This window comes from Salvelinus alpinus, chromosome 36 (assembly GCF_045679555.1).
Source record: "Salvelinus alpinus chromosome 36, SLU_Salpinus.1, whole genome shotgun sequence".
In the NCBI taxonomy this organism is placed as follows: Eukaryota; Metazoa; Chordata; class Actinopteri; order Salmoniformes; family Salmonidae; genus Salvelinus; species Salvelinus alpinus.
In genome coordinates this window covers 13,408,048-13,549,293 of record NC_092121.1, presented here as the reverse complement: position 1 = coordinate 13,549,293, position 141,246 = coordinate 13,408,048, and the positions used below count along the sequence as shown (strand labels likewise).

At 44.1% G+C, this 141,246-nt stretch overlaps 8 protein-coding genes, 1 long non-coding RNA gene and 1 pseudogene across 17 annotated transcripts in view; 3 read left to right on the top strand and 7 right to left on the bottom strand.

Moving 5' to 3' along the window:
• The window catches only part of LOC139565523 (transcription factor Sox-10-like), an 8,272-nt gene extending 7,412 nt beyond the window's left edge, over window positions 1-860 (top strand). Inside the window, exon 4 of the mRNA XM_071385935.1 lies at window positions 1-860. This exon is cut by the window's left edge and continues 60 nt beyond it. Within this exon, the coding sequence (XP_071242036.1) occupies window positions 1-722 (722 nt within the window). The 3' untranslated portion in view covers window positions 723-860.
• A 4,396-nt stretch (window positions 861-5,256) lies between these two features.
• LOC139565524 (DNA-directed RNA polymerases I, II, and III subunit RPABC2) lies at window positions 5,257-8,300 on the bottom strand. The gene is made up of 5 exons (XM_071385936.1): window positions 8,105-8,300; window positions 7,689-7,758; window positions 7,270-7,400; window positions 6,041-6,112; window positions 5,257-5,911 (listed from the first exon to the last, which is right to left on the bottom strand). Exons 1-5 carry the CDS (start codon window positions 8,122-8,124, stop codon window positions 5,821-5,823), a joined length of 384 nt encoding a protein of 127 aa, XP_071242037.1. The 5' UTR covers window positions 8,125-8,300; the 3' UTR covers window positions 5,257-5,820.
• Window positions 8,301-8,692: 392 nt separating this feature from the next.
• Window positions 8,693-18,369, bottom strand: LOC139565521 (MICAL-like protein 1). Of its 2 annotated transcripts, none has more exons than XM_071385932.1 (15): window positions 18,103-18,369; window positions 17,236-17,284; window positions 16,955-17,096; window positions 16,748-16,842; window positions 16,449-16,573; window positions 15,794-16,341; window positions 15,569-15,611; window positions 14,343-15,477; window positions 10,851-10,952; window positions 10,630-10,756; window positions 10,040-10,130; window positions 9,817-9,890; window positions 9,548-9,662; window positions 9,394-9,437; window positions 8,693-9,232 (listed from the first exon to the last, which is right to left on the bottom strand). In XM_071385932.1, the coding sequence occupies exons 1-15, from the start codon at window positions 18,243-18,245 to the stop codon at window positions 9,108-9,110; spliced, it is 2,958 nt and encodes a 985-aa protein (XP_071242033.1). In that variant the 5' UTR covers window positions 18,246-18,369; the 3' UTR covers window positions 8,693-9,107. The 2 variants fall into 2 exon arrangements, with proteins under 2 accessions (XP_071242033.1, XP_071242034.1); XM_071385933.1 differs by having other exon boundaries at window positions 10,851-10,949.
• A 423-nt stretch (window positions 18,370-18,792) lies between these two features.
• Window positions 18,793-24,900, top strand: LOC139565522 (ADP-ribosylation factor-binding protein GGA1-like). The gene is made up of 17 exons (XM_071385934.1): window positions 18,793-19,064; window positions 19,663-19,747; window positions 20,344-20,419; window positions 20,556-20,654; window positions 20,746-20,869; window positions 20,980-21,080; window positions 21,225-21,305; window positions 21,657-21,794; window positions 21,944-22,025; window positions 22,148-22,261; window positions 22,403-22,546; window positions 22,646-22,719; window positions 22,910-23,100; window positions 23,366-23,571; window positions 23,661-23,830; window positions 23,915-24,025; window positions 24,160-24,900. Exons 1-17 carry the CDS (start codon window positions 18,899-18,901, stop codon window positions 24,268-24,270), a joined length of 2,073 nt encoding a protein of 690 aa, XP_071242035.1. The 5' UTR covers window positions 18,793-18,898; the 3' UTR covers window positions 24,271-24,900.
• A 289-nt stretch (window positions 24,901-25,189) lies between these two features.
• Window positions 25,190-49,113, bottom strand: LOC139565236 (probable ATP-dependent RNA helicase DDX17; annotated as a pseudogene).
• A 10,107-nt stretch (window positions 49,114-59,220) lies between these two features.
• LOC139565533 (transmembrane protein 184B-like) lies at window positions 59,221-73,665 on the bottom strand. 2 transcript variants are annotated; one of them, XM_071385957.1, is made up of 11 exons: window positions 73,477-73,665; window positions 73,201-73,241; window positions 70,995-71,231; window positions 69,754-69,919; window positions 65,442-65,532; window positions 65,155-65,230; window positions 64,970-65,061; window positions 64,427-64,596; window positions 64,071-64,265; window positions 63,566-63,592; window positions 59,221-63,149 (listed from the first exon to the last, which is right to left on the bottom strand). In XM_071385957.1, the coding sequence occupies exons 1-11, from the start codon at window positions 73,502-73,504 to the stop codon at window positions 62,923-62,925; spliced, it is 1,350 nt and encodes a 449-aa protein (XP_071242058.1). In that variant the 5' UTR covers window positions 73,505-73,665; the 3' UTR covers window positions 59,221-62,922. The 2 variants fall into 2 exon arrangements, with proteins under 2 accessions (XP_071242058.1, XP_071242059.1); XM_071385958.1 differs by lacking the exon at window positions 63,566-63,592.
• A 785-nt stretch (window positions 73,666-74,450) lies between these two features.
• LOC139565458 (casein kinase I-like) lies at window positions 74,451-86,179 on the bottom strand. Of its 4 annotated transcripts, XM_071385824.1 has the most exons (12): window positions 85,761-86,179; window positions 83,152-83,228; window positions 81,347-81,437; window positions 80,528-80,638; window positions 80,080-80,228; window positions 79,446-79,674; window positions 79,062-79,232; window positions 78,748-78,896; window positions 78,197-78,386; window positions 77,628-77,767; window positions 77,250-77,316; window positions 74,451-77,125 (listed from the first exon to the last, which is right to left on the bottom strand). In XM_071385824.1, exons 3-11 carry the CDS (start codon window positions 81,420-81,422, stop codon window positions 77,284-77,286), a joined length of 1,248 nt encoding a protein of 415 aa, XP_071241925.1. In that variant the 5' UTR covers window positions 81,423-81,437; window positions 83,152-83,228; window positions 85,761-86,179; the 3' UTR covers window positions 74,451-77,125; window positions 77,250-77,283. The 4 variants fall into 4 exon arrangements, with proteins under 4 accessions (XP_071241925.1, XP_071241926.1, XP_071241924.1 ...); XM_071385825.1 differs by lacking the exon at window positions 83,152-83,228 and having other exon boundaries at window positions 85,894-86,179; XM_071385823.1 differs by lacking the exon at window positions 83,152-83,228 and having other exon boundaries at window positions 85,761-86,178.
• Window positions 86,180-87,470: 1,291 nt separating this feature from the next.
• Window positions 87,471-113,072, bottom strand: LOC139564884 (trinucleotide repeat-containing gene 6B protein-like). Of its 4 annotated transcripts, XM_071384740.1 has the most exons (22): window positions 112,761-113,072; window positions 111,110-111,197; window positions 110,835-110,856; window positions 105,432-105,791; window positions 102,610-105,288; window positions 102,368-102,523; window positions 102,088-102,272; window positions 101,894-101,956; window positions 98,069-98,212; window positions 97,182-97,316; window positions 96,881-96,923; window positions 96,729-96,850; window positions 96,420-96,515; window positions 96,037-96,232; window positions 95,570-95,722; window positions 95,274-95,441; window positions 95,010-95,153; window positions 90,775-90,867; window positions 90,406-90,621; window positions 90,145-90,215; window positions 89,552-89,691; window positions 87,471-89,230 (listed from the first exon to the last, which is right to left on the bottom strand). In XM_071384740.1, exons 2-22 carry the CDS (start codon window positions 111,164-111,166, stop codon window positions 88,681-88,683), a joined length of 5,793 nt encoding a protein of 1,930 aa, XP_071240841.1. In that variant the 5' UTR covers window positions 111,167-111,197; window positions 112,761-113,072; the 3' UTR covers window positions 87,471-88,680. The 4 variants fall into 4 exon arrangements, with proteins under 4 accessions (XP_071240841.1, XP_071240840.1, XP_071240843.1 ...); XM_071384739.1 differs by having other exon boundaries at window positions 96,729-96,923; XM_071384742.1 differs by lacking the exon at window positions 110,835-110,856 and having other exon boundaries at window positions 96,729-96,923; window positions 112,761-113,055.
• A 1,721-nt stretch (window positions 113,073-114,793) lies between these two features.
• On the bottom strand, window positions 114,794-126,421 carry LOC139564885 (caspase recruitment domain-containing protein 10-like). Its single transcript, XM_071384743.1, has 24 exons — window positions 126,240-126,421; window positions 123,298-123,540; window positions 122,650-122,787; window positions 122,371-122,557; window positions 121,913-122,051; window positions 121,518-121,706; window positions 121,291-121,410; window positions 120,968-121,093; window positions 120,473-120,643; window positions 120,185-120,283; window positions 119,583-119,619; window positions 118,897-118,934; window positions 118,534-118,622; window positions 118,285-118,331; window positions 118,038-118,167; window positions 117,726-117,903; window positions 117,503-117,626; window positions 117,082-117,322; window positions 116,790-116,856; window positions 116,602-116,704; window positions 116,338-116,496; window positions 116,040-116,152; window positions 115,303-115,418; window positions 114,794-115,157 (listed from the first exon to the last, which is right to left on the bottom strand). Exons 1-24 carry the CDS (start codon window positions 126,244-126,246, stop codon window positions 114,950-114,952), a joined length of 3,069 nt encoding a protein of 1,022 aa, XP_071240844.1. The 5' UTR covers window positions 126,247-126,421; the 3' UTR covers window positions 114,794-114,949.
• Window positions 126,422-128,830: 2,409 nt separating this feature from the next.
• Window positions 128,831-130,905, top strand: LOC139565196 (uncharacterized). The gene is made up of 2 exons (XR_011672871.1): window positions 128,831-128,967; window positions 130,547-130,905. It is a non-coding gene; the product is annotated as an uncharacterized lncRNA (long non-coding RNA).
• Window positions 130,906-141,246: the final 10,341 nt, after the last annotated feature.

Genomic DNA, 141,246 nt, shown 5'->3' with positions numbered 1-141,246 from the left:
AGTCGGGCGATGGGAAGCGGGAGGGCGGTGGAGCAGGGGGATCCCGTGGGGGAATGGGGGTAGGAGCGGAGGGTGGCTCTGGATCAGGGTCAGGCAAACCACACATTGATTTCGGCAACGTGGACATCGGTGAGATCAGCCACGAGGTGATGGCCAACATGGAGCCATTTGATGTGAACGAGTTTGACCAGTACCTGCCCCCCAATGGGCACCCGGGGATTGGACAGAGTGCTGGGTCAGCGGCAGCAGCAGGGTCCTCTGCATCTCCCTATGCCTACGGTATCTCCTCTGCCCTGGCCGTGGCCAGTGGACACTCTGCGGCGTGGCTATCCAAGCAGCACCAGCAGCATCATGCCTCACCTCTGGGCTCCGACCCCTCCAAGGCCCAGATTAAGAGTGAGGCCGGCTCGGGGGGACACTTTGCCGAAGCATCCTCAGGGGGTTCCCATGTCACCTACACTCCCCTCAGCCTGCCCCACTACAGCTCTGCTTTCCCCTCACTGGCCTCCAGGGCCCAGTTTGCAGAGTATGCTGACCACCAGGCCTCGGGATCCTACTACGCCCACTCCAGCCAGGCCTCAGGGCTGTACTCTGCCTTCTCCTACATGGGGCCCTCGCAGAGGCCCCTGTATACAGCCATCACTGACCCGTCCAGCGTGCCACAGTCACACAGCCCCACGCACTGGGAGCAGCCGGTCTACACCACCCTGTCGCGGCCCTGACAAAGACCGGGAGCAGAGGGCTCTGGTGCAGATTTGGCCCCAACGGCAGACCCACAGAGCGGAGGAGACCTGGGTTGGAGGCAGTGGGGAGATGGAATCCCCTTCTGGTCTGGCCCAGATGCAGGAAGGCCTGGAGGGTCCAAGGAGGAATGGAGATCAGATGATTTTATGGGGTAACGTGTGGTGTATAACTTCAATGTTGAGTACTCAGAGGGTTGGATCCTAGTTTTTAGGGTCAGAAAGAGAGAATAAATCAAATCCGTATTTAAATCTAGAGGCTCATCTTTGAAATGGTTTTATGATGTAAAGATGTCAACAGTACAGTGACAAACTGTTTGGCTAGCCCATCCATCCACGTCTCAGGCATGTTGAAAACAGATTAATTACATGATGTAACACAATAGCCGATATATAATCAATGACATATTCTGTGATTGGCCCAGAGGCATATTTCTTACAATTTCTTGTATCTACAGAACCACGTGCATGCGTGCATACGTAAAATGTATGCTCACATGACTGTAAGTCGCTTTGGATACATTTGTCTGCTAAATGACATACAGAATGCACTTATAAGTTGCCTATGTTGTAATTGGAATATACTGTATATCTATAACAAAGGGCATACAGTCCAGAAAATCTGTTTCTACAAATGTTTTATAAATTAAAATGACCAAAGTTTTGAAACCAAAACTTTAAAGACAGAGAAAAATATTATTTAAGTTGTTTCTCTCCGTATGACACTGTATTACAGTACTACATTGATGTTGAATTAAGTACAACACATTTTTTCTGACCTGATTACAGCTCTTTGGTGACATACCCTCAACACTATATTGATTTATCAACCTCAATATTTTTTTCCCATGGCACTGACTATTATGTTGATTCAGCATTGTCTCTTTAACACAGAACATTTCAAAACTGTATAGCGAATAAGAAGACAATACTACATAATTATTTTATATTATAATCTTTTATTAACCAAAATTGAGGTCATTAAGTATGTATCTTCAGTAGACATAATACATTATTTTCATTGTTATAATCTTTACTATTAATGTAATTATATTGTCAATGTTTTGCCATTACTACACTGAAAAGTCTGCACCACTGCCCTCACATTTTTCTAAATTGTTTGACATAAAAAATGTGGTTATACACTGAGTGTACAAAACATTAGGAACACCTGCTCGTTCCATGACATAGACTGACCAGGTGAATCCAGGTGAAAGCTATGATCCCTTATTGATGTCACCTGTTAAATCCACTTCAATCAGTGTAGATGAAGGTAAGGAGACAGGTTTAAGAAGGATTTTTAAGCCTTGAGACAATCGAGACATGGATTGTGTATGTGTACCATTCAGAGTGTGAATGGGTAAGACAAAATATTTAAGTGCCTTTGAACGGGGTATGGTAGTAGGTGCCAGGCGCCCTGGTTTGAATGTGTCAAGAACTGCAACGCTGCTGGGTTTTTCATGCTCAACAGTTTCAGTTTCCCGTGTGTATCATGAATGGTCCACCATCAAAAGGACATCCAGCCAACTTGACACAACTGCGGGAAGCATTGGAGTCAACATGGGCCAGCATCCCTGTGGAATGCTTTCGACACCTTGTAGTCCATGCCCCAGCGAATTGAGGTTGTTCTGAAGGCAAAAGGGGCAGCAACTTAATATTAGGAAGGTGTTCCTAATGTTTTGTACACTCAGTGAACAGTATTCAGTGTAAAATGTTAGATTTGTAGATAGTTGTTGTAACATTTTTGCTACCTGTTTATGGCTTTTCTGAAATGGCATCATAGAAACACAGTTGCCTGAGATTGAGTGAGTAATAGCATGCATGAATGAGTTCTCGAGTCTACAGAGGGTAAGATCTCAAACTGGCCTTTATGTAATGAAATACCAACCCCTTGTTTGCAACAGAATAGCAACAATCCAAGGGGTTATTTTCTAAAGAGAGGTACCAAGAGACAACTCCAAAATAACAGTACCTGTAGTTAAAGTTGGATGCCCCTTCATCTTGTAATGTGAAATAATACCTTGTATGTTTACTTTATTCTAATATATGTGATTTCAATATTATTATTTTAAATAATGGTAGTGCTTCCTTTTGGCCCAGAACTACTTTTGGGCCGTTTTTGTACATTATGCCTTGAAGCACATGACATTTCATTTTAAATCCTACGTCTTGCTTTAGGAATTGCTTGTTCTTATGAATATTACAATTATTATTTATATTTGCTGGTATTATGTTTTTATGAGCTGTTAACAGGTTTTCTTCACCGTACTGAAAATCTTGACTGTTATTGTTGTTTTGGTGTTTTGTGTTTTCTCAGTAAGTGTTGCCAGCAGAACAAAACAACAACCTGTAAATACTAGTGGAAACAAGACCTTAGCGACGCGATGACTAATGAATTTCTCTCACACTAAATAAAACTGTATTCTATCTGCTTTTGTAAAAGTCTGTCTCCACTAATGTTTTTATACCGGCTGCCCTGAGAAAGGTAAGATGACATTGGACAACAAACATTGAATTCCAATATACCATAAATGCTACTTGCCAACGTGAATTATTTTCTTATTTTCCTCACATTACATAATTAGGCTAGGGTTAGGGCTTGGGCTAGGGCTAGGCGATGCAACAACAGCAGTAATCACAGCTTGCAGTGACTCATTCATTGTTTCGTAGACTTAACAAAAGCAATTTCAGAGAATGGATAATGGCTAATTCAGTTAGGCTGAGTATGATTACATAATATTGAAAACCATGGCAGCCCTCATCCATGAGCTCTAGGCACAGAACCCCTTTTCTTTATATTGCTGTTCTTTGCACAGGCTACACAGCACCATACAGACAACACTGAACCCCACTATGGTCCACTGCTCTGACTGGTCCCACTACATGCACTTCAGCAGTTTAAATCATGTATGTATATGCCTATGTCCATGCTTGTGTGTGATTGTGTGTTGCGGGTTAAGCCTGACTCTAATTCCCTCTATTTAATCGGCTGTGTGATACTTTGGTAAGACAAAGAGAGCCATTGACAGGGAGCAGGGGGTGGAGGGAAACGGGGCAATGAGGGAGCCATACCCATAACTGCCTGGCCTGTAGCTTCGCTGGGATACAAAGGGACTCTCATACTGGCTGCACAGTCTCTGCACCCCCACCCATCCCCAAACTCCACTCCTTGCTCAGGTTGGGACTGTAATGGGATTAAAACATTCCAAAACTGGAGAGATAAAGAGTTGGGCAAAATGCTTGTATGATGGAGGTAAAGAGGGAGACTGCAGGAGATACAAATGGTGTCATTTTGTGCAATGGGTATAAAAATGGACAGAAGTTTCCAAGCAGAGGTGAATGGGGGGACAAGAGAACACAGAAGGAGAGTGTTAAGTGTAGGCCCAGGGCAGAGGACAGACATTATGCACGTACGCCATCATCAGAGTGGATCTACCCTAGCGATACCCCCTTTTCTGTGGTTGAGGAAATGGTCATGTGAAGATCTTGGGCCCCCATATGAAAGGAATGTCATGCCATCCTCAGGCAGGGAGTCTTCCAAATTCGTTGCGACCCCAAAAAACAAGCAAAAAGATACCGCCAATGCCATTCCCCATTGTGGACCTATTAAATCACGCAAAATATAGCTAAGAAATTAAATGTGGACGGTTGAACGAGGGTAAAATAAAATGGTTTCCTATAAAAAGTGTCACAGGCCAGAAACTGCACGGCACTGGTTGACTAAAGCAGAGAAGATCTATTTTCTTCCTGCTTGACCTGGGCACATCCCTCATTCTCTTTCCAACAGCTTTCTTTCTACTCATTCGGCCTGTAGGAATGTCAGCCCACTCTAAGGACTAGAGTAAAACTAGACTGGGGTGTCATGGCCCCAGTCTATCATGGCCCCAGTCTGTCCATCATTGGGAGGTATGGGTAGAACTTTCACAATATAAAAAAAGAGCTGTTTGACTGTGGAACTCAAACTGGAGAAAAAAAAAAACACTGACCGTTGTGAAAACATATCCATGTGATTTGGGGTGTTGGGTTGGATAGGCGTTTTATCTGTACTAAGTGTAAAATTCAGAGGAACTAGGTGCAAGAGCTTCGTACGGTAGAGTAAAGGACACAACTGATACAGTAAAATCCAGCGCAACACACATTCCTTCAGTCTATAATTGTGTTTGGGTCATGTCAGTGTGACTCAGTACTTCCGCCAGCCTCCAAGAAAAACATATGATGTTGAGATCTAAGAAATATGACACAGAGCTCTTAGAAATCTCAGTTCTTGGGAGGATTATTTAAAGACGTTTTGCTCAGAGCATAGTTAAAACTGTTACAGCAAGTTATTCACTCAAATTAATTTGTGAGTTGCACCATTTGTAACAGATATTCAATTACAGATGTTTTGCAATTAACTCTGCATGAAAAAAAACAACAAATTTTTGTTGTTGTTGCTCTAAACCTTATAAAAACAGTCACATAGAGACCTGCATGCAAAAAGCCAATTGTGTTGGTAAGAAAAATAATACAAAAGTACTTTCTTACAAAACAATTTAATCACAACAATAAAACAAAGAGCTCTTCCACAGCAACTCCTCTTCCCCGTCATAAAACTATTCATAAAACACAATTACATTTTTACCTAACACAATGTAAATGTAGACATGAGTTACAATTCTCCCTTGTGAATGACAGCTGTAATAAAAGTGCATAGCTCTTAGAAGCCCTACTTTCACTTCATAGATTGTATATGCTTCAATGCTTTCAAAATAAATGGAGATACAGTGGGAGAGGTCACAGGCCTAAAATGTAAAGTCTTATTAATTGATGACTTCACTCTGCAGGTTGCCTGTAGAGCTGGTTGGCCCAGTGCAGGGGTAGGTGATGTTATAGCAAAGGACCAGTATGTATGCAGGCTTTTGTTCCAGCCAAGCAGTAACACACAAGATTTGACTAATCAATGAATCATAGCCTTAAATAGACCCTGACTAGTTAAATAAGGTGTGTTAATGCTTTGCTGGAACAAAAGCTTGCACTCACACCAGCCTAGTGGGTCGCGAGATGGTCTGGCCCTGCCTCTGGCAGTCCGGTTCGGTCTGGTTCAGTCTGTGATGATGAGCTCGTCACAGCCCCAATCTTCATAACTGCCATCAGGAAGGTACCGCCGGATGATGATGGGGATCTTCCTGCACCTGTAACAGTCACAGAAAAAACACACTCAATCATATACTGAAGAGTAACAGGCACTCTCCAAGTATCAAACTGTATAGACTCCTTCCATCATAAACTAGAAAAAAACTATGAGATTAAGCATAGCTTACTTTAGCTCTTTCATGGCAATTTGCAGAGGGTCTGTCTCTCCCTCCAGCTCCACCATGACTGGGGCACACATGCTATATCACAGAGAAAGTTATGTATAGTGACAGAGACAACATTTACATTTTAGTCATTTAGCAGACGCTCTTATCCAGAGCGACTTACAGTAGAGTGCATACATTTTATTACATTTTTACATACTGAGACAAGGATATCCCTACCGGCCAAGAGCAGACGCTCTTATCCAGAGCGACTTACAGTAGAGTGCATACATTTTTTAAATTTATTTTTTTATTTTACATACTGAGACAAGGATATCCCTACCGGCCAAACCCTCCCTAACCCGGACGCCGCTATGCCAATTGTGCGTCGCCCCACGGATCTCCCGGTTGCGGCCGGCTGCGACAGAGCCTGGGCGCGAACCCAGAGACTCTGGTGGCGCAGCTAGCACTGCGATGCAGTGCCCTAGACCACTGCGCCACCCGGGAGACCTGACATGACAGAGATATCAGACTATACATTCCTCCACATACTCAGCAGATTACCTGTCACCAACTAAACCAGCAGAGGTAGAGAATATGGCAAGAGCACAAGGTGAGTTGTACCTGTAGTGGAGGCAAAAATAAATATCTGTTGTAATATGCTGGGAACGTGGCATTCACGTGGGAGGAGATTTATGTTCCGTGTCCACTGCTGTCATTTTTTCCCTTTGTTGTACATCTTGTCGGACATGCTGTAGGCACTGAGCTCCTTCAAACATTACGGTGTAATGTGATTCACGTTGGCTTTGGAATGTTTTGTTGTAATTATTTTGTAATTATTTTCCAAAACAGCTAGCTTTATCTTCATATTTGATCGTTTAGAATGCAGTCAGTTGTCATGTGTATTATGGTTGTCTTTTTAGCTAGTTGAGTCCTAGTTTCTCTGTTTCTATATTGATATTCACCTGTAGACAAATTAATGTCTTGAGTAAAGGCAAGACATGGGTGGACTCATACATATGCATTACAGCCATGTAGGCGATAAAGGGGATCTCTGTATCGTATTTTAATTAACTTCCAAAAAGCTCATTTGAAAAACCCATAGATGGTTACTAGCTCTCAGGTAAGAGGCTTGACACTGGCTCTTTTTAACAGACCATATTCACAGGGACTCAAGGTCATTAAGACATTTCTGAAAAGAAGCGGGAGTTTCACTTTCCTAGCGTATTGCAACACTGCTGAGGTGTACTCACGCTATCTGGAGGGCGCGTGTCCCCAGCACCCTCGCCCTTTCATATTTGGTCATGTATTGGGTTGTGATCCTCTTCTGGTTGGCCTGCGACCCCTCCCCTGCAGGCAGGATCTTCACATTCTCTTGGTCCTCCTAGTAACAGGTCAGGACCACAGGAAACAGACAGAGAGCAAAGAGGAAGCAGGTGGGAGAATTTTTATAAATTGAGTTTGAATTGGTGAGGAAATTGTTGAACATTGAATAGGTGACAGACAGTAATGGATTGATTGTAGTGAAATAAAAAGCATCATACAAATATGACAGATCTCAAGAGATTACTCAAACACTATAAATCTGTCCAGATACAATGAGGCTTACTATAGATAACGTTAAGAGTTAATACCTTGCTAACTAGGAAGAACAAATAGGTGGCAAACTCACATCTTCAACGTTTTCCAGGTCATCCAATCCCTCATCCTCTTCAGCGTCATCAAAGTCTCCATCATCAAAACTGCAGAGGTAACAAGAGGAGTGAAGTGTAAAGAATAATACACGAAAAGGTGAACAGTGGCGTGTGGAGGCAACGTGAGCTAACATAGCCAGTTGTATTGTTCTTAACCAATCTATGTGTGTCGTATGTCTTTTAAGGCTCTCAACGTGTGAACCTTTCATGTTCTCCCAGTGATTTCATGTTCACACAGGAATTTCATTTTCTCCCAGTGAAAACATGAAAGGTCACTACGTTGAGCTAAAAATCACTGGGAAAACATGGAAGGTCCCTACGTTGAGTCTAAAAAGACATGCGACACACATTGTTGTACTTCATTTTTTTAGGTAACAATATCCTATATACTTACTCTCCTTCGTTGTCGGACATGTTCCCTTACTTTAGTTTGGTCAAAAACGAGTGTTTTCAAAAACAAAGATAGCGAACTTCAAAACGCTGTTGTTAACAGCTAGATATAATCCGTTTAACCGACTTCCGGTCGCGTGGTGCGTCGATTTGATTGATGGACTAACAACTGCACCATAGTATATGGTTCCGCAAAGCGACTCAACACATGAACGAGATATATATATATATAAAAAAATATATATACATAGTTTAAAAAATATATTTAGGCAGGGTAGCCTAGTGGTTAGAGCATTGGACTAACCAATAGGTTGCAAGTTCAAATCCCCGAGCTGACACTAGGTACAAGTCTGTTGTTCTGCCCCTGAACAAGGCAGTTAACCCACTGTTCCTAGGCCATCATTGAAAATAAGAATTTGTTCTTAACTGACTTGCCTAGTTAAATAAAGGTAAAAAAAACAATTTGCATGTACTATTTAAAAAATATATACATTAGGCATGTGTATGAGGTACATTAAAAAAAAGAAAAAAACTCATTAAAATGACATTTAAAATCGAAACATTATCAAAAGATTATGATCATACAAATGCATTCTGTTCATACAAAGTACAATGTTTTATTAAATATAATTTAACAAAGTTGAACTGCAAAAATAAATGTTTAAAGGAGTTATTTTCCATCCCATTAGTGAATGATTCTTTGCAGCAATTCATTTTAGGTTGACTAAGGCTTTACGGAATGCAGGAGCAATCACATCTTGTGCAAAAAGTGCAGTGTAATGGGGATAGTTTTTTTCACTTGGGAAGAAAATTCATATACTCTGCATCAGAGGCTTCTCTTAATTCGTATACACTCTCATCCACAATCCAAGAGTCTCCATCTCTTACCCGTAATCTTCATTAATTTCTTTGTACAATTATGAGACATTCCATTGTGGCTCAATGTGTATTTGTTAACAAATATAGACCTATTTGTTCCTTCTTTACAGGGTGAGCCCGAGTCCAACTCAGTTCTTCTTCTTTAGAGAGCCTTTGCTCTTAGAGTCTTTATGACTCAGCATCTTCAGCATCTTCATGGGCTTGAACTTTGCCCTTAACGTCTTCAGGTCCTTCCCAGACTCTTTTCTTAAATCTGAGGAGGGAGAAATAGTGATACCATGATCAAATTCTGAGGAAATTAAGGAGTCTGAGGTGTAGTATTGAGGGAATAGGAATGAAAGAGAGTGTGAACAGACACGAGAAAACAGGAAAGACAACAACAAAATAAACACTAGGAAAATACTTTCCCCTCACCTTTCTTCTTGATCATGGAAAACAGAGCATCTTCTTCTTTTTCCCTGAAAAAGACAAACCATTAGTAGGTATGAGCAAGAGCATCAAATATCTGCTTTATGAAATTTGTCTGAATCAATGGCCCTTGGTATTCATCTATGAGTTTTTCATGCACCTTTGCCTGTCCTGATCCAAGCTGTTGATGATGTGGTTCCTCTGTTCAATGATGGTGACAAGCTCCTCCATCAACTGCTGGTCCCTATAACGGTCATCCTTACTCCACTTACACTCTGGAGGGATGATGATTGAGGAGGAGATGAGGAGAGACAAACAATTAGATTAGTCAAATAACAACACGTAACACATAATTAAAAATAGCAGACTGATAATTGCTGAGGAGTAGTAGATAATTGAGGGAGGGTTGTGTGAAGACTGGCCACTCACCTGGTTTGTTGAGGAGACATCTCAGTTCATATTCCACGTCTGCCTGTCTCTCCTCTAAATTCTGTTGCTTGGCCCTTGGAGTGCACATACAAATACATCAAGTCCATAAATATTTCATTTACAACACCGTCCATATGTTGGGAATGATAAAAGAAGCAGAGATAATAAAGGTGTTATGAAGGTGCTGTCTTGATTTGATATCATTTCAGGTCAGTGCACTTACATGTATACCAGCTCTGCGTCCCTGCGCACAAGCATTTGTTTCTCATGTACTAGAGTGAACCAGTCCACCAACATGTCCTCCTCTTCCTGGTCTGAAACAAACAGGTGGATGACACTAGTCTTATCAATAACAGTTAATCTCTCACAACAACACTTTATATGATAACCGGAAGAATTACTTGGATGTTAATAATAAGCACACCACATACACGTACAACTACTGTCACGGCCGTCGAATGAAGTAGACCAAAGCGCAGCGTGGTGAGCGTACATATTCCTTTTTATTAGAAATGACGCCGACAAAAACAATAAACAATACAAAACAACCGTGAAGCTTAAGGGCTATGTGCCACAAATAAAGTTAACTTCCCACACTGAAAGGAGAGAAAAGGGCTACCTAAGTATGGTTCCCAATCAGAGACAACGATAGACAGCTGTCCCTGATTGAGAACCATACCCGGCCAAACATAGAAATACAAAATCATAGAAAACAAAAACATAGAATGCCCACCCCAAATCACACCCTGACCAACCAAATAGAGACATAAAAAGGCTCTCTAAGGTCAGGGCGTGACAACTACAGACACTCACCATTCTGGCAGTCTCTCAAGCTTCTCTCCATCTCCACCCCTCTCAGCTCCAGCCTGTCCATTCGTTTCTCCAGCTCCCCCAGCTCCACCTGCAGCTCCTCCACTGGGACATAGTTGTCTGTCTGCACCTGAAGAGACATGCATGTGTACTAGGGGACTGTTCTGATTTGGAAAAAACACTGGATAATGGGTTAATTCCATTACACTGAGATATCCTCTCACCTTCCTCTTGATGAGGGGGAAGCCATGTCCAGGAGCAGGCTTGGATTTGGGGAATTCAGAGGGGGAGACCTTACGATTGAAAGGGTTCTCCTTGCACACCTGCTAAATTGGAGATTGAAGACATTTCTGTGAAATTGTAACGTCCTGACCAGAGTTCTTATGTGTTTTGCTTGTTTAGTGTTGGTCAGGACGTGAGCTGGGTGGGAATTCTATGTTGTGTGTCTAGTTTGTCTGTTTCTGTGTCCAGCCTAATTTGGTTCTCAATCAGAGGCAGCTGTCAATCGTTGTCCCTGATTGAGAATCATATATAGGAGGCTTGTTTTGTGTTGGGATTTTGTGGGTGATTATTTCCTGTCTCTGTGTTTTGTCTGCACCAGATAGGGCTGTCTCGGTTTTCACATTTCTTGTTTTGTTGTTTGTAGTGTTCTCAATTATTCTTTATTAAATCATGTTGAACACTAGCCGCGCTGCATTTTGGTCCTCTCCTTCATCCCAGGAGGAAAACCGTGACAGAATCACCCACCAAACTCGGACCAAGCAGCATGGCAACGGGGAGCAGCGACAGCAGCAGAGAAAGGAGGAATGGACATGGGAGGACGAGCTGGACGGTAAAGGACCCTGGGCAGAGCCAGAGGAGTATCGCCGCCCCAAAGCAGAGCTGGAGGCAGCAAAAGCGGAGAGGCGGCGTTTTGAGGAGCTAGCTCGGCAGCGGGAGCCGGATCTGGGTTACACCACTTGGGAGGAAATAAACAGGTGGTCGGTTGACCCAGGGAGAGTGCCGGAGCCCGCCTGGGATTCCATGGAGCAATGTGCAGAGGGATACCGGCGAATGAGGTTAGCACGACAGCGCGGTAGGAAGCCCGAGAAGAAACCCCAAAAATTTCTTGGGGGGGGGGGGGGGGGCTAAAGGGTAGTGTGGCGAAGTCAGGTAGGAAACCTGCGCCCACTTCCCATGCTTACCGTGGAGAGCGGGAGTACGGGCAGACATCGTGTTATGCGGAAGAGCGCACGGTGTCTCCTGTACGTGTGCTTAGCCCGGTGCGGGTTATTCCACCTCCCCGCACTGGCCGGGCTAGATTGGGCATTGAGCCAGGTGTCATGAAGCCGGCTCAACGTATCTGGCCTCCAGTACGTCTCCTCGGGCCGGCATACATGGCACCAGCCTTACGCATGGTGTCCCCGGTTCGCCAACACAGCCCAGTGCGGGTTATTCCACCTCCCCGCACTGGTCGGGCTACGGGGAGCATGCAACCAGGTAAGGTTGGGCAGGCTCGGTGTTCAAGGGAGCAAGTACGCCTGCACGGTCCGGTATATCCGGCGCCACCTTCCCGCACCAGCCCAGTACCATCAGTGCCGACACCACGCACCAGGCTTCCAGTGCGTCTCCAGAGCCCTGTTCCTCCTCCACGCACTCTCCCTATGGTGCGTGTCTCCAGCCCAGTGCCTCCAGTTCCGGCACCACACACCAAGCCTCCCGTGCGTCTCCAGAGCCCTGTACGCACTGTTCCTTCTCCCCGCACTCGCCCTGAGGTGCGTGCCCTCAGCCCGGTACCACCAGTGCCGGTACCACGCACCAGGCCTATAGTGCGCTTTGAGAGTCCAGTGTGCCCTGTTCCTGCTCCACGCACTCTTCCTATGGTGCGTGTCTCCAGCCCAGTACCTCCAGTTCCGGTACCACGCACCAGGCCTACTGTGCGCCTCAGCAGGTCAGAGTCGGCCGTCTGCCCAACGCCGCCTGCACTGCTCGTCTGCTCAACGCCGCCTGCACTGCTCGTCTGCCCAGCGCCGTCTGAGCTGCCTGCCTGCCCAGCGCCGTCTGAGCTATCCGTCTGCCCAGCGCCGTCTGAGCCATCCGTCTGCCCAGTGCCGTCTGAGCCATCCGTCTGCCCAGTGCCGTCTGAGCCATCCGTCTGCCCAGTGCCGTCTGAGCCATCCGTCTGCCCAGTGCCGTCTGAGCGATCCGTCTGCCCAGTGCCGTCTGAGCCATCCGTCTGCCCAGCGCCGTCTGAGCCGCCCGTCTGCCCAGCGCCGTCTGAGCCGTCCGTCTGTCCCGAGCCGTTAGAGCCGTCCGTCTGTCCCGAGCCGTTAGAGCCGTCCGTCAGTCAGGAGCCGCCAGAGCCGTCCGTCAGTCAGGAGCTGCCAGAGCCGCCAGCCAGTCAGGAGCTGCCAGAGCCGCCAGCCAGTCAGGAGCTGCCAGAGCCGCCAGCCAGTCAGGAGCTGCCAGAGCCGCCAGCCAGTCAGGAGCTGCCAGAGCCGCCAGCCAGTCAGGAGCTGCCAGAGCCGCCAGCCAGTCAGGAGCTGCCAGAGCCGCCAGCCAGTCAGGAGCCGCCAGCCAGTCAGGAGCCGCCTTCCAGTCAGGAGCCGCCAGCCAGTCAGGAGCCGCCCTCCAGTCATGAGCCGCCCTCCAGTCATGAGCCGCCCTCCAGTCATGAGCCGCCCTCCAGTCATGAGCCGCCCTCCAGTCTTGAGCCGCCCTCCAGTCATGAGCCGCCCTCCAGTCATGGGCCGCCCTCCAGTCATGAGCCGTCCTCCAGTCATGAGCTGTCCTCCAGTCATGAGCTGCCACTCTGTTGTGAGCTACCTCTCTGTCTTGAGCTACCTCTCTGTCCTGAGCTATCTCCTCTATCTAGGGGGGGCCTTGGTGAAGGTTCCTAGACCAAGGTCGGGGGCGAGGGTCGCCACTCAAAGGACGCTAAGGAGGGGGACAAAGACAGTGGTAGAGTGGTGTCCTCGTCGTGCGCCGGAGCCGCCACCGCGGACAGATGCCCACCCAGACCCTCCTCTTGAGTTTTAGGGGTGCGTTCGGAGTCCGCACCTCAGGAGGGGGGTACTGTAACGTCCTGACCAGAGTTCTTATGTGTTTTGCTTGTTTAGTGTTGGTCAGGACGTGAGCTGGGTGGGAATTCTATGTTGTGTGTCTAGTTTGTCTGTTTCTGTGTCCAGCCTAATATGGTTCTCAATCAGAGGCAGCTGTCAATCGTTGTCCCTGATTGAGAATCATATATAGGAGGCTTGTTTTGTGTTGGGATTTTGTGGGTGATTGTTTCCTGTCTCTGTGTTTTGTCTGCACCAGATAGGGCTGTCTCGGTTTTCACATTTCTTGTTTTGTTGTTTGTAGTGTTCTCAATTATTCTTTATTAAATCATGTTGAACACTAGCCGCGCTGCATTTTGGTCCTCTCCTTCATCCCAGGAGGAAAACCGTGACAGAAATCCATAATTGTAATATTCAAGCACACACAGTCCAAGCAGCTATCTCGAGTAGGCTATAACCTACAGTATAGGGACAATGTTGTTATGCAGGAATCTTATAAAAACATGTTGTCTTTTATGTTAACATGTTGGAAAATAGTTTCAGTCTGAAACTCACTTAACCTGATATCTTTGCATAATATTTATGTGTTGTGTAATACAAGCTTATATGTTCTGTATTTTGGGCAGGTTGAGCTGTGACATAGATATCAGTGGACTAAAGAGCAGCATTATACCGTACCTTACTGTGAGAGGGGGTGGGCACCTGGCCAGAGTCACTCACTTCAGACATGCTAGGGAGTGATGGGGGTCTGAGGAGGGAGGGACTGGCTGCTGCTCCATTGGTTGACAAGGTTGGTGGGGGGTGGCTTCGGGTACAGGCTGAACTAGTGGAGATTGCTGGCACAGACACACTTTTGGGCAAAGAGAGGCTCTGGGCTATATCTGATTTGCCAAGAGCACTTGGTGGTCCAGTTACACTGCATTTGCTATCAGCTCCAGCTAAATTAGACACACTAAGTGAACCGGCAGAAGCTTCAGAAACACCATATGAACTAGCTTCTTCAGTTAAATTAGATATGTTAGGTGCACTAACTGCTCCAGCTAAACCTCCGAACCCACTAGCTCCAGCTAGACCAGATACACCAAGTGATCTGGCTACTTCAGCTAGATTAGATACATCAAGGGAACTAGCAGTCTCAGCCAAGTAAGATGAACTTGTGGTTTTAGCTTCAGTCAAATTAGACAAACTAAGTGAACTAGCTGCTTTGGACAAGTTGGTTGATTCTCCAACTCCAACATCTGCTAAATTACATACATCAAGTGCGCCAGCTGCTTCAGCCATGTTAGCTATCCCACCAACATCAGCTGACTCAGATATATCAATTGAACAAGGTTCTTCAGCTAAATTAGATACAGGAAGTGAGCATCCTGCTTCAGCTAAACTTTCTTTCTTTGGTGCATTAGCAATTTCTGTGTCATCCGCTCCAGCAATACTAGACTTGTCAACTTCTCTGGATGTGTCCTCTAAATGAGCTTGGCAATGTGAGCTGGTTGCTTCAGATAACTGACTGGTACCACACCATGTCTGGCTGGTTACCATTGAGGGCTGTGCTTGGCCTTCAGCACCACTCATTGTGTTATCTTCCCCTGTGTAATCATCATCAGCCTCCTCATCCTCAAACTCCCCAAAGGGGTTGGGAGGGGGTTCTCTCGCTCTGTACCAACTCCCTCTGAGGGAGGGTATAGAGCCTGAGCGTGGGGGCTTGGGCATACTAGGGGGCGGGGCAGGGGGCAGCTTTGGCCAGGGCCCTGGCTGGACAAGCTCCAGCCACGGTGGGTCTTTGGGTTTACGGGGCCCACTGGGTTGGCCAAACCTGATGTCAAAAGTTAAAGAAATAAATAGGCATTAATTGGACAATTCTACTCAAAGTTACATAATGTGTTATGTCTGATGAACAAACTTACCTGCGAGAAGGATTGGGTAAGGTTTTATTATCAACTGGGTAACCTGCAGAGAGAGGGAGATGGATAGAGAAACATTTAGTGGATATGTTTTAAATGAGGAGAAGATGGGCTGTTTACACAGAATTGAGTGTACTGAAATATTCTGATAACAATGACATACTCTTCATACAGTCGTAAAGTGAGGTCAGAATTGAGAAGCTGGAGTCGGTAGTTAGTCTTACTCACTAGAAACAAGGGGGCTGTCCATGGCTTTAGGTGGACGGGTTCTAGGTGCAGGACGAGGAGGGGTGGAGTCTAACACCCGCCTGGGTGCAGGAACTGGCCGTCCAGGGCTTGCAGAAGCCGAATCGCTGTCTGGTGTTACAGTGAGTGTTTCGGTTGTCTGAATGGGCCGTGTCCCTGCTTCTTCAAGCTTTCCCTCTTCTACAGTGGGCTTTGGAGGACGGGGTGGCATTGGCTTCTTTAGTGTGTCGTGCCTTATCTTTCTCTCACCTCCCTCCGTCTCTGTCTCTCCTCTTCCAAAAATAACTGTCTCATCTGAGTCTGTTTTTCCAATAAAATCTGAGAGATCGGGGTTGTCTGTTAATCCACCCTGAGATAGTGTCACCTCCTGCTCATCAAATATGGGCAGATTCTCTATTGATCCAGTTTGTTTACTGTAGTCGGGGCGGGCATTTTGACTGGCTGTCAAGTGGTGGGTGCAGACCAAGGAGCCAACTTCACTCCCCTCTTTGTAAGACCCTGGTAAGAGAGTGCTGCTGCACACACTGCATCTGAAAGAGAAACACAGGATGACATGAGAGGGACACAAATCACAGATTATATTTCACTGTCTGCAGATAAGGATAAACTAGCGTTGCCTTCTGAGCAGTAGTGTTACCTGAAGCAGCTGCGGTGGTAGAGTTTCCCCTCAGTGAGATGTCTCTGCACCAGGTGGACGTGCTTCAAGCAGGAGGCACAAATGTTGCATGGCCTGCCTCTGTTGGATCGCTCCTCAGTCCTTGACTGTTGAGCAGGGGAGGTCAGCCAATGGCAACAGTAAAGAAGAAGAAATGTTAGAATTTGGGAAGAAAGAGGAGATTGAGATAAATAACTTTGTGGACAGAGTTGAGATTAAGTAATAAAAAAATAATAACAAATTCAAATAAAAATGGCTTCATAACAACTTTATTAAATTACCTTGGCGGGCTGCAAACCTCTAAGAGAGTCAGGTTGTGTCTTGGAGTGACTGGAGCACTCTGCGACACATGGCGTCTTCAAACTGGCTGGACCGGCTGCTTAGTAAAGATGCACACTTTGAATACACACACATTTGCCAAAAAAGACAGGTGGAACCAACCATGTGCTGTTTTCCCAATTTGACTATGACACAATTTAGCCACACACCATGAGACTTCTTGTTGAAGTAGTGGTAGTAATGGGAGAGGTAAGTGATGATGCTTAGCCGGTCTGGCACCTCTGTGGACACCATGTCCTTAGCATCCAGCAATGCAGGGATTCCCAGCTTTGACTGTGCAACCTCAAATGCCTGGTAGAAGACAGGGATCAATAATTAAATGCCAGACAGATAGGACAATATAAACAGATGTAGTACAATGTATGAACATAAACATGCATTGAGACAGTTATGCATGCATGCAGGTAAAACATAATTACGTAAAACTCACCAGATGGTTGTTTTCATAAACGTTATCTTTGGAGAGGGAGTTGAAGTCTCTGGAGCAAAAGCAGAATGGTACGATGTGATACAAATGGGAATCAATATGTTTTGACCATGACAGTTTACAATCCAAGGTAACACCAAGTAATTGAGTCCCCTCAACTTGCTCAACAACCACATTATTCATTATCAGATTCAGCTGAGGTCTCGAATGTATGGAGTGATTTGTACCAGATACAATGCTCTTAGTTTTAGAGATGTTCAGGACTAGGTTATTACTGGCCAACCATTCTAAAACTGACTGCAAATCTCTGTTCAGGGTTCCAGTGATTTCACTATCTGCGGTTGCTGACGCATGAAGGGTTCAATCATCCCCATACATAGACACACAGGCTTTGTTTAATGCCAGTGACAGGTCATTAGTAAAAATAGAAAAAAGGAGAGGGCCGAGAGAGCTGCCCTGCGGCACACCACACTTTACATGTTTAACATTAGAGACGTTTCCATTAAAGAATGGAGGGGGGAGAGGAAAGGATAGAGAGGAAGATTAAGGAGAGTTAACTTGGAGCTTAGGCCATGCTGTGGTTCCGTGTATCAGGGCAGACAAATCCACTGTGACAGGATTCAGGTCCCTGCTACAGCTAAAGATAAGAGTTTGCCAGCCGCTCTGGATCAGCATAAGGACAGGCAGGAACTGAGTCCTATAGGCCTACTGTCAACAATGTACTCACATACAACACATTGACTGGGGCAGAGCTACAGGGGTAGGATTGTGTGGGAGACTGAGTGCCAGTGATGGCCCACAGTAGAAGAGAGGATGGCGAAGCTTACAGGAGAGTTCACATTCCTATTCTAATTTATTTTATATACTTACATCAAATCAGGTCGGTGTTTGTGGATAATGGCACAAAACGCCAATCCATCTCTGAATGAAGAAGACATGTTCCTTATCTCCACATTGGGGTAATTTTCGCATTTTATGCGACACCATTCTTGTAAAGCTTTCAATGACCCCATGATAGAATTTCATCCTCCCATGTTAAATTGAGAAAGTCAACAATCACTTCAACCTCAACCTGTCAGATCCTGGATATTCAACCCTGTGTAGCACACCCACTAGCTACGTTAGCTTGTTGGCTATATTTGTCGACCAAGTCAAACCAAGTTCAACATTGTTTTTACTGAGAAAACATATGTGACTTCACTGTAACTTGCTTCCAATGTGTTGTTCCCCCAAATTCTCTAATCTCAGCGAAGTAGATCCTTGAAGTAAAAAATAGCGAGCAACGTCCACTTTCGCCGGTTGATTTGCTGTAAAATGTTGACACAACAATAAATCTCTTCACTCAGGTATTTTTTTCGTTCAAATCACTTTTGGCTTACATTTTCATAAATGTGTTACGTTGTTTAGCGATCGTGGCTTTCCGAGATAATGTACTATCCCGAAGAGTTGATCACACAGAATAAACACCAAAACAAACCCGTTACTGTACCACACCGTAACTGTACTGACTACACATGTACAGCAGTACACCTTTGTGCCGCTAGAGGGTAGAGAAAACCGGTAGAAATCTGAAACTGGTTGCACAGGTTTGCAATAAACAACTACAGTATGATCGAGAAGGTTCATTAGAAAGTATGATAACCGTTTTTCTGTTTTATATATTATTATGCGCCAGGGCCAGCTGTCATTGCGTTCATCATCCACCCATCACTGTTGGAGAGGTGAGAAGGGGAGCTCTCAAATGTGTTCCTCGCGAGACACTTTCATGGTAAAGAGAATTCCCGTAGTGATGGCGGCGCCGCCTGACACGGAGAGTTTGGAGTCACGTATCAGTAAGTATTTTTAAAGTTATTTAGGTTGTATAGAGAGCTATTGGAGCATGCATCCTTGGAAAAATAACCGTGTCGCAGTCGACCGAGATGACAGTTTAAGCAAAATCAAGGTGCAAACTGAGAGGGACTGTAACATTAGACCTCATAAACAGCAAGCTAGCTAGCTGTTTAGCTAGCCAACTGTAAAGTTAACGTGAGCTAGCTAGCCAGATAGTTTCCCAGAACCACCTAGACTAGAGAGAATGCATCAAACTCTTGCTAGATACGGGAACCAGCAAGCCACCTATCGTGAATTCATATCATGCCAGTGTTATACGCTTAGCTATGTGAGTATGCTGTCAAATGCAGGAAGCCTAGCTCACTCGGTCAGTGGGAGAACTGGAGTTGGAGTCCCTTGCAAAGTCGTGTCCAAAGTACTGTTGGAAAGCTAAAGTACTTGCTATTATCTGTTTTTAAAACAGTTCTGCAACGAGTTGATTGATGTTCATCTCCATTTTTGACAGTTCCCTGAATTAAACATGGATATGTGTCACTATCGAACAATATTCAGATGAACCTTTACTTCCCCTTTCCCCAATTTCCTTAATTCTCCCATTAGACAAGGCCACAAATCCACTGAACAGAGACGCAGATTGGGACAGCATCCAGGCCTTCTGTGACCAGCTCAACAATGATTTGGAGGGGTATGTGAATGTCAGTGTCTCATAACATGTACATGTCTTAGCAATATTGTTTTCACCTCTCAGGAGTAGCTGTACTGAGTACATGCTTGTTAGCCCAAAAAGTTTCATATTGCAGCTTTAACTATGTCCAAATTCACATAGGAATGTGAGTTATAGATCTGTCATTCTCATTGAAAGCAAGTCTAAGAAGTGGTAGATTTGTTCTATGTGTCCCATTCCTACATTTAGTTTTTTTGCATCATACTTTTGGTTTTGTACACCAGCTTCATACAATATTTGTAGTTATTGAAAATATATTTCACAGATGTTTAGATGGTACAATGATTCTCTACACTATACATCGCTTGTTTTGCCACATAAACTGAAGTTAGGTAAACTTTAGAATTTTTGCAACCAGGAAATGGCAGAGCGATTTCTTCATATTCCACCTTTAAGATTTCTGACACTGACCCTGTGCTGACATCTGTGTCATTCAATAAAAACATGGTGTTGTCTAGAGTAAAGGGAGAGGTAAAATTGCATGTCATACAATAGTCAATGGTAGATAGATTTGCTGCCAACTTCAGCCACATCAAACTCTTTATTTTCCATTTCAGACCCCAGCTGGCCACCAGGCTACTGGCTCACAAAATCCAATCACCTCAGGAGTGGGAGGCCATGCAGGCACTCGTGGTGAGTTGAGTGATGGCAGTGCGTTGTAAAAGGAATCCGAGCCAATACAGTTGACAGCCTTCTGTCTAGTGTGTGTGCCTACATTCATATTGAATAAATTAATTGTGTGACTCACTTGTGATGTGTGTACAACCAGGTGCTGGAGAGATGCATGAAGAGCTGTGGTGAAAGGTTCCACAGTGAGGTGGGCAAGTTTCGCTTCCTCAATGAGCTCATCAAAGTGGTCTCTCCGAAGGTAATGATTGGCTCTGTCTGTGCCTTTCACTGAGCAAGTCTGCTAAAATTGGATAAGCTCTCACTCAGCATGCTCCTGCTCTCTCCCTCAGTACCTAGGCACCCGGGCTCCAGAGCCAGTGAAGAAGAAGGTGTTGGAGCTCATCTATAGTTGGACACTGGGGCTGCCTGACGAGGCAAAGATCGCTGATGCCTACCAGATGCTTAAAAAACAGGGTGAGCTGTTCTATACTTAGTGACTGCAGTGTAGCTATGATAGTGATGGACGCACAGTTGTTGTTAATGTTATGTTTACCTTGGTTTGTGTTTTTTATTTTTTTTACCAGGTATTGTCAAACAGGACCCAGTTCTTCCAGCTGACAAACTCCTCCTGCTTCCACCTCCCAGACCAAAAAATGCCATATTTGAGGATGAGGAGAAGTCAAAGGTAAGGCATTGTTAAACAAAAGAAACATTTAAAAAAAAATCTTCAAATTTTGCATTACAAATGTGATTCACCATGCATTCTCCACTCCATTTACTACCCCTTTCCCTAACTTTAAATTCTTCCTCCTCCCTGGTGTCTTGGTAGACACTGACTCGCCTGTTGAACAGCACTCACCCTGATGACCTGAAAGCAGCCAACAAACTGATCCAGGAAATGGTGCATGAGGTACAGTCTCTTTTCTCAAGCTCGCCTAAATGTATGAATAAAGTAGATATATAGGCTGTTACATTACAGTAATACAGAGATGTACATCACATCGCACAGTGTGAACTGTATTATCTGGTCTGTGTGTGTGTTAGTATGGGAGAGAAAGTGAATGCCCAAGTGCTTTAGTACTCTTCTAGTCATGTAAGGGGACTGAGTGAGAAAGTGGGCGCTCTGCCCTGAGGGGTGGTCTCCTTGTCAGAATCATTCAGTGCTTTCATGACTCCTTTAGTTTAGGGACAAAGGATACTTTTCTTCCCCCTCCTCCCTCCCTGGTTTCTTCTTCCTGACTTGTGTGTGTGTGTGTCTCAGGACCAGAAGCGGGCAGAGAAGTTGTCCAAGCGTGTGAACGCCATCCAGGATGTGAACGAGAGTGTCAGCCTACTGACTCAGCTGCTGGAGGACTGTGACAGGACCACCAAACCACAGAGCAATGCAGAGCTCATCCAGGTCTGTGGCACCTTTACACAAGCAACTCCATGCTATGACAAACCACAGAGACACCTCCCACAGTGCCATAACCGCATCACCTATATATGATGTATACAAAGCACTACATGCGGATACAGATATTTGATAGTGTGTATTTGTGTGTTTAGGACTTGTACCAGCGCTGTGAGAAGATGAGACCCACATTGTTCAGACTGGCCAGTGATACAGAGGACAATGATGAGGCTCTGGGTGAGGTTTCAGACACTCCTCAATTGTGTTTAAGTGTATGGTACACAGAGAGAGAAGAATATGTGGGTGACAATATACAGTATATTACAATTGTTTCTCTGTGTGTGTGTGTGGGCGGGCAGCGGAGATCCTCCAGGCCAACGACAGCCTGACTCAGGTCATCAACCTGTACAGGCAGCAGGTGAAGGGAGAGGTGGTGAACGGGAACAACTCAGCTAATACACGAAGGCTCACAGGTGAGCAACAATGGGTCAATGACACATGCATCCATAGGGACGATAGGGTCACTTGACACAAGCTTGGTAGGAGGGGACTAGAGTATATGATTACATGCATGGGTTAAAGATTTCCTCTCACTGTACACTTATCTCTTCCAGGAAGTAGTGCGGCGCTACTTGATTTATCGGGATTGGACACGTCATCTCCTTCCTACCCAGAACTCCCCACTCCAACAGACAGCCTAAATGCTCCCTCTCAGGAGATGGGCATCAGTCTCCTTGACGATGAGCTAATGTCACTGGGTAAGGGCAGACAGCATATTACATCAAGTCTTCCAGGACCTCTGCTACTTCCATGTTGTGTGTGTTAATTGTGGGTGACTTTGTGCCTATCTTTCCCAGGTTTGAGTGAGGGAACCCACACCTCCAACCCGGCCTCCCAGCCTGAGGACTCTACCGCCTGGGACTCTTTCCAGGTGAGTGGAGAACTGAGGACTTCACACAGGGAGACATGATGCGAGACGATGCATAATATTCCATTTACACCAAATCCATTGAGTCTCTTTTAGCTTGATAGATTACCATTACTTAGGCAGGTTCATGATTATACCTTAACAAGTGTAATGTCTCTGTGTCTTACACATGGTGTCGCTTTCTTTGCAACAGTCTTCCGACAGTGTGGATATTACTGATATCCCAGCAGCGCCTAGTGTACTACTGAGTCCAGATCCGCTCCCCTACACCCAGCCTCTTTCTACTGGAGCCACGTCTGGAAGCTCAGCCTTAGATGAGTTGGATCTGCTGGGGAAGACGCTGCTGCAGCAGTCCCTACCTCCAGAGGGCCTGCAGGTCAAATGGTAACTAACCCTTCACTATGGGATGGTTTTACACCGCAGGAGATGTTTGTGTCACGTATCCGTGTTAGTCTGCCAGTTATGTTGCTGCTTAGTACAGTATTGATGGACCACTGTGTTCATTATGATTTGAAGTCACTTCAAGTGCTGTAGAAGCAAAACAATATATGAAGGTACATGAGGCGCTGACCATGCCAACTTGTTATAACATGACAGACACTCAGCAACATTGTTCAACCTTTTATGTAGTACCTTTATCTATTTTCAGGGACAAGCAACCGTTCAAACCTACTCTACGAGATCTCCAGAACAAATCTGGAACTAATCCAAGTCCTATCCCGGCCTTCTCCCCTGAGCACCCGGTGGCTCTCCTAGGTGATAGGTTGTTGGACACCTCTCCGGTTCACACAGTCATTCCCCCTATAGAAATTACCCTGACAGATGTTTTTGTGCCACTTGAGTCCATTAAGCCCAGTAAGTATCTATAATATTTTTAGTATCTACTTGCTATGCTAATAGTGCATCACATTTGAACAGTGTTTTAAAGTCTTTGTTGTATCCAGGCAGCCTGTTGCCTGTGACGGTGTTTGATAGCCACAGTTTGCGGGTGCTCTTCCACTTTGCACGTGACTCTCCGCCCTCTCTTGCTGATGTGCTGGTGGTGATCATCTCCATGCTCTCCTCCGCCCCGGTTCCAGTCAGCAACATCCTCTTCCACGCCTCTGTCCCTGACGTAAGAACTCTTCTCTCTTAATCTGCCTTTTTCACCTTCAGTTCCATTGTCAGTGTAGGGTTGACATCATGTCCTCTGTTGTAGACAATGAGAGTGAAGCTACAGCCCCCATCAGGAACGGAGCTTCCAGCCTTCAACCCAATCCTCCCACCTGCTGCCATCACACAGATCCTGCTGCTGGCCAACCCTCACAAGGTACTAGACTGTGTAGACACTCATTGAAGGCCTGTTATATACCCATGTGACATCCCCAACATGAACATTTTCTTGTAATTATAAACTATGAAGCCAAATAGATTTCTGCAACCCTCAATTCTCTTCTTTTCCAGGAGAAGGTGCAGTTGCAATACAAGCTAACCTTCGCACTAGGAGAGGAAGACCATGATGAAAGAGGAGTTGTAGCACAGTTTCCACCTTCAGACACATGGGGCAATCTTTAACATTCAACAGATTGACAAGATGTGGCATCTCACTCAGACACTGCATAAACCTTGCTTTTTAAAAATGCTTCTATTGATTACCTTGCTTAGCCAATCTCAACTGGGTGTTCGCTTTATGCTTTGGAGTAATGTCCTCTGTGCAGCTTTACAACGTACATAGTACAGCCATATCTTGTTTTTAACAAATAGTATAAATTCTATGAATGAAGGACAACCTATTTGTTTACTTTCATGCTCCGGGAGACATGCAATGGACCCTTTGGGGAAGGCTCATCTTTGTCTCATTCTTTTTATATAGCTGTAGACTATCCTGCTGAATTACTGTTGAGGTTGTTTACCCCACCATGCTCCCAGGGTTGCTTACTGTGATAATGGAGCACTCTTCCTCTCCTTCTGCACGGAGAATGGTTTGCCTGATATCCTTGTCATGTAGAATGAGACATTCTAACAGTGAAGTCCTATTTAATCTGCCATTTGTGCCTATTTAAGGTTTGTTTTCACTATCATGTCCATTTGGATGGTTTGTCGGTTTTACCTGTTACTCGATAAATCTTTTCAGACATTGCATGTGTCTTTTACTCCGTGCTGGTTCAGATTACCTGTTCTGGGAATAAATCTGTTTTAAAGAAAGATGAATGTCTGTCAAGTTGTCTTTCTGAATCATTCTTTCCTCAAAGGCTTGAGTCTCCCAAACACATTCCACCAGGCATCTCCAATACAACTCTTGGAACTTTTGTAAAGAATACATATTTTCAATAATGTTCCAAGTTATTTTTCTTGGTTTAAACTGTTGTCATTAAGATGTAGGAGTCTGACAATCTTAACCAAGCTCATTCACACAATGGTAGTTAAGAGCACTAGTTGGAGCACCATCAATACCTCACCTAGTGGAGTACAGAAACAAAATGTTAAGACACACTTTAAACATTCAAAAGCTTTATTGAAACCTGAAAAACAAAACCAGACAGTAAAAAAGTGATTTTACAGGTTGGTCTTGTCTACATACTAGAATGATTCAACTACAGAGAAGCAGCTAAGCACAAACCTATACACTAGGAAGAAACAAGTATGTGTGACAGGTTTACAGAGTTCAATAGAGAAACAAAAATGTTATTATATGCTCCAGCTACCGAGGGGTTGAATGATCCCACAAAATAAACAATTAAAATAACGTAACCTACATAAGTGTATATAATGGTTTGAATGAACAAACAAAAGTCGAATAACTACCTCATGACAGGAAATGTCTAACCATATTTCAAAATACTGTCCTGGAACTGATTTACTAATCACCTTTTTCAGAGAATTTCTAAATGGGAAAATAATCACTTATGTACAAACTAACTAAAGCTGAAGAACAACATTTGAATGAGCTGAGAAAAAAAGTTGTGTAGAAACGGTAGCACCTGCCTCGTACACCGAAATGCAAAATAACACATTCGTTCACTGAAACAACTCATTCGAAGCTCACTATACTAAGAAAGCCGTTTTGTACAATAATGAAATAACCTTTATGTTTGAGGACAATATGCTGAAAAAGTTACTTAACGGTTGACAGCACTGGATATGTATTTTGTGGGAAAAGCAACATGAAACAAATTAGACGGCACCTCAATGAAAATGCTTTCATCACCTACAAATGTATAAGTATTACATTTAAGCACAAGTGTATTCCACTTCAATTGTGGTCTAACTACTGAAAGGACAATCAGCATTTGTACAGCTATTTTGCTTAAACAAATCCTTTCAAAGCACTGATGTCAAACTGCTTGTTAGTCAGGCAAGTTCATTGTTGAATGTCCACAACAACATCGGCCGACTTTTTATTTTTAACGCTCACCAATCTAACAAAACACTTCTGGATTTATGTCAGCTAAGGCCAAGATTTCAAGCACAGTACTCCAGAATCTCAAAACCTGACAAGCTAAATCCTAACACAACTGACTTTTCTGGTTGATGTTGGGGATTGTATGAATGTGTGGTGAGGGCTAGCCCCAGCTTTACTTTCTCTGTGAGGTTGGAGGGGGGGGGGGAGCAAACTGGAAGGGCGAGTGCCCCATTAATCCCATCATGGGCTGGGCTGGGGTAAACTTCTGGGCCATGAGGGGCTGCGGCCCTGAGGGGGGTGGAGGGGGCTTACTGGACCTGCTGACTGAACCAAACTGCCCCGCTGACTGATCTTGCCCCCCATTGCTGCTCCCAGACTTGTACTGGCTGCTCCCGCTCTGGTACTGGTTGTAGGAGGAGCTGGAGCCATAGCTGCGGCTGTCCCTGCTGCCCCTGTAGGAAGAGGACGACCTGTCCCCGGCGCGGCTGCTCCCTCCATCTCGGCTGGCTGCGGCTGATGCTGCTGCTGCTCCCCGTGCCGCTGCTGCTCCCCCGGCTGTCCTTGCTGCCCACGGGGCGCATGCGCCGGTTGCACTCATCCTGATACATCAGGTTGGGGTTGTTGGCGTTGGAGCCATTGCCATGGAAACGTGACCTGCCTCCTGCATTCCAAAGAGAGAAGATGAAGTCAGTTATAAAATGCTGCAAATACCTGGACACACTGACACATACTGTAAAAAACTAGCTTGTTCAACGTACAATGAAGAAACCTCAAGTCAACAGCCCACTGTCAATCACTTCAAAAAAATCTACAGGGGTAACTCTTTCCCCCCAGACATTTCCCTTGAAGGCTCTCCCTCATTCTCCCACCTCCTCCACGGCCAGTGTTAACCAGTTGCAGCAGCTTGGGGTTTATGGCCTGCCGGGCCTCCTCTAGGACACGGATGAGCTCACGGGCCTGACGAAGGTTGCCCGGGGTGAAGAATGTGTAGGCTGTACCCTTGTTGGTGCTACGGGCAGTACGGCCGATACGGTGGATGTAGTCCTCAGAGGAGTTTGGGTAGTCATAATTGATGACAAATTTGACATCCTCCACATCTTGGGTAAGGAGTTAAGTAGGGAGGGTTAGTCAATGGGGAGGGAGAAGAGACAAGGACAAGTTAGGAAAAGCAGCATTGATTGATAGAAACATTTCACAACAATATGCCACCTGTGGAAAGGTCAGGGAGAGGAATGGAGAGTTCATTTATTCCTATTTTAAGATGTTTGCTTTGTGCACCAAGCAAAACTAGAAATGTACTTGGTACAGACAATACCCATAAGACACAGATCTAACTCTGAAACCTCGCTTACCTGTCTAGTGAACAATGTAATCGGTACATAATGCAAAAACACTTAAATCCTACTTACCCCAACATAACTACAATACTGTCAATATTATTTGTTAACCAATACACTATGTTCCTCGATAAATACAATGGGCTCCACAGTATTCCAGCCACTATATATTTCAAATGCTTTTGGTCAAGCACTGAATATACCGCTTCCTCATGACCAAAACGTTACAATAACAGCCAACCAATACCAGATAGACTAAATAATTACAAATAGGGCTTGAACATCCCCATTTTGAGTGGGGCTGAAACTCCAAATAAATAAATGGGGTATATCTGTATCCATTGACAAAACTGGCAAATGGTAAGATTTCTTTAAAGGGTGGAATTTAACTTTTTTTTAAAGTCTGTTTCTCATTACAGTTGACATAGGGCTCTGAAAACACTGCTGTGGGTTAAAAATGTCTCTTTCTTACGGACCGATGAGGTGGATGTGAACAGGGAAGGTGGGGTGAGGTACTTACCCCGTATTAGAGATGACTTACAAGGTTAGCGCCCTCTGTCCCCCCCTGACCAGTCCTGGGAGGTCTGTAGGGGTAGGAGAGTGAGGAGGACAACATGGGTCCTCCCCCCTCCCATCACTCCTCCACACATCCCTCCCAACTGGAGTGGCAGAGCCAGAACCCAGGCTGGACTGGGTCTGACACCACACCCTTGCTCTGCCTCTTCATGTCATCAGGGGCATGAATAGGGGAAATGGGCTACTGTTTCTGTACTGTTGGGTACTTCAATGTGACTTCAGGGGTCTAAATATGGACTTCCTGTAACTACCTGTATGGTAAGCATCCTCTCCTGTTTCTAGCGAATACCTGATGTTTAATTCTAGTTTGGGGGATATTTTCTGGGGTTGTTGAGATTATCCAAGGTCTTTGGTAGAAATCTGTTCAGAGGAGACAAATGGAAGACCCAGGGAAGTCCCCCCGGGTCCTTCCCAGACTGACAGCGTGTCCAGGAGCCCAGGGGTTCAAGTGCAGTAACAAGAAACAGACACTGGGGTGGTGATGTGGAGGTTTTGGGGAGCTAAAATACTCAACATTAAGGGGCTTTTCCAGGGAACATGAGCATTTGTAGAGGGGCGAATATAGAGATGTTGTCAGGACATGATTCTGACTGGGGTTTGCTGAGTGCAGGTAGAACGTTTCCATTTTTTCTGAATCATTTCTACAGGTCTGGGTTGTCTTTGCATGGTGCACACAAAGAGTCATTCGATATTTGAAGTAAAGAGATGAAAGCATGAAAGATTTGGGAAGAAGGCCAAGGGATCACATGACCAAGGTCAGAATAAGCATAGGGCGAGGTAGAAAGAGAATGTATCTCTAAACAGTGGACTATGAACAGGTAAATGGACAGTGTAAAGTGTGACAGATTAAGGGGTGGGCAGAGAAAAGGAGGAATAGAGAGAGACAGAGAGAAGGGGGGGGGGGTATATAGAGAGGCTCCTTCAGGCCAGGACTCCTGCCAGCCAGGACCAGACATGACGCCCGCAGAGGGAGAGGCCGGCACAGCCAGTGGTGGGGGTGGGGGTGTCAGGCTGCATAGGGGGCTGCAGGGGCAGTTCAGAGGGGAGCCTCCAGCAAAGCGACAAATGCTCGGCCTGCCGCCTTTTACTGTCTTCTTGTAACGCACCACTGTATCTATTAACCTCTGGGGAAATGATTTGTCTACATTTAAGACTAGCTATACTGTATGCTAGATTTACTTATCAATTGATCTTTGGGTGGTGGATCATTGATCTCCAATGATGCCAAGCCTCCTTTAGTATCTTCAAAGATGTCTAACTAGGGCTTTTTGAAAACGCTCCATATTAGCAAAGGGAATGGAGAAATCCTCTGAAAACGTTAAAGCTGTTTAGTAAAACAAACCTGCTTAGCATTGTGTAGCTATATTAGTGTCATTTATGAAAGGAACTACATATGGTGCGTTACTGTTGCAGGCTGATGGCATAGCTTGTGGGAGGCCGCCCCCCTCTTGGCCCTCTGAGCTGACCGCCCCGCCCCAGTTTAAAATTTGGAATCCCAGCAGAACCCTTCCCCCCCCTCTGTCGTCCAGGCAGTCAGTTTGCTGGAAGGGGGAGAGTTTTTTTGAGGGCTCTGTTCTGGGTTTTCGGAGAGATGTCTGTGTCTGTGATTGATAAATCAGGCCTCCTCTCCCCTGTGTTTCTCTCCGCAACTCAGGCTCGATTAGTCATGCCTAGGTCCGGCTGCAGGCTCCAGTGGGCGCCTGTGCGCTTCTAGTGCCGGAAGAGAGACTTGGAAACAAAACAAAAACAAAATGAAAGAAAATAAATGAACACAGAAACAAAACAAAATTTGGTTATAAAAATTGATTGCCATAAGGGGGTGCATTACTCTCCATACCCGTTATTTTAAGTTCATACTTCACACACTGACAAAAGGTATCTCAAATTACTATGTTTTTAGATCTACTCAATGGTTGGATTTTCCTAGCCCTGTTATTCAAGGGACCTGGCATTCCACAAAGAAAAATGAGTTACAGAAATAAGGCATACTTCTTAAATACATATCTAAGAAATACTACTGACAAGAAAGCCACACTTCATATTAAACAAAGTTGCAACAGTACTCACAGAAATCTGCTTCAATGTGTTTTGTGGAGGCCATTTCATGAATTCAATACATCTATACATTTCTTGGGTTTCTTACATGCAATGAGGCTAGTATACTGTACATCTAAGAACAATTAGGTGTCCTACTCATAGCCCATTGAGGGAATATGTCTGTGTTTGTATTCATGCCGAGGGACTGTGCTTTTATTCTGAGCACACAGTACATACCCAAACCACGTGAGGCCACATCAGTAGCAATAAGAATAGGAGCCTTGCCACTACGGAACTCTATAGAAGGAGAGGGGAAATGCCAAGAGATCAGCTGAGGGACACAAAGGAAGGCGTCACGACAACAACCAAAACCAATTAGGCCTATACTAGCCCATATAATACTCCTAATAAACCACGTCTTACCTGTCAGCACCCAGTCTCTCTCTGGCTGAGTCTTGTCACCATGGATACACATCGCTGGCCACCTGAGGAGCAAACCAACCTCTTAGCTTGATGATCAGAGAACTGGGAATTGTTATGAAGTAGTACAACCGCATGGCCAGAAGTATTTTATATTCAATGGAATCAATGAATTACTCCCAGAGTGTGTGTTTGTTCCTTTCCCTTGCTCACCCATCGCGTCTCATTCTGCGGGTCAGATCATCGCAGCGTTTCTTGGTCTCCACAAAGATGATGGTCTTGTTCTCCTTCTCAGCCATTATCTCCTCCATCAGCTGGAGCAGCCTGGGGAGAAGGAGAGCGAACATGTTAGCCAATGAAAGCTCTTTGAAGAGTTAGTTACATCGGTCTACGACCAAGCCTCATCAGTCTACATCAACACAGTCCCATTCACTAACGCTAATGTTTCAGTGGAGTAGAGTGAACAAGTATTAGCCTCACTTGTTGTCCTTCTCACTCTCCGTGCACACGTCCACAATCTGCAGGATGTTGTGGTTGGCGCTCAGCTCCAGGGCTCCCACGTTGATCTGGACATAGTCCTTCAGGAAGTCCTCTGCTAGCTGCCGCACGTCCTTGGGCCAGGTGGCACTCCACATCAGGGTCTGCCTGTCAGGCTGGGAGGAGAGCAGCATTAGAAACTCTTGATAAAAAACACAAGCACGTTTTGCAGTAGCTAGCAGCAGTATCAGATGTTTTATTACAGTATAGCAGCAGTTCGGGGATATAGACTAGAAACCACTAGCCATTTGGAATAAAGAATTTGTAGTAGTCCATCTACTGAAATATACACTGAGTGTACAAAACATTAGGAACACCATCCTAATATTGAGTGGCAACCCCTTTTGCCCTCAGAACAGCCATAATTCATCTGGGCATGAACTACAAGGTGTCGAGACCATTCCACAGGGACTCTAATGTGTTAAGTTGGATGTCCTTTGGGTGGTGGATCATTCTTGATAGACACGGGAAACGGTTGAGCGTGAAAAACTCAGCAGCGTTGCAGTTCTTGACACACTCAAACCGGTGCGCCTGGCACCTACTACCATACCCCGTTCAAAGGCACTTAAATATTTTGTCTCGCCCATTCACCCTCTGAATGGTACACATACACAATCCATGTCGCAATTGTCACAAGGCTTAAAAGTCCTTCTTAAACCTGTCGTCTCCCCTTCATCTACACTGATTATAGTGGATGCCATCAATAAGGGGTCATAGACTGACCAGGTGAAAACTATGTCATGGAAAGAGCACAGTCCAACACGTGATACTGAAATTGTATATGGTTATACTATGTAAAAGATAATGGTGCAACACTAATAAATCTAATATTAATTTATAACAAATGCGCCTTCTCCCGCGTTGGATACAGTCGCTGTCCGCAGTTCTGAAACAATCTTCAGTGCGCTGTAGAATTGGCACCTTTCCCTTTGTTGCTATGTGCATAATAGCAAATTAACCAGCATATTGGGATTGAGAACAATGCGGCGGAGGCAGCAGCAGCAACGAGGAAACAGCCATAACCTGATTGTCTAAGAAAATTGAGGAAACCCCAACTTAATTAGGTCTATAATCAATAGCCTAACTGTTAAATGTGCCTGGCTTTATAAATCATCTGTACATATCTACAGAAATAAGACCGACCTTTATAAATCATCTGTACATATCTACAGAAATAAGACCGATCTTTATAAATCATCTGTACATATCTACAGAAATAAGACCGATCTTTATAAATCATCTGTACATATCTACAGAAATAAGACCGATCTTTATAAATCATCTATACATATCTACAGAAATAAGACCGATCTTTATAAATCATCTGTACATATCTACAGAAATAAGACTGATCTTGCTTCTGTTGCCTGTTGGAGTGTTTGTTTCATAGCCTAATGATTCCATGAGCACCAGGCCTCATGCAATGGCAAAATGTCGGATAAAGCAAATTCACAGACTCGGCTGTTTTTATTCTTTGCTATGCTATAATAAAGGCGTCACAATTTTTTTTCCTGTTAGAACAGACTGGTATTACTTATTTAGTGTTGTTCACACTGTTCCAAACAGGCAGAAAAATGTAATTGTAATCTGTAATGTTGTAATGTGTGTCTGTTTGACACACATAATATGCACGCAGCTCTCGCTCCTATACCCTCCTTTTTATTGATCTCCTTCTTATTGATATTACAATTATTAGTAATGTTGTTATCATTAGTAGGCTTTGTATAACCACTATCGAGCTGTAGGCCTAAGAGCGCATCCTGTTTAGTCTTAACACCGTAACTTACTTAGGCCTATATTTCAATATATAGGCTCCTGTATCAATCAATCAATCATTCATTCATGTCATCACACAGCATACAATACATTCATGTTTTGAAATGCAATCAAGCATTTTAGCTTACAAATTAAATAACAAAGGGAGCTTTGAATAATTAGCCTAAACAATAAATAAAACGCAATTTACGAATGCATGAAACTGGTTTTAGTCTGCTGTAAAAAAGGCTTTGTATATATTTTTCCCCCGTTAGAACAGTTTCTGTTTACACTGTTCCAAATGGTCAGAAAAGGTAATAATATTGTAATCTAACAGCAACTGTTATAACCAATTTATTGATGTGATTATGATAGGCTATAGGTCAGGCCCTATTGGTCACATGCATGCGATGCTTACATGTTTCCCTTAAACTTCTTAGGGATCGGCGTCCCGTCAACAGAACAGTTGTAAATCATGCAGCGCCTTGTGTCGCTATTGCAGATTTTAGAGAAAAACAACAAATGTCGGTACATATAAGTGTCTTATATCGGCTGAAAGCTTAAATTTTGTTAATATAACTGCACTGTCCAATTTACAGTAGCTATTACTGCGGGGAAAAAATGCCATGCTATTGTTGGAGGAGAGCTCCTAACAACAAAATACTTTTTCACCGCGATAGGTTTGATAAATTCATCTCTGAAGGTGAAATGTGTACTTACATTCTGAAATCTTGCTCTGGTTTACCATCCAAAGGTTCCCAGAGATAACATGAAGTGTCATTTTGTTCGATAAAATCCTTTTTCATATCCTAAAAAGGTCCATATAGCATGCACGATCGATTTTGTATTTCCACTCATTCAATTTGCAAAGAAAGGAATCTGTGAAAATCTAACCCTAAACGTTGTTTCAACCAGTCAAATCACATTCATATGTATTCCTCAGAGATCCTAGAACGTAACGAGACTTCACTATATCATTAGGGGTGTAGTATATCCTATAGGACACCATATTTGGTCAGAAAGCGACGCCTTTATGGCACGCCGATGACACGGGCGGTCATCACTTGAACAACTCTAACTTTGTCAAATAAGCACCAATCGGGGTCAAACAAAGCTAGCTAGATAGCCAATGAGCTGGGCTTTACGGGAGTATCCGAAAACCATGTATCTGTCGGAAAATGTAGCTACTAACCTTGTACGACAGCATGCCTTTTCCTTTTGGACAAAAATGATAAGAATATTCAGAGTTATGAAGAATGTTGAACTTATAAGGCTACTAATACTGGAAAAGCTATATCAAAATCCAATTATACAGATTTGATGATATTCTTGCAGAAAAATTTAATATGAAAGCAAATGTCTCCTTCACGATTGGCCCAAATGTACCTGGGTGACTTCACACTAAATGTCATGTAGTTCGCTCATACTTCAAGTTATCCGTCTGAAACTTTGCACATACACTGCTGCCATCTTGTGGACACCTTCAGAATTACAACCAGAGTGATGGCTGGAAGTGCGACCTTTCTGTTGCATTTCAAAGATGGTGGTAGAAAAAAACCGGTTGGTTTTTTCTTTGTATTTTCTTTTACCAGATCTATTGTGTTATATTCTCTTACATTCAATTCACATTTCCACAAACTTCAAAGTGTTTCCTTTCAAATGGTACCAAGAATATGCATATCCTTGCTTCAGGGCCTGAGCTACAGGCAGTTAGATTTGGGTTTGTCATTTAGGTGAAAATTGAAAAAAAGGGGGCTATCCCTAAGAGAGCGAGGGTTGAGGGAATGTTTTTCCTAAACAAAATAGGGATTTCTGTAACAGAACCTTTCGGTCAGAAACTAAATTGCTGAAATTACATTACAGCTTCAGCACGGACAGTAAAATTAACACTTGCTGTGCTGTGGTGCCTTTTTGCTACAGTAGGGAGGAGAGCGAGACAACGTGCGCCAGTCATGTGTCTTAATTATTTAATCAAACAGTTTGCTTAAAGCATCAGACAAGCTCAGTGCATACAGTGCCTTGTAAAAGTATTTATCCCCCTTGGCGTTTTTCCTATTTTGTTGCATTACAACCTGTAATTTAAATTGATTTTTATTTGGATTTCATGTAATGGACATACACAAAATTGTCAAAATTGGTGAAGTGAAATGGAAAAAATTACTTGTTTCAAAAATTTCGAAAAAACACAAAACAGAAAAGTGGTGCGTGCATATGCATTCACCCTCTTTGCTATGAAGCCCCTAAATAAGATCGGGTGCAACCAATTACCTTCAGAAGTCACATAATTAGTTAAATAAAGTCCACCTGTGGGCAATCTAAGTGTCACATGATCTCAGTATATATACACACCTGTTCTGAAACGCTCCAGAGCCTACAACACCACTAAGCAAGCGGCGCCATGAAGACAAAGGAGCTCTCTAAACAGGTCAGAGACAAAGTTGTGGAGAAGTACAGATCAGGGTTGGGTTATAAAAAAATATCCAAAACTTTGAACATCCCACGGAGCACCATTAAATCCGTTATTAAAAAAATTGAAAGAATATGGCACCACTAGAGGGCCGCCCACCAAAACTCACAGACCAGGCAAGGAGGGCATTAATCAGAGGCAACAAAGAGACCAAAAATAACCCTGAAGGAGCTGCAAAGCTCCACAGTGGAGATTGGAGTATCTGTCCATAGGACCACTTTAAGCTGTACACTCCACAGAGCTGGGCTTTACGGAAGAGTGGCCAGAAAAAATAAATTTCTTAAAGAAAAAAATAAGCAAACCTGTTTGGTGTTCGCCAAAAGGCATGTGGGAGACTCCCCAAACATATGGAAGAAGGTACTCTGGTCAGAGACTAAAATTGAGCTTTTTGGCCATCAATGATAATGCTATGTCTGGCGCAAACCCAACACCTCTCATCACCACGAGAACACCATCCCCACAGTGAAGCATGGTGGTGGCAGCATCATGCTGTGGGGATGTTTTTCCATCGGCAGGGACTGGGAAACTGGTCAGAATTGAAGGAATGACAGATGGCGCTAAATTCAGGGAAATTCTTGAGGGAAACCTGTTTCAGTCTTCCAGAGATTTGAGACTGGGACGGAGGTTCACCTTCCAGCAGGACAATGACCCTAAGCATACTGCTAAAGCAACACTCAAGTGGTTTAAGGGGAAACATTTAAATCTTGGAATGGCCTAGTCAAATCCCAGGCCTCAATCCAATTGAGAATCTGTGGTATGACTTAAAGATTGCTATATCAAATCAAATTTTATTTGTCACATACACATGGTTAGCAGATGTTAATGCGAGTGTAGCGAAATGCTTGTGCTTCTAGTTCCGACAATGCAGTAATAACCAACAAGTAATCTAACCTAACAATTTCACAACTACTACCTTATACACACAAGTGTAAAGGGATAAAGAATATGTACATAAAGATATATGAATGAGTGATGGTACAGAACGGCATAGGCAAGATGCAGTAGATGGTATAGAGTACAGTATATACATATGAGATGAGTAATGTAGGGTATATAAACAAAGTGGCATAGTTTAAAGTGGCTAGTGATACATGTATTACATAAAGATGGCAAGATGCAGTAGATGATATAGAGTACAGTATATGCATATACATATGAGATGAGTAATGTAGGGTATGTAAACATTATATTAAGTGGCATTGTTTAAAGTGGCTAGTGATACATTTTTACATAATTTCCATAAATTCCCATTATTAAAGTGGCTGGAGTTGAGTCAGTATGTTGGCAGTGGCCACTAAATGTTAGTGGTGGCTGTTTAACAGTCTGATGGCCTTGAGATAGAAGCTGTTTTTCAGTCTCTCGGTCCCAGCTTTGATGCACCTGTACTGACCTCGCCTTCTGGATGATAGCAGGGTGAACAGGCAGTGGCTCGGGTGGTTGTTGTCCTTGATGATCTTTATGGCCTTCCAGTGACATCGGGTGGTGTAGGTGTCCTGGAGGGCAGGTAGTTTGCCCCCGGTGATGCGTTGTGCAGACCTTACTACCCTCTGGAGAGCCTTACGGTTGTGGGCGGAGCAGTTGCCGTACCAGGCGGTGATACAGCCCGACAGGATGCTCTCGATTGTGCATCTGTAGAAGTTTGTGAGTGCTTTTGGTGACAAGCCGAATTTCTTCAGCCTCCTGAGGTTGAAGAGGCGCTGCTGCGCCTTCTTCACAACGCTGTCTGTGTGGGTGGACCAATTCAGTTTGTCCGTGATGTGTACACCGAGGAACTTAAAACTTTCCACCTTCTCCACTACTGTCCCGTCGATGTGGATAGGGGGGTGCTCCCTCTCCTGTGGAACCCATCCAACTTGGAAGGATCTGGAGCAGTTTAGCCTTGAATGGGCAAAAATCCCAGTGGCTAGATGTGCCAAGCTTATAGAGACATACCCCAAGAGACTTGCAGCTGTAATTGCTGCAAAAGGTGATTCTACACAAATTGACATTGTGAAAAGTTATGCACGCTCAAGTTCTGTTTTTTTTGTCTTATTTCGTGTTTGTTCAACAATAAAAAATATTTTGCATCTCCAAAGTGGTAGGCATGTTGTGTAAATCAAATGATACAAACCCCCCAAAAATCAATTTTAATTCCAGGTTGTAAGGCAACAAAATAGGAAAAATGCCAAGGGGGTGAATACTGTCGCAAGCCACTGTATGTAGTTGAATTCATTCAAACACAGTGTGTGTGTCTATATATGGAAAATTAAGTTCAAACATTTCGACCAATCGATTGGTCGAAGGAACAGGACGACTCTCGGGCCAATCAATATTTTTTTGTAGTGAGGGACAGCCCTACTCAGTGTATATGGTCTTAGGCAGGCCTGAAATGCGACAATGTGTAGCTATTGCATTGGAAAGAGATAAGGTAATAACAGCTATAAAATGAGTGTCACTTTGCTTGAGTGACTAGAGAACCCTGCTCACCCGAATCTGGTCAACAATCTTGCGGATCTGAGGCTCAAAGCCCATGTCAAGCATTCTGTCAGCCTCGTCCAGCACCAAGTAGGTGCAGCGCCGTAGGTTGGTCTTCCCTGCCTCCAGGAAGTCAATGAGACGACCCGGGGTGGCAATGCAGATCTCAACACCTGGGAGGGAGAAAGAGAGCAGGGTAGGTTTCTCTGGTTTAGACAGACATGCGTAATGGAAGAGTATGTATTTTCTTCAGCATATAGGTTATATTGACTAGTGTGTAGGCCTTTTTCCAGAGGAGCCTCCTTACCTCTCTCCAGGTCACGGATCTGGGGTCCCTTGGGCGCTCCCCCGTAGACACAGGTGCTCTTGATGCGTGATGACTTGCCGTATTCATGTACCACTTGCTGAACCTGCTGGGCCAGCTCTCGAGTTGGTGCCAGAACCAAACACTGCACCGAGACAGAACAGGGATAGAAAAAAACACTCCCTGAATATAATACATTTTGGAAGTGGCTGATATCCATACATCTGAACAATTATAGGAAACATGCTGTAAGATTCATCCAAAATGGATTACTTACGATTGGTCCGTCTCCTCTTTCTAGGTAGGGCTGGTGGTTAATGTGCACAATGGCAGGCAGGAGATACTGAGGAGATACAACAACAAGGGGATAAACGCCCCACATCAAGCAGGAGAGATTAATAATAGAAGGAAGTAGAGCCCGATCAATTCCACTATAACCAATATTCAATGAATAGGATGAAAAAAGGGACACTTGTGGACATTCTCATGATGTGCCATTACTGTCACAATGTAAGAAATCAACATTTGCAGCATATTTCTTTGACAATTACTCTTTTGGATGGCCATTTCTAAAAAGTCAGTGTGGAAAATGTTCACATTAATTTGTCCACTGTAAAACAGTATATCTGCAGGTATATCATATTGGTACGCTTTGTCCCCCTCAAAAAATATTAATCGGTATCAGACCCCCAAAAACACATATCGGTCAGGCTCTAGAATGCAGACAAGATAACTGAGGATATTGTATGGCAGTCAACACAGGGGTATGTGTAAAAATGGGCAGAAAGAAATTAATAAAAATGTCTACAGATATGAACAGTGTGCATGCGGCTATTGTTCCTAAGTGTTGCTGTAACTTTTTGTTCATCCTGTTCTGTTAATGTGAATGTATGATGACGGAACTACAGCTGCATCTCACCGATAAGGTTTTCCCAGAACCTGTCTGTGCGATGCCCACCATGTCCCTGCCACTCAGGGCCAGAGGGAAGCCTTGTGCCTGGATAGCTGTGGGCTCCTTAAAGTTCTGCTGTATCAGCACATCCATCACATACTCTGGGTGAAGTGGATAAGAACATCTATTAAGCATAACTAAATAACTATAAATTGCATTGGTTAACAAAACTAAGGTTCAGTTCACATCACCTGCCAGAATAGATGTTTCCCAGAGGTGAAAACGATATGCATATTCACAATGACGCCAGGGCAGATCAGTTGTACTGAAAAGTTTTTGTACTTACGGGGAAAATGGGCCTGGGAGAAGCTACTGACAGGTTTCGGGCAGCCTGACCCCCTGATAGTGATTTCCTTCTTCCTGCGAAACTCCTCCAAGTCATACTGAAAGACAGAAAACAATATCTGAGATAATAATAAGAACAAAACTGTCCACCAATAGTGTCAAGGGTGGCACATCTGGCAACAACTGCAGACTAAGTCAATAGGGCAGTGCTGTTCAATCTTAGTGGAGACCAAGAGTGTGCAGACTGCCCAGCACAAATAAAACAGATTCACGAAACATCAAACCCTTGATTAGTTGAATCAGATGTCATAGTTGGCCTACTGGAATGTGCTGTAAGAAATGCACACACACCTGTGGTTCTCCATGACTGAAGCACACTGGTGTGGGGATATACCTGGCTCATGCGCTGGACATCTGGATGTTCATTGTAAAAGTTCTTCTCAAACTTTGGAAGCTCGTTTAGGTCCCATTTCTTCTTGCGCAAACGCTCCCCTGGGTTCCCAAACTTCTTGTTGGGAGGGGGACCTCTGCTAGACCCAAAACGAGGACTCCTAACAAGATGACAAGCACATAGATTAGTATTTGATTACCTCAAGCGAGACTCACTGTACACATTTGCCAAGGACAGAAAGAATTGGAGGGATCACATTTTGTCCATTGGTCCCAAAGGGTATGAAGAGGATTACATAGCAAGCTAGCTAAGTAGCTGGTCTTTATAGATTCATTGTAGCTATCCATCTTTGGTTAGATATTCTTGTTAGCTAAAGTTAGTAGAGATATAGCTATCTTGACTGGAAACACGATGCTGAATTGTATTGAATTTACACATCGGCCAAAAATGTGTGTTTGGATCAGGAAAGTTTCCACTCACAACCTCTACAAACCAGCATGTTGAATACAATGACATTGAAATATACTCTACCGGTTACCACTGTTGGTCCTTTTTACAGTGGGAATGCAAGACAATGGAAAGTATTCAGACCCCTTGATTTTGTTACATTACAGACTTATTCTAAAATCAATCTACACACAATACCCCATAATGACAAAAGAAAACAGTTCTTTAGAAATGTTTGCTAATTTAGAAAAATTAAAAACAGAAATACCTTATTTATATAAGTATTTAGACCCTTTGCTAAGAGACTCGAAACTGAGCTCAGTTCAAATCAAATCAAATGTTATTTGTAACATGCACCGAATACAACAGGTGTAGACCTTACAGTGAAATGCTTACTTACAAGCCCTTAACCAACAATACAGTTTTAAGAATAAACCTAAAAAAAGTAAGAGATAAGAATAACTACTAATTAAAGAGCAGCAGTAAATAACAATAGCGGAGCTATATACGGGGGTACTGGTACAGAGTCAACGTGCGGGGGCACCGGTGTCGAGGTAATATGTACATGTAGGTAGAGTTATTAAGGTGACTATGCATAGATAATAACAGAGAGTAGCAGCAGCGTAGAAGGGGGGGGGGCAATGCAAATAGACTGGGTAGCCATTTGCATCCTGTTTCCATTGATCATCCTTGAGATGTTTCTACAACTTGATTGGAGTCCACCTGTGGTAAATTCAATTGATTGGACATGATCTGTAAAGGCACACACCTGTCTATATAAGGTCCCACAGTTAACAGTGCATGTCAGAGTAAAAAACAATCCATGAGGTTGAAGGAAATGTCCGTAGAGCTCTGAGACAGGATTGTGTTGGGGCACAGATCTGGGGAAGGGTACCAAAACATTCCTGCAGCATTGAAGGTCCCCAAGAACACAGTGGCCTCCATCATTCTTAAATGGAATAAGTTTGGAACCACCAAGACTGTTCCTAAAGCTGGGCACCCAGGCCAAACTGAGCAATCGGGGGAGAAGGGCCTTGGTCAGGGAGGTGACCAAGAACCCAAAGGTCACTGACAGAGCTCCAGAGTTCCTCTATGGAGATGGGAGAACCTTCCAGAACGACAATCATCTCTGCAGCACTCCACCAATCAGGCATTTATGGTAGAGTGGCTGGACAGAAGCCACTCCTCAGTAAAAGGCACATGACAACCTGCTTAGTTTGCCAAAAGGCACCTAAAGGATGCAGACCATGAGAAACAAGACTCTCTGGTCTGATTAATCCAACATTGAACTCTTTGGCCTGAAGTCAAGCGTCGAGTCTGGATGAAACCTGGCACCATCCCTTCGGTGAAGTATGGTGGTGGCAGCATCATACTGTGGGGATGTTTTTCAGTGGCAGGGACTGGGACACTAGTCAGTATCAAGGGAAAGATGAATGGAGCAAAGTACAGAGATCCTTGATTTAAAACTGCTCCAGAGCGATCAGGACCTCAGACTGGGTGAAGGTTCACCTTCCAACAAGACATCGACCCTAAGCACACAGCCAAGACAACGCAGGAGTGGCTTCGGGACAAGTCTCTGAATGTCCTTGAGTGGCCCAGCCAGAGCCCAGACTTGAACCCGATCGAACGTCTCTGGAGAGACCTGAAAATAGCTGTGCAGCGACACTCCCCATCCAACCCGACAGAGCTTGAGGATCTGCAGAGAAGAATGGGACAAACTCCCCAAATACAGGTGTGCCACGCTTGTTGCGTCATACCCAAGAAGACTTGAGGTTGTAATCACTGCCAAAGGTGCTTTACCAAAGTACTGAGTAAAGGGTCTGAATACTTATGTAAATGTAATATAACTTCTTTTTATACATTTGCAATAAATTCAAAACCTGTTTTTGCTTTGTCATTATGGGGTACTGTGTGTAGATTGATAAGGGGAAACAACCAATTTAATCCATTTTAGAACAAGAATATAACATTGAAAAGGTCAAGGAGTCTGAATACTTCCCGAATGCACTGTACCCACAGTAAAGTATAATAAAATCACCTTATCAAAACGCATGCAGATTTATATCACCTGTAACGTGCCCAGAACCATGTATGCTTGCATGGCGTGCATGTGTAACCGGTGTGAAATGGCTAGCTTACATTGGTGCCGTGACCCTGATCACTGGTTGATGCGGAAAAGGAGGTCAAGGGGGGGGGGGTGTAACCGGTGTGAAATGGCTAGTTAGTTTGAAGGGTACGTCCTAATAGCTTTTCAAACGGTGACATCACTCGCTCTGAGACCTTGAAGTAGTTGTTTCCCTTGATCTCCAAGGGCCGTGGCTTTTGTGGAACGATAGGGAACAACGCTTCGTGGGAGGCAGTTGTTGATGTGTGCAGAGGGTCCCTGGTTCGAGCCCAGGTAGGGGCGAGGAAGGAAGCAACACTGTTACACATGTATTTTCATCTTGTGCCCATGCTTCAGGTGATAGATATCTGAACGCACTACCAACGCTTTGAAAAGTTAGCGTATGCTTTCCTGTGGATATATTGTCGACTCTCACATTCCTAGCTGCAAAAAAACCAACCGGTAAAGTAAGCTAAAATATCATTTCATTTAACATTATGGCTTGCAGAGGTCGTATGAGGAAACCTTCCTGATTCAAACGCTAATTTATGCCGACGTAGAAATCAATGCAATTCATCTTCGGGTTTCCAGGTAAATAGCGAACTGCCTGACTTACCCCCTGTCGCGACCACGGTCCCTGTCTCGATCTCCATACGATGAACCGCCCCTCATTTTAAAAACCACTTGACTTCTACCTAGCTAGTTAGTTGGCTAAATATATTGTAATGACCTGACTAGATCATAAAAGAACAACTGTCCAGACAGAGGATTGAGTTTACGAATGGACGGTTTATTAAACCAACTTTACACAGGCTACTGTTTGGCCGTAGCCCACGCCAAATAAGTGAAAGATAACACACAAGCCAATCGTGACCTTCTCTTGTGGAGCCCAGACGTAAGAGAAAGAACAAAGGCAAAACCTGGTCTTAACTTCCAATGCTCCATCCCCCTGCCCAACCCCCCTCCACGCCACTCCGCCAACCACCAGGATGCCCGGCATCAGAACATTCCAGGCATTCCCGTGATTGGCAGATAGCAGGTTGACTGACATGTCGGACCCCGCGAACACAACCACCTACTAGCCTAACACATAACACACAGCTGTCTGTGCGGGTCGCTACACAGCCCCCCCACCACAAAGTCCCTCGTCCCCGAGGGAACAAACAAAGTCTCTGAAGCGACCCGGAGGTCTCCTTTGCCTGCGTGGCCGTGATGGTCGCAGAGTGCCCCTCTGGGAACCAGGGGATGAAGGCAGGGATATGGGGGACAAGGAAGCGGGAACGGGTAATACAGTCCGTGGCTCTGGGGAACCACGCGGTGACACAGGGGGGGAGACAGGGGGAGTGGGCTGTCTGGAGCCTTGTCTGCGGCACCTGGGGTTGGGTGCCTGGAGAATGGCATTGCCAGAGAGGGGAATTGTGGGGGTTCCTGGGGTTTGGGGAGAAGAGGCCCCTCTGTATGGGGCTAACCTGTCCCGGTGCAGTGCCACCTTTCTCCCCCTGGGAGGAAGCTGCACCCGGTAAACAACCTCCCCTACCCTCTCCAGGACACTGCAGGGTCCCACCCAGTGACTGTCCAACTTGGGGCATCTGCCTTTTTTCCTTAGCGGGCTGTAGACCCAGACCAGCTCCCCAGCCACAAAGTGCCTTCCCCGGGTGTGCACGTCATAGTTCCTCTTCTGCCTCACACCTGCATTCACCAGCTGCTCTCTGGCGAAGGTGTGGGCTGTCTCCAGGCGGTCCTGGAGTCTCCGGGCATACTCCGGCCCCGGGGGAACATGAGGGCTATCCAGGGGCCGACCAAACGCCATCTCCGCAGGGGTGCGGATCTCTCTCCCCAGCATGAGGAGGGCAGGCGTGCAGGAGGTGGAGTCTTGGACAGCGGAGCGGCATGCCATGAGGACCATAGGCAGGTGCTTGTCCCAGTCACGCTGGTGTTTGGAAGAGACGATGGCCAGCTGCTGTCCAAGCGTTTTATTGAAGCGCTCTACAAGGCCATCACTTTGAGGATGGAGAGGAGTAGTGCGGGTCTTGTGCATACCCAGCCTCTCACACATGGTGGCGAACACACGGGACTCAAAGTTTCTGCCCTGGTCGCTGTGGATGGACTCTGCAGCTCCAAACCTGCTGAACATCCCCGCTGTCAGGGCGTCGACGATGGTCTCTGCCTCCTGGTCAGGCAGAGCATAGGCCTCGGGCCATTTTGTGAAATAGTCCATGGCCGTGAGCACCCAGCGGTTTCCACTGTCTGTGGTGGGGAACGGCCCAACTACATCCACTCCCACCCTCTCCATGGGAGCCCCCACTGGGAACTGTTGGAGCTGAGCATGAGAGCGGCCCGGGGGGCCCTTTCTCGCTGTGCAGTTGTCACAGCGGCGACAAAAGTCCTCCACATCCCTCTTGTGCTGCCCCCAGTAGAAGCCCTGACGGAGACGGCGCAGTGTTTTTGTGACCCCAAAGTGTCCAGTCCCCACCCCGCCATGAGTACTCTGGAGCACAGCCTCCCGCAATGCTTTTGGGACCACCACCTGCCACCTCTCCTCTCCCGTAGCTGACTCCTTCCATGCCCGCTGTAGCACGCCATCAGCCAGCCGCAGTCTCTCAAACTTTGACCACAACCCTTTGGTCGCGAGTGAGAGCGCTGTCACCTCTTCCCATGGTGGCCTCACCTGCGCCTCTACCCACTGTAGCACTGGCTGTAGGTCTGTGTCCCGTCCCTGCTGCTGCCGCCATTCAGCCACGTCGACAGTCTGCAGCTCACAGCAGACAGGCCCGCTCGCCCGACATACTGTGGCACAGACCCCCTCTGCACACAGCTCTCTCTCCCGTCCCTCTCTCCGTTCGCAGTGGCGGCAGCCGTCTGCAGTACAGGGCCGACGGGACATGGCGTCGGCGTTGGAGTGGCGTGCCCCTGCCCTGTGCACCACTGTGAAGTCATACGGCTGAAGCTCCTCCAACCAGCGTGCCACCTGCCCCTCTGGCTCTCTGAAAGACATGAGCCACTGGAGAGCAGAGTGGTCAGTCCTTACAGTAAAGGGCAGACCACCCAGGTAGTACTTGAAGTGTTTGACGGAAGCCACAACAGCCAAGAGCTCCCGCCGGGTGACACAGTAGCGGCGCTCATGTTTGTCAAATGTTTTGCTGAAGTACGCCACCACTCTCTCCCCCGCTGGCCCCACCTGGGCCAGCACCCCACCCATGCCCACATTGCTCGCGTCTGTGTCCAGGATAAAGGGCAAGGTGAGGTCAGGGGGGGCGAGCACGGGGGCCTCGATCAGTGCACGTTTGAGGGTGTTGAACGCCTCCTCACACTCCACTGTCCAAGTGAAAGCTTTGTCCTTCGGCAGCAGGCGGTTCAGTGGAGCAGCAACGCTTGAGAAGCCCCGTACAAACCTCCTGTAGTACGAGGCCAGGCCAAGGAAGCTCTTCAGCTGACGCTGGTCGGTGGGGGTGGGCCAGTCTCTGACAGCCCCTACCTTGTCCTCCATGGTGCTGATCCCCTCCTTCCCCACTCGGTGGCCCAAGAAGGACACCTCTCTCCTCATGAAGTGGCACTTCTCGGGGTGGAGCTTCAGACCTGCGGCAGCCACCCTCTCCAGCACACGCCGTAGCGCCCCCAGGGCTGACTGGAAGGAGCTGCCATGGGCCAGGATGTCATCGAGGTATACCAGACACTGCTGTCTGGGGATGCCATCCAGCACCCTGTCCATCAAACGCTCAAAAGTAGCTGGAGCGTTGCACAGGCCAAAGCACAGGACCTTGAACTGCCAGTGTCCTCTGTTAGTGGAGAATGCAGTTTTGGCTCTGGCCTCTGGGGAGAGGGGCACCTGCCAGTAGCCACTGCGGAGGTCTAGTGAGGAGAACCAGGAGGACCCCCTAACCAGGTCCAGCGACTCATCGATACGTGGTATGGGGTATGAGTCCTTCCTGGTTACCTCATTCAGCCGCCTGTAGTCCGCACAGAACCTCAGCTTGCCCCCCTTCTTCGGAACCATGACGACTGGCGCCGCCCAGGGGCTGTCTGAGGGCTCAATGAAGTCTGCCCGCTGCATCTCCAACACAGCCTTGTCTGCCGCCTCCTGGCGTGCCAGCGGGATACGGCGGGGACGCATCTTGATGGGTCGAGCATCACCTGTGTCGATCTCATGCTGCACCAGATGAGTCTGACCCACCTCTTCCTCACTCAGCGCAAAGCTGTCTCTGAATTCAAACAGCAACTGCCACAACCGTTCCTGCTGCTCGGGGTCAAGACCAACACAGTTCCTCCCCCATATCTCCCTCACTGCAGACAGTGTCCTCTCCTCTCCCATCTGGGGTAGCTGGGCTGGGGGGCGCGGCCTGGGCTCACAGAGGGCTGTGTCATGGAGGTAGCTGGGGGAATGTAACACACCGCAGTAGGTGACAGGGGGGCTGGGGAAAAGTCACACACAGCTGTGGGGGAGGGGGGCAGCCATGAGTCTCTGCTGCTTTAACTGTTGGAGTAAAGGGTTTGTTGGGTTGAGTGAATGTGACATTAGGGGGGGCCATGGTGACTTCCGGCCCTCCCTGGAAGCTCAGTGTGCCCCTATTTAGGTCTAACTGGCAGCCTGTGCTCCTAAGAAAGTCCAACCCCAGGATACAAGGGTCCTGCACAGCCGCCACCCACACAGGATGACGCACAGTCCTGCCCCCTACTGTCAGAGTCATTATTCCCTTCCCTTTCATGGGTGCCAGCTCACCTGTGACTGTGCGGAGCTGCACAGTTGTAGGCTCACACTGAGTCCAACCTGGCACAATATCTGGCCTCACCAGGGTTACTGTGGACCCAGTGTCCACCAGGGCGGAGCAGGGCACACCCTCCACAGTGACAGGGACATGACAAAAGTCCCCAACACAGGTCCGGCCCACCACAACAACAGGCTCCATTCGCTTGCTCTCGTCTGCTTCTGGGGGAAGTGGAGCCTTGCTTCCCCGTTTGTGCCGGTGGGCTCCCCCTGAAGATGATGGTGGTTGGGATAGAAAGCCAGGGGTCCGCACTACCCGGTCTATGCGGACCCCGAGCCGTTTCCCTGAGCTCTGGGGGACATGGGGCAATTTCGGCGCAGATGGCCTGGCTGGCCACAACCCCAGCAGACCCTGGGACCAGGGTGTGTGTTTTGTGCCGCCTGTAGCGACACAGCACGAATGAGTTCTGTCATTTCAGCCACCCATGCAGGCTTTTCCGGCTCCGGGCTGCTCTGCCCCCCAGCTCGCACAGAGGGTGTGTCTCCCTGCACCCCCACCAAAGCCCCAGCTGAAGTCCCAGCCCACACCAACTCCCTCTCCAAAGCCATCTCCAAGGCTATCTGCAATGACTCAGGATGAGCCAGCTGGGTCTGTATGCGCAGCTCCGTAGGAGAGAGCGCCTGTATGAACTGGTCCCGTGCTAGCTCGCTCTGCACGGAGGGGGGCATGTGAGCATATGCCCGCCGAGAGAGGCTCTCAATGTCATTAGCTAACACCCGTAGAGGCTCTCCTGGCTGCCTGCGTCTATTACTCAGTTCGGAGCGCAGTAGCCCGGGCTGTACACACTGTCCATAGCGCCTCCTCAGTGCTCCCACTAAAGCGCCATAATCATGTCTGTCCTCGGGGCTAATCAATATCAAACAGGACAGAGCTTCATCCGTGAGGCATAAAGCCAACTGCAGTGCCCTTTCTTCATCCGACCACCCCCTAAAATGAGCTAACAGTTCAAACTGAGCATGAAAAGCTTCCCAATCCGCCTTACCGGAATACTTCGGGGTCTTAACAGATACGGACGCAGCCGGGAACTGGGCGCCGCCATGTTTGTTTACATCCTGAGCCCCAGATTCCTCGTCCCGCCGCGTCGACGTCACCACTTCGGCCCGCCCACCAGAATCCGCGCGAAACACAGTCGACGAGGCGCTCATGCCCGCTTCAGCCGCCATCACTCTAGCGTCCTCCCTCAAGCGGCCTCTGCGCTCCGACGCCCTGGCGATCTCCTCAGCCAGAACCTCCGACGTCCATTCACACGTATCTCCTTGGCCATAATCTTCCCCTACCTCCACCTTCACTTTCGGATTCCCTCGAAGCATTTTCAACCCCCGTTCTCACCTACGGTAGCTAGCCACAGAAGTCAGCTAGCTAGCTGGCTAACTTTTATCAACGTTTTTACTTCTGACACCAATGTAATGACCTGACTAGATCATAAAAGAACAACTGTCCAGACAGAGGATTGAGTTTACGAATGGACGGTTTATTAAACCAACTTTACACAGGCTACTGTTTGGCCGTAGCCCACGCCAAATAAGTGAAAGATAACACACAAGCCAATCGTGACCTTCTCTTGTGGAGCCCAGACGTAAGAGAAAGAACAAAGGCAAAACCTGGTCTTAACTTCCAATGCTCCATCCCCCTGCCCAACCCCCCTCCACGCCACTCCGCCAACCACCAGGATGCCCGGCATCAGAACATTCCAGGCATTCCCGTGATTGGCAGATAGCAGGTTGACTGACATGTCGGACCCCGCGAACACAACCACCTACTAGCCTAACACATAACACACAGCTGTCTGTGCGGGTCGCTACAATATATATATAATATATTTCTCCGCTGGAACAGGGGCAAGTTTTTGCAGGCAAGCCTTCGATTCTCGCGTTCAAAATGTCAAGCGATCAACGTTACAGTAACTCTGGCTAGTTAAGGCCCTTATTGTGTTAACATTAGCTGGCTAACGTTAGCTATACAAAAATGTGAAACTGGGACAAAATTTGTTTAAATATTATTGAACGAACATGTATAAAGTGGTATTTTTGACAAATGAACAAGTATCTAGTTTTTGTTTTTACTACAAACCAACGCAAACAGGTGATAGCTTAACGTCTCGGAAACTGCAGCCAAATATTTATATACGCTGCAGAGTGTTGTTGTTATTAGCTTGAGCTAGCTAGAGTTCTTCTTCTATGGTATTACGGCGGTCCACAAACAACGTTAGAGGTGCATGCCTCCACCTACTGGATGGGGTGAAAATTGATAAGCTTTAACGCAGAAATAATATGGAGAAGGGAAGGGTGAAAAAATATACTTATAATATTCAAATTAATAAAACAAACTGTACTCCTTCAGTCTGATTCGAATGTATATTCAGATCCCTACAAAGGTTCAGTATATTCATTCAGTATTCCCTGTAACATTTTGTCTGTAAAGTCCTGGAGATCCAGGACTTTTTGCTGTCATCACAATGAGTTCTAGTTTCTTCAAATTGTTAATAAAAAAAAAAAATAGTTTGTCCTGTGCAATTTATCACTTGCGCAATAAACGCAACAAAGTCCACCTTCTTCAGTGTTAGTGTTTCGGGATCCTTCTCCTAAACTCCATTCACTGCAGGCTGTGGGGCATCCACTGCCATCTCATCTCCACTCGCTCTTTCAGCTATTTTCACTGCCTCCACATTGGAGACATCCTGGATAGCCCTGATCCTTGCTACTGCGACCTCCTTCATCCTTACAGGGCACTCCAGGAACTTGGGAATGTGATTCCCATCACAATTACAGCAATGTGCTTCATCTGACTCTTCAACTACAACATATTTATTCCTTCGACAAACACTTATCATGTGTCAATTTTTTTGTACAATTGTAACACTGTAGCAGCTTCTGTAGATACAGTCTCACCACATGTTTCACATACCCAAGTTTTACATGAGTCGGGAGAAACGCTTGATCAAAAGACAATAACAGTAGGCTTTCCTTTCTTTCGATCTATCATTTGGGTCAGACGACGTGCGTCTACCACTTCAGGTGTCCTACTCGGAAAATCATAGCTTTCCAAATCCTACGTTGATAGTTTGTAGAGCCACAACGCTTCCTCCCTTTGTCCTTGTGACACACACAAAATCAACAACATACCACTTCTGGTCACTCTGACCGACTCCACTTTTTCCAATGTGTCCTTTACCATCGTTGAGACCCCAAACGGATTACCCAAAAAACATCCTTGCTGGTGAAACGCACTCCAACAATAAATGTATCTTCATTTCCAACTAGCCCTTTTAGCTCCATTCTTCTTTCTCACCGTTGTCCACCTATCATTCTCACCAACTCCACTCGCGCCAACAAAATCAAACACCGCATCCGCTTCTGGTGTTACACGACCTGCCACCACTAGGATAGATTCTAATTCACCCATCCACCTTCCATATTCCTCCACTCCGGAAGCCTTTGTCCTTCTCGTCCTCTCATTATAGCTAGCTAACATCGCCATTCCCTCAAGCCCTTGTCCTTGTTCTTCCAGCTCGCCATCCAGATCCATTGGAAACAAATTACCCCTCATTGACTCTGCTTCCCCTGTGCTAGCTTGAGTTCTTCTTCTTTAAATTTGTATTGGCAGATCGCAACCAACTGAAAGGTAAATACACTGCCATCTACAGTACTGGATTGTGAGGCTGGTCACGGCCTCCCTATTCATCTATTTCTCTTATCTAGTCCGTGTTTCCGCCTACTGTTCTGGAATGTGAGTTCATTACACTTTGTGACACAAAAAAAGATGGGGAAAAGGGAATAGAAATTGCCCTACTAACTAACCCTACTCCCATTAAAACTTCACCACTACTTGGCCCGATCTGATCCTACACTAGGCCGGCAGCCTGTGAGGATGGGACACTTCTGCAGTAAAATTTCGTACACTGAAGTACTTCTCTGCAGCTGCCACCACAACATCTATTTTCTGTGATTAAGTTCCATTTCTGTGGTACAGTTGATTGGCTATGAACGCTAAGAAACCAACTGTACTGAAGCACGTTATTCCTATCACTCTGTATTGGTCTCAGCCTACTCACAGGGACTCTCTTAGGATCACTCGCCCCGATCTCTTTACCAGCCTTTCTCTCCCTGGACACTTCTGATCTCCAGCACCATGTGTACCCTTACAGGTAACACCAATACTACACATTCCTTTGTTTCATGCCCTGCACACTTCTCACATCTAGGAATCTAGGAATCGCCATCCTACACACTGCTGCAATATGACCATGAGCTTGGCACCTAAAACACCATAATGGGTTTGGGAGAAAAGCTCTCACGGGATAACTGACACATCCTAACTTGACTTAGTCGGGTAAAGACACTGCTTTAAAACTCAGCAGGACAGACAGTGTCTTCTCTGTTTCACCATGCTCTCCACTGTAGCTGCGTTGCACAAAACGGTGGCCGTCACAGACACCAGGAATCTTCCATTTCAGTTGATCCTCCTCAACACTTAACGCCACCCCAGTTATCACTCTTTTCAACAGCGTCCTGCTCCGGAGAGCAAGGCAAGTCACCGTTCTTATCCCGAGGAGCGTGGTGCGGAACGCCCCATCCCTCTGGGCGGAAGACACACAATCATCACGAGTCCACTTCGAGTTACTTTCACCGATTTCAAGTCCCCAACCTCTTCTCCACCCAACTAGACACCACATATGGATCAGCCAGAAGGCAAGGATCCATTCTCTCAAGATCTCACTTCCACTAGGCCAGAATACCCTTTACCATCATCGGACGAGGCTAGAACTTGCCGGTCTTCACTGCACCTGCCATCGCAGGTAATTCATCCTCATTCTAGTCAGGTTCAATGTCTTAGCTACCGGAGTGTTTTTAGTTTTTATACTTGACGCCAATCTTCCTCACCACACCGCTTCCCTCTTCACTCAGCTCTTTTCCGTCTTCCTCGCTGTCCACTTCCACATCTCCACGCTCTTTCCTCTCCTTCATCCGCTGTAGTAGCAAACTGTTCAAATTATTATTGTATCTTAAACGCCATCCTGGGGTTTTTCTGAAGAGGACTATAGACTACAACATCTTGGGGTTTCATACTGTTTTTTTCCCAACAACCTTCCTTGCTGGTGATCATACTAGACCAGCTCCATCTCTGCTTGATCTGCTGGGCACCTCCTTGGCCAGGGAGGTGACCAAGAACCCAATGACCATTCTGACATAACTAGTTCCTTGGCTGAGATAGGAGAACCTGTCAGAAGGACAACTGTCTCAGCACTTCACCAATCTGGACTTTATGGGAGAGTGGCCAGACGTAAGCCACTCCTGAGAAAAAGGCAAATGACAGCACACCTGGTGTTTTCAAAAAGGTACGTGAAAGACTGACAGCATAAGGAAAAAGATTCTGTGGTCTGACGAGACAAAACATTTACTTTTTGGTTTGAATGCAAAGCGGGGAGCCCAGCCAACAGATAATTGCAGTAGTCTAGATGGGAGATTACAAGATTCCCGGATTAGGACCTGCGCCACTTCCTGTGTGAGGATAGGTCGTAGTCTACGGATGTTGTAGAGCATGAACCTGCAGGAGCGAGTCAATGTTTGCAGAGAATGACAGGGTGTTGTCCAGGGTCACGCCAATGTTCTTTGCACTCTGGGAGAGGGACACCGTGGAGTTGTCAATGTGATGGAGAGGTCTTGGAGAGGTCTTCAGTAAGGCCATTCTACTGCCAATGTTTGTCTATGAAGATTGTATGGCTGTGTGCTCGATTTTATACACCTGTCTGCAATAGGTATGGCTGATGTAGCCGAATCCACTAATTTGAAGGGGTGTCCATATACCTTTGTGTATGTGTGTGTATATGTATGTGTAACGGATGTGAAATGGCTAGCTAGTTAGCGGGTACGCGCTAATAGCATTTCAATCGGTTACGTCACTTGCTCTGAGACCTGAAGTAGGGTTTCCCCTTGCTCTGCAAGGGCCGTGGCCTTTGTGGAGCGATGGGTAACGATGCTTCGTGGGCGACCGTTGTTGATGTGTGCAGAAGGTCCCTGGTTCGCGCCCGTGTCGGGGCGAGGGGACGGTTTAAAGTTATACTGTTACATTGGTGCCGTGACCCGGATCACTGGTTGCTGCGGAAAAGGAGGAGGTTGAAAGGGGGGTGAGTGTAACGGATGTGAAATGGCTAGCTAGTTAGCGGGTACGCGCTAATAGCATTTCAATCGGTTACGTCACTTGCTCTGAGACCTGAAGTAGGGTTTCCCCTTGCTCTGCAAGGGCCGTGGCCTTTGTGGAGCGATGGGTAACGATGCTTCGTGGGCGACCGTTGTTGATGTGTGCAGAAGGTCCCTGGTTCGCGCCCGTGTCGGGGCGAGGGGACGGTTTAAAGTTATACTGTTACATATGCATGTATGTATGTATGTATGTATGTATGTATGTATGTATGTGTCCCTGCACTTCTGAATTGTGTGGTGTATGTTGTTCCTCGCTGTTTCAACAAAACTTTTGAGGTCATCTCCTCTAGTGAACAGTACAATGGTGTACACGGACGTGTTGTATTCACACATCTTCTGGATCATCTTCCCTGTTTCTATCTCCTCTTGAGTGAAGCGTCCCACAGTTAGGACGAGGAGAGAGACGTTGGGCTAAGGAGCAGCCATAGAGATGCATTTACCAATCTCTTTCATGATCTCCACATTATCCACCGTTGTGCCAAACAGCCCTGGAGTGTCAATCACTGTTACGATGTCTCCCATCTCTTTCTGACACTCAAAGGTGACTGATCCAGCATAGACATCTTCCTTGAACAAGTCTCTTCCCAGGATGGTGTTTCCAGTTGCACTCTTCCTAATGTCTTCCCCAGCACACTCTCCACCAATCTCCCTAGTGACAGAACAAGATACAATGTTTACTACACATGCAGTTCATACTAGCTGAAGATTATGAGATAGCTGTGGCAGAAATATTGGTAATGTTATGTCTCTTTATGTAGCAAATTGTCAACTGAATTATAATAAGATGAGCCATTATTAGGGGAGTCATGCAAGCGTATGACAAGTCTTACAGTCCATTTTAACCACATCATAACGATACAATATGGTTAATGAAACGTTTGCCACTTATACAGTATATACACAGCAATGCATTTTTGACAAACTAAGTTGATAATGATGCTGATCAATATTATCAATCAATGTATTGCCATCTATTGATAGCCTTCCTTCATAGACCCCAAATGCGCGCGACTTTTGGCTGCAGTAAGAAATCCATCGCTATCTGTGCCCATTCAACATTCAAAAATTGTATTACTTCTAAACAAAATACATTTTGGGGGGGGAGGGTCTCATACGCTTACAATTTGGTTGTGATCTTTGAAAAATAACAACTGCTGCATCCAAAATAGCTATCTAGAATAGTAACGCGCATTTACATAATAGGCTGTAGCAAAAGCCAGCCAAAAATAAATTTTACTGTTTGAAGTTTACGTGTTTTTCAAGTATAATGCAGTTGATTTGCGATGATGACGCACACAATATATTAAGCAGGACATTCATACGAGCCTTAAAATCCAATTATAATCCAAAAGTAGTGTGAAATGCACTCATAAGCAACATGTAAATAGAGGCGTTTTTTTTCTGGCGTTCTATAAGAACTTCCCCTTCTTTTGACACCAACTTGCACGCATCGCCCTCGTGTGGCAATGTTTGCAAACACATAAAGGGGTCTATTGTATCAGTATGATCAAAATGTATCAGTGCTTGAAGCCCCGTACTTTGTGCTTGCCATTCCATATAGACATGAAAATATATAATAGATTCAAATGAATGTATTTTTTTTTACATCTATTTACCTGTTGTTTTGAGCTTCTCCTCCAGAGATCTGATAGTCATCCTCATGTTCTCCATCTCTGTGTTACAGTAATGGGATAGATGTACAGATGTAGGATCTTCATTTTAAAACGTATAGTGTATTTGAGGTTTAAAAAGGCTTCTAAAGTTTGTAATTTCCACTTTGCAATGTCAGACTTGATTTTCCTCTTATGAAAAATGTATTGACTCTTAGAAAAATAATTCATATTTCCTGTTGCTGAAGGATTATTTTCCTGCTGTAGAAAACTGGCTAAGATTTAAGATCCTACATCTGTACATGCAAGTATGTACTAGTCCTATAGCATATATCTGTGTTCCCTATCGTTTTCTCTACAGCCTGAAGCAGAACTGGCACCTCTGAGCTGTGGCTTAACTCATGATATCGCCCCCTGCATTTTTGGATTGTCTCCTGAATGCTCTCTTCTACATATTTTCTCTTGGCTCTCTGTTTGGTTTTGTGCTTCAACACAACCATAAAGTCATTGAACTTTGAACTCAGTATATTCTGGATAGTCTCTTTCTTTCTTTCTTTCTTTCGTCTTCATCAGTGAGTTGAGCCGCTCCATACAGAGCAGGCAGCTCCACCAGGGTGACTAAGCGTCTATCTACCTTACCCTGTCTCTTCATACACACTGAGCAGGAGGTTCACTCTGGGCTGGACTTTGTCTGACCCAGTTGCCTGTGTAGAAGTCTTCCAAGCTCCTCTTTTCCCACACAGCACCAAGTTCATTATTGCAAACATTGGGAAGAGAAGATAATCAGATAATTTTTCTAATTTACACGCTTCATTTGGATTACTTTACAAGCTACTGAAACATAACTAAGGGTACCAAATAAATATTGCTCAGACAGTCTTAGAGATTGTAGGCCCTTTTTAATAAATTGTTGGTAACCACTATTGAAGTAAATTTCCACTGAGCGAATCTGCTGGGTTTGAATGGTAAACTTCTTAAATTAGTTGCTCTCTAGAATGCAGATCTAGGTATGATAATACCAAAGACTTGTGCTGCAGTAAATTAGGACATCTACATTGTGTTAAAGGCTTCTGAATGTACTGTATAAATACTTTAAAATGCATCTGTATAGCCTACTTACTGCTTGGAGGATCAAATTCCGTGCTTTTGGATTGCTTGTGTCTTTTCAAAGTTCCCTCTGTTAACAAAAGGCATCAGTTAAATAAATCATTGTGTTAAAAAAAGAAAGACAATATGAACAATCAAGACACCATTGCTATCAGTGGAGGCTGTAGAGGACAGCTCATAATAACGGCTAGAATGGAGCGAATGGAATGTCATCAAACACATGGAAACCACGTATTTGATACTATTCCGCTCCAGCCATTACCACGATCCTGTCCTCCCCAATTAAGGTGCCACCAACCTCCTGTGATTGCTATGGCTGACTCATGCCTGATGCCCACTGCATATGAATGCAGAATGATTGTACAACTTCATCTATAAATAGCACTGCTCAGTCCTTTGGCCCAAAAGTCAGTAAATATTCCACTATCAAATTTTCTAAGTATTTTTCCAAGATTTGAATCAACACAGCGGACATGCTTATCTTATATCAGTGGCATTCTTTCCTGTCATTACATTCTTTGTCTTCCCCTTTTGACTCTCGGTAACAACTTTCTTAGTATCACCTTCTCTGTCTGGTGTCATTGTACAGTATCTTATGTGTTTTCGTTGTAGGTAAGATATCCTCATTTGTTGTCAGTCACCATCTTTGGTGAGACAGTGCTTCACAAAGTAGGTGGGGCCATAATATCCTTTTATCTCTCTATTGGTATGTTTTCTAAAATGTCACTTGCTGCTTTTTGGAGACTTACTGACGATGTCCCCTCTTGCGGGGTGTATATGACACATTTGAAAGGTTTGGTTAGTGTTTTTCCAACAAGGATATAATAGTCTACACAACCTCATAGCTATGAAGAATAGTTTCATAGCAGCCCTCCTCTAGTCCAGGGGTTATGCGGACGAGGTACTGCAAGCCAGATCAAAAAAAAATATATATATATATATTAAATAAATATTACTAGCAAAAACAGATTCAACGAATTTGGCCAAAGGTTCTGTGGAACAAGTTTAGAGGATACAATACAATATTATTAATCTACAATATAGGCTACCCTGAGATGCACAACGTGGCCTGTGAGGCTCACCAGGAACCACAGTACTCCATCAATGAAGTAGTGTTCAACTCAATACTTCTTGTATTCCCTAATAATTATGTTTTTCATTGTAATTTAAGCTTTAAAACTGTTCAAATGTTTCTCTGCCCCGTGGGAAAATGTGTAGAGTTGCAGGAAATTAGCTTTAAACCTGCAAAATGTTCTGATTTTGATGTGGTCCCTGATGAATTTGCTTTCGCAAAGGGGGTCCCCAGCCCCAAAACGTTTGGGAATCCCTGCTCAAGTCTACTCAATAGATTTCTTCTGCATCGATAGGTCGAAACAGAACTGAAATACAATATCTTAACGACACATTAAAGCATTGGCATGGTTGACTGAATAAGTCCTGTATGAAATACACTCACCAGGTAAAGGGCTTCGGGAGGTCATATCTTAATGTCCCCAAACTGCTATTCAACTTCTTTGCTAAAACTGAACTTATTCCCTCGTTCTCAGTTTTTTTTTTTTTGATATGTCAATCCTTCATTTCATGATAGCCAGCTATAAATGCTAACCGTTACACAGACAAGTTTCTTTTCAAATCAAAGTTACCAGGACCATAGGGAGAATATTTATTTCTAGCTTCCTACAGCCTTTTCTCTGAAAATGGATGATATTCATAATTCAAACCACTGTTACTACTACTGTTACTTAAAATACCATAGGAGACAAGACTTCCTTCAGGTGTTAATATACAGTATTTTCTCTGAGGCTTCATGCCACAATGACTACCACCCTGTAGCACTCGCATATGTAATCATAAGGTGCTTTGAGAGGCTGGTTATGGCATACATCAACGCCATCATTCCAGAAACCCTAGACACACTCCAATTGTCATACTGCCCCAACAGATCCATAGACAACGCAATCTCAATTGCATTCCACACTGCCCTCACCCACCTAGATAAGAGGAGTACCTATGTGAGAATGCTGTTCATACAGCTCAGCTTTCAACATCATTGTCCCCTCCAAGCTTGTCACCAAGCTTAGGACCCTGGGACTGAACACCTCCCTCTGCAACTGGATCCTGGACTTCTTGAAGGGCCGACCGAAGATAGTGAGGGTAGGCAACATAACCTACGCCACACTGAACCTCAACACGGGGAACCCACAGGTGTGTGTGCTTAGTCCCCTTCTGTACTCGCTGTTCACCCACAACTGTGGGCCACGCACGACTCCAACACCATCAAGTTTGCTGACGACACGATGGTGATAGGCCTGATCATCGGCGATGATGAGACAGCCTACAGAGAGGAGTCAGTGACCTGGCAGTGTGGTGCCAGGACAACAACCTCTACATCAGTAAGACCAAGGAGCTGATTGTGGACTACAGGAAACGGGGGGGGGGGGGCAAGCACGCCCCCATCCTCAAAATCAGAACATTTTGCAGTGGAGCAGGTCGATGGCTTTTAAGTTCTTCGGGATTCAAATCGCTAAGGACTTAAAATGGTCCACACACGCGCACAGTCGTGAAGAAGGATCGACAGCACCTGTTCCCCCTTAGGAGGTTGAAAAAGTTTAGCATGGGCCCTCAAATCCTCAAAACGTTCTACAGCTGCTCCATTGAGAGCATCTTGACTGGCTGCATCACTGCTTGGTATGGCAAGCAGTGAACAGCTTCTATCCCCCAAGCCATAAGACTGCTAAATAGCTAACAAAATGGCTGGTAAGACACAGATCTGAATTGACCATTGTATTTATTAAACATTTTGCACTGTCTCTATGCACACTCACGCACCAACACAGAACATGCACACACTTTTATACTGACTCTACACACACTTACATACAATCTTCACGCTGCTCCTACTCTGTTTATCATACATACTGATGCCTAGTCACGGTATCCCTGTGCATACAATATCTACCTCTATCACTATAGTATTCCTGTACATTGTAAATATGGTATTGGCACTGACCCTGTATATAGTTTCTTACTTTCTCGTGTTTTTTTTCTATCCTGTTATTTTTAGTACTACATTGATACTGATTACTGCATTGTTGGGTTTAGAGCTTGCAAGAAAGGCATTTCACTGTACTTGTGCACGTGACAAAACTTGAAACTTGGCATCTAAACAGAACAACTACATTGCCTGGTAGCATCATACATCTCTGAACCAGAAGACTGTAGCTTCTCTGTATAGGGAAGTGACCAGCTCCTAAAAGTGGTACTTTAAGCTTTTTATGCAGCCAACCTAAAAATTAACAAATGCAATATCAATCAATCCCACTGACTCTCCTCTCACTCTGTAGTCACTCAACACACACTAAAGGACCAAATGAAAATATTCCATTTTATCTGTCTTTTTATTTTGCGGTTGTTTAAACACCACAAAGACAAAAAATTGCATCAGAATCTATAAAGCAGAATAATACCAATATACAAATGAACACAAAAGTATGAAACAAAATAATATAAGGAATATGGAGCAAAGACGATACAGAAGTGAGCATTCTGTGCTTTATCATTATTATACCCACCAATAAACATATTCCATTATCTAGTTCAACTTTATATACAATATCCTGTCTTTTCAGGAATAATATATTCATTTTAATCAAAAGACACAGCATAGGGCACATCATTAAAACAATCACTTAAATGTATGTAGCCTATACTTAACATTCAAACCTATGACATATACAGTGCCAGTCAAAAGTTTGGACACACCTACTCATTCCAGGGTTTTTCATTATTTTTTACTATTTTCTACATTTTATAATAATAGCGAAGACATCAAAACTAATGAAATAACACATATGGAATCATGTAGTAACCAAAAAAGTGTTAAACAAATCAAAATATAGCCACCCTTTGCCTTGACAGCTTTGCACACTCTTGGCATTCTCTCAACCAGCTTCATGAGGTAGTCACCTGGAATGCATTTCAATTAACAGGTGTGCATTGTTAAGTTGTGTAATTTTATTTCCTTCTTTAATGCGTTTGAGCCAATCAGTTGTGTTGTGACAAGGTAGGGGTGGTATACAGAAGATATTTGGTAAAAGACCAAGTCCATATTATGGCAAGAACAGCTTGAATAAGCAAAGAGAAACAACAGTCTATTACTTGAAGACATGAAGGTCAGCCAATCCGGAAAATTTCAAGAACTTTGAAAGTTTCTTCAAGTGCAGTTGCAAAAACCTCTCATGAGGACCGCCACAGGAAAGGAAAACCAAGAGTTACCTCTGCTGCAGAAGATAAGTTCATTGGAGTTACCAGCCTCAGAAATTGCAGCCCAAATAAATGTAAGACACATCAACATCAACTGTTCAGAGGAGACTGCGTGAATCAGGCCTTCATGGTCGATTTGCTGCAAAGAAACCACTACTAAAGGACACAAATAATAAGACTTGCTTGGGCCAAGAAACACGAGCAATGGACATTAGACTGGTGGAAATCTGTACTTTGGCTCTGACTCCAAATTTGGGATTTTTTGGTTCCAACCGCCATGTCTTTGTGAGACGCAGAGCAGGTGAATGGATTGATCTCCGTATGTGTGGTTCCAACCGTGACGCATGGAGAAGGAGGTGTGGGGGTGCTTTTCTGGTGACCCTGTCAGTGATTTATTATTTAATTCAAGGCACACTTAACCAGCATGGCTACCACAGCATTCTGCAGCGATACGCCATCACATCTCGTTTGCACTTAGTGGGACTATCATTTGTTTTTCGAACGGGACAATGATCCAACACACCTCCAGGCTGTGTAAGTGCTAACTGACCAATAAGGAGAGTGATGGAGTGCTGCATCAGATGACCTGGCCTTCACAATCACCCGACCTCAAACCAATTGAGATGGTGTGGGATGAGTTGGACCGCAAAGTGAAGGAAAAGCAGCCAACAAGTGCTCAGCATATGTGGGAAATCCTTCAAGCATTCCAGGTGAAGCTGGTTGAGAGAATGCCAAGAGTGTGCAAAGCTATCATTAAGGCAAAAGGTGGCTACTTTGAGAAATATAAAATATAAATGATGCATTCCACTACCTCATGAAGCTGGTTGAGAGAATGCCAGGAGTGTGCAAAGCTGTCAAGGCAAAAGGTGGCTATATTTTGATTTGTTTAACTTATTTTTGGTTACTACATGATTCCATATGTGTTATTTCATAGTTTTGATGTATTCACTATTATTCTACAATGTAGAAAATAGTAAAAAATAAAGAAAAACCCTGGAATGAGTAGTAACTTTTGACTGGTACTGTATTTATTGGACCCTGTAGACCAGGGTTTTTTAACCCGAAGTGGGCCCTGGGCATGTGAGAGGCGGGTCGCGAGTTATGAGAATACATCTATAATAACATATAGATTTCTTCTTAATTTGGGTCGTTAGAGGAAGATTTGAGTCACGGGAGGACGGTAAAATGTCTAATTTGGGTTTCAAGATAAACGTTTAAGAACCCCTGCTGTAGAAAAACACTTCACTCAAGTATTCAAATATGGGTAGTGTTCCTATTTACATTTTTTGTAAAACTACAGTTTTGGAATTGACAGGTCAGTGAGAGGGTTTTTTATGAGTAAAACGTTTCAAAATTATCTGTTTGTGTTGTCTTCAGCAAAAAGACCTCTCAAAGGAAAAACATCAATGAGGAGGCTAGTGACACTGAGCAGCAACATAGCAACCCTAACAAGACAAGAAAACAGCCATGATGAAGAAAGCAGGTATATTCAGGCATAACTGAAGTATATTAATGCTGAAGATCGCCAAGGCTTGCCTATGTATTCAAATAAACTATTTCTGCTCAACAGGCCCCTCCCAGAGGCTGGGCTGGAAATCTCTCTGCCTCTTGCCACCAGGGGGAAGAATTGCTTGGTCCCCATACCCTTGACAACTTCACCGAGTTTCTAAACCCAGAGGTGCAACATTGAAGTCTTCCAGGAACACCTACGAAACAGACCAGGCTGAGGTTTGAGATGAGAACAGTGAAATTAGTTGTTTATTTTCTCAATCTAAAGACACAACCTAGATTTGAGTCAATGTCTTAAGTAGTTGAACATGTTATTACTCCAACCTCGTGAAAGTGACAAACTGACAAGTTTCCATTTTTGTCCAAAAAACATTATCAAAAGACATCCTTTGATTAGACGGTCTGCACATGCGCAGTTCGGCGCGATATGACCGTTAGACCAACGTGATGATAAAACATGCCTGATCTGTGCCGCACATAATGCCCCAATTACGGGATTCTAATCCTGTCTGCTGTGGCCGGGTGCAGCTCTGCTAAGAAGCCCGTTCCTCTTTAATCTGAAATCCGCACCAAACCTCTGTCAACAGCTGTTCCCTCATACGTCGTCAACAACAACCATAACATTCCGGGAGACACCCCAAATGACCCCCAAAACCCCCCAATTATATTATCCTCACTGTACCTTCCCGTTCATGCCAACACACACTAACACCCATCATATAATAATAACCTCCCTTCATAATAGATTCGTTTAAAATGAGAAGAATACCATCAGGTCAATAAACATCAAAATATACATTAATTTCGGGATCCCTTAGTGTCTTATCCAAGTCACTCTGAAATCTTAAGTTAGAGAGGGTCCTGCTGACCAAGCGGGATCTCCCTCTATTTGGCAACATTTCAGCAAGACGCAGAGCTGGCAGGAGGGTGAGGAGGGATGCTGTATAATTGACAATATTTCAATGGCACTCATGTCAATGGCATGCAGGTTGGTGAGTGTTTCTCTGTGTGGTAGGCCTTTTGGAGTGTTAAAACACAGCCTGAAGACACCTGGGAATGGTCTATGCACGAGTGTGTGTATCTGTATTGATCCATATTGGCAGTGGTATGTGACAATGGACCTCTATGTAGTAGGTTGTTTGTATTGTCAATATAGACTGAGAATATGAGTACTATGTTCATGTATGCAATGAAGTGGATCAGCCAAAGTACTCAAGCCTGTCGATTTCATACGGCACTGTAGTAGAGTCCATAAAGCCCCTCCCGTCTCCACCCCACAGTAGTACCACCGGTCGGTGTGTAGGGGGGCTCAGAACTCATCGTCAGAGCTGAGCAGCAGGGTCTTCTCGTTGTCGCGGGTGCTGAGGTTGCTGTGGCTGCGGGACACCGGCGCCCCTCCGCGCTGCTCAAGGGTGGACTGCTGTGTGTACTGCTGGTAGGCCGGGGAGAAGTTGTGGATGGCGTCTTGCACCATGTCTCCGGGGTTCATGGTCTCCTTCAGACTGCTGGAGATGCTCTTCATTGGGGCGCAGCGACCTGCCGGGAGAGGATGGAAATAGAGGGAGGATGAGGGATAATGGAAGGAAGAGTGGAACCCTACTGTGAGCAACCTGAATGCCATGAGTAAACAAAATGGAGGATCACATAATACTACTGAACCAAACAGACAGCAACAGGCAGTGGAGCTCCTAGTGCATTGCAAGGGGAGAACTCATACACATCACAAAATACATTGATAAAAGCAGCACATACTGTACAATAATGGCAATACAAATGTATGACAGCACTGAGGATGCTCAAAATAAATTGTTTGTACAAAATTAAGCTCTATATCTCAGAAACAGTTAAAAATAATAGAATAACAAAATATGAGCACATCACAGAAATGGAGTCAACCAGAAAGTACTGTGGCAGTGAGAAGCCAAACACAGCTGAGCTAGTGGTAGACCTACCGTACTGTCCATAAATAGGAAAGGACCCTTATAGTGCAGCACAGATAGAGAGAGACAGATAGAGAGATACAGATAGAGAGAGGAGGGACATAAGAAAATATACAAGGATGAATATTGAACAATAAAAAAGGAGAAGGGCGAGAGAACAGAACAGGAGAATAAGGAAGAGATGGAAGATAAATGAGAGGAGAAAAAGGATTCAACAAAAAAAAAAATGTAAAAAACCAAGGGAGTGGAGAGGAGAGAGAGGGAGAATAAAAGAGAGGAAGAAACATTTAGAGACAGAGAGAGCAGGTCAGTGGAACAAAGTCACTGAAATAGACTTGAAGAGCAACCATGGAGAACCAGTGTCCTGAATCTTCACTGAACACAGTTCCAGAAACATAAGCAACTGCTTGTGTCATTTAGTCAGGAACACACTAATATGCTAATGATGACTTATTTATTTTACTTAAACAGTTTTCTCTCTAATCTGCATGGATAGTCCCTCCCTCTGTATCCTTACCGTAGGAGTCCAGCCTCTTGTCCATGTAGACCTTGTATGTGAAGGCGTGGCGCAGGGCCACAGCGGCAAAGAACATCTCAATGCAGATGATAAAGTTCTGGTAGCCGGCGGCGACGGTGCCCTCCCCAACTGACACTTCGGGAGAGTTGATTTTAGGGATGGCTCCACACTTCTCCAGGATGGCCAGCAGCATACCTTATCCCCCAGAGAGAGAGGGAGAGAGAAATCGAGGAAGGAGGATAAGAGTACTGTCAAATCCCATTGTGTGTATTATCTGGGAGAGAGGGTCAGCACACTTGGATGCAGCATTATCTATGATACATTGCGTGTGTGTGTCGATCGAGAGGTTTCCTTACCCTGCCAGAAAGAGAGGAAGATGACAGACTTGACCATGAGGAACTTGAGCATGGGGCTGTAGGGGACCAGCAGGTTGCGGGTGGCGAAGTAGAAGAGAAAGAGGGCGTAGAGAGACAGGCTGACAGAGAAGTTATAGATGATGGTCACATACAGGTACCCACTGGCCACACTGGAGAGAGAGAGAGAGGCACAGCCTGCTATCAGAACAGTGTCAACACATAGGGATGTCTTAGCACAGTCTTGTCTTAGAGATTAAGTAATATAATTCCTACTCTGAGATGCTTGACAACTACAACCCCGACATTTCGGTGAAAACAGATTTACAAACATAAGTGTAAATGTAAAAATAAACATCTGTGAGAACAAACAAATAACATTTCAACTGTTCATACAGAAAAGTACAAACTAGTAAAGATATTATAGACAAACATGAACCCTCTGTGGCTTTTGAAACAATTAACTTTGAGGTCAACTAAGGTTAAGCAAATACTCTGATATAGTATAGAGTAGAATGAGTGACAGTGTCCCATAGCCCTACGTACTTGAAGTCTCCGTCTCTGTACTTCCCAAAGGCCTGCAGGATGACCGTGATCATGGCCATCAAAGGCTTCACCACACAGAACTGCAGAGTGGCCTGAGAGAGAGAGAATATGTAATGCTGTAACAACTCTGTTCATATGTAAGGGTTTCTCACAAATAATGTGTAAGAAGAACGCTTTCACTATACCTGTTTGCAGAATCGGAGGAACCCAATGGAGTAAGTCCTTCCCCAGAGACAGCAGGTGCCGTACACACAGCTGGACCTGTAGACAGCCAAGACACAAGCATTTGGTAGTCTGTGATCTCAAGATCCAAATGGACTGAAGAGGTTCAAACCATACAATAAAGTATTGATATACATTACTATTCTGCAGTTGTGGGATGTTTGAATGACATTCTTGGATTGTATATGAATTGTCTTTTTTTTCTTTTTAATAAGAGGAGGACAAAGAGTGATAATAAAGAGAGACTCACTCAATGGGCTTTCCTCTGATCTCAGCCATGATGGCGCTCTCCCCTCCAAGGTACTCATAACACAGGCTGAGGAAGTTGTAGATCACAAACGCTGCAGAGGAAACACACACAAACACATGTAAGCAGTGTCAGAGAGTTGAGAGAATATGGGGGTAGTTGCCACTATGCAACTACAGCAGTCTTTCGGTTAACCCAGCAAAGCTTTCATATCCAAAATCAATCTGTCTGTCTGTATGTATTTGGTCTGTTTGGACTCTGGGCATCCCTTGAGAACCCAGAAACATTTACGAGAAAGAACACTAACACACACAGCAGTAAACATGTTCTATCTAGAGGCATTGGCCATGTTCCTCTCTACAGTATTAAGGTCCCTATTTCCCATGAGCAGAATGCTGATGTGCTGTGTCAGTGCATGGGCCAGTGCAGAAAGCAAAACAAGATGAGCGACTGAGTCATTGTCCCCAATGGCCTCTGGCTAAACCGCCCTCCATTCTAGCTTGGATCAACATCGCTCTGTCCCCCTGTGTGCACACAAAGCTACCCTCCCCCACTGTGTGTGTGTGTGTGTGTGTGTGTGTGTGTGTGTGTGTGTGTGTGTGTGTGTGTGTGTGTGTGTGTGTGTGTGTGTGTGTGTGTGTGTGTGTGTGTGTGTGTGTGTGTGTGTGAGTGAGTGAGTGAGACAACGTGTATTCCAGAGATTCCCAAATATTGATATCCATCCAGCTGAATGTTTAGTCCAAAACTATTCAGTTACAATCCTATTTAACAACACATGTACAGTACTGGTATAATCTAATACGTGCCTGTTTATTTGAATCCATTCATTAGCATAAATTATTTAGCTAAGAGATTTGAATGGTTCATAGAGATTTAAATTGATTTGGAAATTAAATAAATTGTTTCAAATGAACAGAGCACAGTTGTGGGTCCCGACTCCTTTGGACAGATGGAGAGTTGAGAGAAAATCCTCTCCAGTCAGACTGAATCACTTCCAGTTCATTGGGGCAGAAGAGGCACTAGGACTTCTCTCTGTCTCTTCTTTGGCTGTTAACACTGTTATTGGTGTCATTGACTGGGAGGAATGTGGTTTCAGCTGCTGTCCCAGGTGTTCAGTCCATGCTAATTTGAGGGTGGTGATACAACTACAGGACGAATCAATCCTGAAGCTTTGCTGCTCTTTCTCCTGTTCTGTCTCTTTTCTGGCATTGGAAACTCCAGCCATAAAGGACCCCTGCCTATTGTATTTGCTTTCCTTGTATATTGTATTTGCACACATATCGCTGCGTAGAGGTCTGAGCAGACAATAATCCTGCTATTCGAATGTTTGCAAACATGCATGTATAAATACACAACATCTGTCTGTCTGTGTGTGTGTGTGTGCGTGCGTGTGTGTGAGAGAGAGTTTGTAACTTTGACAGCACTGGGGCCCTCAATATTTAGCAGTGTGGAGCCCTGGGGCCACAGCTGCTGCCCTTGCGGTGTGCCATGTGCTGGCAGGGAGAGCCCACTGTGTGCAGCCTGGCTGAGCTGTCAGCTCCCCTGCCGTCAATCCATGCGCTCCCAGCACTCACACACATCATACAGTACACACACACACAGCATTTACTCACGCATCGTAGACTCACACAACTCTCTTTGACACAAGGTAGACAAAATGTGCAGCGCAAAGCACTCGTTCATCCATTGAGCACACCTTCACACTGAGGTCCCCTTTTCCCCACAGACATAGGGTTGTACATTGTACGTACAATAGAGTTTGTCAGGAATAATTTGATGGCAGAGACCGGTAAGCAAGGGGCACACCTGTCTGTATTATGTAACCACTGTAACAAAATGCTAATGCCAATTTCTGTTGATGTTACTTCTGTTGAGATACAGCCGGCTGGTACAGAACAGCCAGACAATTTATCTGTTCATAAGTGAGTGGTTTCTAAAACTCTTCTCAAGGCTTCAGTCGTTTGCATACTGTTGCTAGGGAACAGGCTTCCCCTCCCCAGCAATCCCAGCAGGCCTTGGAAACAACAAGAGAACAAAGATGGCCACTCTCGTAAAGGCAGAGAGACCGCAAAGACCATCTGTCACTAGGGACAGAACAGATTCCCACACACTCGATACTACAGACCAGGGGTTGGAACCGGTTCAGAAAACAGAACTAAAAACCGCAAAAGAACTACATTTTTCTAGGAACAAAATCAGAACCAGGAACGAAAGTGATCTATTCTTCTCCGGAACAGAACCATTATTTTAAAAGCACGGGGACCAGTTAATAACGTTCCGAGCATTTAAAAAAGAATAATAAGTTCCACGAAATAAACAAACCGCGCCTATGCAAAGTCCTCCCTCTGTCAATCAGAAACTTCTTCCAGTGTCATCCTGCTAGAGGTGTGCCGAGTAGTCGGACAAAACGAGTTAGTAACAGATATGGGCAATTTTTCGGATACGACTTGATCAGAGTATTTTTTGTAATTATCTTTCTCATGTCAGTCAAGTGAGGTGCTACATGGTCTAAATAACTCAACTGGCCAGTTTGCCTGTCTTTAAAGAAAAGGACGGGCTGTACATTGATCCTGCTACTCTGATTGGATAGAGTGAAGCTGTATTTCTCTGTCCACTTGCTTCATAATTTCACCCGATCACTTTCACTTCTTTGTTTCGGTCTGATCATTGAGACTGCTGCTGCCTCCTGTTAGCCTGCTACTATGATAAATAAAATGGCAAGGACGTTTGGTATCAAGCTATCAATGTGCATAATATCTAACAATTGGGGCGAGGGTAGGGGAAAAAGTCTTATATCTCCCTCTCTAACTTTAAGCATCAGCTGTCAGAGCAGTTTACTGTACCTGTACACAACCAATCTGTAAATAGCACACCCAACTACCTCATTTCCATATTGTTATTTATCTTGCTCTTTTGCACCCCAGTATCTCTACTTGCACATCATCATCTGCACATCTATCACTCCAGTGTTAATGCTAAATTGTAATTATTTTGCCTATATGGCCTATTTATTGCCTTTACCTCCCTAATCTTCTACATTTGCACACACTGTACATAGATTTTTCTATTGTGTTATTGACTGTACGTTTGTTTATGTGTAACTTTGTGTTGTTTTTGTCGCACTGCTTTGCTTTATCTTGGCCAGGTCGCAGTTGTAAATGAGAACTTGTTCTCAACTGGCCTACCTGGTTTTGTCTTTCCATCACGCATGTAAACAACTCACTGAGCTATAGCTTGCCCGTTCCATAGAAAGCTGCTCTATCCATACTGCATACTTGGTGAAGTAATTTAATGTTGACTTAGATGTAAAAAAATATATATATTATTTCAGAGGTTTAAAAAGGAACAATATAAACCTGTCATCTTTTGGGGTCGAACTTTATTTTGCAGGTCGGAAAAAGTGGAACGGAACGAAAAAAAATAATGGTTCTATTCAGAACAAAACGATTGTAAAATTATTTTGTTTCCAACTCCTGCTACGGAACACAAAACAAGTGCACATGCAAAAACACAATCATCGAACGTATGTCTACCAAAAATGTGTTGAGTACTTGTTCCGATGGAGTAGAACGTACGTGTGTGATATTGCTTTAAAAAACACAGAACATATAGTAGCACAGCAGAAAGATTTCGGCCTTAACAGTGTACTGCAAACAATGGAATGCACCTGTGCTTAGCGCAAATACATTTTTCCATTGCAACATCAAACCATAGACCAGCAGGATGAGCAACAGACCACAAACTATGTCTATCACAGCTCTATTTGAATGTATAAAGAACAAAAATATAAACAACAATTTCATTTTTTTTTACTGAGTTACAGTTCATTTAAGTAAATCAGTCAACTGAAATAAATTAGGCCCTAATCTATGACTGTTGGTTACAGATACCTTTAAAACAATGGGCCTCAGGATCTCGTCACGGTGTCTCTGTACATTCAAATTGCCATCGATAAAATGCAAATTGGGTTTGTTGTCCATAGCTTATGCCTGCCCATACCATAACACCCCCTCCGCCATGGAGCACTCTGTTTACATCAGCAAACCGCTCGCCCACACACGTGGTCTGCGGTTGTGAGGCCGGTTGGACATACTGCAAATTCTCTAAAACAACGTAGGAGATGGCTTATGGTAGAGAAATTAACATTCAACTCTCTGGCAACAGCTGTGGTGTACATTTCTCCAGTCACCATGCCAATTGCAAGCACAGTATATCTTCTCTCTAAAACAAATGTACTTGTATGTATTTTATGTTTCTCAAGGCATTCTATTCAGGTAAGAGTCATACACCATTGACAGGGTGGGAAGGTTCTCACCTTCGTAGCAGTCGCGGACCGTGTCAAAGTAGACGTAGTACTCTTCGTTAGTGAAGAAGAGGAGGCTGAGCCACGAGTCAAAGGCGTAGATGGGAACGATGAAGAGGATGCGAACTATGTGCCTCTGCTCATTGGGAGAGCTGTAGTAGCGCAGGTGCATGTAGATCTGTCAAAGGGAGAAAGATAGATATATAGACAAGAAAAAGAAGGACAGAGTGAAGAGGGCATCATTTAATCTCAGCTCCTAAAGGACCTGGCTAGATTATAATGTACTTCATTGTAGGAGAACAATTTAAAAACTATAAACGTGACAATTAAATAGACAATGAAGTGAAAGGAGGGTAATTGTGTTTGAATATTCAACAGCTTCCTTCTCCCTGAGAGGGACCACAGCTCTGTCAACGTGAGCTAGCTAAAAATGGGCTAGCTGAAACAAGTGTCTCATGAAATCAATGTGTTTTCACGAGGGCTCAGTGACTGTGACTTTGTGGTCCTGCCCACATCCTGGGGAGAGCAGTCGACATCGTGTGTGTGATGAGTGGATCTGTGTTGTGTTTTTCCATTTGGATGAGCAGGCTCTGTCATCAGTACCTTTTGTCTACTTCATCCTGTCCCAGGTTCCCACTTACACAATGCTACACCTATCACCTTTCCTGGCCTGGGCACACACACCTTTGGTAAAATAACAAACAGTAGGGCGCTCGCACACAGAGAGCACTGTACCAGCTTTGTTGCTTGGCAACAGCCCCCGCTCTCTGATGTCACTGCAGAGCTAGGTACACCTGTTGTCAGAGCGACGGCTCATCTTTAACCCTTTGTGTGAGCAGCAACACACAATGGAGAGGAATCATTAACCTGGGCCTTTCAGTAGCTCTGAACCTACAGGAGGTTAGTGGTCTGCAGGCAACATGACTACATATTTGAAGACCTGCCACAACTACTTTATCATGGCTGAACAGCCTGAGGTGTTCCAGAGTGCATAATCAACCTGGACTTGGCAGGTGTGAGGAATCTGAAGGGATGCCTTGATATGCTTCTGCAGTTTCTATCTGCAATTTGATTTGTGCATACTGAGATTACTACTGTAGGCACTAAGCATCCATCTTATGCAGCAGTGAGACCACACTAACATATGATTTGAGTACACACAGTTGAAGCATATGTTAGATGCAGCATGCAGAAAAACATAGGAGTGTGTGTGTGTGTATGTATGTATGAGAAAGAGTTCACTAGCCCCTTACCTGGTGGCAGGTTATTAGCAGGGCTGTCCAGACAAAGAACCCTGACACGGTCTGGGCAGTGGAGGTCATGAGGAAGTATGGTTCCTCAGGGGTCACCAGGGGGGTGTCTGGCACCCAGGAGGTGTTGGAGCCCGACGGGGCCGCTGTGGTCGGGGACCCTGGGGCCATATCGGCTGGGGGGTCATTTTCCATTCGATCTGACAGGGGCATGCCACGTCTCCACAGCTCCTCCATCATCTGGAGGGAGACAACAGGGGGATATGGTGGGTTTTGGGTTTTCCGGATATTCACAATCACATTAACAGAAGTAGCTAAATATGTAGAAAAGGTAGAGCTCCATTAAGGAACAGTGTGCCTCCCAAGGGACCAAAACCCAAGTTTCTTTCAAGGTTATCGAACACATCACACATGGATGGTTGTCTCGGGCATACCAATAAAAACCTACTACTTTATTCAATTGAACAATTGAAGCTGAAACTAACATCCTAGTGGATAGAGAAAATCTAAATAAGATATGGAGAGGAGAGAGAGGAACCAGAAGGAGCTGAGTGAGGGAGAGAAAGGGGAACCAGAAGGAGCTGAGTGAGGGAGAGAGAGGGGAACCAGAAGCAGCTGAGCGAGGGGAACCAGAAGGAGCTGAGCGAGGGGAACCAGAAGGAGCTGAGTGAGGGAGAGGGGGATGGAAGTTGAGCGAGAACACAGGGACAGAGTGAATCAGTCAGACAGAGCGAATTGGTGTGACATGGGCTGAAGGCCCACTGACCCAAATTCTCCTTCTCCTCCTGGGTTGGGAGCAGGGGCGAGCGTAGGAGAGCCACAAATACACAAAATACATCTCTATGGAGCACACTGAAGGACAGACTGGGTATATCAGTGCCAGTGGGACCTATAGCTAATGAGGAATTTATTGAAAGACAGAAAAATTGTGAACATTTATGATGTTGGTTTGAGTCTTTTAGCCATCAGCAGCACATGATCAATTCTCAAAGTCAGCAAGGTGACAGACCCCTATTGCTCATTAGGTCTGTAATACTGATGTATTGCAGAGTAGCCAGATAGCAGTTTTCTAATGGGAAACTGTAGGCTAAGTGACCATTAGAAAGATGGACAGTAGATACTCCACACCCTTGTACTCAATCCTGGCATTAGTGGTGCTCACTAGGTAATGCGATTCCTATATGCATCAGTCTGGAGTCCAATGATGGAAATAACCTAATCATTCAGAATAAAACTACTGATTTAAAAATGGGGATTCAATTAATATGCATAGCTAAATATAGGCAGGCCGTTGCCATGGGTGACTCACGCTGCTGGACAAAGCCTGCTGTATGCATTACATTTGAGGGACAGTTACATTTGAGTGTCACACTCGTTTCCCTCAAGTTAGGTTTCTCAAGTAACTATTGGTTCGTGATAAGCATAGACTATTGACTGATGACTATTGAGGTTGAATATCAGCAATATGTAGGCCTATTCTGTATAGACCTAGAGAATTAATGCCTATTAGGTTTATAATGCGATTTTCCCATGACACAAATGCTTAATTATTCAAGAAAAAGGGAAAGGGTTGAGACAGTAGTAAAGAATAAAAGTATTGGTCAATATTGATGGCTTCTAAAAACAGCAAACATGTTATATTGATAAGGTATACTGCTGTTCAGTTGTAATTGAGAGCCATGTCTGGTGCATTTCGTTTGGTTCAAAGACCAGATAATTCATATAGACACGACAGGGGAGACTCCATCAATTCCTGCTGACTGAGCCTGAGGGTGTATTTCATACCATCTATTGTACTTTGACCTAAATCCTATCAGTCATCCAACATAGGCTTTTTGACATTGATGCCAAAATAAAACGAGATACATTTCTGCAGTTTTCCTCTCCAGATATACTAAAGGCATAACATACTAAGGAGAAAATAGGGCGTTGTATTGAGAATAAATGAATAACAACATAATTTCCTTGCAAAGACTTCAATAAAAAAACATTAAAACAATAGTAGCTGCCCATTTTCATATGAGAAAAAAAGGCAACCAAAACCTCTTTATGGATGATGTCATTATGAAAATTGTCATTGTACCACAAAATGAAAACAGGAGCTGAAATTACAGCTGTCAGCAAGCGAAAGCTACATTTGACGTTCGTTTGTAAACAGTTCCTTTCCATCCATTATGAACACAAAAACACAGCGCGAGCGGTGGCTTACCTGCCTCTGCTGCAGTTGTTTGATTTGTGTACACACTGCGGCTGTTTGAATCCAAGCATAAATGTATCCTAAATACGCTATTAGTTACGACAGACACACATTCATAAAATAATGAAAATAATAACATTCATACAACATTTAAATTACTGCAATATAACGTCAAATGAGCAACCAATTTAAACCATGTTTACAGTTTTATCTAGCTCGCTAGCTAACGTTAGCATAGCTAGTTAGGTAGCTGCTCGCAAACTCTTAAAAGCCTAAGCAAATACAAACTTTTGTCTGTACTAATAGTCCATCTCATGTAGAAAAACTTTATTCAGTCACTATAATTTCAAAATAACAGTATCGGGGAACGCTCGTGAATTCGGCTCCATTATTCCCCTGTATCTCTCCTAGCGATTCACTACGCTTAGATTTTACAGTAGCAGAACAGCGAAACTCCTCCACAGGTCCTACTTTCACGCAGGCGCAGTAGCTTCATCGCCTTCAGCCACTTTCCCATGATGTAACTCGTATATGCCAGCTGGTCTTGCGTTGTACAAACCCAAATTTATAATATTTGTGTATGAAGAATTTACCAGGTAGTATGAAGTTAACAAAGGTACTGAATTAATTTATTCGAATATTATTACATATTATTGTAAATACATACGTCTTAATGAAATAAACGCAATTACTTAGCTCGCTCCAAAATAACTTGTCACAAAACATTTGGATAATAGTTTCCCCATTTAATTTCTTTCACTTTTATATACAAATCAAGGGGCAACCAAGCTTTCTTCCATTCAATTTCAGTAATATATCCGTTCCAGAAGAATTTAACTTAAATAAATTATTAAAATCTATAAATTAGGCAATGACAAGAACAATATTTTCTTACATAATTTCACAAATGTAAACCCTGTTCCTTTTAAAATTTGTATCTGCAAATGAAATGTAAAATGTTCATTATTCCTGACATCTTCATGTATTCAAGTGTAGTGACTTTTACTTTATTGTATGTTTAGATTGAAAAATATGTACTGAGATGTTTCTCATTACTGTATTGACAATTTAATTAGAATTTTGAAAAAAGGCATTTCAGACCCAGTCACTCCTCCATAGTCCCCTGAAATGGTCCTCTTTTAGATACAATAACATGTAATTTCCCAAATGCAGTGTACAGCTACAACAAAATTAAAAATAATGTACACAAGTGCATAGAACTGAAGTAGATTAGAGCCATTTCAACAAATTACTAAAAAGAGTGAAGTTTTATTTTTTATTAGGTCATAAAATATACACAAATACTGTTGTAAATAAAGTTAGTGTGTTAAAGAACTGTACAAGATATCAGTACATAATACATAAAGTGTATACTCCCCATAACCTGACAAGCACTATCCCTCCCCGTAGTTACATTGCCACTGGGTCACACTGGCTTGCCAAAGGGACACGTCGCAAACACAGGTCATTACCAGAATCTGTGACATCACTGTGACTGCATCCGAGTCCCAGTTATCATCAATAACATCAAGGGTGCTGGTGACATCCAGGGACCTCTTATTTTGAAATAGAAGGCGCCGATGACGTCAACCCCTGTCAGCATCCCCTTTTTCAAGAGTGCTTTTTTTTGTTTTAAAGGAAAAGTAGACAGCCCTATATCAGGTCCTTGGTGGAGAACATGGACAGCCTCCAGGAAAGGCTTTGAGTGGAGTGATGGGGAGAGTAGTGACAAATTCTCAACAGGCTATGAACAAACTGCTGGGAATAAAATAAACGGGACAAAAAGAGGAAAAACAAAGTGCAATACTTCAAGAGTTTCCTCATACACAAGAGAAACAAAATGGAGTTTCAGAAAAATAACAGTGAGATGGACAATCTCAAATAATGAGGCATGAGAAATGTATAGCCTGCAGTTTGTCCCCAGCAGCCCTGTGATCTTAACAGGGGACCTATGGAATTCTGAGAGTCCATGCACCAGAACTACACTTCTGACGACACACACACGAACCAGTTGGCGATGTAGAAGTTTCTAAAATCCCTCCCAATTTAGTACTTAATATTTTCAAATATTCTGATCCCCAGCCGCAATTTATGCATTTAGTATGTATTTTTCTACATTACACCTTAAAAACAACCAACCACATTTTGGCTTTACACAGAAATAAAAAATATATTTACAGTGAAGTAAAAAAAACTATTTAAGAAGCCATTCCACTTCATGCACCCCCCCTTCAATCAAGTACAGAGCTCGTCCATTCCCATCAGACCTACAAAAAGAAAAGCATTAAAATAAAATGTAAAAGTTGACGTTAAGAACAATCATGAAAATCATAGCCATCATCATTTGCCAACTTGTTCATCACAGTCTCTGGTCAAATACAATAAGCTTGTGATTCTCCCATGTCTTAAGAGTGTTGCACAGTCTTAAAATAAGCGTGGTTACTTTGACCTTACCAACCTTCCAAATATTATGACCAAAGAACACAAATCAAAAAGGAGACCAAAGTGGGCAAAAAGGGAGGATAAAAAAACCCAAGTGTGGATGAGGTGGTGAATAAATGAGAGCGGGAGAAGGGTAGAAAATGCATGTTCACCTCAATCATTGTGTGAGGTGTTGGCTTTTGGGCAACATCAGTTCCAAAGAGGGTTAAAGTAGAGGATTAGGAATTCAGTAAGAGGTAAAGTAGAGAATTAGGAATTCAGTAAGAGGTAAAGTAGAGAATTAGGAATTCAGTAAGAGGTAAAGTAGAGAATTAGGAATTCAGTAAGAGGTAAAGTAGAGAATTAGGAATTCAGTAAGAGGTAAAGTAGGGAATTAGGAATTCAGTAAGAGGTAAAGTAGGGGATTAGGAATTCAGTAAGAGGTAAAGTAGGGAATTAGGAATTCAGTAAGAGGTAAAGTAGGGAATTAGGAATTCAGTAAGAGGTAAAGTAGGGAATTAGGAATTCAGTAAGAGGTAAAGTAGGGAATTAGGAATTCAGTAAGAGGTAAAGTAGAGAATTAGGAATTCAGTAAGAGGTAAAGTAGAGAATTAGGAATTCAGTAAGAGGTAAAGTAGAGAATTAGGAATTCAGTAAGAGGTAAAGTAGGGAATTAGGAATTCAGTAAGAGGTAAAGTAGGGAATTCAGTAAGAGGTAAAGTAGAGAATTAGGAACCCAGTAAGAGGTAAAGTAGGGGAAAAGAACCCAACACTATTTCTACACCATTACAGCTAATAATCACTTGCTCTTCCTTTCTCATGGCTTCATCTACCACCCACCCATCTCTCCATCTTTCTCACCATTCCTTCTCTTCAGCTGTACCTTTTCGAATTAAAACATCAAATAATAAACACATTTCCCAAGCCTCAACAGGACCCCCACCAAATGAATATGATCTATTCACAAAATATTCACAGTAAATCATACCAATGGAGTACAGCCCCTTACTATTCTATAAATGAACTGGTTAAAACATACATGGGTACATTTGTGTGTGTGGTCTTTGCAGTGTAAACAGAAATGGCTAAATCCACACAAGCCCAAATTTCGAGTTGACCTTTCCTTGGTTTGGAACGTGTTTGTGCCCGCAACTATATTTGGCAAAGGAGCACCTGCTTGGCTTTTTCGACCCCCAAATCAGTCTTCTACCTCTGCCAGCCACCCAGAGAATAGTGGGGGAGGGACAAAGGTGTGTGGCAAGGGGTGTATGATCCAAGCTACCATGGGGTAAATAGGTCAGTGGAGAGGAGGGTGTTATTCACCATCTTATCCTTGTACTATTATAGGCCAGGTTTATCCCATCAAAGTTAGGGTGGAGGGGAGAAATTCCTGCAGTCCTTGACCAACTGTCATCGGTTTATGATTCTCTGTCCTTTCCTCCAAGATCCACTTATCTGTCCAATTGGCAAAAATTCACAAAAGAAACAAAATTGGGACAAAGGATCTCTTGAAGCCCTGCAATGGAAGATTGCGTATTTAGTCAGATGTGTAGAGTGTTTCTTTTGTTATTTATCACCTGTCTGACAAACTAGGTACATTTAAGTCCTGTGTGTCAACTTAGGGAAAGAGACATTCTTACCTGTCAGTATCCAGTGCATGTGGAGCTGAAGGTTTCACTTCCCCAGGTGCTCAAATGGCATGCTGACCTGCAGAGAGAGAAGAGGGGAGAGAACAAATGACTCAGAAAATTGGAGTGCAAATGAGAGGGCGAACGAGTGCCACAACTCTGGCACAATCTAAAAATAATAAATCAACCCACTGCATTCTACATAATATAGAAGCTAAACACTAATAGGAAGTTCTCTGAAACTTTGACAAGAAATGTAATCTTGTTCTGGAAGGGTGGACATTTTTCCAGTTGATATTCCCCTCAGTTGGTCGTAGGAGTTGGGCTCAGGTGGATGACACCTGGGTTTTAGGGTTTGTGATGATGTATGATGAGGTAGCGTTAGCGTACCTGCGATGTGGAAATTCGGGATTGGTCAAGACGGGCTGTGAGGTCAGAGGATGACACGTTTGCGGGGGCTCCTCGGTGGAGCCGCATGCTCACCTTCCGCTCACGCTCAGCGCGAGAGATAGCCCGCGGCGACGTGTTCCCTGAAAGAGGAAGAATACAAGGGAGGAGGCCATTTAGAAATAGAACTGTTGACTTTGCAAACCGTCATTTCTGTCAATGTGTTCACAAAAGTATTTATCTATATCAAAAGCCATTTCATTGTCCCCCGCAATGAAAATCGGGGAGTGGTCTGCGGCTTGGTCTCCGTTCATTTGTAAATTAGTCACACGCAATCTCTGACAGCACTGGGCCGATTTTGACGAAACTTGGATGAATGATGTCTTGCCATAGATATCCGGCATTTACAAAATTACACTGATTGGCAGAAGGAGGGAGCTATAGTAATTAACTGAAATGTGTTAGGCACACACACACTCTCTCTCTCTCTCTGCCCTTTTTGGATAATTTCCTAAATGTTTCTATTCCATTCAACTGTAGCTCTAGTTAAAAGAGCACAGGTGTGTGCTCACCAGACTGCTGCACCCGTGATGCAGGGTTAGAGATGGCCTGCTCAGGTCCATTCCTAACTCTGTTGGCAGCTGGTGGGTTTGGCCCTGGCGGGAGACCCCGTGCAGCAGATCCCCGAGGGCCTCCTACAATACGCTCGTCCTTTTCGTCAGCTCCCCTCCTCTCACCGTCTTCTGCTGTCCTACTGGCACCCTGAGAGGAGACCACACAGGTTACAGTAAACCCATACCTCTACATAGAACTACATCCAAATCTTTCAGAATCATTCTGGTTATGTGGAAACACTGGATAGTGTATACATACCACTGCTCTACACCCCTGTTTTTGGAGAGCTACCCTCCTGTAGGTTTTCGCTCCAACCCGTTGTAACTAACCGGATTCAGCTTATCAACTAGCTAATTATTAGAAATCAGGTGTGCAAGATTAGGGTTGGAGTGAAAACCTACAGGAGAGTAGCTCTCCAGGAACAGGGTTGGAGAGCCCTGGTGTAGACAGACAGAATGTAGCACTTAGTTCCTTGTAAAGAATAAGAGCTTTGGTGTAGCAAACTCACAAATTTGAGCATGTTCCAGTCGAATACGTAGTCATAGGAGAAGCCTTGTCTGTGGAACAGATTCCTGAAGAGTTGCCGAAGGTATGAGTAGTCTGGCTTGTCGTCAAAGCGCAGCGAGCGGCAGAAATTCAGGTAGGTGGAGAACTCGGCTGCAGACAAGCAATGCCAATAAAAGGGAAGGGTGAGCAAATACCCAGGATTGAGAGACTGTGGTATATGCAAACGTTTGTTACAACACAATGGGGAAGGAAAATAGTTGTCCACACACATTGATACAAATGTCACAGCCCAGACAGATACTAGCAGTCACTTACAGGGGTATCCTTTGCAGAGCACCTCGATGGGGGTGGACATTTTTTTCTCGCTGATGCGTTCGTACTTCTGCCTCTTTGTGGCAGCTTTGAGGCCTTGCCAGGGCAGAGAGCCCAGGTTGAAGTACATGAGGACATATCCCAGAGACTCCAGGTCGTCACGCCGAGACTGCTCTGAAGAACGGTAGACAGGTTTGAATGATTTGCTATTTAGGACATAGATAGGATTGAGTGGTATCAAAATATGTAAGCTAAGGACAAGGGGACAATAGTCACTACATCTCAACACTAGGCATGAGCATTGGAGGGTAAAATGAAATCACATTCATGAAGATATTTAGATATTTCAGCCAAACAGGAGGAGGTGATTTTTAAAAAGTCCCTTACCGATGCCCAGGTGGGTGTTGATGGATGCGTAGCGTGCAGTGCCCGTCAGGTTCTTGTTCTCCCTGTAGGGGATGTGCTGGTGTGTGCGGGCGTCTCTGTACTTCTTGGCCAAGCCAAAGTCGATGATGTACACCAGGTTGCCCTTCTTCCCCAGCCCCATGAGGAAGTTGTCGGGCTTGACGTCGCGATGGATGAAGTTCTTGGAGTGGATGTACTCGATGCGACTGATCTGGGGAGGACAGAGGAGGATTTAGAAGAAAAGGAGAAGCGAGACAACAGAAAGCTCTGCTGGCATGGTCTGTAAAAGCCTTGAAACCTTACTGTAAGCTAACCGTAATTTAAACCCTCCAACAGCCAATGCCTTTCGGGGGCACAACATTGGTAAAAACAGCAACAATAAGTAACGGAACAAATCTGCGCAAAAGGAAGAACAATGAGGAGGACAGGAAGTGGAGAAAGGACAGCCAAATACCATAGAAGAGTAATACGACTACACAGCAAAGTTAAGAGAAAAGGGTGACACAGCAGCACAAGCAAAGTTAGGACAGCAGACAGAGTTAGAGTTAAAGGGTATAGAGGACAAACAGTACAATGAACATTGCGGGGAAAAGATGACACCATAAGAGTTCTGTACCATCTGGTCTGCCAGCAGTAGCACCGTTTTGAGGCTGAACTTGCGGGAACAGAAGTTGAAGAGGTCTTCCAGACTGGGGCCCAAGAGCTCCATCACCATGACGTTGTAGTCTCCCTCTGCCCCGCACCACTTTATCGAGGGAATCCCCACTGTTAGGCAGGCACAAAGAAGTAGCTTTTAGTGTACATCTAACCATAGTTACTTGCGCATACGTCCTTTATGGCTAATGTCATACAACAACAACTTCAGCGAAAGAGTGTTTCAGTGCTTAACACTATTTTTGGTGAACATGATACTTCTGAAATAAAATAAATGCAATAAATGGGTACATTTGACCATTTATGATACAGTCACTACTTTCTGATCCCAATAGACTCAGACGTCTCAATAGGGCATTTACTAGGAATTTACTTATGTTCTTTCTCAGTCACTCCCCCATTCTCCTCACCTCCTCCCTGCATCATCTTGTAGAACTTGCTCTCGATGTGCAGCTGTGGGTGTTTGGTCTTCACACATTCCAGCTTAATGGCCACCTCTTCGCCCGTGGCAATGTTGGCACCTGAGGAAGTGCACACACACACACACATATTAGGGCTAGACTCAAGAGCAACTTGTGAACCATGAACATGGAAAGAAACTCCGGTTGAACACCCAGGGAATGGAAAGAAACTCCAGTTGAACACCCAGGGAATGGAAAGAAACTCCGGTTGAACACCCAGGGAATGGAAAGAAACTCCGGTTGAACACCCAGGGAATGGAAAGAAACTCCGGTTGAACACCCAGGGAATGGAAAGAAACTCCGGTTGAACACCCAGGGAATGGAAAGAAACTCCGGTTGAACACCCAGGGAATGGAAAGAAACTCCGGTTGAACACCCAGGGAATGGAAAGAAACTCCGGTTGAACACCCAGGGAATGGAAAGAAACTCCGGTTGAACACCCAGGGAATGGAAAGAAACTCCGGTTGAACACCCAGGGAATGGAAAGAAACTCCGGTTGAACACCCAGGGAATGGAAAGAAACTCCGGTTGAACACCCAGGGAATGGAAAGAAACTCCGGTTGAACACCCAGGGAATGGAAAGAAACTCCGGTTGAACACCCAGGGAATGGAAAGAAACTCCGGTTGAACACCCAGGGAATGAAAGTCTAAGGCTAAGGGGAGGATAAAAGCCAATACGGGGACTAGGCCAGTAGACAGAGGCAAATGGAGAAAAGTACAAGGAAGAAGAGAAATGCCAACAGAGGGAGATGGAGCACTTCCACTTACCAAGGTAAATGTCTCCAAAGGACCCACTCCCTATTTTCCGTCCCAGTCGGTACTTGTTCCCCACTCTCAGATCCATGGTGTTGAAAGTTCACTATAGACACAGAACAAACAGACGAGAAGAGGCCAAGATGTTACGAGGCAACCATGACCGTACAGTCTTATATTTTACACTTGGCATAGGCTAATTTGAAACAAAATGAGACAAATACAACATAATTCACTAGACCTCAAATCAAAGGGAAACTTTGACTAATGGAACATTTCTTCCTGAACCAGCGGTAGGCCATCTTACAATCACTTTGCACATTCCAATACAGGATGACCATTAACTGCAAACAACTAAATTAATTGAGTGAGTGTGTAGCTTGAGCGGGTTGATTAGCAGACAGCTGTCTGGATTAGAGGTCGACCAATTAATCGGAATGGGCGATTAATTAGGGCCGAGATCAAGTTTTCATAACAATCGGAAATTGGTATTTTTGGACACCGATTTAACTAGGCAAGTCAGTTAAGAACACATTCTTATTTTCAATGACGGCCTAGGAACGGTGGGTTAACTGCCTTGTTCAGGGGCAGAATGACAGATTTTTACCTTGTCAGCTCGGAGATTTAATCTTGCAACCTTACAGTTAACTAGTCCAACGCTCTAACCACCTGCTTTACATTGCACTCCACGAGGAGCCTGCCTGTTACGCGAATGCAGTAAGAAGCCTTAGCATTAAACTTATCTTATAAAAAACAATCAATCAATCATAATCACTAGTTAACTACACATGGTTGATGATATTACTAGTTTATCTAGCGTGTCCTGCATTGCATATAATCGATGCGGTGCGCATTCGCAAAACTAGACTGTCGTTGCTCCAACGTGTACCTAACCATAAACATCAATGCCTTTCTTAAAATCAATACACAAGTATATCTTTTTAAACCTGCATATTTGGTTAATATTGCCTGCTAACATGAATTTCTTTTAACTAGGAAATTGTGTCACTTCTCTTGCAACAGAGTCAGGGTATATGCAGCAGTTTGGGCCGCCTGGCTCGTTGCGAACTGTGTGAAGACTATTTCTTCCTAACAAAGACAGCCAACTTCGCCAAACGGGGGATGATTTAACAAAAGCGCATTTGCGAAAAAAAGCACAATCGTTGCACGACTGTACCTAACCATAAACATCAATGCCTTTCTTAAAATCAATACACAGAAGTATATATTTTTAAACCTGCATATTTAGCTAAAAGAAATCCAGGTTAGCAGGCAATATTAACCAGGTGAAATTATGTCACTTCTCTTGCGTTCATTGCACGCAGAGTCAGGGTATAGGCAACAGTTTGGGCCACCTGGCTCGTTGCGAACTAATTTGCCAGAATTTTAGGTAATTATGACATAACATTGAAGGTTGTGCAATGTAACAGGAATATTTAGACTTATGGATGCCAACCGTTAGATAAATTACGGAACGGTTCCGTATTTCACTAAAAGAATAAACGTTTTGTTTTCGAGATGATAGTTTCCGGATTCGACCATATTAATGACCTAAAGCTCGTATTTCTGTTTTTTTATGTTATAATTAAGTCTATGATTTGATAGAGCAGTCTGAGCGGTGGTAGGCAGCAGCAGGCTCGTAATCATTCATTCAAACAGCACATTCGTGCGTTTTGCCAGCAGCTCTTCGCAATGCTTCAATCATTGCGCTGTTTATGACTTCAAGCCTATCAACTCCCGAGATTAGGCTGGTGTAACCGATGTGAAATGGCTAGCTAGTTAGCAGGGTGCGCGCTAATAGCGTTTCAAACGTCACTCACTCTGAGACTTGGAGTAGTTGTTCCCCTTGCTCTGCATGGGTAAAGCTGCTTCGAGGGTGGCTGTTGTTGATGTGTTCCTGGTTCGAGCCCAGGTAGGAGCGAGGAGAGGGACGGAAGCTATACTGTTACACTGGCAATACTAAAGTGCCTATAAGAACATCCAATAGTCAAAGGTATATGAAATACAAAGTCCTATAATTCCTATAATAACTACAACCTAAAACTTCTTACCTGGGAAAATTGAAGACTCATGTTAAAAGGAACCACCAGCTTTCATATGTTCTCATGTTCTGAGCAAGGAACTTAAACATTAGCTTTCTTACATGGCACATATTGCACTTTTACTTTCTTCTCCTAACACTTTGTTTTTGCATTATTTAAACCAAATTGAACATGTTTCATTATTTACTTGAGGCCAAATTGATTTTATTGATGTATTATATTAAGTTAAAATAAGTGTTCATTCAATATTGTTGTAATTGTCGGCCCGATTAATCGGTATCGGCTTTTTTTGGTCCTCCAATAATCGGTATCGGAGTTGAAAAATCATAATCGGTCGACCTCTAGTCTGGATTCCAGCGATAGGCTACATGATTACATTTGTAGGGCTGCTGAGGAGAGGTGGTACAGAGAAAGTGGGAAATACAGAGGGAAATATGGAAGATGAGGCCTGAAAGAGAGACAAGAGAAAGAGCAACAACATATCTCCCTGGAAGGGCCCGGGAGAGCTCCCCAGCTGGGGCCTGGATAGTAGAAATTGTCAGACACGAGGAGGGAAGGAAGTGAGTCTTCTGAGCCAAACTGCACGTGACACTGGAGCATCATCATCATTTATTTAGCACCCTCAACCACGCCATATTCTGCAGCCACTGCAAAGGCGCTGCTGCGTGGGCTGTATGTGTGTCAAAGCCCAGAAACGACTCTGTGCAATGAACTTTAGAGCAAGACCTGGAGAAGGATATATGAGGCATAATTTATAGAGCGCCACGCCAATTTAGGTGTCCTAAGAAAAGCTTTTTCTATCTCTCAGTTGACAATGTCGTACATACAGATGGGAAGCATGATTCAGTCAGTTCTCATTACTGAACTACTATAGTTTTTCATTGTGTGTATGACCTTGTCATGTTTTTCCTATAATTAGGCCTAGGCCATCCTACAACACTGACCACATTATACCTCACCATGATTACAGGTCTACTTCCTCTCAACAGAATACTTTGGAAATGCAAGTAGCTCACGACAGAGCAGAACAAGGAAGAACGAGAAGAAGCATTCTCAGTCAACCACCGTTTTGTGTGCAATGGGCATTCCAATTCGGGAATGGAAAAAAGTCATCAATTGCGCAGGACTAGTTGTGCATATTTAAACTACCAAGGGGGACCAAACATCTTTCCGGAAATGATTCCAAAAAATGGGCATGAGGTTCTCTCCATTGCCTGTAGTGTTGTCAGAAGAGGCATCAGCTGACTAGGTGACAGACAGAATTACAGATGTGATGGTAGTAGATGGATTAGGGTTAATAAAGGGTTAGGTTTCATTACAACATGAGGGTTTCAACTGTAGAGACCCAGCTCAGGCCTAACATTAATCAGGGCCTATGTATTAAACACCATAGATTAATTGCTTTGTCAGGAATAGTGACATTGCTTTATATCACACATTACTCTGTGCATGACATTCAGCTATGGAATACTGTCAACTATAGTGTGTCACAGTGCAGAAAATCACAATGGTCTACCGCTGGATATTCAGTTTGTAACATGGGACTTGTGATAATTATTTAGCAGTTGATAAATCCTACTGGGTCATGTGAGAGGTTTTATCAACAGATCACAGTTCAGAGCCAGGCTTTATATTTTGATAGGAACCAATCAGGACCTGGTAACTACAGTGTAAACCATACACTCCGGCACCATGTATTGCAATATTCAACCATTACCACTAATCCCATGAAACACTACAGAGTATTTACTGACTTGAATCATTTCATCAGTGTGGGCCTGTAACCTACATAGAATTACAATGCGTTCTCTTTAAGACAAATTCTGTCTTGACAAAAAGCTAGGAGGATTTCACAACCACATGAAGAGGCTGTCTCTTTTCAGAAACAATACAACTATGCCTACATTATGCCAGTCTATTTTACCTAGTGTTAATGTATTAGCTAGGTACGGCAACGTGAAATGTAACATTTGCATGGACAAAATCCTTTTACGGATTTGAGTATCATCAACCCAACTAAACATTTTCTTACGTCACCTTTTAGAAAGCTGTCGCTGCGTTGGTAACAATCAAAAGGGAAGCATCTCAACTAGGTTGAATAGTTGTGACTTTTACGATCACTCAAAAGTCGAACTGGTTACAATAATAATAATATCTACCGTACACTTCAAACAAAAGGTTGCTACTGTGACAATACCAACTGACCGTATACAGCAGTGGTTGTGCCTAGCTAGTAAGTAGCCTGAGAATACGCTTGCCGCTTCAACCATGTACCAGTCATTCACACCATTTTAAATGACTTCAAGCATCACAAATAGTTGACAGTGTATACGATCATGTAACATTTGGACTTTATTCTAGCCGCACCCTTACACTGGGGTACCTACCCTATGTTCTCCAGTGATAGCCATCTATTCGCCCCTCCCCCTCTGCGACGCTCTGAATACAAGACTCCGGTTCGGTCGAATCAAGTTCCCTTTCCCCCCTGGTTTCGTCGGTTCCCCAGTACACTACTCACACGATATTAGGTTTATTCGAGAGGTGGTTCAGTGGCAATGCTGATCCGAAGGATGTCAGTCAGACTGGGCCCCGGGCAGCGAAGGATGGGAACGGATTCTGGTGGCTCTCATACCCCAATTTTCCTTTTGCATCGGCTGTACTCCCTGTTGATAGTCCCTGTGAAGCTTCAATACGAATGGCCGTCTCTATCAGAGTTCTGTCTCCCCCTCACGTTATTTGCAACGCACCATTGACAACATCTATGATGTCAGAAGCACCCGGATTGCCTTAAAGAAATAGAACAGCTACAACTATAGACATTCTTAAATGTTACACATTTGAGGAATAGGCAGCCTCGGAAAATAGCCTGCATTTACACAGGCAGCCCAATTCTGATATTTTTTCACTCACTAATTGGTCTTTTGACCAATCAGATCAGAGCTGAAAAAGAGCTGATATGAAAAGTTAAGTGTAAAGAAGATCAGAATTGGGCTGCTTGTGTAAACACAACCATAGAGAGTTGGCTTTTGTTCAGTTTTTCAGAGAATAGGTATTTGCAGGATGATTAGATTCTTATGAACATTGTTCTGAAGGATAATAGAGTGAAGACAAGAGCCATCATAACAAATTGCAATGGTTCTGGTTTAGAGATAGTGAAGATTCTATCCAGACATTAGTCCTCATCCACATTACCAAAGGGTTCTCCATAGTTCTGCACCCTGGAGTTTGGACACAAGCAGCAGAAGTGAAAGAACAGCAGAGGTCCCCATAAAGTACCTCTGAACCCTGATGGTTTTGCACAGTGATGGGCAACTGGTGCCCCCCCCCTTTTGTGGAACTCAGTTGATGTTGAAAGTCAGAATAGTGGAACACACAAGGTGCAATTTCCAAATTTGGTTGTGCATCAACAGTTTTTTTCTTGTTACGTCAGTCACTGAGTCACTCAATTAGCCCAATTAATCAGCTAACATTTTTTTAGCCAGCCATCTAAACTTCTAGTAATCATGGTCAAATTACCAACCGGGGATCCCCCATTGATTTTGTTAATCACTCATATTCAAAACATTTCTCTCCACCCTATGGCAAAATTAGTAGAATTGCAGGAAATGTTATAAAATTGCTAAATCTTCTCTCCGCCCCATGGCAAAATGTTTTGTTCGCAAGGTGGGGTGCCCAACAAAATTTCACTGGGGGGGGGGGGGGTGACCAACAGATTCCCCAATTGGCTAGGGCTGGCTCTGACTGCACGTGTGGTTATGGATGTCGGTATTCAGACCCGCAAGCCACGAGTTGATTTTTTTGTGGCCCCCACACCCATCAAAGTGGCCCATCTCTTTATCACATACAGGATTTAATAGTCAATACTGTCATACTAATTGCACCGCTAATGATATATCACTGGAGAAGCACATGCTTCTTACAGGCTGTGTGGCTTGTACAGTAAATAGGATTGGTTAAGATGGCATAGCAGATGGACACCGGCTTATTTGAGTGCATGTGAAGTGGACACAGGAACCCGTGTGTGAACGGTGTTGGGACACCTGAGGATAAGAGGCCATTCTGTATAGATTGACAATTCTCAATGACCACAAGACAAGTAGAAGCCAATACTTTCATCTTTATTATTAATCTTGTTCTCTTTTTGTTTAAATAAATTTCTTTGTAAAATCTCAAAACGAAACACTGAACAGGAGTGTTAAAGCCTGTCTTAATTTAAAACGATACACAAAACATATAAACGCACGGTAACTCTTTTCTGTGTCTTGTAAACAACCCCCCACCACTCCACAGTTTGATAAGATTTGGCATGTCCTTTTTTCAATACATATGCCTTCAGCTCTTTGTAATTAAAATTAAAAAATGTATTATTGCAGTTCGGACAATAAAAAAGACAGTCTGCAAAAATAATATTAAAATGAGAAAATAAAACTAAGCATTAGTGCCAATGTTCTTGAACACACACAGTCAGCAATATACCGAATGCACTCAAAACATATTTTTAGACCTTCTGTAAGCAGCCTCACACACTAATCATGACAGGCAGTAACATGCACACTACATTATCCTCACATTCACACAGGGGTTTATCACTTGGTCTCATTCATACACACACTGAGTATTCCACACACAGTATCACTCTGAGAAATGCAATGTTGCCTCATACTGCCAGAGTTTCAACAATTATCATAGTAACAGTAACAAACGTGATTGAGAGAAAACAGTAGGAGGTCAGCATTTGAAAGGAACAATTACATTTCAGTATTCCACTGTTCAAAATAAAAACAACCATACAAAACAGAAACTAACATACACAATAAGATACAGTTCTGTCATCAATCAGAGCAGTGTGTTTCCACGTGTTTTGATTCAGTCTCCATAAGGGACAAATGGAAACTGCAGGTTGTCCTGCATCACGTAGTTTTCCTATATGACGCGAGTAATGCTGTTACAGTGCCCATCTGTCCAAAAGGCTAGTTTGTATTTGGTGTGTGCATGTGTATGTAAGTCCGTCATCAAATCACCTACTAAGCACAATGCAATCCAGCCAGTCTCTCAGACCAACATACTTTAATTTCAGGTTCAAGTCTAGCAGTTGAAATCTTCATCTGTGGAAAAAGGCCTTAAACATCTAACAGTCCCTGCATTTGTTTATATAATAGCTTAAGTCTGGCCATGAGAATGTGTGTAAGCATGTCTCACATTTCTGCTTGTGTGTTTACATGGTTATATTAAGTAATTTATATATGTATTTGTGTGTGTTTCCCAGTGTATGTCATGTGTCTAAATATATACTTATGTGAAGGTGTGTCAATTGGAGTCAGCCCCTCCTCCCAGCAGGTCACCAGGCAACAGGGCAGCTGGGCTGCCCATTTGGTGCCTGTCCTCCATTTGAGGTGCACCCCACAAGCTGCTGCTGGAGTAACCTGGGGTCACACCACCCCAGAGCCCAGACCTCGCAGCCTCTACCCGCCCCACCCCACCCCCTACCCCTTTCCCAGCCCCGTTGGCGCTCCACTGAGCAAAAATACCAAGCCCAGGACCTTGGGCTGAGGTGGCCTCTGGAGAGCTGCCCGTACCAGCCAAACTTTGCCAGCCGGAAGGCCCCACACTACCCAGAACCCCTCCTCCCCCGCTGTTTCCACCCAAATTGTTTCCTGCTCCTATTGCTGCTTGTTCACTGCCCGGGGAGCCCCCTCTGCTGTTGCCCACCGCTGTGCGTGTTCCTGACGAGCCCTGGGCTGCCCCTGCCACTGGGCTGGCCCCCTCCGCACCTCCAACCTGGGAATGTGCAAAATAGCGAGCCACTTCCTCCTCACTCACAAACTCCGCCAGGATTGTGGTGTTTCCCAGAACACACCTGGAGAAAACAAAATAGGGCAGTGTCCTTTAGTAAAACAGGTGAAGTAGAACATTTACTAACTGGTCATCAGGCTCTGATTCAGCATTATAATCTGAAGCCTTGTTTTTAAAAAGAAAGCTCTGTGTGTAAATGGGGGAAAGATTGCAAAAAAAGATATTAAATCATTGCAATGATATAAATTGAGCAATTACTGCTTTTTAAAACATGCTGCATGGAGCTAACATTAGGGCAAATTTGTAAATCTTTCATTACAGGCGTTTAGCACTACACTAGTCAGCAGCCCGGTGTTTGTTAGTGTGTAGAGGGGTAGTAGCCTACATGTGCAGTGCACCCTGAGCCTTGGCTGCTTCCTGACGTGTGCTGTAGCGAATCAGGGCGCTGCCCTGGGTCAGGCCGAGGTGAAAGGTCAGCAGGGGGCCGTGCTGCATACAGATAGTCCGTAGTGTGGAACCGTCGATCTGTAGGGGAACAGAAACCTTTGTGGGATACCAGTTTGTCTGTGGTGGGCAAGTGTGAGACTGTAAAAGGGCTGGCAGTAGAATTAAACATTTTCCCATTCTGTTTTTCCCTTAGCAGCCCTTTCATGCCACCGCCATTCAAGCAATCATTAATTGATTGAATGGATCAGCCAACTTCACAATCCAATTACACTTGGGTCACGCATGACACCGGCTCATTTGCATAGAATACACCGAAAGAGAATGCTGATGAACAAGAAATTCACGCCCACCCCTCTCAATGGCCATTTTATTTAACAGCTGTGATAACTTCCACTTCGATGATGGGTCAGAAAACATAAAATTCCAAATCACCCACAACATAATCCCTAGCCCCCCCCCCCATCCTTCTGCTCATTCCCTCCCTGCTCATTGGTGCTAGTGCTAACATCTTTATCAATTCTCTGTCTGTACCTGAGGGGTGAGGTTGCTGAGCAGCAGCCAGCAGCTGCCTCTGGAGGCCACACCATCACTCCACGCTGAGCCTACGGAGGAAAGAGGGCAGTCAAAAACAAAGGGTAGTCTTCCAATCTTTTTTCTGTTGTAAAGCCGGTATCTAATAAATATCTTACTACAATGAGTTCTGAAAACCCAACAGCTATAAATGGTTTCATATCAAGTTGGCCAGGAAACAGTTAAAATCGCTACAGGGTTGATCCAGATATATAATATTACCTGTCCCAAATCTTGAATCCTGACTGCCCCCGCCCTCCCCCCAGCCCCTGGCCAAACGTGGGGCTCCGCTGCCCCATGGGGATGTCGAGGCCTGTTTCTGACTGGTCAGTCCAGGAGGGGGGCGTGGCAGCTGGGAACTGACACGACTGGTCTTCCACGGCTTATTGTGTCCGATGGGCTCTGGGGGCCAGCTGGGTTTGTACTCCGAGTACTTTGCTGAGGAAAAAAGCACAACTTTCAACACAAAGAAATTACCAAGGGAAACATAGCTAATTTCAATATATCATCAATTTACAGAGCTTTGGTTAGCAGCTCATTCTCTCAAATATTAGACTTTAAAGTTGTTCATATATTAGAGACTGTCACTACCTGTGCTGTGTGTATTGCCAAGGGGGTTGTCTGAGGCACTGTAGGGCCAGGCACCTGGTGAAGGCAGCAAGGTGTTGAGGGAGGGGTTTGGCCCTGCAACAGAGAGATAGGATGTGTCAAAAAATACTGCAATACAACATATGGTGTGCCTAGGGCTGTCATGAAACTTTGTCAGTCGGTGACTTACAATCAAATAACTGTCAGTCTCACAGTAATTGACCGTTAATTAACAAACACATTTAGTATCTCCTGGCTTCCACACAGCCTACAAGCCACCGCTGTGCACGTTCCTGATGAGCCCTGGGCCCATTGGCCAACCTGGGAATGTGCAAAATAGCAAGCCACTTCCTCCTCACTCACAAACTCCTCCAGGATTGTGGTGTTCCCCAGAACACAAGGGAAACAGCTAATTTCAATAAATTATCAATTTACAGAGCTTTGGTTAACAGCTCAGTCTCAACTATTGGACTAGACCTTAAAGTTGTTCATATTAGAGAATGCCCCTACCTGTGCTGTTGCATCCCCAGTTGTGGGAAGCAATAGATCCCAAATTAATACAACCACCAGTATCAAAAACTTTATTTACGCAATGTGGCTGACGCAACAGATCAGAACATTTAGGCTATTTCTTCACATAAGCACAGCAATGCGCACATGGAAGTAGGCTATAAGCGCAAATGTTCCATTAGTGGAAAACATCATTATCAAAAGTCAGTGAATGCAATTAGTTATTTTAAGAAGTTATTTGGCCACTTTAGTTGTGATACAAACCTTAAAACATTTTCACAAGTGATAGGCTAATATTGCCAGAAAGGTTGCACATTTTGGGGAATATATGCAAATTAATATTAATACCATTTAAATGTATGTTTTTTGCATTGGATATATTTACCATATCATATGGTGACAGAAACAAACTTTTTACCTTATAAGTAGACAATTGCAAATGATTAAATCCTTCCAATAGAAAAAACATTTGTTACGAGTTGAAGTTTAATTCAATGAATTGACTCATCACATGGGATGTTTTCACTGAACAAAAAAAAAAAGTGAATATTGAATGATTCATCACATCTCCCAAAAACATTTTCAACATAGATCTGTAAAATGATAGTCTAGAAAGTAAAGCATTGGTTGTCTTTCTCTCAGGCTTCCATGTCTTCTCCCTGGACCTCCTCAATGTCCACCTCTTGAACATCAGACTCTGGAGACCTCATCTTCACTGTCACTTTCCAACCTTGTTGAGGATGGCTCATTGTCAGGGTCAAAAAGCCTCAAATTTGCCCAGATGGCCACCAATTTTTCAACCCTTGTATTGGTCAGCTTGTTGCGTGCTTTGGTGTGTGTGTTCCCAAACAAGGACCAGTTACACTCTGAGGCGGCTGATATTGATAAGATTTGGAGGATGGTGGAGGCAACAGGGGAAAGAGCCTCAGATCCACAAAGTCCCTTCCGCTAGGGGGCTGATGAGATATGTTGGCACGACTGCCATATTGCATCTCCATCCCAAAGCCCTTGCTTGGAAGTGTACTTCGCCAGACTACCAAGAACCTTGCCCTCATCAGGCCAAGGTGGCGAGACACGGTAGTGATAACACCATAGACCTTGTTGATCTCTGCTTCAGACAGGATGCTCTTGCCAGCATATTTGTGGTCCAACATGTACGCTGTGGTGTGTATGGGCTTCAGGCAGAAGTCGTCACGTTTTTTGATGTATTTCAGAACTGCCGTTTCATCTGCTTGGAGAAACAGTGAAGTGGGCAGGGCATTACCCATTTCTTCTCATACATCTGCGCGCAGTCTCAACGTCAGACAGGATGCCATTGTCTCCCTCAATCCGTGCAATGGCTACTGCTATAGGTTTCAGGCTGCTTACCACTCTCTCCCAAAATACATCATCCAGGAGGATCCTCTTGATGGGGCTGTCCGTGTCAGCAGACTGTGATATGGCCATTTCTTGGAGACTCCTTCCCCTCTAGGAGACGGTCAAACATGACAATAACACCACCCCAATGTGTGTTGCTGGGCAGCTTCAATGTGGTGCTCTTATTCTTCTAACTTTGCTTGGTGAGGTAGATTGCTGCTATAAGTTGATGACTCTTCACATACCTAACCATTTCCTTGGCTCTCTTGTACAGTGTATCCATTGTTTTCAGTGCCATGATGTCCTTGAGGATCAGATTCCATGTATGAGCAGCACAGCCAATGGTTGTGATGTGAAGGTAGGACTCCTCCACTTTAGAACAAGCAGCCTTCATGTTCGCAGCATTGTCTGTCACCAGTGCAAATACCTTCTGTTGTCTAAGGTCATTGATGACTGCCTTCAGCTCATCTGCAATGTAGAGACCGGTGTGTCTGTTGTCCCTTGTGTCTGTGCTCTTGTAGAATACTGGTTGAGAGGTGGAGATGTAGTTAATTATTCCTTGCCCACGAACATTCAACCACCCATCAGAGATGATTGCAATACAGTCTTGTTGAACTTCTGTTGAACTTCTGTTGAACTTCTGTTGAACTTCTGTTGAACTTCTGTTGAACTTCTGTTGAACTTCTGTTGAACTCTGTTGAACTCTGTTGAACTCTGTTGAACTCTGTTGAACTCTGTTGAACTCTGTTGAACTCTGTTGAACTCTGTTGAACTCTGTTGAACTCTGTTGAACTCTGTTGAACTCTGTTGAACTCTGTTGAACTCTGCATCCAGCAAATGAGTAGATAAAGCATGTCTGGTTGGAGGGGTGTATGCTGGGCGAAGAACATTCAGATATCTCTTCCAATACACATTGCCTGTGAGCACCACAGGTGAACCAGTTACATACACAGCTCGAGCAAGACATTCATCAGCATTTCTCTGACTACGTTCCTCCATTGAGTCAAAAAAACTTCTGATTCCAGGAGGACCATGCGCTGTTGCTATCGATAAGGTATCTGATTCATAATTTTCACCTCGAATAGAAGTAGAGGTACTTTTGTCAGATGTTGCTTGTTGTGAGTGCTGAGGGAACTATATGCACATGGCCAGATGATTCTGCATCTTTGTTGCATTCTTCACATATGATTTGGCACAGTACTTGCAAATGTAGACAGCTTTTCCTTCTACATTAGCTGCAGTGAAATGTCTCCCACATCAGATAGTGCCCGTGGCATTTTCCTGTAAAGATTAGGAAAAAAATGTTTTAAAAAACAACAAATACAATTCCATGTACAGATAAATAATTAAGCAGTTAGATTAAACAACTCCTTTGTAAGATAAATGTTTTAAAATGAAACATGTATGGAAACAGGTGAATTAACACTCCTCAGTTAGCAGGCTCAAGCAAACTAAAACCCACATGGTAGCAAAAACTAACTAGCAGAAATTGTTAACAAGTTAGAAATGACTTAAACATTTTGCTGTAGGCTACTACTTACTAGTTAACAAAAAAATAATCTGATAAAATATATTCACCCCACCCAGTATTTTAATCAAAACTTACCAGAAAGCATGTAGTCCTTGGCTCAGACAATGTAGTAGTGTGGGCTCAACAGCATCTCATTAGTGTGCAAGATCTTGAGAATCAGTTGTACATGTGATGGAAGAATGTGCATGCAGAGGATTGCAATTCCATTGAATTGGGGATAGTTTAACCAAAATATGCCACAAGACCTAGAATTGCCTTATATGTATCCTACAAAAAAGGTTCACTGTTTAAGCTATGAATTTAAGCAAAATTCCCCAAATTCCAGTGCTCAACTTCCCATGGAAAATTTCCAGACATTTACCGACCCTTTGCAACCCTAATTGTCACCCATCAGACTATTCTTGATTTAATCTTGTCTTTACATATACATTTGTGAAATTTGTTTTGATTTAGACTGGACCATGGACATTTTACATTACATTTAAGTCATTTAGCAGACGCTCTTATCCAGAGCGACTTACAAATTGGAAAGTTCATACATATTCATCCTGGTCCCCCCGTGGGGAATGAACCCACAACCCTGGCGTTGCAAACGCCATGCTCTACCAACTGAGCCACACGGGACCACTGCACCTGTACCAAAACAGGGGCGGCAGGAATTTTTAAAATGTAATCTATGCACTTAAATAGCGAATGGAGGATGCTTTTCCCACCAGGCAGTTTGACTGCCTTCGTGACCGCCAGTGTGGCAGTAATACGGTCACTGCAACAGCCCAAGGTGTGCCAATAGGTTTAATCTCATTCTATACTTACACAGAAGCAGTGATTAAACAGTGAGTACCTGTGTTGTCTCGCAGTAGCTGGTGGTCAGAGTCACTGAGGCTGGAGGGTCCATGGGAGCCCAGAACACTGCCAGGGGTCATGTAAGGGTCAGACTCCGGGTCGGCACTCTGGATGCCTTTCCAGGGCACTCCAGGCTGGAACTCTGTCACCACAGAAAAGACTACTGAGCTTGGCAATATTGACATTTATTGGAACTGAAATGTTTCATAATGTCAATTTTAAAATTGCACATTAGGCACTTTGGGTACTGAAAGCAGCTTACCTGGGGGCCAGCTGGATGTCCCAGTCATGGTGCCCATCTTGCTTCCAGGGGTACGGTGCCAGTTGTCAGAAGGGCCCTGAGGGGGCATTCCCAAATCATCAACCCCGAGCAACTCATACTGTGAATATGGGGAGCCCTCTCGAACGTTCATGGCCATGGGTAAAGGACCTGCAATAGCAGACAAGACAAAAACAGAAATTCAAATAATTTGTCAGTTTGACATGGCTTTTCCTTTTACGGATTTACATTGGTATGATTATGTGTCATTTGCTAGACATTGGATTTTAATGACTCACCATTCTTGTGATGGGCTGTATCGGGGGGAGAAGGGGCCGGAGAGTGACCCTCCATCATCCATTTGAAGCGGGACTGCTGCCCTCCTCCATCCTTCACCCCACCCACCATGGAGCTCAGCTCCAGCCCAGACAGGTTGCCTCCGGGAGCAAGCCCTGAGATCCCGGGAAAAACATGGCCAGATGGTTCATTCAATACATTCATGAGCAAAGATGATGGCTGTGTTGCTAAAACTTGGGCCAGTGTAATCCCCCTGAAATCAAACAGCACGGAATAGCTGCTAGGGGATTTAAATTGGACTTTTGTCACGGCAACAGTGATATACGAGCTACTGTTTACACAAATTAGTTGGATATGATTTAGTAATGGTTTGCCTTCGATGTCATACTGAGTAGACTGCTCTAAACTGACAGATTGGACTGAGATGTGTTAGAGAGATAATAACGAAGACCAAACCTAAGCAACTTACCAGAGTACATCCCCTGTGTTTTGGCATGAAGATCTGACAAGGGGCCACCCATACCAGGGTGGGGCATCGAGTCTGCCATCGGCTGTTTTGGTGCCCCTCCAAGAGATGGGGACAGTTTGGAGCTCCCACTGCCTCCACCTACCACTCCCTGTTGTTGCTGTCTCTGTTGTTGCAGAATAGCCATGATTCTAGCCAGCTATGGAGGCATGGGGTAAAAATTATGTACATAAACAAAACATTGCATCATGAGAATAAAAACAAGCTGGCTAGAAAGCTACTACATGCTGAAAGTCTAGCACAACTATTGCATCTAATATTTAAATTAGTCTGAACTGCTATAGGTATAGTGATAAGGCACTACACTACTATGGGACGTTCAGAACCTGCTGTGGATCAGGCTGCTGGCGTATTGGCTGGGGCAACTTCCTCTGGTTCTGCAGGAGCTGCTGCTGCTGTTGCTGCAGAAGGAGCTGACAAGCCTGGGGGGGTGGAGGAAGGTATGGAGTTTGCAGGCACAAAGTAGTTTTACTATTCTATTCCACTGAGAGAGCCAGTGTAGTAGCAGTTTTACAGTGGCAATTACTTGATATCCAATCAATACAAGATTATTTGAATTACTGAGCAAATTTGAAAATTGTGATAAATGGTTCAGACGGCCTGAACCACAATATCGAGGCGGAGACGATATTTACCAGGTGGAACTGCTGCACATGGGGGTAAATGTTACTAAGCACTGCAAGCTGCTGTGGGGAGAGCTGAGGTGGGAACACCCCTCCCCCGACACCTACTCCTCCGACACCTACTCCTCCGACACCTACTCCTCCGACACCTACTCCTCCGACACTGCTGCCAGGAGAGGGTATCTGCTTTAGCATGGGGCCCGGCACCTGTGAGGTGAAATAAAATAAAAATGAAGCAACACCATGTGTATTAGCACTGTGGACACTGGAGAAAGAAAAAAGCTCTCTTGGATAAAGAATGTAAAGTTTTGTTAGACAACCTGGCCAATATTTCAAAATGGTAATCTATAGACAAGATAGAAAATCTATTGTTGTTGAATGTTAGAGGACCTGCTCATACCCAACGTGGAGCAACTTTCTAAATAAAAACACTAATATTCATGAGGAACAACACAGGTAACGTACCTGCGCAGACAAGAATTGATGAGGCACTTGTCCGCGTAACCCTTGGGAGGGGTTCATGGGATGCATCCCAGGCTGGTGCATTCCCCGAGACGGAGGCATCCCACCGCTGCCACCAAATAAACCATGACCACCCATCTGGAACGATGGATATACAGAAGAGTAGTTAAATATGAAATGATAGTTAAAGTGAGAGCTGCTAAAAGGAAAATATCTATAAAGTTGGTTGACAAAAAAAGCTAGTTGATGTTAGCTGGCTAGCTAATGATAGGGTCAACATATCTAGCCTTGGCCTCCGGGGTGGCGCAGTGGTCTAGAGCACTGCATCGCAGTGCTATGCTGCGCCACCAGAGTCTGGGTTCGCGCCCAGGCTCTGTCGCAGCCGGCCGCGACCGGGAGGTCCGTGGGGCGACGCACAATTGGCTTAGCGTCGTCCGGGTTAGGGAGGGTTTGGCCGGTAGGGATATCCTTGTCTCATCGCGCTCCAGCGACTCCTGTGGCGGGCCGGGCGCAGTGCGCGCTAACCGAGGGGGCGGGTGCACGGTGTTTCCTCCGACACATTGGTGCGGCTGGCTTCCGGGTTGGAGGCGCGCTGTGTTAAGAAGCAGTGCGGCTAGGTTGGGTTGTGCTTCAGAGGACGCATGACTTTCGACCTTCGTCTCTCCCGAGCCCGTACGGGAGTTGTAGCGATGAGACAAGATAGTAATTACTAGCGATTGGATACCACGAAAATTGGGGAGAAAAGGGGATAAAATTTAAAAAGAAAGAAAAAAAAAAAAAAAAACATATCTAGCCTCCTCCACCTAGGCCAATCGACGGATCACGCAAACTTTGCTTCGCACAGCTTCAAGGACACCTTGAACCCTTTGACAGGAGTATGACTCTCTTACCTTGTCACTGTAAGGCCCCATGTCTTTGGAACTGGGCATACGGTAGCCTCCTCCACCTCTTCCTCCTCTCCGCATTTCACCGCTGTAGTCGTTCATCCCTCTCTTATCTCCTTCCAACTTTTTATCTAGACTCAAGTCCTCGCCCTATTAAAAGAGTAGGACGCTTGAGTTTTTACTCAAAGTAACAGTGTGATCAAAGACTTAGACTTAGTTGTCACGATCTGGTTAACTATCACTACAAACACTTATGTTTTAGCATTTTTTAAACATTTACTAACTTAAGGATATCTTCAGAACTACCCATTTCTCAACATCTTGAGAATTGATGCTACTTAGCCAATTCCAGTTGGCTAACGTTAGCTACTAGCCATGCTAGCATGTAATTACATTCCAATTCATGGTGAGATACTATGTGCATCCACAAATAATAAACCATATAAATTCATGCAAAAAACTGCAACGCCTCTACTCCTGTGTGTTTGGTGGAGTATGGGAACCGTGCGCACATCTACTGTATGCAGTGCTCATTTCACCCCGGAGGACTTCGATGGCTTAGTATAACCAGTGGAAGGCAGGATTCGGAATGAAACCAGATGTTGTGCCGAGCGTTATTTGTGAAGACGGCAAGCTCTATTTCAGGGTTCCCCAACTGGTGGCATTATTTGGGTCAAGTTGTGTGTGCAAAAAAAATTATAATAATCTATATAGAAAAAAATGGTATGGTTCATTGGACATAAAACTGTAAAAACAGCAATAAATCAGTTCCAAGTCATTTTTATTTTGGAAATCTGTTCCAAGTATTCCCAAGCATAATAAAGAGACGTGATCGTATAAAAATGTAAGCAAGGTTTGAAATTATTATGTTGTAGTCAAATATCTGTTTCGGCTTATTGTGGTCCATCAACAACCAAACTTCCCGCGCAGGCGCACTCTTGACAGAGTGATAGCCCCGTAATAACAGAAATATAGGGATACTTAAAACATGAACTTAACACTACCCACCACTGCGACCTGTACGCTCTCATTGGCTGGCCCTCGTTTCATATTCGTCGCCAAACCCACTGGCTCCAGGTCATCTACAAGTCTTTGCTAGGTAAAACCCTGCCTTATCTCAGTTCACTGGTTACCATAGCAGCACCCACCCGCAGCACACGCTCCAGCAAGTATATTTCACTGGTCACCCCCAAAGCCAATTCCTCCTTCGGCCGCCTTTCCTTCCAGTTCTCTGCTGCCAATGACTGGAACGAACAGCAAAAATCACTGAAGCTGGACACTCATATCTCCCTCACTAGCTTTAAGCACCAGCTTTCAGAGCAGCTCACAGATCACTGCACCTGTAAATAGCCCATCCAACTAACTCATCCCCATACTGTATTTATTAATTTAGCTCCTTTTCACCCCAGTATCTCTACTTGCACATTCATCTTCTGCACATCTATCACTCCAGTGTTTAATTGCTGTATCGTAATTACCTCACCACTATGGCCTATTTTATTGCCTTACCTCCCTTATCCTACCTCATTTGCACATGCTGTATATAGACTTTTTCTACTGTATTATTGATTGTATGTTTGTTTATTCCATGTGTAACTCTGTGTTGTTGTATGTGTCGAACTGCTTTGCTTTATCTTGGCCAGGTCGCAGTTGTAAATGAGAACTTGTTCTCAAACTAGCCTACCTGGTTAAATTGGATTTTTAAATTTTTTATTCACCTTTAACTTACTATAAATCACTATTGGATTAGCATGCAGACTCTCCCACTGAAGTCCTCTCCTTGGCTCTTTGACTTTGGTAGCTAACTCAGCCGTCAATTGTTAAGTCTCCGCTCTTTTCACTTTATATCTGCTGTCTTTTTTGTTGTGTTCTCTGGCTTACTACTTAGCCATGTCGACAGTGGTGATTGGCTAGCTAGGCTAGTTAGCTGGCAGGCAAAAATAACAAAATTAGCTGGCTTGTTAAGATAACTGCATATACTGGTAACATTATTTGATAACTGGTTAGATGTTATTATGTATTTCCAAAACTTTGGTTTACTTTAATGTAGCTGTAAGATAGCCAGTTGCTGTCAACACCTGACTCAAGCAGTGCTAACCACATGTTCTCTCTAAGCTGCGCGCATGCCGCACAGCTCCCTGGGACTGCCGCGCAGAAATATCAGCCCACAGAGATGCACAAGATATAACTTCACTGCTCTAGAAAGTTGAGTGGTCACCAACTGGTCAATCATGATCAAGCTATTGATCGCCAAATAAAAACCTAACGATAAAGCATTGTGTTCCTATTTTTACCGCTGTTGCCAGTAAGCGCACCCGATTCAGCTGCCCTGTGCGCCAGGTAGGAGAACTGTTGCCATTTTGAACCATTTTGTGTGTCTTAAGGCACAATCTCTGCCTTCCCGGAGGGCCCAGAGCAAATCAAGTGCCCTATAGGTCTACCGCTGGCCAATCAGATGGCTCAGATGACCGTGTCTGCAGTAACGTAGCAGGCATAAAAGGAAACTACAGCAAAGTTGATACTGAGTTTTCAAAACCATGACGAGACTCAACGAATACAGCAAAGATATAATTTTTTTATGAGTGGGTTGAAGTTTAACGCAGCGCTGTAAACACTTTGTATTCAATACTTTTAAAAGCCATCAAATGAGCGTTCTCCCATTTCCACTCAGTGCTACAACAGGCACTGCAGCAGTAATGAATGAGTAGGAAAGTATCTATAGACTTGCGTTATTATTAGCAGCTTGGGTCGTATTTAACAGAGGAATATCTCACTTTCTCTGTTCATAGGAGTAACATGAATTTGTGCAATAATGCGGTGCAACTCGAGTTTTGCCATCAGCTAGAAGACTGTGTCCCTTTTTGGTCAGTGGAGGAAAGGGAGAGCGGAGGGATGTTAAGAGGCTGTATGCTGCTTCCTCCCTCCACTGAGACTGACAATCAGATGCCGGCCTCATAAGAACAGTAAAATAAAAAGCAAATTATTTAAATGTATGCTCACGCAGCTATGTCTCACAAGTAATACAACAATGGATCTATTACCAGTGTGATCATATAGCCTACCTCAAATTTGGAAAAATAAATAAATATATTTTAAAATGGCCCGAACAAAAATGCATTGGCAGGGCAATTCAAGCAAAGTAAATATGTGGTGTATGTGGTGATAACGTATTGGGCCTATAGCTTACTGCACAAACCTGATAACTACAGTACTGTTTTAACTGGTTAATGTTGCATAGGTAATGTTTTAAGTCAGGTAAAAAAAAAAATGTTTACCTGAGCATTAGATCTCAGCTTGCATTTTGACTCAGAAAAGGTTGTGACCACTGTTCTAGAGATTTCCCTGTTAACACGATCAACGTTTCCCTTTACTTTGGTAATTGTGATCGAATCAACGCAATATTAGCCACGTTCAATGCAACATACCGAAACAAAACGAACTATACAAGAGATTTTTATGTAGGCAGAACGCATCAGAGAATAATACTATTGCATTGACACTCACTACTCAGCCCTTACGCTACAACTACTCAGCCCGGGGCAGCATAAACAAATCAGAGCTGCAGTCGCTCTATATGCAAATAGACCATTGCCATATATGGATCTGTGCCATTTACTTTGAACTGGACTGTGTTAACGGCATGAGCGGTCATGAGTAGATGGAGTTGTTTTGAGATCAAAGCGAGAGCTGCATGTAGCTCTTTGTATTGGGACTTTTGATGAGGAGTCTAATGCAAATCCATATGTTACATGTGGTTACGTTTATGCTACCTACCCTTCAACAGAAAATGCATCGTCACCATCCTTTCTTCCGAGACATAATAGGGCTTACCATGAGTCCCATATTTTGGAATTGTCGTGTCATTGGGTTCATCCAGTTGTCTCCACCTCCACCCTTAAAGGAACAAACGCATAAACATGCAATGTAGCTCAACATAATCCCTCAATCAGAAAGATGTCTTTCATAGTTCCACAGATTAGGATATAAAAACAAAATTGAGCAAGCAGACCCTAATCACAACATACCTTGCTGTTGCCTCTCTTTCCCCCGGGGCCTTGCACCCAGCCACCAGAGTTGTAGTTGCTGCTGGTCTGTGAGCCTGTGCTGTTCCAAACTCCACCAACATCCTCCTCCTCATCCCAACTGGAGTGTCGAGAGGCTGGAACTGGGACCTCTCCTTTGCCCCAGCTCTCTTGCACTGACTTTGAACCTATGGGACATGCAAAAAGGGGTCATGCAATGTCCTAAGGAGTACCAACCAACAACACATTTGCCTTACAATGAAAACTCTTTGAAGTGTTTTACCAGATTTAGATGAGGGGTTTCCCCAACCAGCAGTTTTGCTTGAGTTATCTGGGTCTCCCCAGCCAGATGGTGCATCAGAAGTCTGCCCCCAGGAAGCGGTGCCATTATCCACAGATTGTCCAACGAGGTTGCCACCCCCTCCCCACATAACTGGGCCTGGTAATACAGAGAAGAACATATTAAAGAATCTGCCAGAAATACAAGTTGTTGGCCTTTGAAGGAATAAGTCGGGCATAGCTTACCCATTCCAGGTGCATTGCCAGGGTTAGAGTCCCGGTTAGCTGGGATCGCAGGCTGTCTCCTTGGTGGTGGCTGTTGTACGGATGTAGGTGGACCCTGTTGAGTTTGGCCTTGAAGTGGTGGTGGCGGACCAGAGGGGGCACTATCTTTGTCCCACAGGTTCACATTCTTGCTGTTGTAGCAGGTGGGATCTCCCCAGGCTGAAGTGCCATCGTCAATCTCCATCTTGCGACTGATGGACTGAGGGGAGGGCTCCTCCCACCCGCTTGGTTCAGGGGCCTCAGCAGGCCCAACGGGGGTCTGAGGGATGGGGCCAGCAGTCCAGCCCGAGCTTTGGTTCTGATTCTGCGTGGGAGGACCTCCTGACCTGCCCAAGCCTCCTGGTGGCTGTTGGGTCTGTGATTGGTGTTGCTGTTGATTTGGGGCTTTCAGTGTTGCCACTTGGCTGTTTGGTATCTGTGCTGAATGCGGCTTCATGCACCAGTCCTGGTGCGGTTTGCCACCCATGTCACCTCCACTTCCCCAACTCCTCTGTGGGCCTCCCTCATCGATGTTACCCCAAGATCCCTTGTCTGTGTTGCCTCCACCTCTGCCCCTCCCTTCCCCCCAGCCTCCACTGACTGTCTTGGGTTCACGCTGCGCCCAGTTGCCTCCCCCTCTTTGTTCCCATCCACCTCCCTCCCTACCCATCTCTTTCCAACCCCCTGCAGTCCCCTTCTCCTCCTGACCACCTCCCCAGCCACTCCCTCTTCCACCACCCTGTTCTCCGAAATCTCTCCAGTTACTTCCTCCGCCCCCTCTGCGGTCTCTCCCCTCCTGCTCCTCACTGCCCCAGCCTTTGCCATGGCTCTCTGAAGGACCGACGTCGCCCCAGGCTCCACTCGTCTTTCCCCGGCTGCCATCAATATCTTCCACTGGCGTCCTGGAGGCAGCAGAATTCCGCATGTTGGATGGTGGAGCACAATTTGACTCGTCATCCCAGCCACCCTTTGAAGGTACAGGGCCAGTGTTCATAGTAGGCATGTGGGCCCCAGCAGATCGATCAGTAGTCATTGTGCTGTTGCTTGCGGGGTAAGCAGAAGGCCGACCAGTAGAATTAACGGCTTGAGATGGAAATGCAGGGGAACTGCTTCCCTCATTTTGACTGGCTGCTCCTGTATCCAGGTCCCAGGCCACATTCTGCTGTACCTGGGTCTGCCCCCATCCGGTGTTGGACAGCACCCTGGGATCCAGGTCCGACCGGCTGAGCAAGCTCTTTAAGGCCACTTCAGGGTTGGGGGGTGGGTTGCTGGAGCGGTGGCGGGAATGCTCCTGGTGCCGATTGTGACTCCCAGCCCTGGACCCTCCTCCACTAGAGCATGAGGGGCCTCCACTTACTCTGCCTTGACCTGCCCATTCCCCCACAGCATCAACCCCTTTCTGATTGTCCCAAGCTGTTGTCATAGTAGCAAATGTTGGTGAGGCAGAATCCTGGGATATGCCACCATCACCACCACCTCCGCTACCTCCGCTGCTGCTGCTGCTCTCGCCTCCACCGCTACTTCCTATTGCTGGGTTGCTGGAACCCCTGACACCTGTCGACCCCTGTGTACCGCCCCAACCCTCCTCTGTAGCCCCATCCCATGCTCCCTGAGATACCACTGGGGTATTTGAGCTAACATCATTTCCCCTGACCCATGCCTCATCTCCTGCCAAACCAGCTTTCTCACCTTGGCTGCCGAAGCCCCACACGTTGGCCTCCTCCCCCTGAGCTGCATCTCCCCCTAATCTGTCCCACCCGTCAGTCTTAGAGGCACCTGTGTTGAGGTTAGGGGGGGGAAGCAAGGCTCTCCATGAAGAGGAAGAGGTTGTGGAGGAGGATGACGAGGCAGAGAGATTCCCGCTCCCTCCAACAACCCCACTGTCCACAAGTTCTCTGCCTCCTTGATTTGGTCCTTCTCCAAGCTCCGGCCCCAAGCCCCCCCAGTCCCCATGGAGATGTGCTCCATCCCTGGCAGGCATTTCATGGAGTTGGTGCTGATGGCTAGCTTGATTCACAGAGGAGAGTGGATGAGTATGGGTGGTACTGGCAGAGAAGGATGTTGTGATGGATGAGGGCACAGCTTCAGTGGTAGCTGCACCAACCCCTGTCGTTCCATCCTGCACAATGGCAGGACAGGCTGAAGGGTTGGCATTAGGGTTGAAGTTGGCACCAGGAATTCCACTAAGAGGGCTCTCCTGAGCCCCAGGAAGAAAGGAGACTTTGGAATTGTTGAGCACTAGCCCCTCTGTTGTTGCTGCAGCGGCCACTCCAATTCCAGGCTGACTGAAAGAGCCCCACACGACACCAGACAGGACACATTCAGTGAGTGACGAGGGGGAAGAGTTGGGTGGGGAGGAACTGTCTGAACTCCCAGCTCCTGCCCTCAGATGCTGTTGGGTGCATTTGTCAGTCCGTGAGGCACTGCTATTGTTGGGGCCATCCAGCTCTGCCCCCTCGGTACCCACTCTATCCCCACCCGCGATGCTGGGCCACTCTTCAAGGTCACTCCCATCCACTATCACATTCTCCCAGCCCTGAGAAGGGGGCTGACTGCCAGAGCCCACCCCCCATGTGGAATTTGCATAAGTTGAAGAAGCAGCGACTGAAGATGATGGTGAGGAGTGAGGGGGTGAAGGAGAAGGTGAACCCAGATTGGGATCTGTAGATAATGAGCAAACATACTTTGTTAACTTGAGGACCGTGTTAAGGTTAAAACAGCATATTAATTACACTTGGACGAATACTCATTTTGCTGGCAACTTCAGATCCAAACCACATCCTTTCATTTCAATGTTGACCCACCTGTGGATCCAGATGTGGTTGCATTGGGGGCATCTCCCTGTGAAAGAGGGGGTGTGTCTCCCCTACCGCTGCCTCCCCCCAGCAGCATGCAGGACAGTGGTGGCTGGCCCCTCTTCAGAAGCACTTTGTGGTCCTGCTGGCAGCGGAATCGTGGGGGCACCTCTCTGGGCATATAGCGCTGAGTTCCGGTGGGGGGCTGTCCGTTGGCCACAGCCGCCCGGTTTGCATTGTTCCCGCCCGGAGGAACAGCGAACCCAGCTGCAGGGCAGGGGGACGATGGTGGAGTGGGGCCAGGGCTGGGAGACACAGAGCCAGGAGTGGCTAGTGACTGCGTGGAGGTGGCCTTGGTTAATTCTGGCACTTAAAGAAAATGAAATGAATGAACCACGTCAATAAAGTCAAAGCTGAAATGCATCCTAATGCTATGTAACATAATATAAACTTGACTATTTCCTCCTTCATCCTTATCCTGTTTGATGAATGGAAAGGGTGTTACAGATGTACAGTACCAGTCAAAAGTTTGGACACACCTACTCATTCCAGGGTTTTTCTTGATTTTTACATTGTAGAATAACAGTGAAGACATCAAAGCTATGAAATAAACACATGGAATCACAGAAACAAAAATTAATTATATATTTATATATTTGAGATTCTTCAAAGTAGCCACCCTTTGCGCAAAGCTATCATGGCATTCTTTCAACCAGCTTCATGAGGTAGTGACCTGAAATGAATTATATAAAAGTTAATTTGTGGAATTTCTTTCCTTCTTAATACATTTGAGCCCATCTGTTGTGACACAGAAGAAAGCCCTATTTGGTAAAAGAACAAGACCAAAGACCAAGAACACTTCAAATAAGCAAACAGAAATGAAAGTCCACTGTTACTTTTAGACATGGTCAGTCAATACAGAACAATAAGAACATTTAAGTGGAGTCAAAAACCATCAAGATCTATGATGAAACTGGCTCTCATGAGGACCACCAGAGTTACCTCTGGTGACTGCGTGAATCAGGCCTTCATGGTCGAATTGCTGCAAAGAAACAGGCGCACAATTGACCCAGCGTCGCCCGGGTTAGGCAGTCATTGTAAATAAGAATTTGTTCTTAAAGGACAGGGGGCGCTATTTTCACTTTGGGGGAAAATCGTACCCAATTTAAACGGCCTCGTACTCAATTCTTGCTCGTACAATATGCATATTATTATTACTATTGGATAGAAAACACTCTCTAGTTTCTAAAACCGTTTGAATTTTGTCTGTGGGTAAAACACAACTCATTTGGCAGCACACTTTCTGATCAGGAAGTGGAAAGTCTGAAATCGATGCTGTGTTCAAGGGCCTGCCTATAAATGGGCATGATACGTATGACTTTACGTGCACATCATACACCTTCCCCTAGATGTCAAGAGGAAGTGAGAGAAGAAATGTGTTGATTATCTCGGTCTGAGGTGGAATAAACCCTCTTGGAACGACGTGTACGCCATTTTCTGTTTTCTGCAAGGCGCGTGGAGGGACCTGTTATTGCCTACTGGAAAGCTGTCGTTATGGGCGAATACTATCTCCGGCTTTGATTTTATTTGATACATGTCACAATATCATCGTAAAGTATGTTTTTTCAATATAGTTTTATTTAAATTTATTCGGGACGTTAGGCATGTTGCGTTGTTTGCGTTTGTTCACGAAGGAGAGCTTAGCACCACCTGGCCAGTGTGCTTGCTAATTCAAGAGGGAAAAACGACGTTCTGAATCCAAACAAAGACGGTTCTGGACAAAGGACCCCTTGTACAACATTCTGATGGAAGATAAGCAAAAGTAGGAACCATTTTGTGATGCTATTTCATATATCTGTCGAACTGTGTACTAGTAGCTTTGCGCTCAGGTTTTGGTTATTCCCTTACCATAACTAAGTCTTATGTCGTAATGAAGATATTTTTAGAATTCTAACACTGCGATTGCATTAAGAACTAATGGATCTATCGTTTCCTATACAACATGTATTTTTTTGTAATGTTTATGAATAGCTATTTGGTCAGAATAGGTGAGAGTCTAATAGAAATATCCGCACATTCTGGGAAAAATATGCTACGTTAGCACATTGTATAACCACGGATTTCAGCTCTAAACATGCACATTTTCGAACAAAACATAAGTGTATGTATAACCTGATGTTATAGGACTGTCATCTGAGGAAGGTTTATGAAGGTTAGTGAAATTTAATATCTTTTGCTGGTTTATTCGCTAACGCTAACGTGCCTATTGCTATCGCTAACGTGCCTTGATGAATGAATGCGGTAGTGTGGTAGGCTATTGTAGTAAGCTAATATAATGCTATATTGTGTTTTCGCTGTAAAACACTTAAAAATCGGAAATATTGGCTGGATTCACAAGATGTTTGTCTTTAATTGTACACCATCGATTTTTCAGAAAAGTTATGATGAGTATTTAGGTAATTCACGTTGGTCTCTATAATTACTCTGGCTGCTTCAGTGCTATTTTTGACGGTAGCTGTGATGGTAGCTGCAATGTAAAACGGATTTATACCTCAAATATGCACATTTTTCGAACAAAACATAGATTTATTGAATAACATGTTATAAGACTGTCATCTGATGAAGTTGTTTCTTGGTTAGTTTGGTTGGTTCTAGGTTAGTTTGGTTGGTTTTGTGCATGCTACCTGTGCTGTGAAAAATGTCTGTGCTTTTTTCTATTTGGAGGTGAGCTAACATAAATATACGTGGTGTTTTCCCTGTAAAACATTTTTTTTAAATCGGACATGTTGGCTGGATTCACAAGATGTGTATCTCTCATTAGCTGTATTGGACTTGTTAATGTGTGAAAGTTAAATATTTCTAAAAAATATGTTTTGAATTTCGCGCTCTGCCTTTTCAGTGGAATGTGGGAGGAGTTCCGCTAGCAGAACGCCGGGGCTAGACAGGTTAACTGACTTGCCTAGTTAAATAAATAATAAATAAAATATATAAAAACACTACTGAAGGACACCAATAAGAAGAAGAGACTTGCTTGGGCCAAGAAACACGAGCAATAGACATTAGACCAGTGGAAATCTGTCCTTTGGTCTGGAGTACAAATTTGAGATTTTTGGATCCAACCGCCGTGACTTCATGAGACGCAGAGTAGGTGAACGGATTATCTCCACATGCGTGGTTCCCACCGTGCAGCATGGAGGTGGTGGTGTGATGGTGCTTTTCTGGTGACACTGATTTATTTAGAATTCAAGGGACACTTAACCAGCATGGCTACCACAGCAATACGCCATCACATCTGGTTTGCGCTTAGAGGGACTCTTTTGTTTTTCTACAGGACAATGACCCAAAACACACCTCCAGGCTGTGTAAGGGCTATTTGCCCAAGAAGGAGAGTGATGGAGTGCTGCATCAGATCATCTGGCCTCAACCCAATTGGGATGGTTTGGGATGAGTTGGGCCACAGAGTGAAGGAAAAGCAGCCAACAAGTGCTCAGCATACAGTGGGGAGAACAAGTATTTGATACACTGCCGATTTTGCAGGTTTTCCTACTTACAAAGCATGTAGAGGTCTGTAATTTTTATCATAGGTACACTTCAACTGTGAGACGGAATCTAAAAATAAAAAAAATCCAGAAAATCACATTGTATGATTTTTAATTAATTAATTTGCATTTTATTGCATGACATAAGTATTTGATCACCTACCAAGCAGTAAGAATTCCAGCTCTCAAAGACCTGTTAGTTTTTCTTTAAGAAGCCCTCCTGTTCTCCACTCATTACCTGTATTAACTGCACCTGTTTGAACTCGTTACCTGTATAAAAGACACCTGTCCACACACTCAATCAAACAGACTCGAACCTCTCCACAATGGCCAAGACCAGAGAGCTGTGTAAGGACATCAGGGATAAAATTGTAGACCTGCACAAGGCTGGGATGGGCTACAGGACAATAGGCAAGCAGCTTGGTGAGAAGGCAACAACTGTTGGCGCAATTATTAGAAAATGGAAGAAGTTCAAGATGACGGTCAATCACCCTCAGTCTGGGGCTCCATGCAAGATCTCACCTCGTGGGGCATCAATGATCATGAGGAAGGTGAGGGATCAGCCCAGAACTACACGGCAGGACCTGGTCAATGAGCTGAAGAGAGCTGGGACCACAGTCTCAAAGAAAACCATTAGTAACACACTACGCCGTCATGGACTAAAATTCTGCAGCGCACACAAGGTCCCCCTGCTCAAGCCAGCGCATGTCCAGGCCCGTCTGAAGTTTGCAAATGACCATCTGGATGATCAAGAGGAGGAATGGGAGAAGGTCATGTGGTCTGATGAGACAAAAATAGAGCTTTTTGGTCTAAACTCCACTCGCCATGTTTGGAAGAAGAAGAAGGATGAGTATAACCAAGAACACCATCCCAACCGTGAAGCATGGAGGTGGAAACATCATTCTTTGGGGATGCTTTTCTGCAAAGGGGGCAGGACGACTGCACCGTATTGAGGGGAGGATGGATGGGGCCATGTATCGCGAGATCTTGGCCAACAACCTCCTTCCCTCAGTAAGAGCATTGAAGATGGGTCGTGGCTGGGTCTTCCAGCATGACAACGACCCGAAACACACAGCCAGGGCAACTAAGGAGTGGCTCCATAAGAAGCATCTCAAGGTCCTGGAGTGGCCTAGCCAGTCTCCAGACCTGAACCCAATAGAAAATCTTTGGAGGGAGCTGAAAGTGCGTATTGCCCAGCGACAGCCCCGAAACCTGAAGGATCTGGAGAAGGTCTGTATGGAGGAGTGGGCCAAAATCCCTGCTGCAGTGTGTGCAAACCTGGTCAAGAACTACAGGAAACATATGATCTCTGTAATTGCAAACAAAGGTTTCTGTACCAAATATTCAGTGCTGCTTTTCTGATGTATCAAATACTTATGTCATGCAATAAAATGCAAATTACTTAAAAATAATACAATGTGATTTTCTGGATTTTTGCTTTAGATTCCATCTCACAGTTGAAGTGTACCCATGATAAAAATTACAGACCTCTACATGCTTTGTAAATAGGAAAACCTGCAAAATAGGCAGTGTATCAAATACTTGTTCTCCCCACTGTATGTGGGAACTCCTTCAAGACTGTTGGAAAAACCCTTGAATGAGTAGGTGTATCCAAACTTTTGACTGGTACTGGGGGCGGCAGGGTAGCCTAGTGGTTAGAGCGTTGGACTAGTAACCGAAAGGACTAGAAACCGAAATCCCCGAGCTCACAAGGTACAAATCTGTCGTTCTGCCCCTGAACAGGCAGTTAACCCACTGTTCCTAGGCCGTCATTGAAAATAAGAATTTGTTCGTAACTGACTTGCCTAGTTAAATAAAGGTAAAATAAAAAAATAAATATAAATATACAGGACTACAACAACAAAAAACATACCTTTGACTTTTTGTTCAGTCACCTGAAAGTATAGAAGACCGTCAGTGCCATGAAACAGCCCACATATTATTGTAATGAATGTCAAGCGCAAATACCACAAGCAACTATGGAGCGCAGGCCAAGTAACTCATTATTGCCGTCACGACTACAACTAAAACACAGCCGGAACAGTGTGGCTCTGACTTTCAATGGGCCATGAAACTGGATCAAACACCAGACAGAGCACTCTGAATTATGTAGGCCTAGTTTTCTGATGGAAAGTGGATATTATATACCTTCTGGGAAGATTCCCTTTTCTTTTTATCCTCTTTCTTCTTTTTCTTGTCTTCCATGAACTGCTGTTCCCTTTCCTGATTCTCCTATCTGGACATTTAAATGGATGTGGGCATTGATATTGGGCGACAGGCATCAACATCAAGTTACATACATTTGCTGCGACTTGCCTAAAAATGTTTTATCAACAGTTGATCAAAATGAACTCTTACACAATTAGTTAATGTTGTCAGAACTATAGTATTAAGCAGACACAACCTTGGCAACAGTCTGTGGTAGCCACCCTGAATTATTCATTTTCAAGCAAACGATTACAAATCCAAACATACAACACATGCACACCAACAGAGAGGAAATGTAAGACTGGGCAGTACCTGACTGGTATAAAAAGAGTACCCGTTTGCTGGTAGAAATATTTAATTTGTCACGTAGGTCAAGGCCTAACGAACTAGTAGAGATGGCGAGAAGGAGAGTGTGTGCAGGATAGAGCGAGCTAGTTGGTTAGATGGGTCAGGTATCACGGGGTGGCATTTAGTTTTAGTCCCCCTGTTTGACTCAGCTTTACAAAAGCGCTCCAATGAAAACGCTAGTAAGCTGAAAATGTGGTCTTTTGAGTGGATGTATGGGAAACAAAAACAATGCAAGTTTGCGCTATGGGAGGCACTTTGGCAATTTGGACAAGCTCTTGTCCAAATTGTGTAGTAGTAGTCTAGTCTGTAAATACAATTTAAGGACAGCAGTCATGTTAAGCTGGTCAAAATTGTCAGAGGTAAAGAACTAGCTAGCAAGCAATCTAATATTGGAGTAAGAAAATAATATTTATACTGTGTTATGTGGATCTATACGCGGCATTAAATAAATAACAATTCCCATAATAGCTAACGTTACATTATGCTAGCTAGTGCCACTTAATACAAATCAGCTAACTAGCTAGCAGAAGCTTGCCTGGTGGTATCGCTCTGACGTTTGCAAAGGCCTATTCCAGCCTCGAGCTCGAGTACAGAGTAGCCCCAAGCTGGACACCCGGTGGCGTTGGACTTGAAAAAACGGACGAAACAGACTTCTCGAGAATAAAGTCACGCAACGACACAAATGTGTGTTAACCTAGCTAGCTAAATTGTTAAAATAGTATTGACACTAACTAGCTGTAAGATAGACCTTTCGTGCGAGCGACTGACGTCGTTAACTGCCGCTCAAAGGTTAAGTCAAGTAAGGAACACGACGTACAGTTGCCGGTTTGCTAACCAGCTCCCATAGCTAAGCTCCATACAGTTAAAAAAATATATATATACAAAATAAAAAACATCCATACATATCGGCTACACAGATATACTGTTGATTAGCTGAGTATTCCGTGCCTATCAACAATAGTTAATAGCAATGTTAATTGAATTGAGTGTGTTTCTCAATTATTCATGCATACACACACTAAACAATACTGCTTCATAGCATGACTTGTCTGTACAATCAACTGTCGTTTCTGGACTGATGTGACTGACAAGGCCAAAGAAGCTACGATAAAACTTCAGTGACGTTCTCTGTAGCTAACTTAGCTGACTGACGTTAGCTGTCGTTTATAACGTAATAAGGTAAGAAAAATCCCAATAGCACACACATTTTACAACATTGTAATGAACAACCTAAGTTACTCACCTCAGGAATCACAAACATAAAGTACTTTGTGAAATTCTTGCAGACCTAGTTAGCTAAAGCTAGTTTAGCAATCTAACGGTAGTTCAAGGCTAAACCAAATAAGAAATAACATCACCAAAAGGCGAAATGTTGACAATCGAGAAATTCAGTTAAGGTATATCCTTTCGTACGAATGTAGTTTTCGCTGTAAACTACACATGTATAACCTCTTGGTGGTTGCAAAGCGCTGTGAGGTCGGTTAGTTTACTATCGGCCATTTTGCTTCTCTGTGCAAGCTTGTGTTGTTGACCAGAGAGAGGGGGGCTGGATGGATATCTGCACTCTGCAGCAAGGGGGCGTATTCTCTCCCAAGCGTGACGTCATTTACATCCAATTAGCCAGAGTGTTATCAGAGATGACACTTCTCAAATTTGGTAGAAAGAGTTGTAAGCCAAAGCAACAGTCCAGGACCATAACTAGACAGTGAAAACTGAACAACCTCTGCCATAACTCAGTGAACTTAGATATTGCAAAACAAAAACTCATCAATAACCTAGTCATTTCTCATCTTTGGTTTACAGTCAGCTCCCGAATGAGATAATAATAAGTATAATCAATGCATTCACTCTCTTCTCTTCATCATACCTTTTCCAGAACACAACGTATTATCTGTATCATAAGACTGACCTCAAAATATCAGCCTCATTTGACTGCTTATTTATACCCTCTTGTTATGTGACATTTCCTCATGTTGTTGTTTTTCTCTTTTGTTGCCTAGTGGCGTCCGCATGCTTCCCAGACGGAACAGTTCGTGCATATATTATGATGACATTTTGTGACGTTTTTGTTTGTTTTGGACATCAGCATGTTTTTTTTCATCAGTTCAGGCACACCATTATTTTCTCTCGAGGCAAGCGGAAGTCGGTCGATGAAGTCTACGCCCCGTCGTCGGCGATTGGTCAACAGTAGGGATACTTCAACGATGTGCCGTTTGAATGAGAAACGACTCGTCCTCATGCATATTTATTCCCTTTTTAGTTTTTTTATTGAACCAAGTCACTTGAGAAATACTGCACCAAATATCCTAGTCAAATGCAAAATTGCGCGACTAAAATCTCCTTAGCAAAAACGTCAACATTAATGAAAAATGTCTTGAGTTATGCGGTGTTCAAAACTGGTAACTCGGAAATCTCTAACTTCCGACTTCAATCCGTTGGAAACAACTGGGAACTCGGAAAAAACGAGCTCCGACGGGAAAAATCGATTTGAACGGTCATCCAACTCGGAATTCCATCTCGTGAACGAGGGGGGACTTTCTAGAGCTCCGACTTTCCAACCTTAGGATCACTGATGTCATGATTTGACCTCGTATTTTTCCGAGTTCCCAGTTGTTTTGACCTCGGCATTATTATACGGCTGCGCTATCACATGCTTTATCGTAAATGTGGTCTGAGGTGCCGTATGGATGGTGTGACGCAATTCCGGAGTCTCCAGAGGCATGCAGAGGTCAAATTGAGTGGAGGGTTGATTGGTTGACAGTAGATGAGAGACGGGGGGGTCCTAGATATACACAAACGCACTTTCTTCACAACTTTCTTCACAACAGCTCTGGGCTGCTCTGCAAAGCGCCAAAAATATGTTTGCGCTGACTGCGGAGGCCGCATTGCAGTAAATACTGTATGGTCAATGCAGATGACGTATTGACCATGCAGCGCCTTTAAGCTCTCGTTTTTCCGAGTTTCCAGTTGTCTTGAAAGCAACATTCTAAAGGCCAAAGTTTTTCCTAACCATAAAGCAGTTTATGCATTTTATTTTTATAAGAACTTTCAAAAGCTATTGTATTGTGACTAGTGACCAAAGGCAAATGTAGGCAAACCCCAAATACTAATATTATTGTCTTTGGGTGTTAGAAAAGCGCTATACAAATTCCATGTATTATTATAAATTATTCAAGAATAAAAAAATATGCTCTGTTAACTAATGAAGGTTGTTTAATGCTGATGTTTAGCATAGGTAGACAAGAAATACAACATTAAAGCATAAAGACACGTTACTACTGAGCTTGTAAGGTTTAATTCATCATATGAACATGAAACTTCAAAATTTACTGTGGTAGACCTAGGTATCTAAATGGGTGTGTGTGAAATGTATCTTTAATTGTATCAAATTTAGCTTAGTAAAACAATAAAACTGGGCGATAACATTGGGATCTATTGGAGCCTTTCCAACTCAACCCACAGCAGTGCTTTCTGCTGGCTGTGGATGACATTGCGTATGGCTAGAAGCAGATCCTCGGTGCAGCTCCAGGTGCTAGGTTCCAAAGTGTGGTAGAGCAGGGGCAGGGTCTCCAGCTGCTGCTCGTCCGCCTGACACACCTCCTCCATCACGCCATCCTCCCCTCGCCCGGTCAGCAACTTCCTGTCAATGGGGCAAAATAGATAGACTTTGTAATTACTGTTTATAAATTGGATTAGAGAACATACAACTACAAAAATAGAATAACTTATGATCTAAAAGTGTCTTGTAAACACACACAAATACAGATAGTCAGTCAGGCACTTACTTTAGCTTCTTGTGTTTTTTGTTCTTGGGTCGGATATTAATGACGATTGGGTAGACCCCCTGCCTCAGAAGGCCCTCCACACTACTCAGGCCCAGCTCCAACAGACAGTGCTTGTCCTGAGAGACAAGACACAGAAACCGATATGGGAAAGGTAACCCACTGGGCACAGACATCAGTTCAACATGTAGTTTTGATTTACATTAGGTGTAGTTGTCAACTAACATGAATTCAATGTGAAATCAACAAAAAATGTCACCATGTCATTCGATTTAGATCAAATCTTTGATGAAAAAAAAAAAAAATCCCTTATGTTGATGCCTTTTTTCAAATCCAATCAGTTTTCCACGTCGATTAAACATCATTACATGACATTTTCTTGTTGAAATATCGTGGAAGCAACATTTTGGGGCTCCCAAGTGGCACAGCGGTCTAAGGCACTGCATCTCAGTGCTAGAGGCTTCACTACAGACCCTGGTTAGATTACAGGTTGTATAACAACCGGCCGTGATCGGGAGTCCCATAGGGTGGTGCACAATTGGCCCAGCGTCGTTCGGGTTAGAGGAGGGTTTGGCCGGGGTAGTCCGTCATTGTAAATAAGAATTTATTCTTGACCGACTTGCCTAGTTAAATAAAGGTTAAATAAAAAATACAAATTGACACAACCAGTTTTTGCCCCATGGGAAGTGTTTGTTTGTGTGTGTGTGAGAGAGAGAGCAAATGAATGAAAGAGTCTATACCTGGCTTATTACATCCTGAATAGACTGCAGACTGATTCCAAGAGCCTGCTCTGGGGTGGAAGCATCTAGCAGGAAAACACTCTTGTCATTTCTCTCTGTGGCCTGGATTGGCTCTGAAATACATCACTCCATGAGAAGCGGTAGAGAGACAACATATCTACAAGTAATTACTTTTAAACACAGCCGACCATGCAAGAAGGACAACAATCATGCAACTAGTGCTTCTGAAATTTGAGTGTGTAGTGACAGTATGTAAATAACCATGTGTGTGTCTGCATGCATGTGTGTGTGTGTGTACCTGGTTGGCAGGTGTTGAAGTCCAGTCCAGACTCTGCTGGCTGAAGCAGTCTCTCTATGAGGCCGCGAGAGAGTAGGGAGGGGGAGAAGATGACAGGCCGTTTGGTCTTGACCTGTATTGGCTGGACCATACTGTAAGGAATCAGGTGCTCCTCATGACCTGAGCAAAGACACACACACACATTTAGGTTCATGCATTTTTATCTTACTATAGTCTTCAAAGGACAAACAAAAAGATCAATAAAGTCATATGGGAGGAGCTTACGGTTACGGAGTGTGTAAAGGACCTGTGGGGTGGAACCAATCCCACGACAGCTGGGGGACACAGCCTTGACCAATCGCACACGCTCAGAGCCCTTCTTGGATACCTACAGTGAGGAATGGAGGAATCAGTAGTCTGGTTACCCTTGGTTACCAGAGATTCACACACAGTAGGGACAAGAGGAGACTTACTTTCTTCTTGAAATCCTTCTGCTCCAGGGCTATGGTACGTAACCTCACCAATAACAGCTGCTGGGCTCTGAGATAGAGAAATATTTAGGGGGACACACATTTATCACTACGTGTCCCATGCAGTTTGTGAGTGCAGTCTAACAAAGCTAAACATTTGCACAACTCTCTGTTATAGATTAATGGAACGTGTAATCTTCTTCTCATGCTTATTAAAATGTCTTACATTATATAACATGTTCATTTGAACTCTGTCACAAAGGTATTATTACAGTACATGGCACCTCTCCCTTACCGGTTGTAATTGGGCATGACCCCCGCCTGCAAGGGCTTGCCTGTGCGGGGGTTCACCAGGGTGCAGCGCCACTGGTACTTCCCATTGTAACGGGTGTCAGTGACGTGTATTATGTCATCACAGCGCACCCCCAGGCAGGGCAGGTCGCTATGAGGGTCCAGGTCCAGGTTGACGCGCACGTAGAAGGAGTCAGCACCGTAGAAGGTAGGAGAAGGGAGCTGGGCACATAACTTGGAGTAGGCTGAGAAGAGGAAAAGGGGTAGGCAGTTAGTTACACATACTCTATTCTTTTATCTTTTTTTGTTCTATAAACAGCCTGACGCCTGGATAAAGGCCAAGACCATACACTATAAAGGTGTACTGTACTGGAAAAGCACATCAGTCAAGGAAAACAACTGTAAAAGCTGTCTCAGAACTTCACCCTCTGTGTTGGTCTGGTGTTTGAGAGAAGAGGGCTCTGTCCACCACTGCAGAGAGAAGTGGGCCACCTCTCCAGTGCACTGGCCCATCAGCACACTGCCCCCACCAAACAGAACCTTCTCCAGCTGGGCAGGGAGGAGAGAGACTGTTATACTAAGGCCTGTGTGGCTGTTTTTCTACTATCTGTTTGCCTGTCCATCTGTCTGTATGCCTTTGTTTCTCACCTCCAGTAACTCACTGCCCTCCTTCAGACCACACTGCTCAGCAGGAGAACCAGCTCTGATGCTGCTAACAAAGATGCCTGTGCGGTTGCCCCCAATGATGGTGATGTCATCTGCCAGGCTGCCTCTTCCTCTTTTGGGCGTAGTGGGGGGACTAGGTACGGGGGACAGGGGCACGAAACTGAAAGAGGAAGTGGAAAGAGAGATGGTAATTACACTTATCAGTATACAGTTAAGATTATATCTCACACCATAAAGGGTTAGCAAGTGTACCTACACTACGTTGGATTAGCTGCCAAAGAGATGGAGACATACCCGAGACTGCTGTAGTTGGGTTTGTGGGGTGGGACAGGGGGGACAGGGGGCAGGTTGACGAGGTCAGGGGGGAAGAGGTGAGAATGCAGGGAGCTACAGGAGTTTGACAGGGAGACCTCACTCTGGACTCCTGAAACACAACATAATGAGACATCACTACACACATCTATACTTAGCCGGGGTTACAGGTATTACAAGTAGCTACAGACTTAGACAGACAGGAGGGATGTACTGAACTGAACCAAACCTGTGAGGTTCTCATTCTCATCACTGCCCCAGGAGTCCAGGTCAAACCTGTAAAGGGATAAAAAAAAACAGAGGAGTTTTCATCATAATTTATTTAGTTTTAAATGCATGTACAGCATAACATGGGATTTAAGAGAGTGATATCTCCATATCAGAGAATAATGTAAAAGTTGATCACCTATGGTATGACCATAGATATCCTATTAAATTAATAATTATTATATTTCCTAATTCTATGGGTATGACATACTCTATGTTGACCCTGCGGTTGATGGAGTTCATACAGGGAGGGAAGGGGAAGATGGAGAGCCTGTTAACATCCCTCTCACTGTCCACTGTCTGTAAAACACACAGGACACAAACAAAAAGGGAAATAGAGAATGACTAAAGCATCGATGCAGGCCCACAATTTAAACCTATTCATTGTCTCCTTGACAACTTGAAAAAGTTGATGAATTATTCAACAATCCACATATACTGTGTGTATTCACAGCTACACTATTCAGTGAGAAAAATACATTTGTTAATATAATACAGATGAATGCTAGATGAGACATGATGCTTTGATATGTTGGCATGTCACAAAGTGTTGTGGAGTAATTCAACAACTCACTGGTGTCAAGAGATTCTCCTCTGAGTTTGAGCGGGAACCTGCAGACAAAATAATGTATTTAGAAGTCTATGCCTATCCTCTCTCATCAAAGTTGTCAAAAAAAACAACATTTGTTCTGGCCATGCCTATTTCTATCATGTCTTATTCAAACAGTAGTTCAAATACAAGGTTTATCCTTCATCAGCTACAGTGATGTAAAAATGTAGAATAAATAAAGCAAACATGAAAAAAAGAGGGATCAACTCAGGAATGCTCTTTTCTTCAATGCTATCCTTGCAAAACCCCAATCCCCTAATCCAGTGGTTCCCAGCCTTTTCCCGTTACTGTACCACCAAGTATATTTTGCTCTGCCCAGAGTACCCTTAAAGTACCCCTCGTGTGCATTTACCAGTAAGCCTATGGTCTTATGAGTCTTCTCAAGTACCCCCTTTGGATAGGCCAAGTACCCCTGGTTGGGAACCACTGCATTCATCTCAACTCTACCCCCAGTATATAGCCTCGCTATTGTTATTTTACTGCTGCTCTTTAATTATTTGTTACTTTTATTTCATATTTTTGTTGGTATTTTTCTTAAAACTGCATTGTTAGTTAAGGGCTTGTAAGTAAGAATTTTACTGCAAGTCTGTTGTATTCGGTGCATGTGACAAATAACATTTGATTTGATTTGAATTGAAATATAGGCTTACCTTCGGAGTGGTCATGGGTTTGGTCTGTAGAGGGAGACTGTGACACAGAAATGAAAACAGAGACATCATCAACATCTGTTGACTGAAAGGTATTCTACAGGTACCAACATGCTGACAGTTACACAAATTCCTCTCTGGCAACATCAATTCAATTCAATTCAAGGGGCTTTATTGGCATGGGAAACATATGTTAACATTGCCAAAGCAAGTGAAGTAGGTAAAAAACAAAAGTGAAATAAACAATACATAAAACATCATATCTCTAACTCTATGCAAAACAACAATGTGACCTAATTAGCACACATGAGTTGCTTCACCCTGATCTAAAAAATAATATTCTCTGTAAGTAGACCATGAATAATCATGCCAAGTAAAATGATCATTATTATTATGGGGATCAGCTCAATGGTACCTACTTAAGTCTGTGAATGAATCAAATGAAAAGACGGGTTGGACAGCAACACTGCCACACTTCTCAAGGACTATTTATTACATGATTATGAAGAGATAAATGTTGTGGCTACTGTTGATGGTAATACTATAATGTTGCTAATATTCTAGCTGCTGCCAATGAAGATGATAAGATGGCGATGAACTCTGACCTTGCAGAGCAGCTGGTGAGTGCCGTTGGGCAGAGGGCTGAGGTCTAGGGAGCAGCAGGGCCCGTAGCACTGGTCCTCGCTGCACAGAGACAGGTGAGACTAGAGAGACAATCACATTAGAAGAGTACAGGAGAAGGCTAACAGGTCCACACTGTAATTTGATTATCATATTTCTGTGAGTGTGTGAAACTGTCTGTCTGACAGAATAGGGAAAACACACTTGTGTTGTGCAAGTATAATCAAAAGTGTGTACACAGAATGTGTGTACATACAGTAGCTGAGACTCACACAGTGCATACAGGGGGAACTCTGCTCCCTGCTCCTGTCCTTCTCTTTCTCCAGCTCTCTCTGCTGCTGCTCTAGATTGGCCTGAAGCTCTGCGATGCGTTTACGCAGGCGGTTCTTGTCCAATAGGCAGTCAGTATACTCCAACTGCAGGCTGTCTCGACTGCGCAGAGCCTGAAGGATTTACAGTATCAGAGGGAGGAGGAGAGAACGTGCCAGAGAGATGAGTTATGAGGAGACAGACAGACACTGAGTGGGGGAGATACTGAGTAGTGGAAACACCTGCGTGACTAGACAAAAATTATGTATTACGGTGAGTAATGGGGCAACTATACAGAGAAGGGCCTTATATTATCCAGCAAAAAGGCCTCATGTTTCCTCTGTGCATGTGCATTCAGTTTCCAAACAGCCATGAACAATTTAAACCAACAGAAACAAAAACCTTACCATACATTGATTACTTGATTCTAACCCATATCCCTACTCAGACCTACTGACCTGGTCCCTCTCCTTCTCCAGCTCCATAATCTGGTTGAAGTAGGAAATGCTCCTTTTCTGTTCCGTCTCCCAGTCCAGCTGGAGAGTCCTCACCTTCAGCTGCAGCTGCTCACACTGAGACTCCAGCTTCACAACACAACACAACACACCACACCATACCATCAAAGACAGAATAATACAATTGTGTTGATATACAAGAGGCATGTTTTAACACGTTATGAAACCTTAACAAAGACAACTTGAAAAATTGTCATCAGCTCAGTGACTTCTGAGAGTGAATCACGGGACAGAATGGCGTGAATAGGCCCTTTCTCTGCTCTCACCTTGTCCCTGAAATCCTCAGAGCTCTCCAGCTCTCCCTGTAGTCTGGCGATGTTGCCACACAGCTCGTGTCTCTGCTCTGCTGCCTCCCTGCGGTCCTGCTTCAGGATGTCCAACAGAGCCTGAGGTCAAAACGGAACAATACAAGAGTTAGAGCAGCACCGTCGGAGCGGGAAAACATCAACAACTCAGAGGGTGAATCAGATTCACTCTGAGTGGTGGCTCTGACCTGTGTTTCAATGTGACCTGACTTATTAATGTCAATGTGCTGTACTGGCTTCTCCCTCTTCTCGGGAACAGCGGGGGTGCCGTTCGTGCGATGGGTGACACTGCTGTTCCTTCTGACTGGCGCCATAGAGACAGGACTACTGTCAGTCTCTTTCTCTGCCTCCATCAGTCTGGTCTTCAGCTGCTCCATCTGTAGAAAAGGTTGAGTAAGAGTATTACAAGGGAATCCTACCAGGGAAAAGGCTTCCTATAAAGGCATGTCCCAACAGCTCTTTCAAAAAAATTTATACCTCCATCCATCCTTTTATCTTTCTCCAGCTGCTTTCTTCTGTCCCAGTCACCATCCCTCTCCTTCAACAACCCATCAGACCCCTTGTCCCCTTCTCCTCTCTATACCTGTTCCAGTAGCTCTCTCTCACGTGCGGAGGCCTTGGCCTGATCCTCCAGGGCACGAGAGTATTTCACAGCCTGTTCCAGGTGTCTGTCCTTCAGCCGGCCCAGCTCCCTGCTGCCTGCCTCCCAGTCCTGACGCAGCCTGTGGGAGACACATTCAGCCAGCTCTCAGTACACTGGACATAGAAACTGTACATCCCTATTAAAGAAATGTATGACAGCCATGGACCATGGCTCATCATGAATGTAGTTTATGTATATCATTCTCGATGTTTCAAATTCCGGTCTAAATACTGTCATTCACCTTGGGTGTAGTGCACATTGTTGGGCCCTGTGGATAACAACCAGATGTTTGTGTGGTTTTACCTGTGTAGTTCAATGAATCAAACTTTAATGCTTCTCATACTGTCATTTGTCTCACAGTGCTTTAAGCCCTGTATGTGTGGTTCCGTGTGGTGTACCTCTCCATCTGCAGCCGGTCATGTCGTAGGTCCAGTGTCTTGCGTTCAGCCCGGCTGCGCTCCTCCTCGGCCACACGGCAACGCTGGGACAGGCGGCGCTCACACACGCGGCTCCCCCGCAGCTGCTCCCTCAGCTTACGCACCTCAAGCAGCAGGAACTGAGTCAGGCCCTCTGGACCCTCCTCATCTGGGGGGGACACAGCAGTGGAGGTAAATGAGGGACGGGGGAACACTGGTCATACAGGAGTGGAAGGGGGATATTTGGGGACAAATCCTTACCCAAGATGATGGAGCAGCGCTGGGTGGGCTGTTGTCCAGTGAGCTGAGTGTATTGCTCGGGGTGGTAGAACTCCAAAGACTCCATGAAGGCCTGCAGGCCACGCTGGCCCCGCCCATGCAGGATGTCAATCAAACGTCCTGATTAACAGTTATGACATCATTAAAGTTTATAAGATGAAGACGACAATACATCCTGAAGATGGAGACACTGTAAGTACTGTACTGACACAAGTCTGAAAGCTACTCACATTCCAGGTAATCCCTTTGTCATTCTTTGTCACCTCTCTAACCTCATCTCTCTGTTTCTTCCTCTCTTCCCGTCTTTTTCACTCCCCATCTGTCTACCTCCCCCTCTCCTTTACCTAGCTAGTGGCCACTCCTTCATTCCTTTCATCTCAATCTCCTGTCTCGTTACTCATACCCGTCTCCCCTCTCTCTGTCTCTCACTCCCCTCTTGCTATCCTTCCTAACCACCTTTTTCTCACACGGCACAAACCCCTACTTACCTCATTCTCTCCGACCTACCCCCTCTCTCCCTGCCTCCTCTCACTTACCTTTTACACTCTTCTCATTCCCTTCCATAATTTTTCTCTCATTCTCCCTCTCTTTTTCGCTCCCACCAATTCCCTCTACCTCCCTCTCTCTCACCAGCCTTGCTGATACGTAGTGGGTACTGGGTGGAGTTGAGGACCTCATCCTCATCCTGCTCGTCGATGACCTTGCACTGCCTCAGGTAGGGGGTGAGCTTGGCTGGGTTCAGGATGCGGGTCAGCTTGTGCCTCACCCCCTCCACCCGGTCCCACAGCTCCTCACAGCACTCCTCAGAGAACGGGGACACCGGCCGCCCCTCTTCCTGTCCCGTGTCATAATCCTTCACCCATACTGTGATGCCTGGTACAGAGGAAGCAAGTTAATACAGGACTGGTTTGAAAGAGGAGCCAAAGTTATTCTGTGTTATAAAGAGAACAGACTCAAACTATGTTGATAATACAGTTTATGGCCATTGTCTGCTGCATTGTGAGAAGGAGCAGAAGGATTTACTTTTCTGGCTGTGCTCCAATGAAAGCTGGAGGGGATTATTTTGCATTTAATATACATTACAGAACATTCGGAAAGTATTCAGACCCCTTGACTTTTTCCACATTTTGTTACGTTACAGCCTTATTCTAAAATGTATTAAGTAATTGAAAACAGGTTTGGTAAATGTTTGCTTAAAAACAGAATACCTTATTTACCTTATGTAAGTATTCAGACCCTTTGCTATGATACTCGAAATTGAGCTCAGGTGCATCCTGAGATGTTTCTACAACTTGATTGGAGTCCACCTGTGGTATATTCAATTGATTGGACATGATTTGGAAAGAAACACCTGTCTATATAAGGTCCCACAGTTGACAGTGCATGTCAGAGAAAAAAACCAAGCCATGACGTCGAAGGAATTGTCCGTAGAGTTCCGAGATAGGATTGTGTCGAGGCACAGATCTGGGAAAGGGTACCAAAAAAGTTCTGTAGCATTGAAGGTCCCCAAGAACACAGTGGCCTCCATCATTCTTAAATGGAAAAAGTTTGGAGCCACCAAGACTCTTCCTAGAGCTGGCCGCACGGCCAAATTGAGCAATCGGGGGAGAAGGGCCTTGGTCAGGTGGGTGACCAGGAACTCGATGGTCACTCTGACAGAGCTCCAGAGGTCCTCTGTGGAGATGGGAGAACCTTCCAGAAGGACAATCATCTCTGCAGCACTCCACCAATCAGGCATTTATGGTAGAGTGGCCAGATGGAAGCCACTCCTCAGTAAAAGGCATATGACAGCCCGCTTGGAGTATGCCAAACGGCACCTAAAGGACTCTGACCATGAGAAACTAGGTTCTCTGGTTTAATGAAACCAAGATTGAACTCTTTGGCATGAATGCCAAGTGTCAAGTCAGGAGGAAACATGGCACCATCCCTATGGTGAAGCACGGTGGTGGCAGCATCATGCTGTGGGGATGTTTTTCAGCAGCAGGGAATGGAAGACTAGTCAGGATCGAGAGAAAGATGAACGGAGCAAAGTACAGAGAGATCCTTGATGAAAACCTGCTCCAGAGCACTAAGAACCTCAGATTGGGTTGTTGGTTAATTTTCCAGCAGGACAACGACCCCAATCACACAGCCAAGACAACGCAGGAGTGGCTTCGGAAAAGTCTCTGAATGTCCTTGAGTGGCCCACCCAGAGCCCAGACTTGAACCTGATCAAACATCTCTGGAAAGACCTGAAAATAGCTGTGCAGTGACGCTCCCCATCCACCCTGACAGAGCTTGAGAGGATCTCCAGAAAAGACTGGGAGAAACTCCCCAAATGCAGGTGTGCCAAGCTTGTAGCATCATACCCAAGAAGACTCCAGGCTGTAATCACTGCCAAATGTGCTTCAACAAAGTACTGAGTAAAGGGTCTGAATACTTATGGAAGTGTGATAGTTCAGTTTTTTTTATATACATTTGCAAAAAATTCTAAGAACCTGTTTTTGCTTTGTCATTATGGGGTATTGTGTAGATTGATGAGGGGGAAAAAATATTTAATCAATTTTAGAATAAGGCTATAATGTAACCAAATGTTGAAAAAGTCAAGGAGTCTAAATACTTTCCGAATGCACTGTATACCAGGCTGTAGGATTAACTTCCAGTACTATGAACACATTTGATGGTGCATTATCTGCACCAATGATTTACTCAAGTTTCTCCTGGTGTTGCACAAGGTTGGTTGGTGGGTCGTAAACAATGATAGGGAGGACATTCAATCTGTCTAGGAGCTCAAGAATGCAAACACTGGTGTGATTCATATCGCACACTTAAAAACCTACTGCGATAGCAGACAAAGATCTCCTCAACTACTGAGGAGCAGTTGTGCCAACTCCCTGGACTAAGAAAAACATGTTCAATTGAGACTCTCAACACGTTTAGTAGTACAGATCAGGGACCCATGATCGAATTCCGTTACCGTAATTCCGTTACCGGGTGTAAATCCCCTTCACTTACTGTAGTTCAATAACCAAAATAGATTTTTTTTCCAATTTAAGATGCCGTGTCATAGCTGACACCCCCCTTTTCTGCAGAACTCTGAAGCCACATAATATATGTTTTAAAGTTACCTATTTACCGACAATGAGGGGTAAGTAAGTGCTCCATAACCACGCCCCCCTCGCGAATAGACAGACAGGTCGAGACACATCTGTGTCCTGTGGAATTTTTCCTGTCATCTCTCTTTTGCCCATGCAGACTACTCATGTAGTCAATAGAAAACAGATATCATGAGATGCTTTTTATCAAGAACAACTTTTTCCAAGAGCAGTGTCAACATCTCAAAATAAAAATAAACACCCCTCAGACTACTTGGCAATATGAATATTTACTACACTATTTAAACGGAGCCTACAATACCAAAAATAACTGTGACTGACAAGACAATAAGGAGGGCGAAGTGTCATTCAGTGCCGCAACTTTTCACCCCGATTGAGTCATCTAACTTTATCTGAAAAAGTCAGGTAAGAAATTCTGTAATGTCAGCTGTAAAATACATTTTAAAAATAAAGAAGAAATCTGAATTTCCCACTTACCACTCATTGTCAAGGATTGATCGTGTTGTAAGCAAACTCCTCAGACAGATATTCCACTTTTCATTTTGATCAATCATAAAAGGATGAATGAGTACATAGAAACGTAAACTACTATTCCAGTATGGCTATGCTATTGCGTTGAGAAGCTGGTTGTGTTGTACCTGGGACGCAGTATCACAGTCCTCCCCAATTTTGCAGTCCCGCCTCCTCACAATTGCCTGCACATACCATATTCCACCAATCAGCAATTGTTCACAACTGTCCTGATCATTCCAGATGACCAAACCAGGAGTTTCCAACAACCGGATGTATCCGGGTTTCAGAGATACAGCTAATTCAACATAGGCTTCCTTTTCTGATGTAAACCGGATGTGGTACTCCTCTCAGGCATTTTCTTTTAAGCCTGCTACTTTAGGTTAAAGCCAGGTCAACCCAAATATTGTATCTCCGGTTAACCCAAGGGCGAAATTTTATGTTTGAAAATTGAGAAAGCGGAGGAATTGGACCGTTTTCATGCCCAAAGTTGACCGTTAAAGCTAATTTCCTGCAATAAAGTGTTCTTGGTCTTTGGAAATCGATATTCCTGTGCACACAGTGTATGGTTAACTTTAAACAAATGTTGTTAAAAAGGAAAGCCTACCATAGTTCAAATGTAACCAGCCATCATTAGGCTAGAGGACAACTTCCATTTCAACAGGCCATACAGATCTAAGATCATGAAGATCAGTCATTTTCACTGTTGAACTTTTAGAGTTTACTCCCTTAAACGCAATTAGGTGTTAAAGCTGCTTTTGAAGAGGGGCTTGAAAAGGGCTTTTCCACAAGGTGGAGCAATCCACCCACTGCTTTACAAAGTTGCTCAGTTTAATTTATCTTTCTTTCGTCAATATCTTTGGAAGTTCCATTGCTCACACCAATAACACCAGTTGTTTTTATTACATATTTGATTAATTCTGTTGAATATATATAGGACAGATTTGTCCTATGTTATATTTTGTTAGATAGCTATACCCTGGGGCTTTTGCCCAGCATGTGACTCACCCTGGCCTGGTCCACTGACTCATTCATGATCTCTCTTTTACTACAAAATCTTGAATCAGTTTTCCTAAAACTGCTGTAGCAGTCTACAATAGAGGGAACACGCCTTACATACACAATGACACATCATTTCATTTCAATATTATGTAATTGCTTTTGAAAGGCTGCTGCTACCTTAGCAATGAGATTTAGATAAGCCCACTTATTGCGTACAGTTAAGACTGATATTGGGTTTAATGTGAGACAGGAAATATGGGGTGCCTGACATACGAATGTGTCTTTCTCTTGACACACTGAAAGAACATGTCAAGCTACCCTCGGCCCCTGGGCCTCCCCTGAATAAACAAGCAGACCAGTGTCTCAGAGCTGCTGGACTGAAGAAGGGCCTACAGCACAGAAGCCAAAGCAGTGGGGCCTACAAACAAAAAAACATAAATTACTTTGTTTTTAGATATTCATAGGCGCCTTAATGTTCAGAAATAGATGTTTGAAACCACTTTAGCATGTCCTCTCCCCCTCCCCATCTCTTTTTCGTTCTCATATTTTCTCAAAGCCCTCCCCTGCTTCTCACATTCATAAGCACTGCCGCCACAGGCCAGGCCCAGAGGGGACATCATTCTTGTCATTTCTGAGGTGACAGAAACAGAGAGGGCATTGAGAGAGCCCCAGAGCCCAGTGCTGCAGTGGTGGAATGCGTTGTCCCAGTCCAGCACAACCACACTGGCCTTCACCCAGTAGACCCACAGCCCCATCTCTGACTCGGGCCTCACTGTCGGCTCTGCTGCAGCAGAATCAACCCTTTGTCCCCACAAAGAATGTGTCTTTCCTCACTTTTGGGGGGGAAACAGAGAACAAAAGAGTAAATTCTAATCTTGCTCTGCAATTTATTCTCCTCTAATTGTCCCCATATGATGTGGAAGAGATTATGCATGTTCCTGTTTTAGATTTTGATCAACACAAAAGATGCAACAACACAAAGGAGGATCCAGAGTGTCAGAGTGTTAGGAATTTTTTATTTAAACAAAAAGAAGTCAGAGGAAAAATAAAGAAGAGAGAAAAATAGGATGCATCTATACAGAGAGAAAATTCCTCAGCCCATCAGAGGAGGCTCTCTTTGGGCATTATGCACTGTTTTCGAAAGTTGGAGGGGCTCTCTTTCAATGGATTCACCCCGAGTGATTTGTGATTCAAATAAGTCAGCTGGGTAGTGACATCTTTCAAAAGCCATTAACTCTCAGATAGAGGCTGATGATGAGGGCAGGGCCCACTGTGATGGTCAGGTGTCTCAGCAGCCGCTCACTCCAGTCCAGATAACACAGCAGCTTCTAGCCTTCTGGCTGTCACCAAGCTCAGTCAGTCAGAAAAATAATGACTTCCTGGAGACACAGTGGCTGCTCCTCAAAAAACGCCAATGCACTTCACTAAGGCATGCGTGCCTAACAGTGGAAGCACTGAGAGTAAACAGGAAAGGAGCAGGAGTTTCTCAAAATCCCGTGCTGCCCCCCCTGTATTTCTAGACGTCTATAAAAGTTGGAGTGAGAGAACACAGCACTGTGAAATAGCTTAGCACTCTCACTTAACCCACATTATTTCCTAAGTCCTATAATTAGTAACAATTATAGTCTGTATAGTTTTTTTTATGATTGGGCAGGTCTCACAAGCTCAGAGGAAACAGGATGTTTGCTGAGGGGTGAGTGACTGTCACTTGGCAGCTTCTTTGTTTTGCTTTGTCAACGGCTGCCTAGCCAGCAATTACAAAACACAGATATACTTCACACAAATAAGTTCAGTCCACTTTTTTGGCAACAAGTTCAAACCCTGTGGTGAATAAAATAAAAAAAATACAGGGTTACACACTTAGAAAATAGGTTTCCTCAAGGATTATTTGGTAAGGGTTTGTGCCCTTTAATGGTTATTTGCAGTTCAGAAAAGGGTTTGTTCATCTTTTTGTGATAAATAAAATGTAGGGGTGTCAGTTAATTTGAATATTTTGTGGTGTGGTTTTACCATGAGTGAGAGAATCATTCAAGTTGATCTAACCTGTTGTGTTATGTTTTTACATGTTAATTATGACTATGGCCAGTGACGGTGTATTGTGAAAGACTCACTCAAGTATGGCCTTGTGTCAACTGAGAACTGTTGACTAAATCAGCTCTCAATTCTCCCCCCAGGGACCACTAGGTGTTCCAGAGTTGGCATGCCTGATCCAACTTGTCAAATAACACAATAATAACACCTATGGAATTTTAGCAATATAACATGCCTAACCAGATTTTTTTTTACTTGCATGGTTATCCAAAAGGTTCTTTGTAGAACCTCTGAGATTGAGAAAGGTTCTTTATATAACTATTCACCATAAAGGTTCTATAAAGAACCATTAAAAAGGGTTCTATCTAGCACCAAAAAGGGTTATAACCATAGCGAAACTCTTTTTGGTGCTATATATGAGTATGGTTCTGTATAGAACCTTAAAAAAAGGTTATATATAGCACCAAAAAGGGATCCGCTATGGTTAAAAGCCAAAGAACCCTTATTTTGCACTATATATATTTTGTTTTGTGTGTGTAGGTCATATAACTTCCATTAGAACAGTGGCTCCTTTAGAACAGTGTTTGAATGAACTGGTCAATCACCAAAGCACTATTAAGAAGCTGCCAGCTGCCAATTGAAGTATAAAGGCCACGGATCAGAGACTCTGAGCCAGCCAATGTTAAATTGTTTAAAACCAAAAATGGATGAAAGGATACAATTAAATATAAAACATTTCAGTGAAGACCAAAAGTCATCTGAACAATGTTGTATAATGTATATGTCCAACTACTGGCAAAAAAGACAGCTGTGCACTATGTGCAGAAACCCACCTCGAGGTGAAATGTCTTGCTGCTGTGTGTGCGCGTGTGTCTATGTATGTCTGAGTGTGTGTGTGTTACCTAAACAGAGTCTGTTCCTCAATGCTCCAGACATCAGAGGTCATACTCCAACTCCACTGTCTACATGTGTCGTGGATAGCCAGTTTTAGGATTGACGATTATCATCACAAATGTTAATCAGTGTTAATGAGATGAGCTGGTCAATATGGGTATACAGTATGAGACTTAACACTAAAGAGTGAAAGAATAAATCGTGATCTGGGAACATACTGCACTTCAAATTGACAAAGAGAGAAGATCAACTTCAATCACTCTCCTTCCATGGTTCTCACTATAAATACATTTTTCAGTCATAAAAACCATCGAACACTATTAAACTCAGCCCATTGTGTTTTGTAGATCTAGTAACCATTCCAGGATATTCCCTCTCTGTCACGACTTCTGCCGAAGTCGAAGCCTCTCCTTGTTCGGGCGGTGATTGGCGGTCGACGTCACCGGTCTTCTAGCCATCATTGATCCATTTTTCATTTTCCATTGGTTTTGTCTTGTCTTCCTACACACCTGGTTTCAATCCCACTCATTACCTGTTGTGTATTAAACCATCTGTTTCCCCTCATGTCTTTGTCAGAGATTGTTTGATGTTCAGTTTCGTGTTTGTATTGGTGCGCAACGGGTCCTCGTACCGACTTTGTTTTATTGTTATTATAGTTTTGGAGTTATATTTTATTTATTGTTATTAAACAACTCCATTACCTTAAGTTTGATTCTCCTGTGCCTGACTTCCCTGCCACCTATACATACAACTCTGACACTCTCTGCTAACCACGGAACACCATACTTGGATCTGGGCACAGAGCCATGGGTAGCAGAGCAGCCACATCCACAGACCTGCCTGTGTTTTCCATCAGGCCCTGTGGAGCGCAGGACGCAGACTGTAACATAAAGCCCAGTTAAAAATTGAGCATATTAACATTAGCGGTTCAGTTTGTATAGTTATAGAATTTGCGGAGGGGTCATGGGTTGAAATTCGAGACCTTATTTGTCTTAACTCCCTCACTCACACTTAGAGACACACCTACAAGAAAACAACCCTCTACCCAAAATGTACACACCTTGCACATGCACATAAATGCACCACCCAACATCACCTTCTTCAATATTAGCCTCATGCCAGCCATATCTTTATCACTTTCTTTCCAGAAACATGTGGTTGTCATTAACCTTTAAATTATAGGATGTATGTAGCAGGCATGGCTATCTAAATGTAAGCACTGCCACACATATGAATTGCATTTATAGACAGCTTTGTTGACCACTCAGACTTCATGAAACATTTAGATTTTAGAATGTGCCTTTTCTAACCACATGTTTAGTGTTGTGTTAAATGGGTTTAGGCACATTTAAGAAAAAGCACACAAACAGAAATGGTCAGCTGTGGCAAGGCCAAATACAATAAATACTGACATTTTTCTCTTTCCTATTAGAGGGACTCCCAGTAACGTTGAAAATGGAACAGCAATACTTGGCTGACCAGTTACAGTCGCATCTGAAATTATTGGGACATTTAATAAAGATTAGCAAAAAAATACTATATAATAAATAATACAAATACTGAGCTATATTGTATGCTCCAAAAAAATGGGGAAATAATTTTATTTGGTAACATATTTGTTTAAAGGCCCAGTACAGTCAAAAACACGATTTCCCCAGGTTTTATATATTTCCACACTGAGGTTGGCATAAGACAGGGAAATTGTGAAAATTATGATAATGCCCTTTTAGGGAAAGAGCTGTTTGAAAAGAATGGAGTTTTGGTGACATCATCATTAATAGACCATTAAGAAAGAGAGTTCCAAACCTCTCTGCCAATAACAGCTAGTTTTCAGTTTTCCCGTACCCACTCAGACCACTCCTAGGCAATCCTAGCAAAATTCTTGCTTGAGAAATTGCTCTTTGCAAGAAGATATATTTGTTTATTTTTTACCATTTTAATTGAAAACAATCACAGTAAGGTACTTAATTGTTACCCAGAAATGATTTGATATTGAGATAAAAACAGCTGCATTGGTCCTTTAACAAGTCATTTAGAAAAACCTCAAAAAGAGAAGTGTCAAAATTATTAGCACCCCTGTTTTCAATACTTTGTGCACCCTCCCCTTGCAAGAACAACGGCACTTAGCCTTTTTCAAAAAAATTGCATGAGGTTGAAGAACACATTGGGAGGAATCTTAGACCATTCCTCCATAGAGAATCTTTCCAGATCTTTGATATCCAACGGTTTGCACTTATGGACTGTCCTCTTCAATTCAAACCACAGGGTTGGTGTTCAAGACTGAGATGGCCATTGCAAAATGTGGATTTTGTGGTCAATTAATAATTTCTTTGTGGATTTTGATATGTGCTTGGGGTCATTGTCTTGCTGGAAGATCCACCTGTGACCAAGTTTCGCCTCGTGGCAGAGGCAACCAGGTTCTTTGGCTAAAATGTCTGGGTACTTGGTATAGTTTATGATGCCATTGACCTTAAAAAAGTCCCCAGGACCAGTTAAAACAAAACAGCCACATAACATCAAACATCTACAACCATATTTTACAGTAGGTATTCTTTCCTGCATATGCATCCTTCTTTGGCGTGGCCAAAGAGCTTTGTTTTCATCTCATCTGGCCATAGCACCCAGTTCCAATACAAGTACCAATGCTGTTTAGAAAACTCCAGTTGTTCACATTTGTGTGCGTGTGTGTATGTGTGTCAATAAAGGCTTTTTATGGCAACCCTTCCAAATAGCCTATTGGCATGGAGGTGGCGTCTAATTGTAGATTTGGAGACTTGGTGACCCCAAAATGCGACCAAGTTCTGTAATTCTCCAACTGTGGCTCTTGGACATTTCTTTCCCTCCTGAACCATCTTCCTCACTGTGCATGGGGACAAGATACACTTGGGTTCAATACCAGGCAAGTGCACCACTGTTCCAGTAGTTTTAAACTTAATTGTTGCCCTAATTGTGGTAAGTGGTATACAGTGGCTTCAGAAAGTATTCATACCCCTTGACTTATTCCACATTTTGTTGTGTTACAGTCTGAATTCAAAATTGATTAAATTGATTTTTACACACGATACCCCATAATGACAAAGTTAACATATTTTTTGGCATTTTAGCAAATGTATAAAAATAATGAAATAGAGAAATATCTCATTTGCATAAGTATTCACACCCCTGAGTCAATACATGTTAGAATCATATTTGGCAGCCATTACAGCTGTTAGTCTTTCTGGCTAAGTCTCTATGACCTTTGCACACCCTGATTGCACAATATTTGCACATTATTCTTTTAAAAATTATTTTCAAGTCTTGCCATAGATTTTCAAGCCAATTTAAGTTAAAACTGTAACTAGGCCACTCAGGAACATTCAATGTCGTCTTGGTAAGCAACTCCAGTGTATATTTCACCTTGTGTTTTAGGTTATTATCCTGCTGAAAGGTGAATTTGTCTCACCCTGTTGGAAAGGAAACTCAACCAGGTTTTCCTTTAGGATTTTGCCTGTGCTTAGCTCTATTCTGTTTTGTTTTATTTAAAAAAAACTCCCTAGTCCTTGCCGATGACTAGCATACCCATAACATGATGCAGCCAGAGTAGTACTCAGTGATGTGTTGTGTTGGATTTGCCCCAAACATAACGCTTTGCATTCAGGACATGAAGTTAATTTCTTTGCCACATTTTATTGCAAACATGATGCATGTTTTGGAATATTTTTTATTCTGTACAGGCTTCCTTCTTTTCACTCAGTCATTTAGGTTAGTATTGTGGAGTAACTACAATGATGTTGATCCATCCACATTTTTCTCCTATCACAGCCATTCAACTCTGTAACTGTTTTAAAGTCACCATTGGCCTCATGGTAAAAGCCTTGAGCAGTTTAATTCCTCTCCTGCAACTGAGTTAGGAAGGACACCTGTATCTTTGTAGTGACTAAGTGTATTGTTACACCATCCAAAGTGTAATTAATAACTTCACCATGCTCAAAGGGATATTCAATATACATGTTTTTACTCATCTACCAATAAGTGCCCTTCTTTGCAAGGCATTGGAAAACCTCCCTGGTCTTTGTGGTTGAATCTGTGCTTGAAATTCATTGCTTGACTGAGGGATCTTACAGATAATTGTATGTGTGAGGTACAGAGATGAGGTAGTCATTCAAAAATCATGTTAAACACTATTATTGCACACAGAGTGAGTCCATACAACTTATTACATGACTTGTTAAGCACATTTTTATTCCTGAACTTATTTAGGCTTAACATAACAACAGGGTTGAATACTTATTGACTCAAGACATTTCAGCTTTAAATTTTTTATTAATTTGTAAACATTTCTGAAAACATAATTCCACTTTGACATTATGGGGTGTTGTGTGTAGGCCAGTGACACACAATCTCAATTGAATCAATTTTAAATTCAGGCTGTAACACAACAAAATGTGGAAAAAGTAAAGGGGTGTGAATAATTTCTGAAGGCACAGTGTTTCTTTTGTACCCATTGCCTGATTTATGAAAGTCAACTACCATTTGTTTCTTTTCATTTGTGAGCTCTATGCCTTTCCTAATGGTGATGGATGACAAATGGATTTTACATGCATGTTACCTCATTTTTATACCCCAGTGAAAAAGGATGCCATGAAATGCCACTTTATCGAGTGCCACTATACACTATACAGTTCCTTAAACTGAGATTAATTGAAAAAAGTAGAATGTTAATGCAGAATTTTTTTTGTTTTATCTACATTAACATAGGCAAGAGGAATTGCCCTGCCCTACCTTAAGGTTATGCTCAAACCCTATATCCCAACCCGCCACCTCTGGTCTCTTTGTTCTCCCACCTGAGCAATTGCATTAGTATAAAATGATACATGTACATGTATATATATATATATATATATATATATATATATATATATATATATATATATATATATACAGTGGGGAGAAAACCTACACTCGATCCCTCCGATGTCAACAACTACAGACCAGTATCCCTTCTTTCTTTTCTCTCCAAAACTCTTGAACGTGCCGTCCTTGGCCAGCTCTCCTGCTATCTCTCTCAGAATGACCTTCTTGATCCAAATCAGTCAGGTTTCAAGACTAGTCATTCAACTGAGACTGCTCTTCTCTGTGTCACGGAGGCGCTCCGCACTGCTAAAGCTAACTCTCTCTCCTCTGCTCTCATCCTTCTAGACCTATCGGCTGCCTTTGATACTGTGAACCATCAGATCCTCCTCTCCACCCTCTCCGAGCTGGGCATCTCCGGCGCGGCCCACGCTTGGATTGCGTCCTACCTGACAGGTCGCTCCTACCAGGTGGCGTGGCGAGAATCTGTCTCCGCACCACGTGCTCTCACCACTGGTGTCCCCCAGGGCTCTGTTCTAGGCCCTCTCCTATTCTCGCTATACACCAAGTCACTTGGCTCTGTCATATCCTCACATGGTCTCTCCTATCATTGCTATGCAGACGACACACAATTAATCTTCTCCTTTCCCCCCTCTGATAACCAGGTGGTGAATCGCATCTCTGCATGTCTGGCAGACATATCAGTGTGGATGACGGATCACCACCTCAAGCTGAACCTCGGCAAGACGGAGCTGCTCTTCCTCCCGGGGAAGGACTGCCCGTTCCATGATCTCGCCATCACGGTTGACAACTCCATTGTGTCCTCCTCCCAGAGTGCTAAGAACCTTGGCGTGATCCTGGACAACACCCTGTCGTTCTCAACTAACATCAAGGCGGTGACCCGTTCCTGTAGGTTCATGCTCTACAACATTCGCAGAGTACGACCCTGCCTCACGCAGGAAGCGGCGCAGGTCCTAATCCAGGCACTTGTCATCTCCCGTCTGGATTACTGCAACTCGCTGTTGGCTGGGCTCCCTGCCTGTGCCATTAAACCCCTACAACTCATCCAGAACGCCGCAGCCCGTCTGGTGTTCAACTTTCCCAAGTTCTCTCACGTCACCCCGCTCCTCCGCTCTCTCCACTGGCTTCCAGTTGAAGCTCGCATCCGTTACAAGACCATGGTGCTTGCCTACGGAGCTGTGAGGGGAACGGCACCTCCGTACCTTCAGGCTCTGATCAGGCCCTACACCCAAACAAGGGCACTGCGTTCATCCACCTCTGGCCTGCTCGCCTCCCTACCTCTGAGGAAGTACAGTTCCCGCTCAGCCCAGTCAAAACTGTTCGCTGCTCTGGCACCCCAATGGTGGAACAAACTCCCTCACGACGCCAGGTCAGCGGAGTCAATCAACACCTTCCGGAGACACCTGAAACCCCACCTCTTTAAGGAATACCTAGGATAGGATAAAGTAATCCTTCTAACCCCCCCCCCCCCCCCCTTAAAAGAGTTAGATGCACTATTGTAAAGTGGTTGTTCCACTGGATATCATAAGGTGAATGCACCAATTTGTAAGTCGCTCTGGATAAGAGCGTCTGCTAAATGACTTAAATGTAAATGTAATGTAAATGAGAACAAGTATTTGATACACTGCCGATTTTGCAGGTTTTCCTACTTACAAAGCATGTAGAGGTCTGTAATTTTTATCATAGGTACACTTCAACTGTGAGAGACGGAATCTAAAACAAAAATCCAGAAAATCACATTGTATGATTTTTAAGTAATTAATTTGCATTTTATTGCATGACAAGTATTTGATACATCAGAAAAGCAGAAGTTAATATTTGGTACAGAAACCTTTGTTTGCAATTACAGAGATCATACGTTTCCTGTAGTTCTTGACCAGGTTTGCACACACTGCTGCAGCGATTTTGGCCCACTCCTCCATACAGACCTTCTCCAGATCCTTCAGGTTTCGGGGCTGTCGCTGGGCAATACGGACTTTCAGCTCCCTCCAAAGATTATCTATTGGGTTCAGGTCTGGAGACTGGCTATGCCACTCCAGGACCTTGAGATGCTTCTTACGGAGCCACTCCTTAGTTGCCCTGGCTGTGTGTTTTGGGTCGTTGTCATGCTGGAAGACCCAGCCACGACCCATCTTCAATGCTCTTACTGAGGGAAGGAGGTTGTTGGCCAAGATCTCGCGATACATGGCCCCATCCATCCTCCCCTCAATACGGTGCAGTCGTCCTGTCCCCTTTGCAGAAAAACATCCCCAAAGAATGATGTTTCCACCTCCATGCTTCACGGTTGGGATGGTGTTCTTGGGGTTGTACTCATCCTTCTTCTTCCTCCAAACACGGCGAGTGGAGTTTAGACCAAAAAGCTCTATTTTTGTCTCATCAGACCACATGACCTTCTCCCATTCCTCCTCTGGATCATCCAGATGGTCATTCGCAAACTTCAGACGGGCCTGGACATGCGCTGGCTTGAGCAGGGGGACCTTGCGTGCGCTGCAGGATTTTAATCCATGACGGCGTAGTGTGTTACTAATGGTTTTCTTTGAGACTGTGGTCCCAACTCTCTTCAGGTCATTGACCAGGTCCTGCCCGTGTAGTTCTGGGCTGATCCCTCACCTTCCTCATGATCATTGATGCCCCACGAGGTGAGATCTTGCATGGAGCCCCAGACCGAGGGTGATTGACCGTCATCTTGAACTTCTTCCATTTTCTAATAATTGCGCCAACAGTTGTTGCCTTCTCACCAAGCTGCTTGCCTATTGTCCTGTAGCCCGTCCCAGCCTTGTGCAGGTCTACAATTTTATCCCTTATGTCCTTACACAGCTCTCTGGTCTTGGCCATTGTGGAGAGTTTGGAGTCTGTTTGATTGAGTGTGTGGACAGGTGTCTTTTATACAGGTAACAAGTTCAAACAGGTGCAGTTAATACAGGTAATGAGTGGAGAACAGGAGGGCTTCTTAAAGAAAAACTTACAGGTCTGTGAGAGCCGGAATTCTTACTGGTTGGTAGGTGATCAAATACTTATGTCATGCAATAAAATGCAAATTAATTACTTAAAAATCATACAATGTGATTTTTTGGATTTTTGTTTTAGATTCCGTCTCTCACAGTTGATGTGTACCTATGATAAAAATTACAGACCTCTACATGCTTTGTAAGTAGGAAAACCTGCAAAATCGGCAGTGTATCAAATACTTGTTCTCCCCACTGTATATATATATATATATAATCTTTGGAGCATACAATATAGCTCAGTATTTGTATTATTTATTTTATATAGTATTTTTCTGCTCATCTTTATCGAGGGGGGCAATCTCTTTATCAGAGATAATATGCCAATGAGTGTGTGTCTGTTACTGTGTGTGAGCACGGGCATACACACATTTGCGAGTGCGTATTAGAGAAGCCAGACATAGAAATGTCTCAGAGTGGTCTAGACCCTCAGTCACAGGTCAACAGTTAAAGGTCACACAGGGACATTTTTCACGACTCTTGGCGGCAAACATCTCCCTCCTCACATTCCCTTGGCCCAAGAGATTCCCCCTAAATCTGGAATAAAGTCAACAAACAGGCACAGAAGTGTCATCTCTCATGAGGATCATAACAATGGGAAGAGTGTGGTGGGGACGGGATGGGAGGTTGCAGGGTAACAGCAGGACATGCTGTTGTATTAGTGGTGTGTGCATTTTATCTGTTATAATTAGGTGAGTGACACTATTTAGGAATTGTGTTTGTACGTTAATGTTTTAGACAGACCTCTTTTCATACTTCAGTATACTGTGTAGGGGAATGTCTCACACAATGAACCACAGTCCACTAATGCATCCAGCACAACGGTTGAAGGACTGTTTTGATGTGTGCGTGTCTGGACCATGAATGTGTGCATGTTGAGGCGCACAATGGGCTGTTTCATACAATGGACTGTCTCGACCAGACATCCATATATAGAGAAAGGGAGAGGGTATTAACCACTGTGTCTCTATGACTCACCCATGACTCAAACTGGAAGACTCCACTCCACTATTGTCCACTCTTTTCAACTGACCCCGTCCGTTCAATCCCCCCCTTCTTCTTCCACCTTTGACTGGTGAAACCTGGTTCTCTAGTTTCTGTGGTGTGTCAGTAAAACATACACTACTGTTCAAAAGTTTGGGGTCACTTAGAAATGTCCTTGTTATTGAAAGAAAAGCACTAGTTGAGTATCTGGAGCATCAGCATTTGTGGGTTCGATTACAGGTTCAAAGTGGCCAGAAACAAATAACTTTTTTCTGAAAATCGTCAGTTGTGTAATCCAAGTTTATCATTTTAAAAGGCTAATTGATCATTAGAAAACCCTTTTGCAACCCTTCTGCCTTGAAGGCCAGCATCCCGGAGTCGCCTCTTCCCTTTTGACGTTGAGTCTGGTGTTTTGCGGGTACTATTTCATGAAGCTGCCAGTTGAGGACTTGTGAGGCATCAGTTTCTCAAACTAGACACTCTAATGTACTTGTCCTCTTGCTCAGTTGTGCACCGGGGCCTCCCACTCCTCTTTCTATTCTGGTTAGAACCAGTTTGCACTGTTCTGTGAAGGGAGTAGTACACAGCGTTGTACGAGATCTTCAGTTTCTTGGCAATTTCTCGCATGGAATAGCCTTCATTTCTCAGAACAAGAATAGACTGACGAGTTTCAGAAAAAAGTTATTTGTTTCTGGCCACTTTGAGCCTGTAATCGAACCCACAAATGCTGATGCTCCAGATACTCAACTAGTGTAAAGAAGGCCAGTTTTATTGCTTCTTTAATCAGGACAACAGTTTTCAGCTGTGCTAACATAATTGGAAAAGGGTTTTCTAATGATCAATTAGCCTTTTAAAATGATAACTTGGATTAGCTAACACAACGTGCCATTGGAACACAGGAGTGATGGTTGCTGATAATGGGCCTCTGTACGCCTATGTAGATATTCCATAAAAAATCTGCCGTTTCCAGCTACAATAGTCATTTACAACATTAACAATGTCTACACTGTATTCCTGATCAATTTGATGTTATTTTAATGGACAGAAAATTAGCTTTTCTTTCAAAAACAAGGACATTTCTAAGTGACCCCAAACTTTTGAACGGTAGTGTATCTGTTGATTGGTGTGTTAAAGTGACCATCTCATACTATAAGTGCATATGAGACTATTTACCTTTGATAGAGAATATGTCTTTGAAAGAGTTATAACATTTAGAAACCCCCTGTTTGGTTCTTTGAGGAGCCCTGACTACAAGATATGCCTAAATTATTGCTTAATTTCCCTGGAAAAATTGTCTGAAAGGAAGACGTACTGGGAAGAAGGAAAAGTGGTGTAAGGGGAAGGATTGCAGGATACCTTGAGGGCTCGATACTGATCATCTGTCAAGTCATGTTCAGTGTATCATCTGACCCCGGAGACACACAGGGCTATATATAGCCTGGCTCGTAAAAACACAGAGGTGAATTTCAGAGTCTCACAGCCACTCAATGTGTGTGGTTGAATTTTTCAATGTGTGTCTCTGCATGAGTGTGCATGTCTGAGTATATGTGTATTTGTGCGCACTCAAGTCAGGCTTCCTGTTTTAGCCTGACATAAGCGGTGGCTGGACAGAACAATGATCCATTGTCTCTGGGCCAAGCATGGCATCCTGACCGGTCAGAATTCACGGAAATAGGGGTGCAGTCTAAACAAAAACAAAGGGCGGAGACTTTGACCCACAGTCCCTTAGTATGTACCCCCTAACCCAACCTTTCCATACATTACTATTTCAACCACAGACACACACACACACACACATGCACACATACACATCTGTTTTACTATCCTTGTGGGGACCAAACAATTTATTCCCTTTCACAATTATATTTTCCCTAACCCCTAAACCTAACACTAAACCGCACCCTTAACCCTAACCCCTAACACTAAACCTAACCCTAACCCTAAACCTAACCCTAAACCTTAACCTTAACCTTAACCTTAACCTTAACCCTAACCTTAACCCCTAAAACTAAACTTAACCCTAAACCTAAGCCTTTACCCTAACCCTAATTCCAATCTTAATTCTAACCTTAACACTAACCCTAACCCCTGAGCCTAAAATAGCCTTGTTATTTGTGGGGACCGGCAAAATGACCCGACAATTTTCCTTGTTTTACTATCCTTGTGAGGACTTCTGGTCCCCACAAAGTTAGTAAAACCAAACACAC

Excerpts from the sequence above, each read along its gene's own strand:
- LOC139565524 (XM_071385936.1), bottom strand. The coding sequence starts at position 8,124 with ATGTCCGACAACGAAGGAGA. Across the intron at positions 7,759-8,104 it reads ATGTCCGACAACGAAGGAGA|TTTTGATGATGGAGACTTTG; the intron begins GTAAGTATATAG and ends TTACCTCTGCAG. Across the intron at positions 5,912-6,040 it reads ATTGCCATGAAAGAGCTAAA|GTGCAGGAAGATCCCCATCA; the intron begins GTAAGCTATGCT and ends TGACTGTTACAG.
- LOC139565521 (XM_071385932.1), bottom strand. The coding sequence starts at position 18,245 with ATGGGGTCATTGAAAGCTTTACAAGAATGGTGTCGCATAAAATGCGAA. Across the intron at positions 16,574-16,747 it reads GAGGTTTGCAGCCCGCCAAG|TCAAGGACTGAGGAGCGATC; the intron begins GTAATTTAATAA and ends CCTGCTCAACAG. Across the intron at positions 9,891-10,039 it reads GACGCAGAGCTGGTATACAT|GGCCAAGCAACAGAATTTAG; the intron begins GTAAGTGCACTG and ends GTGCACTCCAAG.
- LOC139565522 (XM_071385934.1), top strand. The coding sequence starts at position 18,899 with ATGCGCCAGGGCCAGCTGTCATTGCGTTCATCATCCACCCATCACTGT. Across the intron at positions 20,420-20,555 it reads AGGCCATGCAGGCACTCGTG|GTGCTGGAGAGATGCATGAA; the intron begins GTGAGTTGAGTG and ends GTGTACAACCAG. Across the intron at positions 21,795-21,943 it reads GCAATGCAGAGCTCATCCAG|GACTTGTACCAGCGCTGTGA; the intron begins GTCTGTGGCACC and ends TTGTGTGTTTAG.
- LOC139565533 (XM_071385957.1), bottom strand. The coding sequence starts at position 73,504 with ATGAGATGGACTATTAGTACAGACAAAA. Across the intron at positions 69,920-70,994 it reads TGCTAATAACCTGCCACCAG|ATCTACATGCACCTGCGCTA; the intron begins GTAAGGGGCTAG and ends TCCCTTTGACAG. Across the intron at positions 63,593-64,070 it reads CAAGAGGCTGGACTCCTACG|GGTCCTTTCCTATTTATGGA; the intron begins GTAAGGATACAG and ends CTGCACTATAAG.
- LOC139565458 (XM_071385824.1), bottom strand. The coding sequence starts at position 81,422 with ATGGATCTGAGAGTGGGGAACAAGTACCGACTGGGACGGAAAATAGGG. Across the intron at positions 80,229-80,527 it reads CAAGATGATGCAGGGAGGAG|TGGGGATTCCCTCGATAAAG; the intron begins GTGAGGAGAATG and ends CCTGCCTAACAG. Across the intron at positions 77,317-77,627 it reads CCCGAATTTCCACATCGCAG|GTCAGCATGCCATTTGAGCA; the intron begins GTACGCTAACGC and ends CTCTCTCTGCAG.
- LOC139564884 (XM_071384739.1), bottom strand. The coding sequence starts at position 111,166 with ATGGAAGACAAGAAAAAGAAGAAAGAGGATAAAAAGAAAAGGGAATCT. Across the intron at positions 97,317-98,068 it reads TGGGGCCTTACAGTGACAAG|ATGGGTGGTCATGGTTTATT; the intron begins GTAAGAGAGTCA and ends CCATCGTTCCAG. Across the intron at positions 89,231-89,551 it reads GCTCAGGGTGCACTGCACAT|GTGTGTTCTGGGAAACACCA; the intron begins GTAGGCTACTAC and ends TGTTTTCTCCAG.
- LOC139564885 (XM_071384743.1), bottom strand. Across the intron at positions 117,904-118,037 it reads CCCAACTACAGCAGTCTCGG|TTTCGTGCCCCTGTCCCCCG; the intron begins GTATGTCTCCAT and ends TTCCTCTTTCAG. Across the intron at positions 115,158-115,302 it reads AAAAAACACAAGAAGCTAAA|GAAGTTGCTGACCGGGCGAG; the intron begins GTAAGTGCCTGA and ends CCCCATTGACAG.